This window comes from Moschus berezovskii, chromosome 1 (genome assembly GCF_049115385.1).
Source record: "Moschus berezovskii isolate FMDL1 chromosome 1, NW_MosBer_1.0, whole genome shotgun sequence".
NCBI classification, from domain to species: domain Eukaryota; kingdom Metazoa; phylum Chordata; class Mammalia; order Artiodactyla; family Moschidae; genus Moschus; species Moschus berezovskii.
The window spans coordinates 137,698,104-137,842,282 of NC_142460.1; the positions used below are offsets into that span (position 1 = coordinate 137,698,104).

At 39.7% G+C, this 144,179-nt stretch overlaps 1 protein-coding gene across 3 annotated transcripts; it reads right to left on the reverse strand.

The window, feature by feature from the left end:
* Positions 1 to 37,755: 37,755 nt before the first annotated feature.
* On the reverse strand, positions 37,756 to 101,072 carry RAP2B (RAP2B, member of RAS oncogene family). Of its 3 annotated transcripts, XR_016038213.1 has the most exons (4): positions 100,144 to 101,072; positions 91,687 to 91,804; positions 51,880 to 51,996; positions 37,756 to 38,163 (listed from the first exon to the last, which is right to left on the reverse strand). XR_016038213.1 is itself a non-coding variant. In XM_055411339.2 (1 exon), exon 1 carries the CDS (start codon positions 100,929 to 100,931, stop codon positions 100,380 to 100,382), a length of 552 nt encoding a protein of 183 aa, XP_055267314.1. In that variant the 5' UTR covers positions 100,932 to 101,072; the 3' UTR covers positions 99,525 to 100,379. The 3 variants fall into 3 exon arrangements, 1 of the variants encoding a protein (XP_055267314.1); XR_016038212.1 differs by lacking the exon at positions 91,687 to 91,804 and having other exon boundaries at positions 37,759 to 38,163; XM_055411339.2 differs by lacking the exons at positions 37,756 to 38,163; positions 51,880 to 51,996; positions 91,687 to 91,804 and having other exon boundaries at positions 99,525 to 101,072.
* Between the last annotated feature and the right edge of the window lie 43,107 nt (positions 101,073 to 144,179).

Consider the following 144,179-nt stretch of genomic DNA (forward strand, 5'->3'; position numbering starts at 1 on the left):
GAGACAGCATTCAATCTCCTCTGTCCATGGGATTCTCCAGGGAAGAAAACTGGAGTAGTCATTCCCTTTTCCAGGGGCCCTTCCTAACCCAAGGTTGAACACGGGTCTCCTGCATTGCAGGCATATTCTTTACCATATGAGCCACCTAGAATATTATATAAAGAAAATATAAATCTAATTACTAATCTCATTTGATAATCTGAATTTCTGGCCATTTCCATAGCTAGAAATTAAAATCTGGCAGAATCATCCAATAGCTAAATCCTAGGAAAGTAGAGTGAAAATAAAGAACCTATCACCCTACTAAATGAAAGAAGCATGAAATGATAAATTTGGGAGAAACTAATTCTTTTAAACACAACAATGTAAAGTGCTTTTTAAATTTTGAATTGATCAAGAAAATTTGTTTGTATGTATAATGACCACTTATATCTAAAAATGGAAAACTTAACATTGTTTTATCATATTTCAGCAACTATTAAGTGTTCTGAAAACTAATTTGAGGATTTAACCTTAATGGCTCAGTTCAGTAAACAGAGACTGTAAAATTGTTAAAAAGGCAGGAGTGTACTAATTTTTCCTGAGTTGACTAAGAGATGAAACTATCTTAATTACCTTTCCAATTAAAGGATATTTTAGCAAAATTATGAGCGCACACAAATAATTAAAGCCCTAGAACTTTCATTTCTTTTCCCAATTTGGTTAGTGTAATTCTTCAGATTTAATTTCAGAATAATCCCGTCAAAGGTTTAAAGCTGGACATACGATAACTGTGACTACATTTTCTGGTTTTGGCCAGGAATATTTCTATACTAAACATTAATTTTCATAATACTTGAAATACATTTGATCTTGAAGTTTAAGAGCCTGTAATTCTACACACTTAGTTGTAATTACAGATTTCCCCCATATCCAAATGTTAAGCCAAAATGGGGTAAAGTGGCGAGGCAATGACCTTAGGACACATGTTGCTAACAGATGCAGACGAAACTGAGATAAAGCAGGGATACTCACATACATAGTTCAAAGCTATGGTGGCTTGATGCAATGCTGTGTGGTGCCACTCTCACCACTGCACAGTTCAAGGGGTGTGCTGCCTCTAAAAGGGCTGCTGCTGCTGCTGCTAAGTCACTTCAGTCGAGTCCGACTCTGTGCAACCCCACAGACGGCAGCCAACCAGGCTTCTCTGTCCCTGGGATTCTCCAGGCAAGAACACTGGAGTGGGTTGCCATTTCCCTCTCCAATCTACTGCAAGACAAATATTGAATGCTTTTTTAAAAATCCCCTTCAGATTTTTTTAGTTCGCAAGATGGGTACTAATGTGGGTCTTTTGTAGAAAGCAAATTCAGTTCAGTTCAGTTCAGTTCAGTCGCTCAGTCGTGTCCGACTCTCCGCGACCCCATGAATCACAGCACGCCAGGCCTCCCTGTCCATCACCAACTCCCGAAGTTCACTCAAACTCATGTCCACAGAGTCGGTGATGCCATCCAGCCATCTCATTCTCGGTCGTCCCCTTCTCCTCCTGCCCCCAACCTTTCCCAGCGTCAGTGAGTCCCAGCATCCAGTCAGTCAACTCGTCGCATGATGTGGCCAAAGTATTGCAGTTTCAGCTTCAGCATCAGTCCCTCCAATGAACACCCAGGATCGATCTCCCTTAGAATGGACCGGTTGGATCTCCTTGCGGTAGAAGGGACTCTCAAGCAAATTAGCTTTCAAAAAATCAAGGTATACCTGTAATCAGTAAAACCTACTCAATCCCTGATCAAACATATGACTTGCAAATATTTTCTCCCATTCCATGGATTATCTTCTCATTCTGTTGATAGTGTTCTTTGCACATAAATAGCAGGAAACTTTTAAAGCATCTGCCTCCAATGCGGGAGACCCGGGTTCCATCCCTGGGTCGGGAAGATCCCCTGGAGAAGGAAACAGTAACCCACTCCAGTATTCTTGCCTGGAGAATCCCATGGCCTGGTAGGCTACAGTCCACGGGGTCGCAAAGAGTTGGACACGACTGAACAACGGAACGGAACGGAATTTTAAGCACAACTCATTTAGTCTTCATAACAGCTCTATGAGGTTGGAACAATTATCATCATCCCTATTTTATAGATAAGAACACTGAGAAATAGTGGGTTTAAATAATGTGGCAACATCCCATGATAATGACTGAGCTTAGGTTTGTATCTGTTATGGAATGAATGTGTCTTCCCAAAATTTGTATGTTGAAACTTTACCCCTCAATGTTGTGGTATTAGGAGGTGGAAACTTTCAGAAGTAATTAGGATTAGATGAGATAATGTGGGTGGAGCCCTTCTGAGTGGGATTTGTGCCCTTACAAGAGTCGTGAGAGAGCTCCTGTCCCCTCTCTGCTCTCCTCCCGGTGAGGATATAGCGAGAATTTGGCAGCCTACAACCTGGAAGAGGGCTCTCACCAGAACCAATCATGATGGCACACTGATCTGGAACCTCCAGAACTTGTGACAATAATTGGTTATAACCCTTTCAGGCTATGGTACTTTGTTACAGCAGCCAAAACTAAGATAAAGCCCACAGCAGGTATCCCAGAAACACTGTGTCATACACATCTCTTACAAAGATCATCAGTGACCTGCTGATCACCAATCCAGCTATCTTTTCTTAGTCCTCATTCAGCTGCCTAATTTTTTTCTCTGTCATTTAAAATCATGATCCTTTCTATGTGAAACTTGCCTCGCCTCAGCTACTACATTGTCTTGGTTCTATTTCCACGTGGTAGTTACCTCTTCGTCTTCAGTTTCGTATGCCTTTCTTCATGCTCACAATATCAAAGGCCTCAGTTCAATGCCCAGTCTCTGCTTGTTCTCCCAGGACCACTTTCCTCTGTTATGGGCTAGACTGGTTCCTTCCAAAAGATGCTGAAGTCGATGTCTGTGAATGTGACCTTATTTGAAAAAAGGGTCTTTTCAAATGACCAAGTTAGGATGAGGTCATTTGGGCAGGTTCTAATCCAATACGACTGTGTCCGAATAAGAGGGCAACATTCAGACACAGACATGAATAGAGGAAAGACCACGTGAATACACAAAGATAATATAATCTACAAGCTAAAGAATGTCGGCGCTACCAGAAGCCAGGAGAGAGGGCTGTAACATCTGACACCTTGATTTCAGATTTCTAGCCTCTGCAACTGTGAGGTGATAAATTTCTACTGTTTAAGCTTCTTAATTTGTGGTAATTTGTTACAGCAACCCCAGGAAAAGAAACACTTTTCAAGGGCTTGAAGGCAACTATTCTGTGAACAGTTTATCAAACTTACATCTCTGGTCCTAATATTCCTTCTGAGTTCTAGGCACAAGGTATCAGCAGCATCTCCTGACTACTTGACCATGATCCTGCATTTCCAGAATATTACTCTCTTCCCATCTCCCTCCTTTCTCACCTTTGGCCCCCAACTTAGCAACCTTTGTAAATGAGATACCTGTAGCCCCAGCCACTCTGGCTAAAAACCACAAAGTCACCTTTGAGTCCTCATTTTCCACCCCCTTGAAACTGTCTCCATTTCTGTAATCTAAGAATCATATGTGGTCCATTAGTTTGAGGGACTAGTATCAGGTTCCCAGACTTGGCAGCCATTGCACCTCATGGGCAGAGCTCAATAAAAGGATTGGTGGCACTTTAGCCCAAATATTGGGATACAGATTCAAGGAATCCTTGCTGTTCTCAAGATAATATTATGACCCAGTATCTGGGCACTGACTTTGTTAGTACCTATTTAAATATGCAGAGTTTTACCTAACTTCTTTGTATACCTAAAATTAGGGCTTTCTGCCTGAACCCAGCCCAGAGGCTGGTGTTCTGATAGCTGCTCACAGATGTCCTTGAGATCTGAGATTCCACCTCTCACTCAGATCTGGATCACCCATCATGGAACCTGACCACCGGCTATGACACCAGACTATGCCGTATTAGGAATTCAGACTCAGTGTGATTGTCTAGTTTAGTGCCCACTGTTTTGGAGAAGGAAATGGCAACCCACTCCAGTGTCCTTGCCTGGAGAGTCCCAGGGACGGTGGAGCCTGGTCGGCTGCCGTCTATGGGGTCGCACAGAATCGGACACGACTGAAGCGACTTAGTAGCAGCAGCAGCAGTCCATCTTTTTTGTTTTTTTTGTTGTTTTTTTTTAGCTAAAATGTACTTAACAATTTATAGTCCATGGAGCACACTTAATCTATATTCTTATTCAATCCTAACAGCCTTCATAAAATTCTAGAGCAGTGAAAAGTTAAATAACTCACACAATCTCATGTAGTTAGCATTGGTGGCATCAATGCTCACATTTAAGCCTCCTGGCTCCAAATCCGATGCTCTTTTCTTTTCACTGCATTGCATGCTCCCACGTTCCTAGAATCCACTGGAAATTAACTTCTTTCCTGCCTTATGGGGGCCTGTAATTCCAGGTCCCTCTTTTTCCTCATCTGCCCTTGCCCCTGATGTAGATAACTGACCTGTATTCTATCATATCCAGATTGACAGAAGTGACCTTGAGACTAATGATCCCCCTTTTCAAAAGGCTGAAAATGATTTAAGGAATTGCAAAACTACTTAGTACCATTAACAAGTATGCGAACTGCCAAGTATAAGGGAGACATAATATTCCTATGTAGAAGACATATTTTCAGGGAAGTTTTAAAGATGATATCATGAGGTTCCATGCAGTGCCTCTGCAAGCTCTAATTGTGAGAAGTAAGAGCATAGATACCGACTTGAATAATAGCCACCTAGGACGAAATTCTGTGTCCAGTGTTTTGTCTTCTTTGGCATTTCAGGATGATGAATGTTAATCTTTTATTAATACTCTCTTTCTTGCTTAATTTTTAAAAATTTATTCATTCATTCTTTTTTTTAATTTTTTTACTTGCACTGGGTCTTTGTTGGGGCCTGTGGGCTTTCTTTAATTACGGCAAGTGGGGATACTCTTCAGTGCGGTCCAGGGGTGTTTCAGTTGCGGCACACAGGCTCAATAGTTGTGTTTGGTGGTTTCCAGAGTGCGGGCTCAGTAGTTGTGGTGAGGCTTAGTTGCTTCGCAGCGTGTGGAATCTTCCCAGAGCAGGGATCGAACCGTTGTCCCCTGCACTGGCCTGCAGGTTCTTACCCATCGTACCATCAGAGAAGTCCCCTTTCTTACTATTAAAAGACAGCATGATGTGGTGGTGTGTATTCCAATTTCCAGCACTGGCTTGTTAGGTGCTGGGCATGCGGTGAAGAACATGAGCTCTGGAGCAAGACGGTCTAAGTCTTGATCCCCCGTGATTAGCACTGACCTTGAGCAAGTTACTTAACCTCTCCATACCTTATTTTCCCCACTATGAAATGGAGCTATTAATGGTATCCTGGCTGCAATGTCATTGGAGGGATTAAATAATTAATGTAAGTAAAGTGCCTAGAACAGCACTTTTCCTGTGGAACTTGCTATTTAACTATTTGCTCTTCTGTATGGACAGGAATGAGGAAGTAGCACACCAAATCCCTGGAGGAATCATTACTACTGGAGAGTCAGAGGACATTTAAAAATGAAGATTTCAGAAAACTCATGCTGTTAGTTGCCATTAAGTGTCTCCATCCTCCCTCTTCTTTTTTTAAGATTTATAGTTTTAGCACCCCCAACCCCTGTTTTTTAGCTTTAGCCATTTTTAAAATTTTTATTTATTATTATTATTTTTTTTTTTTTTGGCTATGCTGGGTCTTTGTTGCCATGAGGGCTTTTCTCCATTGTGAAGAGTGGAGGCTACTCTTTAGTTGTGATGCACAGGCTTCTCATTGCAGCGGCTTCTCTTGTTACAGAGCATAGGTTCTAGGGTGTGTGGGCTCAGTAGTTGAGGTTCCCAGGCTCTAGAGCACAGGCTCAGTAGTTGTGGCACATGGGTTTGGCTGCTTCACCGCATATGGGATCTTCCCATATCAGGCATTGAATCCATGTCTCCCACACTGGTAGGCAGACTTCACCACTGAGCCATCAGGGAAGACCTGAGTTACTTCTTTACAAAGAAAAATTTCTCCTGTGATAGTGTCAGACTATACAGACTCTTTAATAATATAACATATACAAAATTATCCTTGTTATTAGATCTATTCATTTATCAATTGTAAAAACTGAGCCTGCAATCAGAAACATTTTAACAAACTACATAATTTCTTTAGATTACAATGTAATGTAAGAAATTAAAATATGAACACTATTTAGAAAAATAAAGTAATGTTATATATTTAAAAAAGCTGACACAATTAGATGAATTATCAATAAAAATTACATAGATACCTTGTTAAGGAAAAGAAAGAGCCAGGATATACATATTTTTAAGTATAAAAAATCTATAGCTTTTTTTTTAAGTAACACATCTGATGTATTCACTTTTTAAACAAATTGTGACTGAAAATGAATGTGTCACTTTTCAAAACCCTATGTAGAATTACAAGAGAAGCAGCCATCAGAAAATAAAGACCAGGAATAAGACTTTATGTAAAGAGGGGGAAAAAGGAGAGACAGGGATGAAATGAAATTTCACTGTCTTGATGAATTAATTTAAATTTTCTTTGTGATCTTTATCTATAGAATGTTGTCATACATTATTACCACATGCTGTGCTCTTAGCCAACCACATAGCATGCTGGGAAAGGCCGATTAAACTAGTTCTTTTTGGATTGTTAAAAGTTAGATTGAATATCCAACGGTAAGACTCCTGATAAACTCTTCTTTATCTAAATACCTGCCTTTCTCCTAATCTCATTGACTCCACCAGCCCTGAAGACAGCAGCCTGCCATCTGATAGAAGATAAACCCTTGTGCCTGTTTTTTTTTTTACCCTTGCTGAAGAAAACCTTTGAATGCGTAACTTGGGCTGAAGATACTTATCAAACAATCTTTAGTTGCCAGCAATTCAAAAGTGGGCCATGGCAGCCAGTGATGGAATCTGGTCTCTCCGCTTCTATATGCTTTAAAAAAAAAAAAAAGTATCAGCATAGAGTACTTAACTGAAGCTTAGTACTTAACTGATCCTGCAATACTTTCTGTAGAAATTTATTTCAACTGTGTGGCAAGCCTGCTGAATAGAAAAAAGCTATTTAAATGTTACAGATAATGCCCTAGATCCCATTACAGTTTTAATTTCATTGAGGCTCTGGAATCTTTTAAAATAGTATATGTTAACACAGTTTCTAACCTGAGGACACAAGTAGATTTCTCTTTGGAGAAGTCAGCTCAAAGGAGACCCAAGGCTGAATGTAACGTTAAACCCACCTAAAGTTAAACTAATCAAACTTTGTTCTAGGAGTTTTTCCCCTCAAGTTTTTTTTATTTTTTATATTAAGAAAAATTACTTATTTAGGCTGTGCTGGGTCTTCCTTGCTGTCCATGGGCTTTCTCTAGTTGCAACACTCAGGGTCTCCTCTCTAGTCGCAGCTCATGGGCTTCTCATTGCGGTGGCTTCTGTTGCAGAGCATGGGCGCTTGGCCACTCTGGCTTCAGTAGTTGTGGCACATGGGCTTAGCTGCTCCATAGCATATGGAATCTTCCCTGACCAAGGATTGAACCTATGTCCCCTACACTAGAAGTTGGATTCTTAACCACTGGACCACCTGGTAAGTCTACCCTCAGGTTTTTTAAATCCCCCTCATACAACAAGAAGTGTTAAAATGAAAATTTTTAATTAGCTTTTTAGTGTTCATTTCCATTAAAAAGAGATCAAAAAAAAAAAAAAAAAAAAAAAGGTTTCACGTTCCAAAGACCCAATGATCCTGGAGTTACGTGTATTTTTATCCTCAGTTAGGCCAGTGTATTCAGTGGGGAATTATTTTCAGCAATTTTTCTTCCCAAAATTTTGCTCTTGCCTGCAGTTTATCTCCCTGGGCTACTGTCCTGCTCTCCCTTCCTTCATCATATCTAAGCTCCCTTGGGTTGGACATCAAACTAACCTAATAAATAAATCCATATTGATATCCTAAAGGATCCCAAGAAATATGAATTCAACTGGGCTCTCTTAATAACTTCTCCCCTGTACTATTAAAAATTGTACCCTTTCCTCCAAGAAGAACTTCCCTCACTGCAATCAGTGAGTCATTTGTTTTTAGTTCACTGGTAACCAACTACATTTAATATTTATTTTTCTCCTCAGCATCTTAAAACTCTTGGTCTCCTTGCACTATTAATATGAAACCAACATTTATTAGCATCAAACACGATGCAAAGTGTTGAGGGCTGAATACAGAAATGATAGCCAAATGGGCTAGAGTATAAATATTGTAGAAATAAATGGAATGTTTTGTGAAGGCAAGAACTACATCTGGTTGTCAGTTTGGCTTCTTTAAGGGCCCACAGTTTCCAGACCATGAACAACTATTTTAGGCCCATTTATTATTCTTTGCAGCCAAAGATGGAGAAGCTGTATACAGTTAGCGAAAACAAGACCAGGAGCTGACTGTGGCTCAGATCACGAACTCCTTATTGCGAAGTTCAGACTTAAATTGAAGAAAGTAGGGAAAACCACTAGACCATTCAGATATGACCTCAATCAAATCCCTTATGATTATACAGTGGAAGTGAGAAATAGATTTAAGGGACTAGATCTGATTGATAGAGTGCCTGATGAACTCTGGACGGAGGTTCGTGATATTGTACAGGAGACAGGGACCAAGACCATCCCCATGGAAAAGAAATGCAAAAGAGCGAAATGGCTGTCTGAGGAGGCCTTACAAATAGCTGTGAAAAGAAGAGAGGCGAAAAGCAAAGGAGAAAAGGAAAGATACAAGCATCTAAATGCAGAGTTCCAAAGAATAGCAAGGAGAGATAAGAAAGCCTTCCTCAGTGTTCAATGCAAAGAAATAGAGGAAAACAACAGAATAGGAAAAACAAGAGAGCTCTTCAAGAAAATTAGAGATTCCAAGGGAACATTTCATGCAAAGATGGGCTCGATAAAGGACAGAAATGGTATGGACCTAACAGAAGCAGAAGATATTAAAAAGAGGTGGCAGGAATACACAGAAGAACTGTACAAAAAAGATCTTCACGACCAAGATAGTCACGATAACGTGATCACTGACCTAGAGCCAGACATCTTGGAATGTGAAGTCAAGTGGGCCTTAGAAAGCATCACTACGAACAAAGCTAGTGGAGGTGATGGAATTCCAGTGGAGCTATTTCAAGTCTTGAAAGATGATGCTGTGAAAGTGCTGCACTCAATATGCCAGCAGATTTGGAAAACTCAGCAGTGGCCACAGGACTGGAAGAGGTCAGTCTTCATTCCAATCCCAAAGAAAGGCAATGCCAAAGAATGCTCAAACTACCGCACAATTGCACTCATCTCACACGCTAGTAAAGTCATGCTCAAAATTCTCCAAGCCAGGCTTCAGCAGTATATAAACCGTGAACTCCCAGATGTTCAAGCAGGTTTTAGAAAAGGCAGAGGCACCAGAGATCAAATTGCCAACATCCGCTGGATCATGGAGAAAGCAAGAGAGTTTCAGAAAAACATCTATTTCTGCTTTATTGACTATGCCAAAGCCTTTGACTGTGTCAATCACAATAAACTGTGGAACATTCTGAAAGAGATGGGAATACCAGACCACCTGACCTGCCTCTTGAGAAACCTGTATGCAGGTCAGGAAGCAACTGTTAGAACTGGACATGGAACAACAGACTGGTTCCAAATAGGAAAAGGTGTACGTCAAGGTTGTATATTGTCACCTTGCTTATTTAACTTATATGCAGAGTACATCATGAGGAACGCTGGGCTGGAAGAAGCACAAGCTGGAATCAAGATTGCCGGGAGAAATATCAATAACCTCAGATATGCAGATGACACTACCCTTATGGCAGAAAGTGAAGAGGAACTCAAAAGCCTCTTGATGAAAGTGAAAGAGGAGAGTGAAAAGGTTGGCGTGAAGCTCAACATTCAGAAAACAAAGATCATGGCATCTGGTCCCATCACTTCATGGGAAATAGATGGAAAAACAGTGGAAACAGTGTCAGACTTTGTTTTTTTGGGCTCCAAAATCACTGCAGATGCTGATTGCAGCCATGAAATTAAAAGACGCTTGCTCCTTGGAAGGAAAGTTATGACCAACCTTGATAGTATATTAAAAAGCAGAGACATTACTTTGCCAACCAAGGTCCGTCTAGTCAAGGCAATGGTTTTTCCCGTGGTCATGTATGGATGTGAGAGTTGGACTGTGAAGAAGGCTGATCGCCGAAGAATCGATGCTTTTGAACTGTGGTGCTGGAGAAGACTCTTGAGAGTCCCTTATACTGCAAGGAGATCCAACCAGTCCATTCTAGAGGAGATCAATCCTGGATGTTCATTGGAGGGACTGATGCTAAAGCTGAAACTGCAATACTTTGGCCACCTCATGCGACGAGTTGACTCACTGGAAAAGACTCTGATGCTGGGAAAGGTTGGGGGCGGGAGGAGAAGGGGACGACGGAGAATGAGATGGCTGGATGGCATCACCGACTCGATGGACATGAGTTTGAGTGAACTCCGGGAGTTGGTGATGGACAGGGAGGCCTGGCGTGCTGTGATTCATGGGGTCGCGGAGAGTCGGACACGACTGAGCGACTGAACTGAACTGAACTGAACTGAAACTTAGTTTAGGTTTGCTGTTGTTTGGTTGCTAAGTCATGTCTGACTCTTTGTGACCCCATGGACTGTAGCCCACTTGCTAGACTTCTCTGTCCATGCCATTTCCCAAGGATCAAACCCATGTCACCAGCATTGGCAGGCAGATTCTTTACTGCTGAGCCACCTGGGAAGCACAGTTTATGTTTGGGTGGGGAGCAATTATAAGGATGGAGGATGGGGTGTACAAACTGTTGGGTGTAAGATAGGCTTAAGGATGCATTGTACAACACAGGGCATATAGCCAATATTTTGCAATAACTGTAAAGGGAAGCAAACTTTAAAAATTGTATAAAAATTACTATTTGAAAAAAAATAAAAATTGTTTGTAATCCCTGCAATGGGAAGATGAAATGAGTCCACAGTGTCTTGTTCAGAAAATTGGAAGAAAACTGGGTTTGGAAAGTTGCTATTATTCATAGATAATCAAGTCTCTAACTTTCAAAGGTTTCTGTCAAAATCAAAATAGTAATCAAGGTGAAACTAATTTACTAATCAGGAAAATCACACAAATCAGTGAACAGTCATTTTAAAATATCTAATGAGATTAATTTATGTTGTTTTAGCTTTGTTGTTGTTGGTTAGTTGCATCATGATAGTATCTGGTTTGGGGAAATGGACAAAGAAGATAATTGTACTACAATATCTACCAATTAACGATCTATAACAAATAGTAAATTGTATTTTTTGCAGTGTTTTAAGGGCTTCTGTGTGTGTGTGTGCTCAGTTGGGTCCAACTCTTTTGAGACCCCATGGACTGTAGTCCACCAGGCTCCTCTGTCCATGGGATTCTCCAGGCAAGAATACTGGAGTGGGTTGCCATTTCCTTCTCCGGGGGAATCTTCCTGACCCAGGGAATGAAAACACATCTCCTGTATTGGCAGGCAGATTCTTTACCACCAAACCACCAGAAAAGCCTGTTTTTAGGTTTATTTATTTATTTTTTTCCTTGAAAATCAGATTGAATAGGTCTAAAAGGTAGAAAAGTTTCCAAGGAAAAATCAAAAAATTGTTTAAATCTTATCTTCCTGACAGGACTTCACTGAATCACTGCCATTTATTTTAGACAAAGAGTTGTTCATTTCCCTAATTCTTTTGCATTTAATGAAATATTCAATTCTAAGTGACACATTTCAGAATCTCTGTCACTCCCATATAAACCCTTCTCTGCTTCCTGGATGTGGTAAGTAAGGAAACATGGCCGGACCTAGTACTACCTCAATCACTAGCTTCCAAACAAGTAACAACTGACTGGTAGTTTGTTTGTTTGTTTGTTTTTTCTGACTGGTTGTTTGAATAGCAGTTTCTCTCATCTTACTTCCCTCCTCTGACTTGAAGCCTTACCCATGAAAGTCACAAGGACATTAGACGTGATAGTGAGCCAGTGGAACCAGAAAGAAACAAGAACTATAAACCGTGGAAACCCCTTGGGGATCTGGCTCTGACCAAAAACAGAGTATTTATTTTTTCTGCCCAAATGTGTTCACTTTATTTTACTATAGCCTGGAACCCTGACAATTTGAAATTCACTTGACTTAGCAAATAGACACTGTTAAATGGGAAAACATTTAACCCTCTGGGAGAGTTAAATTTAATACCTTTCATAGGAATACACTACTTGCTGACTCTGGGCTATGACCTGCGGGTAGAAAAGGAAGATATCAGTTAAGATAAAGAAAACACAGTCCCTCCCCACCTAAAACTAGTCTGGTAGGAAGACAAGGTGTATAAACAGATAGCTACTCAACAATTTGTTGCACGACATAATATAATTTTTTTTCCTACAGAGTGATTTCTTGAGGTATTAGCAAAGGCTTCATTGTGAGTGTAACTTTAGAGCCAGACTGTGAAGGGCAGCTGAAGTTCCGTATCAGAGGAGAGGGGTCAAAGCATTCCATTCAGACAGAGTGGTTTGCAGGAGGACAAAAGGGCCCTGCTTGGCAACCAGGAAAACAACCAGCCTGTCCACAGGGCATGCAGTACACATGATTCTGTAAGAATCACAAAAATGATAAGGAATAAGATCTGATGGGAGATGACAGCCAGGTGGTGGAGGACTTAACAGCTGAGTGTAAAAGATTAAATTTCTTTTAGTCAAAGGAAAGATAGGGAAATGTTGGAACTGGGATGACAGGTCCAGATTTGTATTTTCTAGAGAATATTTGGGCAACTGCACTTCTTAGTGAATCACATTTAATTTTTTTTAAGAACTAGCACTGGAGAAGGAAATGGCAACCAATCCAGTATTCTTGCCTGAAAAATCCCATGGACAGAGGAGCCTGGCAGGCTATAGTCCACAGGGTCACAGAGAGTCAGACACAACTGAGTGACTAAACGATGAAGAACTAGCCAGAAAGCTATATACACAGGAGATGGGAAGGCAGGAAGGAAAATTCAGACACAGCAGAGCACGGGATACTTTGATCTAGAATCATCCTGCATGGGATTTAGAACAAAACAAGAGTTCAGGGTGCATGAGGGAGACAGAAATGGGAGGCAGAAAAAAATTTTAGCAAATGTGAAGTTAAACATAGGTTATTTTAAAGCAGGGTTGGCAAACTGTGGTCTGTGGTTCACATCCAGCCTTCTGTCTGTTCTGTCCAGCACTGCAAAGAATTTTTCTGTATTTTTATAATGGCTGGAAAAAAATTTGAAAGAAGTATTATATTTGTGACACATGAAAATTATATAGAATTCAACTTCCAGTATCTGCTAGTCAAGTTTTACTAGAACACAGCTATGCTCACATGTTTATGTATCATCTTCGGCTGCTTTCACACCACAGCAGTGGAGTTGAATACTTGTGACAGGGACTGTATCATTTGAAAAGACTGAAATATTTCCTATCTGACCATTTACAGACAAATCTGGTAAGGATGACCAAAGAAAGCTCTGCAAGTCTATAATTTGGGCTGCCAGCCTTCTATATTTGTCCTGCCATTGGGCCCCTGAAGTTTCATGTGACCTGGAAGTAATGTATAAGTGTTGTACCCTCTGCGGTGCTGCTTAGGCTTTGCAAAGACTGGGGGCTTTGCTTCACTGGTCAATTCAGCCCCTAGGGTTGAATACATCTCTTTCCGATAAACCCTATTCCTACCCCCGACCCAGATCCATAACTATAGATACAACTATTATCATTTAAGATTCAGCAATCTTTAAATAAAGTTTACTAAAGGAATTGATGGGCTAGTTTGGAAATTTATGAAAATGCTCTCCAAACTGCAGGCACTGATATAAAAACAGACTTCAAAATACAGCCTCTTTATAAATTGTGGACTTATACAGTGAATTAAGAGTATCGTGGAATTTTCATTCATGTGGTTGAGCCTAAGTCGATGTGACTTAACAGTGTTAAGGCTCATAAAAGATGACTAGGGCCTGGAAGCATGCCAGTAAAGGTTTCCTGATTATTACATGCTGACTACTTCAGACTATTGTTGGAAAGCTAGTGAATGAAGCAGACCGGATGTAACACTAGAGATTAGCTTTATGAATTGGAATTTATCACTGACTTCAAGTTCTGTCTGGAGGAAAAGATATAGGGATAGGGATTAAATAAAGCATGGCTTAATTCACAGAACTTGAACTAAAATGCCTTTATTGATAAAATTTATATAGAACTAGGAGAGTAGGACACGACTGAGCGACTGAACTGAACTGAACTGAACTCTGCAAAAACATTTCTAGTTTTTCAAGCTTAAAAGCATGAAATTTAACATTTTAGAGAATTGTTGTTTTTTTTTTTAATCCATTACAGAAACACTTATAGAATGCTTCTGAGGTACCTAAAGCCATAACCGGTCCTGGTGATACAAAAATACATAAAACATCATTCCTTTCCTCAAAAAGAAAAAAAAATAAAATAAAATACTCTTTCAAAGAGAAAACCAGAAGAGTAAAGCAAAATTAATTAACTAATAAATAAAATGAAAGTGTTGTTGAGGGGCCTCCCTGGTGGTCCAGTGGCTAAGACTCCACACTCCCAATGCAGGGGGCCTGGGTTTGATCCCTGGTTGGGGAACTAGATCCCACATGTTACAGCTAAGAGTTCACATGCCATGACTAAAGAAACCACATGACGCAACTAAGACCCAGCACAACCAAATAAATTAAATTTTTTTTAAAAAAATGAAAGTGTTGTTTAGTTCAGTTTTGACATAAGTGAAATAGTTATTTCAAGATAAACATGCTGATGTCTGCATCACATCCGGAGTTTTTTAGCAGACAGATTCCTATAAGCAAATATAAAATTATCTAAGATCAAGTAAAATTTTATTTTTAATTCTAGACACAGTACAGGAGAAAAGACTTAAGTGGTAACTTTTGGTCATTGATCCTAAAGCTGGAAAGGGCAATTAAATTTGTTAGAATCTGAGAGGGATTGGACCCACCACAGATACCAAAATCCCAAGGATACTCAAGTCGCATACTTGTCCTTGGTATCCACAGACTCCAATTCTATGGATTCATCAACCGCAGACCCAGATCGTAAATATTACATGATGTGGTTGATTGAATACATGGATGTGGAACCGCATGGATAGTGACAGCCTGTGTATTTATTGAAAGAACTGAGTATAAGTTGTACCCATGCAGTTCAAGCCCATATTGTCAAGGGTCGGCTCTATTATTCAAAATAAGCTACCATATGCCAGTGATCTGAATCCTGACTTAGTTAAATCTGTATCCCCAGGAGTTAAGATCATGCAATAAATATAAAAAGGGCTTATTACACTTGTTGATTAGTAGTAGTAGTTTCACTACTTTATTGTGAACCCAAATTTTGAATGTGTTTGGAAAATATAATTCTGAAACTGGTTTTAGGCAAGTCTAGCCGATGGTCAAAACAAGAGTGTTTTGGCTATGTTAAGTTACAAAACAGTGTGAGGCCAGAAGTCTGCCCCTGGCAATTTGTGTGTTTTTTTGGTGGCTGGGTCATGAGGCATGAAATGTTCCCTTGATATCTCTAATTTTCTTGAAAAGATCTCTTGTTTTTCCCAATCTGTTGTTTTCCCCATTCTGTTGTTTTCCTCTATTTCTTTGCATTGATCGCTGAGGAAGTCTTTCTTATCTCTCCTTGCTATTCTTTGGAACTCTGCATTCAGATGCTTATATCTTTCCTTTTCTCCTTTGTTTTTCGCTTCTCTTCTTTTCACAGCTATTTGTAAGGCCTCCTCAGACAGCCATTTTGCATTTTTGCATTTCTTTTCCATGGGGATGGTCTTGGTCCCTGTCTCCTGTACAATGTCACAAACCTCCGTCCAGAGTTCATCAGGCACTCTATCTATCAGATCTAGACCCTTAAATCTATTTCTTACTTCCACTGTGTAATCATAAGGGATTTGTGAGGCGAACGTGAAATTTAGGTCATATCTGAATGGTCTAGTGGTTTTCCCTACTTTCTTCAATTTCAGTCTGAATTTGGCAATAAGGAGTTCATGATCTGAGCCACAGTCAGCTCCTGGTCTTGTTTTTGCTAACTGTATAGAGCTTCTCCATCTTTGGCTGCAAAGAATATAATCAATCTGATTTCGGTGTTGACCATCTGGTGATGTCCATGTGTAGAGTCTTCTCTTGTGTTGTTGGAAGAGGGTGTTTGCTATGACCAGTGCGTTCTCTTGGCAAAACTCTATTAGCCTTTGCCCTGCTTCATTTCGTGCTCCAAGGGAACATTTCATGCAAAGATGGGCTCGATAAAGGACAGGAATGGTATGGACCTAACAGAAGCAGAAGATATTAAGAAGAAGTGGCAAGAATACACAGAAGAACTGTACAAAAAAGATCTTCCCAACGAAGATAATCACGATGGTGTGATCACTCACCTGGAGCCAGACATCTTGGAATGTGAAGTCAAGTGGGCCTTAGAGAGCATCATTACGAACAAAGATAGTGGAGGTGATGGAATTCCAATTGAGCTATTTCAAATCCTGAAAGATGATGCTGTGAAAGTGCTGCACTCAATATGCCAGCAGATTTGGAAAACTCAGCAGTGGCCACAGGACTGGAAAAGGTCAGTCTTCATTCCAATCCCAAAGAAAGGGAATGCCAAAGAATGCTCAAACTACCACACAATTGCACTCATCTCACACGCTAGTAAAGTCATGCTCAAAATTCTCCAAGCTAGGCCTTAGCAATATGTGCATCGTGAACTTCCAGATGTTCAAGCAGGTTTTAGAAAAGGCAGAGGAACCAGAGATCAAATTGCCAACATCCGCTGGATCATGGAGAAAGCAAGAGAGTTCCAGAAAAACATCTATTTCTGCTTCATTGACTATGCCAAGGCCTTTGACTGTGTCAATCACAATAAACTGTGGAACATTCTGAAAGAGATGGGAATACCAGACCACCTGACCTGCCTCTTGAGAAACCTGTATGCAGGTCAGGAAGCAACAGTTAGAACTGGACATGGAACAACAGACTGGTTCCAAATAGGAAAAGGAGTACGTCAAGGTTGTATATTGTCACCCTGCTTATTTAACTTATATGCAGAGTACATCATGAGGAACGCTGGGCTGGAAGAAGCACAAGCTGGAATCAAGATTGCTGGGAGAAATATCAATAACCTCGGATATGCAGATGACACCACTCTTATGGCAGAAAGTGAAGAGGAACTCAAAGGCCTCTTGATGAAAGTGAAAGAAGAGAGTGAAAAGGTTGGCTTGAAGCTCAACATTCAGAAAACGAAGATCATGGCATCTGGTCCCATCACTTCTTGGGAAATAGATGGGGAAACAGTGGAAACCGTGTCAGACTTTATTTTTTTGGGCTCCAAAATCACTGTGGATGCTGATTGCAGCCATGAAATTAAAAGACGCTTACTCCTTGGAAGGAAAGTTATGACCAGCCTAGATAGCATATTAAAGAGCAGGGACATTACTTTTCCAACCAAGGTCCATCTAGTCAAGGCAATGGTTTTTCCCGTGGTCATGTATGGATGTGAGAGTTGGACTGTGAAGAAAGCTCATCGCTGAAGAATTGATGCCTTTGAACTGTGGTGCTGGAGAAGACTCTTGAGAGTCCCTTGGACTGCAAGGAGATCCAACCAGTCCATTCTAAAGGAGATCAATCCTGGGTGTTCATTGGAAGGACTGATGCTAAAGCTGAAACTCCAATACTTTGGCCACCTCATGCGATGAGTTGACTCACTGGAAAAGACTCTGATGCTGGGAGCGATTGGGGGTAGGAGGAGACGGGGAAGACAGAGAATGAGGTGGCTGGATGGCATCACCAACTCGATGGACATGAGTTTGAGTGAACTCCGGGAGCTGGTGATGGACAGGGAGGCCTGGCGTGCTGTGGTTCATGGGGTCGCTAAAAGTCGGACACGACTGAGCGACTGAACTGAACTGGTTCGTGAGGCATGCAATTTCTTAGTTCCATCATTTTAATTTATTATTCTGCATCACCTTGATAAGGATAATAGGACTTTCTGAGACTCTTATGAAAAGAAACTGCTTTAAAATATCCAGCATGAACATAATTAACCTTTTGTTGAATGGAACTAACAATAAGTCATAATAATACTCATCATAATAATAAATTCTAATATAATAGGTGTACGAGAGTCGGACACGACTGAGCGACTGGACTGAACTGAACTGAACTGTGATACAAAATATCATAATGTCATATGCAAAGGGAAGATGACACGTGTAATGTGCTTACACATGTCTGGGACATAACGATTGCTCAGCATGTATTAGTTTTATTATTGTTATCCCCACCTACTGGGAATAACAGTAATGCAAATGAACCAAAACTATTTCTTCTGAAGCTTGGGATTAATTGCATAAATTTTCATTCAACAATAGACTTTCTTTCCTTGACCTACATTTGCCCTTGTTGGTTTTATTTTTTATAAACTCATTCATTCATAACACATTCATTAAAAACCATTCAGGCAAACATTTAGTGAGCTTAATTGTGCTGTCTTCCCTTATATTTTTAGGGCTGAACCAAACTTTCAAATATATCTTGATCCCTGTCCTCAAGGAGATCACAGTCTACTAGGGAAGCCAGATGAACAAATAAAAGATTTAGGTGTTTGCCATGAGATAGATATGCTTTGGTACAGAAAGGGAGAGCTTCCAGGCCAAGCATTTTGGTGTTAAGAAAAGCTTCCCTTAAAGAGGTGGTATTTGGGCAAATATTTTAAGAAATTAGTATAGTTTAGTAAGGTAATGGAGGTGGGGGCCAGAATCATTCCAGGTAAAACATGACTTTTTTTAAAATGCAGTTATATTTTTGGCTGAAGCAAGGGATACATGTTGGATGTCTTATATGGCTACCTCAAAATCTAATGCAGAGACAAGATTCAGGGAGTCGGTGCAGTGTGGTGATCCCATGAGACACTGGGAAGACTCTAGGAAAGGAGAGGTAGCACCAAAGTTTACTTTATCAAGTTTGTTACCACTGTGGTAAATGTGAATACATGGAAATCAGTTACACTGGGAATTTCTAGGAGCTGGTGTAAGACACAGCCTTGGAGCTATCTAACCAGAGGATAAGGAAGTTGGAGTGGGAATACTCATTTATGCATCAATTTTTGATATTTTTCGTTTGAGGACACCTAGAGGAGAAAGCAGAGAAGGCAATGGCAAGCCACTCCAGTACTCTTGCCTAGAAAATCCCATGGACGGAGGAGCCTGGTAGGGCTGCAGTCCATGGGGTCGCTAAGGGTCGGACACGACTGAAGGGACTTCACTTTCACTTTTCACTTTCACACATTGAAGAAGGAAATGGCAACCCACTCCAGTGTTCTTGCCTGGAGAATCCCAGGGACAGGGGAGCCTGGAGGGCTTCTGTCTATGGGGTCACACAGAGTCGGACACGACTGAAGTGACTTAGCAGCAGCAGCAGCAGAGGAGAAAGACTAATAGGCAGTTGGAAGTCAGTTTCAAACTTCAATGCTTTGGCCACCTCATGCAACGAGTTGACTCACTGGAAAAGACTCTGATGCTAAGAGGGATTGGGGGTGGGAGGAGACGGGGACGACAGAGAATGAGATTGCTGGATGGCATCACCGACTCTGTGGACATGAGTTTGAGTGAACTCTGGGAGTTGGTGATGGACAGGGAGGCCTAGCGTGCTGTGATTCATGGGGTCGCAAAGAATCGGACACGACTGAGCAACTGAACTGAATTGAACTGAACTGAACTGAAGTCAGTTTCACTAAAATGGTAAGGACTTGAGACAGGCTGGTGGGGTGGGAATTCCAACATTACTCATTAGCTTTGACAGACCTAGAAACTAGACAGATAGGAAGGAACAGACAATGATGTTTTCACATAATGTGCATGTGAATTTGAACTTTCTCCTTAATATTGTTGTTGTTTAGTCCCTAAGTCGTGCCCCACTTTTTGCGACCCCATGAACTGCAGCATGCCAGGCTTCTCTGTCCATCGCCATCTCCCTGAGTTTCCTCAAACTCATGTCCATTGAATCAGTGATGCCATCCAACCATCTCATCCTCTGTCACCCCCTTCTCCTCTTGCCCTCAGTCTTTCTCAGGATCAGGGTGTTTTCAAATGAATCAGTTCACATCAGGTGGCTAAAGTATTGGAGCTTCAGCTTCAGCATCAGTCCTTCCAATGAATATTCTGGACTGATTTCCTTTAGGATTGATTGGTTTGGTCTCCTTGCAGTCCAAGGGATTCTCAAGAGTCTTCTCCAACACCACAGTTCAGAAGCATCAATTCTTTGGCCCTCAGCCTTCTTTACGGTCCAGCTCTCACATACATACATGACTACTGGAAAAATCAAAGCTTTGACCCTACAGACCTTTGTAAGTGAAGTGATGTACTCTGTTTTTTAATATGCTGCCTAGGTTTGTCATAGCTTTTCTTCTAAGGAGCAAACATCTTTTAATTTTGTGGCTGTAGTCACCATCGACAGTGATTTTAAAGCAGAAGAAAAGAAAATCTGTCATTATTTCCACTTTTTACCCCTCTATTTGCCATGAAGTTACAGGACCAGATGCCATGATCTTTGTTTTTTGAATGTTGACTTTTAAGTCAGCCTTTTCATTCTCCTCTTTCACCTTCATCGAGAGGCTCTTTAGTTCCTCTTTGCTTTCTGTTATTAAATTGGTATCACCTGTATATCTGAGGTTGTTGATATTTCTCCCAACAATCTTGATTCCAGCTTGCAAGTCATCCCGCCTGGAATTTTGCATGATTTACTTTGAAACTTTAAAATGTTTTCCCTTCTCTTAAGGGAAGTTTGTTTTGTTTTATAAAATTGGCTTCTGTTATCTTTTGAACTGCGGTGCTGGAGAAGACTCTTGAGAGTCCCTTGGACTGCAAGAAGATCCAACCAGTCCATTCTAGAGGAGATCAATCCTGGGTGTTCATTGGAAGGACTGATGCTAAAGCTGAAACTCCAATACTTTGGCCACCTCATGCGACGAGTTGACTCACTGGAAAAGACTCTGATGCTGGGAGGGATTGGGGGTGGGAGGAGATGGGGACAACAGAGAATGAGATGGCTGGATGGCATCACCGACTCGATGGACATGAGTTTGAGTGAACTCCGGGAGTTGGTGATGGACAGGGAGGCCTGGTGTGCTGTGATTCATGGGGTCGCAAAGAGTCGGACACGACTGAGCGACTGAACTGAACTGAACTGAATTTTGGAAGGTGACCCATAGGAGATGAGCTAATTTAGAAACTACAGCAGTTCTAACAAATGAATTAAGGCGGTACAGGGGGATGTAGAAGAGTGGGTGGAATAGAAAGAGATTAAAGTGAAGAAATTCTGAATACATGTGGAAGGAGGAGATGAAGACACAGATTGCAGGTTTCTGTCCTGAAAATCTAGGCTGAAGGCAGTACCTTTCACAAAAATTGAGGATTCCAAGAGGAGAAAACAAGTGAGGGAATGATCAATGAGATCAGATTTGGAAATTCTGTATGTGCAACAGGTTGTATAATCCAGAAAGCAACAGATATCAGAGCTGAGACATAGATTTGAGCTTTCTCAGAATACAAACTGTGTAAGACATTGTCTAAGGAGGCTCTTGGCTCCCAAAAGATGAGGGAAAGATCTAGTGGGGAACAAGGCAGGTAAGCAATTATGGGACAAAAGTATTGGCATAAATGCCAGAGAGATTAAATTTGAGGGGATGTGGTATTGGAGAAGACTCTTGAGAGTCCCTTGTACTGCAAGGAGATCCAACCAGTCCATTCTAAAGGAGATCAATCCTGGATGTTCATTGGAAGGACTGATGGCTGAAGCTGAAACTGCAATACTTTGGCCACCTCATGTGAAGAGTTGACTCACTGGAAAAGACTCTGATGCTGGGAGGGATTGGGGGCAGGAGGAGAAGGGGACGACAGAGAATGAGATGGCTGGATGGCATCACCGACTCAATGGACATGAGTTTGAGTGAACTCCGGGAGTTGGTGATGGACAGGGAGGCCTGGCGTGCTGTGATTCATGGGGTCGCGGAGAGTCGGACATGACTGAGTGACTGAACTGAACTGAACTGAGAAAACTCTACCCAGTGGATCTTTTCATCTCAAGCATGAAGGATGAGTCTGTATTTATTAGTGGGATGGTTAGGAACTGGAGCATTCCTGGCAGGACTCAGTTCAATTCAGTCGCTCAGTTGTGTCTGACTCTTTGCAACCCCATGGACAGCAGGACGCCAGGCCTCCCTGTCCATCACCAAACCCCGGAGTTTACTCAAACTCATGTCCAGTGAATCGGTGATGCCATCCAACCATCTCATCTTCTGTCGTACCCCTCTCCTCCCACCTTCAATCTTTCCCAGCATGAGGGCCTTTTCAAATGAGTCAGTTCTTTGCATCAGGTGGCCAAAGTATTGGAGTTTCACCTTCTGAATCAGTCTTTCCAATGAATATTCAGGACTGATTTCCTTTAGGATGGACTTGTATCTCCTAGCTGTCCAAGGAGCTCTCACTCTTCAGCGCTCAGCTTTCTTTAAAATCCAACTCTCACATCTCTTCGTTCTTTCTGGAATTATTTCTCCACTGATCTCCAGTAGCATGTTGGGCACCTACGGACCTAAGCAGTTCATCATTCATTGTCCTATCTTTTTGCCTTTTCATACTGTTCATGAGGTTCTCAAGGCAAGAATACTGATCTCTTTTCCAGTGGACCACGTTTTGTTAGAACTCTCCACCATGACCCATCCATCTTGGGTGGCCCTACAAGACATGGCTCATAGTTTCATTGGGTTAGATAAGGCTGTGGTCTATGTGATCGGATTGTTTAGTTTTCTGTGATTGTGGTTTTCAGTTTGTCTGCCCTGTGATGGAGAAGAATAAGAGGCTTATGGAAGTTTCTTGATGGAAGAGACAGACTGAGGGGGAAACTGGGTCTTGTTCTGATGGGTGGGGCCATGCTCAGTAACTCTTTAATGCCATTTTCTCTGAAGGTCAGGGCTGTGTTCCCTCCCTGTTATTTGATCTGAGGCCAAACTAAGGCAGAAGTAATGAAGATAATAGAGACTTCCTTCACAAGGTCCCATGCACGCACTGCTACACTCAGTGCCCCAACCCCGCAGCAGGCCACCACTGACCCACGCCTCCACCAGAGACTCCTGGACACTCATGGGCAAGTCTGGGTCAGTCTCTTGTGGGGTCACTGCTCCTTTCTCCTGGGTCCTGGTGTAAACAAGGTTCTGTTTGTGCCCTCCAAGAGTCTGTTTCCCCAGTCCTGTGTAAATTCTGGTGGCTCTATAGTGGGGTTAATGGCGACCTCCTCCAAGGGGACTTCCCTGGTGGCTCAGACGGTAAAGCCTCTGCCTACAATGCGGGAGACCCGGGTTCGATCCCTGGGTTGGGAAGATCCCCTGGAGAAGGAAAGGGCAACCCACTCCAATAATCTTGCCTGGAAAATCCCATAGACGGAGGAGCCTGGTAGGCTACAGTCCATGGGGTCACAAAGAGTCCAACATGACTAAACGACTTCACTTTCCTCCAAGAGGGCTTATGCCATACCCAGGTCTGCTACACCCAAAGCCCCTGCCCTGTGGCTGTCCACTGCTGACCCACACCTCCTCAGGAGACACTCAGAAACAGTTCTGTCTCAGTCTCGATGAGGTCGCTGGGTGTTGGTGTGCACAAGATATGTTTGAGCCATCTGAGCATCTCTGGCAGGTATGGGGTCTGATTCTAAACACGGTTTCACAGGACTGGCAGGACTACCTGTTGCAAAAACATGTTTTAGGTGGCAAATCATTGAACTTGTGATAAATCAATATAAAACCAGGCTAAAGCTTGCTTTTCCATTATTGGTGAAGAAAGACAGTCCCTGAAAATGAATGTAAACTCCTTGAGTGTAGGAACACTCTTTTTGTCCCTGGTAGCAAGCACACATTCAGTTCAGTTCAGTTCAGTCGCTCAGTCGTGTCCGACTCTTTGTGACCCCATGAATCACAGCACACCAGGCCTCCCTGTCCATCACCAAAACCCAGGGTTCATGCAAACTCATATCCATCGAGTTGGTGATGCCATCCAGCCATCTCATTCTCTGTCGTCCCCTTCTCCTCCTGCCCCCAATCCTTCCCAGCATCAGACTCTTTTCCAGTGAGTCAGCTTGTTGCAGGAGGTGGCCAAAGTATTGGAGTTTCAGCTTTAGCATCAGTCCTTCCAATGAACACCCAGGACTGATCTCCTTTAGAATGGACTGATTGGATCTCCTTGCAGTCCAAGGGACTCTCAAGAGTCTTCTTCAGCACCACAGTTCAAAAGCATCAATTCTTAGGCGGTCAGCTTTCTTCACAGTCCAACTGTCTGTGCTCAATAAAAATTGGTTGAAATGATAGGATCTATTCAAATAAATAATGTAATGTAATAAATCCCAAAATAAATTTGGAAAGACTACTTGCCTACTTAACTAAGAAAAAAACTTGTAATCAGGTCATTTTATTCATTTAATAATTATTTAATCCACTACTATATTCCCTTGTGACTCAGCTGGTAAAGAATCCACCTGCAATGTGGGACACCTGGGTTCAATCCCTGAGTTGGGAAGATCCCCTAGAGAAGAGAAATGCCATCCACTCCAGTGTTTTGGCCTGGAGAATTCCATGGACTGTGTAGTCCATGGGGTTGCAAAGAGTCAGACATGACTGAGCAATTTTCACTTTCACACAAGTTGCAGGGCTTCACAGCTGGCACAGTGGTAAAGAATCTTCCTGTGAATGCAGGGGATTAGAGTTTGATCCCTGCGTTGGGAAGATCTCATTTACACACACACACACACCCCAAGCTCTCGTTTATACACACACACACCCCACCAAGCTCCATTATCTGTGTGTCTCAAGGCCCCATAAGAACACCCAGAAGGCAAACAGTGTTTTAACCTTTCTTCCTTATTAGATAGAAACAACCTACTTGACCCAGGAACAGAACCAGGGTTTCCTACGTTGCAGGCAGATTCTTTACCAGCTGAGTAGAAACAACAGTCTATTTAAATAAAAAATTATCTGATTCAGACTTTTATTTACATAAACAGGACCTTCTGTTAGTCCTGAATAGTCCATATTCTATCTAAACTAGCCCACCTACATACCCTTAATTTGTTACTCCTGACCTCTGGTAACTTCAATATAATTTCCCTAACACAGGACTGGAAAAGGTCAGTCTTCATTCCAATCCCAAAGAAAGGCAATGCCAAAGAATTCTCAAACTACCACACAATTGCACTCATCTTACACGCTAGTAAAGTCATGCTCAAAATTCTCCAAGCCAGGCTTCAGCAATATGTGAACCGTGACTGCCAGATGTTCAAGCAGGTTTTAGAAAAAGCAGAGGAACCAGAGATCAAATTGCCAACATCTGCTAGATCAAGGAGAAAGCAAGAGAGTTCCAGAAAAACATCTATTTCTGCTTCATTGACTATGCCAAAGCCTTTGACTGTGTGGATCACCATAAACTGTGGAAAATTCTTCAAGAGATGGGAATCCCAGACCACCTGACCTGCCTCTTGAGAAACCTGTATGCAGGTCAGGAAGCAACAGTCAGAACTGTACATGGAACAACAGACTGGTTCCAAATAGGAAAAGGAGTACGTCAAGGCTTTATATTGTCACCTTGCTTATTTAACTTCTATGCAGAGTACATCATGAGGAACGCTGGGCTGGAAGAAGCACAAGCTGGAATCAAGATTGCTGGGAGAAATATCAATAACCCCAGATATGCAGATGACACCACCCTTATGGCAGAAAGTGAAGAGGAACTCAAAAGCCTCTTGATCAAAGTGAAAGAGGAGAGTGAAAAGGTTGGCTTGAAGCTCAACATTCAGAAAACTAAGATCATGGAATCTGGTCCCATCACTTCATGGGAAATAGATGGAAAAACAGTGGAAACAGTGTCAGACTTTATTTTTCTGGGCTCCAAAATCACTGCAGATGCTGATTGCAGCCATGAAATTAAAAGACGCTTATTTCTTGGAAGGAAAGTTATGACCACCCTTGATAATATATTAAGAAGCAGAGACATTACTTTGCCAACAAAGTTACGTCTAGTCAAGGATATGGTTTTTCCCATGGTCATGTATGGATGTGAGAATTGGACTGTGAAGAAAGCTGATCACCGAAGAATTGATGCTTTTGAACTGTGGTGTTGGAGAAGACTCTTGAGAGTCCCTTGGACTGCAAGGAGACCAAACCAGTCCATTCTAAAGGAGATCAATCCTGGGTGTTCATTGGAAGTACTGATGCTAAAGCTGAAACTGCAATACTTTGGCCACCTCATGGGATGAGTTGACTCACTGGAAAAGACTCTAATGCTAGGAAAGGTTGGGGGCGGGAGGAGAGGGGGACAACCGAGAATGAGATGGCTGGATGGCATCACAGACTCTGTGGACATGAGTTTGAGTGAATCCTGGGAGTTGGTGATGGACAGGGAGGCCTGGCGTGCTGTGATTCATGGGGTCGCAGAGAGTCGGACACGACAGAGCGACTGAACTGAACTGAACTGAACACCTAATATAGTACCTGACTCAGAATACTAACTTTGTATTAAGTATCTGTTGACTAGCTCTCAGGAATTAATTGACTTAATGATTAAAATGAGGACTTCAAATATTATTTTTGACTGTACCAAAATCTTTCTTCAGTCTTCATTTAAAGGTACTGGTACTATTTTGCTTTAGAGATCCACCCCTCAGTCACTGGATACAGTTCTGGAAGGCTCCTGAAAGTTACATTCCCTCTCCAAGCCAAGATATGGGAAAAGGACCATGCTAGGCAAAGATTATACTTTTTAAATATAATTTGAAATTTGAATAAAGTGACACAGGAATTGAAGACCAAAGGTACTTCCTACTCTATCTGCTTTAACTCGTATCTTTTCTTAACACTGTTTTCAGATTTATTTTTTACTTATGAGCTACCCACAAGTTGAAATAAATTTTAACACATTCAGAATTAGATTCTGTTGCCTGTAATCAAAGGATTGTAGTCACACATAGTTCTAAAATTCTATGAAACTTAGGAGTGAGAGGCGAAGAACAGAAAACAACAGAAACACACCGAGTGGTTGTGCTGTGCTTAGTCGCTCAGTCGTGTCTGATTCTTTGCAACCCCATAGATTGTAGCCTACCAGGCTCCTCTATGGGGATTATCCAGGCCAGAATACTGGAGTAGGTTGCCATTTCCTCCTCCAGGGGATCTTCCCCACCCAGGGATCGAACCAGAGTCTCCTACATTGCAGGCAGATTCTTTACTGTCTGAGCCACCAGGGAAGCCATCCATTCTGGAGTGGGTTGCGGTTTCCTTCCCCAAGGGAATCTTCCCAACCCAGGGATGGAAACTAGGCTTCCCACATTGAAGCCAGATTCTTTACCGTCTTAGCCTCCAGGGAAGCCCAAGAATACTGGAATAGGTAGCCTATCCCTTCTCCAGGGGATCTTCCCGACCCAGGAAGAAGGGGAAGAAAACAACAACAACAACACTGAGTGGAAAGGCATATTGAATATGAAAACAAAAGGTAAGTTTTAGGAAACAAATCTTTTTTTTTTTTAACCAAAAGATGAGGTATATATTTTTTTAATTATTAAGTGTGAACCTGCAGTCAGTGGCTTTCAAATTTGGTAAGCATATAATTATCACTAGGGACTCTTGTTTAAATATAGATCTCTAGGCCTTGCACCCAGAGGTTCTGATTCTGCTGGTCCATGAGGGGCCTGGGGATATGCATAATTACAAGCTTCTCGGATGATTCTTGGACCACGCTTTGAAACCTGTGCTTTAGGTCCTACTGTGTATGAAAAAGAGCAGCTAATCAGATTGGCAAGTACAACAAAACAGGCCTGCTCCCAGCTCAGTTTTGCTAAACAATCCCAAACTTCTAGTTCTAGCTTTGTGAGAGATAATGGTGACATATCAAGTGGATTGCAAGTGGACTGTATGTATAATAAAACAAATGCTAATTTCAATTTTTGTTTTGCTGAATAAGAGTCATGAAATTATGAGGGAGAACTTAGAAAACTAAACTATTATCTTTTTTATAGTCCAATTTTTGTAATTTAGAGAAGAGCCCTTTTCATACGGCTATAATTTTATTTCCTATTGATCTTTTTTATACACACTTGTATTCATTCAAAATACCACCATCTGCATGACAAGAAAATTTTTATTATAAAGGATGAAAATTCATTATTACAAAGAATTCCTTAAAGTGGAGGTGGGGAAGTGCCAAGACATTAATATGCTACTAACCAATGCTACAGTCAAAATTATCAGGCCAATATAGGTATAGTCTGTGTAATTTCCATTGATTTATTTGAAAAATTGAGTTTATTTTTTTTTTAAGTCAAGGTAATAGGAAAAAAAAATTGATTCCATATGGTCCTACCTTACCATACTTACACAATAAAGAATTCCAAATACTTTTCAAGAAATATGGTTACTGCTTCTGTATAAGACTTAAAAAAAAAAAAACCCTCTTATTTATTCATTTATGTTTGCCTGTGCTGGGTCTTCACTGCTGCATGGGCTTTCCTTGCGTTGTGTGAGTGGGGACTACTCTCTGGTTGTGTTGCACGGCCTTCTCACTGTGGGGGCTTCTCTTGTTGCTGAGCAAAGGCTTTAGAGCACGTGAGCTTCAGTAGCTGCAGTACCTGGACTCTAGAATACAGGCTCGACTGTTGGCTTAGTTGCTCCAAGGTATGTGAGATCTTCCCAGACCAGGGATTGAACCTATGTCTCCTACATTGGCAGGTGGATTCTTTACCACTGAGCCACCAGGAAAGCCCCTATATAAAATCTTTATATAAAAACTATATGACAGATATGTTACAGGAAATAACCAAGGCCTGTCTGTGTTTAGATGCAATATCTATTTTTGGTGAAACTGCTATTTTACTTAGCTACATTTATATTTTATTTGTAGTAATTACTCAGTTATACCATAGATACCATATAAAACTTTCATCTGGAAACAAAGAACGGCATTTTTAAATTCCTTTTAAACCTTAAGTTCAATTCAACCTGATTCAAATATTGTTTATTGAAAACCTATAAGAGGCTCTTTACTCCACTAAACACTGGGGGGAAAAATCTCTAAAGTGAAAGATATGATATAAGTCTAAAAATTAAGAGATTCAAAAGTAGATTTTTTAAAAAATACAGAAGCTAGCAAAGGCATGGAGAAGGCAATGGCACCCCACTCCAGTACTCTTGCCTGGAAAATCCCGTGGACGGAGGAGCCTGGTAGGCTGCAGTCCATGGGGTCGGGAAGAGTCGGACACGATTGAGCGACTTCACTTTCCCTTTTCCTTTTCACGCATTGGAGAAGGAAATGGCAACCCACTTGTGTTCTTGCCTGGAGAATCCCAGGGACGGGGGAGCCTGGTGGGCTGCCATCTGTGGGGTCACACAGAGTCGAACACGACTGAAGCAACTTAGCAGCAGCAGCAGCAGCAAAGGCATAATAAAGATGACAATGAGGTCATGGTTGTAGAATACGGAACCCAACACACAGTCCTCAAGGAAGTCCATGTGATAGTACTGAAGTTAACAGAAGACCTCTGTTCACTGTCCTACTTACTGCACATGACACTCACAAGGTTTAAATATGGAGGAAAATGTGCAGTAAAAACTAGTGTCTGAGCACTGAATTCATATTCAGGAATTAGTCATGGATTTGGAGAAGCTCTTATTAGAACTTCAAGCTTAAAAAAGTTGTTTTATTCTATGCTGCTGGAACATGTGACAATCACACTAGACCTGTGACTTCCACCAACAATTTACCAAACATCCCCTTTCTGCAACAGAGAAAGGACTAGGTTAAAGGGGAGTTATTTCTCTTGGAACCCTCCTTTGCAGTATTTTGCATCAGTCTTTGGCTTTTCGTTTCTGGTAATCTTCATTTACTGATAATCCTTACTTTTGATGATAGTTCTCAGACTATGGAGAGAGTGGGGTGGGGAAGTAGAGTTGCTTCCATCATTCCTGCACCAGGAATATGGGGATTTTTAATTCAATTCACCATGACTCAACAATTGTTTATTGGATATCCACGTGATGCTCAGTACTTCGTTAGACACTAGAAAGGATGCAAAAGATGTATTGCAGGATTCCTGCCCCCAGGACCTGGAAATCCTGTTGAATGGTAGATAGAGAAGAATCACATAGTATACTGTGAGATGACAGGTGAAGCTTTGGGAATGAGGGTGTTGATGGTGGCAGTACCCCCTAGCAAGGAGCTGTCTTGTGTTATTAGACTTGTATTTTTTTTAATGAATATTTGCATACTATGTCTCTTGGCTTACACGTGCTTTTAATACTCAAGAGAATTATAGTAGGAACATTCTTACAAAATCCAGGCAGGACGGTATTCAGCCGAGTAGAAATGTGAAAATTATGAGTAGTAGATGGTTGTCTCTCGGTGCTAGAAGGCTGTATTACATAAAGCAGATGTGGATAATAAAGGAAAGGAATTCTGTATCTGCTGGAATGTACATCTGGATGATTCTCCTGTCAAAAAAAGTGATCTTCAAATTCCTTTAACCCTGAAGCAAATTTAAATGAAAAGAATACATCGTTGGCCACTTCGAAATCTTGCCCAACCAGAGTCAAACACAAAATTATCAGCAATGAGTAGTAAAAAAAGAAATGAACTTTGAAAGAGAAGCAGAAAATGGAATTGAGATCCAGGGAAATGATTTTCCCCCCAGCTTGGAGCTAGGGCAGCCTTAAAGATCTTCTGGACCTGGTCTATTTTTTACAAGGATTACAACATGGTCATCTGTGTTCCCTCTGTGAACAGTGATTGGCTAACTAGAGGTAAAAGTCAGTTTAGTACCACCACAAAAATGATAGGTTTTTATTTGGCTGCGCTGGGTCTTAGCTGTGGCACACAGTATCTTTGTTGTGGCATGTGAACTCTTAGTTGTGGCACGTGGGATCTAATTCCCTGACCAGAGACTGAACCCGGGTTCCCTGAATTGCGAGTATGGAGCCTTAACCACCGGACCATTCAGGAAGACCAAATGATAAGTTTTATGCATTGATTTTATTCATGGTTGTGTGAGAGCCATATGGCTCCAGTATAAAATGCTACAGAGCTTTGGCATAGTTTTTTCTTGGTGAACAGGCAATTGGAGATGGAAAACAGCTCACTTAGAGCCCATGGAGCACCTTAAACTGTTTCATAAGCAATAACTTAGACTATGCGTTAGCAAGCAGAAAGGCTGTGGGAAGTTACTATATAAAAAGAGGATGATAAACATGAGAATGCTAATTAGTAATCAAGATAACAAAATACTGTTTTTCTAAATAATGTCAGGTATTAGACCTTCCTAGATGATGAGTTGTAACAAGCTGATGAGCCAGGATAACTGGTTAGAATAATGTTGGCTCAAGTCTGTAGAGTAAAATGCTTCATTCTGTTTCAAACCATTTCCTTTTTTTAGGACTCCTTTATGCAGTGTAAATAATATTGTTCTCAGAGAGTACAAATTCTTTGGCAAGCCTTTACTAAGTGATTCATAGCCACCTACTTTTTGAGCACCCACCTTGTTCAAGCACCATTCCAGTCTTGAGTCTACAGTATATATTCTACCCAGAATTCTGTGTGGGCTTTCCAATGAAGACTGAAATCTAGGTGGTCATGTAACCTACACTTCCAAAAAATATGAAAGCCCCACCCAAGGATCTCAGCACGATTATTCTCTACTCTCCATCCTAAAATTACAGCCTCTGCACATTTGTACACGTGTGTAGGAGCCTGCACTGCTTATCACCACCATGCTTTGATTCATTGTTAGGTACCACATAAAGACTTTTTGCAGCTATTGAATACAAGAAAGATACAGTATTAGGCTGGAGAACTCTTGCCCAAGTGACTTCAGTTCAGTCGCTCAGTCGTGTCCCACTCTTTGCGACTCCATGGACTGCAGCACACCAGGCTTCCCAGTCCATCACCAACTCCTGGAGCTTACACAAACTCATATCCATTGAGTTGGTGATGCCATCCAACCATCTCATCCTCTGTCATCCCCTTCTCCTCCCTCCCGCCTTCAATCTTTCCCAGCATCAGGGTCTTTTCAAATGAGTCAGTTCTTCGCATCAGGTGGTCAAAGTATTCTAGCTTCAGCTTCAGCATCAGTCCTTCCAATGAATATTCAAGATTGATTTCCTTTAGGATGGACTGGTTGAATCTCTTTGTTGTCCAAGGGACTCTTAAGAGTCTTCTCCAACACCACAGTTCAAAAGCATCAATTCTTGGGCACTCAGTTTTCTGTATAGTCCAATTCTCACATCCGTACATGACTACTGGAAAAATCATAGCTTTGACTAGATGGACCTTTGTTGGCAAAGTAATGTCTCTGCTTTTTAATATGCTCTTTAGGTGTGAATAGCTTTTCTTTCAAGGAGCAAGCGTCTTTTAATTCATGGCTGCAGTCACCATCGGCAGTGAATTTGGAGCCCCCAAAATTAAGTCTCTCACTGTTTCTATTGTTTCCCCACTAATTTGCCATGAAGTGATGGGACCAGATGCCATGATCTTTCACTTTCATCAAGAGGCTCTTTGGTTTTTTGCTTTCTGCCATAAGTGTGGTGTCATTTGAATATCTGAGGTTATTAATATTTCTCCTGGCCATCTTGATTCCAGCTTGTGCTTCATCCAGTCCAGCATTTCTCATGATGTACTCTGCATAAAAGTTAAATAGCAAGGGGACAAGATACAGCCTTGACATGCTCCTTTTCCTATTTGGAACCAGTCTGTTGTTCCATGTCCAGTTCTAACTGTTGCTTCCTGACTTGCATACAGATTTCTCAGGAGGTAGGTCAGGTGGTCTGGTATTCCCATTTGTTAAAGAATTTTCCACAGTTTGCTGACATCCACACAGTCAAAGGCTTTGGCATAGTCCATAAAGCAGAAGTGGATGTTTTTCTGGAACATTCTTTCTTTCTTGATGATCCAGCGGATGTTGGCAATTTGATCTCTGGTTTCTCTGCCTTTTCTAAATTCAGCTTGAACATCTGGAAGTTCACGGTTCACAAACTGCTGAAGCCTGGCTTGGAGAATTTTGAGCATGACTTTACTAGCATGTGAGATGAGAGCAATTGTGCTGTAGTTTGAGCATTCTTTGGCATTGCCTTTCTTTGGGATTAGAATGAAAACTGACCTTTTCCAATCTTGTGGCCACTGCTGAATTTTCTAAATTTGCTGACATATTGAGCAGAGCACTTTCACAGCATCATCTTTTAAGACTTGAAATAGCTCAGCTGGAATTCCATCACCTCCACTAGATTTGTTCATTGTGATGCTTCCTAAGGCCCACTTGACTTCACATTCCAGGATGTATGGCTCTAGGTGAGTGATCACATCATCGTGATTATCTGGGTCATGAAGATCTTTTTTTGTATAGTTCTTCTGTGTATTCTTGCCACCTCTTCTTAATATCCTCTGCTTCTGTTAGGTCCCTACCATTTATGTCCTTTATTGTGCCCATCTTTGCAAAGATGGCTTTGTAAAGTGGCTTTAGGAAAATCAAATCATCTCTTCCATAACCCCCCCCAATTAAATTCCCATATCAAAATAAAAGGTATCAAAAATGGTGGCAATATTCAGCTAACGTTAAAAAAATATTATCACACCACAATCAGACATTTTCATAATAAGCTGCCCTCATTCCTAAGTAAATTTGATATGAACAATGGTGGATAGACAGAATAGATGAAGCAACAAAGTCATTTTATATAACAAGTGTTTCCCAAAGCTTGTCATACCATGGTACACAGATAATCACAATATTTTAATGGTACTCTGGGGTAAATTCATTTAATGATGAATTGCCTGGAAGCTCTTATGCCTCAGGCCCATTCGGGACCAATATCTTGGCATACCTGTTATTTCATTCACACTCATCATTTGCAAAGGTCTGATCTAAGAATCTGATTGTGAAGTATTTAATTCATACCCTAGAAACAACTGAGGTGTTTTATTTAAACCCTCCCCCACTCAACACTTTCAATGAGAAAAGGGTATGTCATTGGATGACACAATTTGAGGTGGCTGTTGGGATAAGTTTTTTTTTTTTTTAATTTTTATTTTTTACAGATGCAATTGCACTTTAAATTTTCAAGTGATATGGTCAGAAAAATCACTGAGAAATTCATAAGCAAGAGTGTACCTACTCAACCTTTTTGTTTTAAAAACAAAAAAAGCAAGGCACAGAGGTCACACATTAGTGTTTTTATGGAGGGAAGTTATGAAACTAGATGAAGGTAAGATTTCTTAGCTTTCAGTCTCGGGCACTTTGCACCACATTAGTGGTTTCTGACTGGCAGCATCAGCATCATGTGAGAACTTGTTAGAAATGCTCCTTCTCAGGCACTACCCTAGACCGAATGAATCGGAAACTCTAGGGGTGACACCCTATAAGCTGTGTTTTAACAAACTCTCCAAATGGTCCTGTTGCACATTAAGATTTGAGAACCATTGCACCCCTTTGGAGCTCTGTCACTGAAGGCTGGAGAGGCTGATTTTGGAGCAAGACTGGCCCTATGCAATCAGAAGCTAACCACCAAGCAGGTCCACTAGTGGGAGGAATGAGGCCTCACTCTGACAGTGCAGATGGACTTTTGGGTTAAATAGTAGAAGAAGCAGATGGTTAGTAGTATAAGGGAGATTCCAAATTCAGGCTCTAAGTGGGCACTCCAATTCTCTAAGTATGACTGGGTCTTTTACGGCCTAGGCCTTACTTCCATCTTAACTTCAATAAAAGTTTCAACTCTGTGAATTTGGGAACTTTAAGAGTATATTTAAAAGTTTATAATGAAAACCAGTAGCAGAAAAGAAATGTCACTTTTCAAAATTGACCTTTGTTGCTTCCTGTATTAAACATAATTGTTTTAGAAATGAAAAACCTCTCTAAATGTACTTTATATAACATGTGGAAGATTAAGGGGAAGAGAGAAAAAAAAAATCTCAAGATAGGTAAGTCTGAGTCTGCCTATTTTACATTATTACTGTTGAATTCCTTTGCTCTGAAAACCACTCAAGTTTCTTTTCCATGTGACTCACTAGCAAATTTCTGTTCCTTAGATGTGGGTCCTGCATTGTGTGGATCAAGGATATCAAATAACCAAAATATGAAAAATAAAATAAGCACAGCTTATATTTTAGTCTAAGAATAAGGAACTAAACAAGTAGAAAATCCCCTTTCATGATTGAGAAACTCATGTTAAGCTTAGCAATATTAGTAGTATTAAAGTACTTTCAAGTTATGTCCTCAGGATATCCATGAATAATAAAAGCTACAACCGACATTGCTGCCATTAGTTAAATGTGGCTCATACAAAGATCTTATAAACTGCTTCTAAAAGCTATATACTATGTTTCACTCATTTCCTTTTATCCCTCTCTATCCTTTTAAAAGAAATGGACTCATACTTTTGGATTGTGATTGTGTGTGAATGCATGCTCAGCCTTCCAGGCTTCTCTGTCCATGGAATTTTCCAGGCAAGAATACTGGAGTGGGTTTCCAAGCCCTTCTCCAGCGGATCTTCCCGGCCCAGGTATAGAACCTGCGTCTCCAGCATCTCCTGCATTGGCAGGCAAATTCTTTACCACTAAGCCACCTGGGAAGTCCTGAAACCATAAGATAATTATCATGGTTATATAGTCAATTTTTTGTCAGATAGTCTTCCATTCGCCACTCATAACTAAGCCATTTCTGTATCAGAGATTGTAGGTACAAAGAAAGTAAGAATTTTGTTAAGAGATACTGTGAAATAAAATTAAGACCTTATAATAAAAAGTTTGTTATTATTTAAGACTGCTTCTTCTGGTCTTTGTGTCTTTCCTTTGCAAAGTGTACTTTATTTTTAGGTGTGCAGGTATAATTAGAACTCAGTGTTTTAAACTTCCAAAATTGTAAAAAAGAATGCTACTTACATACTTAAGTCTTCAGGACTAACATGATAATATGGAGCTCAAATCTCTTACAAAGCTTGCCTGGAAACAAAACCGTGACACTTCAGGCATCTACCTGGGTGGTACTGGCATGTTTGGTAAGATAGTTCTCAAGACTTTTTTTTGAACACAAGCAGTCTTTCAAATGTACCAGCAAACTCCACATCTGTAAAGTTTTTCATGAAAAGTAGAAAATGTCATGAAATATACCGAAAAGTAATCTGTGCTGATATAAGAAAGGTCTTGACTTGTTATTTTCTACTCTGAAGTGTAAAGTTAGAGAGAAATTGAGAAAAGGAGATGTTTGTTTAATAAAATAATTACCATTTTGAGAACTGATCCAGCTTTCATGGGTAAAAGAAAAAGTCTAATTGTGTGAACAAAATAAAATATTTAATTCTCTATTGCACATCAGTGAACACTATAGAATTTAATCTCTCTCCTCTAATGAATACTCATTATGAGAGGCTAGGTTTTTGGTTTTCTGAGACACTTAATGACTAGTAATTTAAACTGACTGCTACAACTGAATTGTAACTTCCCTACCAAAGGCCTAGAATCAAGGTATGTGGTTATGACCAGTGTTAAAGAAAATTACATTTTCAATAATTCCTCTTCCATCACAATATTTTTCCAAGTCTCTGATACAAAGCTACTTCTAAATACACTTTCTGAGAACAAACAGACTGTTCTGTGGACTCCTTCACTTATATTATTCTGTTATTCTTCATTTTTATAATTGTCCTTCCTCTTCCTCAGTATTTCTACAGGCACTCTGAAAAATTATCAAATACCTAATTAATGATTCTAAAGGTCTTCATCTCATTTCTATTATCTCAAGGAAAACTGGAAAAGAAAGGGGAGTTCATATCTGTGGTGAATCTATTGTGTCAAATACAGAGAAGTGGAGTTTTTACATATAGCCCTTGTGAATGCTATAATCCCAAGAGATAGCTGTTACAGCACCCCTTTTCCAGAGGAGGAAACTAAGGTCCACAGAGACTTAGTAATACATATGGGGACAAGATGGTATTTCAACCTAGTTGTGTGTAACTCTGTATCTCCTGTTCTTTGCCAATCTAAGTAAAATATTTTTTAAAAATATATTAGTAAATATTAGTAAAATTATTTTTACTGAGGTTAATTATGATTGTTTGCTGTATTTGCTCAGTCGTTCAGTCGTGTCTGACTCTTTGCAGCCCCATGGACTAGCCTGCCAGGCTCTTCTATCCATGGGATTTCCCAGGCAAGAATATTAGAGTGAGTTGCCATTTCCTCCTCCAGGAGATCTATCCAACCCAGGGAGCAAACCCACATTCCCATGTCTCCTGCATTGGCAGGTGGATTCTTTACCACTGTGCGGCCTGGGAAGCCCAATTATAATTATACCTTTATATAAAAATATCTTTAATGACTAATATTTTCAAAGCACTATTGCATATATCACCCTGTTTTAAGGCAGCTGGTAGAATGGGTGACTTGGGGGGCTTGGGGAATAGCAAGAACATACATAAAGTATAATATTCAATGTAAGACAAGTGCCTAGTTGCTATTATTATTATTACTACTACTCATCCTTCCAGAAGGCTCAGACTTAGAAGTTAGGTAGTACAGCTGTTATCATGCCCTCTTGATCGGCTTTTCCTACAAAGATGAAGCCTATTCACATTATTTTCTACAGCAAGAATTACTTTAAAGTGTTTATTCACAAGGCATTTACTTACAGGGATCTCAAAACCCCATGTTCAACTTCAGATTGTTTGCAGTGGGGCAGGAAGGGAACGGAAGGGAAGTAGGTGTGAGACAGGTTTACAATCTTTCCCAGGCAAGTCAGAATTAGAAATTTTGCATTCCTTCTCCAAAATGAGTCTCCTTTCCACTGCACCAAAATGATACCGGAGGATTTATTTTTCTCCTGTCGTCACTCTCTTAGAAGGGGTAATGAAACTGCGAGCCTTTCCTTCAGTTCCTTGCTTGCACAGGGAGGGAGAGCCCCCTGAAGTGGTGCAGACCATGTTTGTTTACTGCAGCAAGAGTCGTTATCATGACGCAGAGGATGGTTCCGGTTTGACTTCTGCGGCTGCATTCCTGCTCTCCGGATAGTAGGCAGAGAACTGCAAGAAAAGTGCTTGGTATCAGTGACTCACAGCAAGACAGGAAATCTCAAGAGGATCCACCCTTCCTTCCTGCCCTCCAGACCAGCTGAGTTGCAGACCACAGGCCACAAGAAGCCTACAATCTTGGTGAGCAGGGCTGAAGCCCTAGACTGAGTCAGGGCCACTGCATGGATGAACATGGATGAACTGGATAAACATGTCAAGACTGAGCTGTGGGTAAAGCCCACACTCTTCATCCTAGAGAGCACTGTTTCTGTTGAGATTTCTCTCTTCACTTTCGCCCAGTATCTGCCTAGTATATTCTGGCTTATGCATTGTTCTTAAACAATGGGCTTGACGCAGTTAATTGAGTGTGCCTATTTTCACCATGACTAAAAAGCATGCAAGAATTGTTATCGATCATCATTACCAAGCAATGTCTTCACAATGCAAAATGGCAGTGTCTTTCTCTCTCCAGCAAAATGTAAATACATCTTCAGTAGTTTTGAACCTAGTATAGAATTGCTTCAATTAAGTTATATCATGTTTCTCTTCATGAGAGCAGCAAATGATTATAATGATGATAAAGGCTAACAATTATGATGCTAAGAACTGCCCTAAAGTGAAGTTGCTCAGTCGTGTCCAACTCTTTGCGACCCCATGGACTGTGGCCGACTAGGCTCCTTGGTCCATGGAATTTTCCAAGCAAGAGTACTGGAGTGGGTTGCCATTTCCTTCTCCAGGGGATCTTCCAGACCCAGGGATCAAACCTGGGTCTCCTGCATTTCAAGCAGACGCTGTACCATCTGAGCCACCAGGGAAGCCAGGTAAGAACTGCCCTAAGCACTTCATATATTTTAAGTCATTTAAGTCTTACAAACGGGTTTCTCTGGTAGCTCAGTGGTGAAGAATCCATCTGCCACTGCAGGAGACATAAGGCCTCGAGTTCGATCCCTGGGTTGGGAGGATCCCCTGGAGAAGGAAATGACAATCCATTCCAATAGTCTTGCCTTGGAAATCCCATGGACAAAGGAGCCTTGTGGGCTATAGTCCACAGGGTTGCAAGGAATCAGAGATGACTTAGAGACTAAAAACAAACAAACAAACAAAAAACAACAAAGTCTTACAAATACTCTTTGAGATAAGCATTACTATTGTTCCCCCTTGACAGATAAGGAAGTTATCACAGTAAATGAAAGCCTTTTCACTGTCTCCCCAAATTGTTTTTAGACCTCACAAACAATAAGGCTCAAACAAAAAATACACATGAAGCTGCAGCTTACTGTGATTTAAGAGTCAAATGAATAAATGACACAAAATGGTTTTATACACGTTCCTCATATCTGGCCAAGTTCAGTAGTACATTTCCAATTCAAGTCAAAACTCAAAAGGATCACTGCAACAGACCAAATTTGTCAGTATCTTCTGTCAAGGCCCTTTCCCTCTCTTCCTACAGGGCAGCAATGTCAGAAAGTGAGAGATGTCTGCATTCCTGTGAGTTATTAAATATAACCTTTCAGTTCTCACCTCCTTTCATTTTCTTGCTTTCTCCAAGCTCAACTCACACCCTGTGTTCCAGCCATGCCACAATACTTTTAGTGCATTTGGTCCTTGTCACGTATCTTTGAATAAGGTGTTATTTTCTCTGAAAAGTCATCTCCCCCTCTATTCCATCCAGAGTGTCTGCAGCATTCAGAATTCTATCCATCTGTTCATACACTCAAACAGTATGTATTTCTCTATTATTTATTTTTGGCTGTGCTGCGTCTTCACTGTTGCATGGGCTTTTCTCTAGTTGTGGCAAGCAGTAGCTATTCTCTAGTTGCAGTCCATGGGCTTCTCTTGTTGTGAAGCACAGACTCTAGAGCAGACAGGCTTCAGTAGTTGCAACACATAGGCTCAGTAGTTGTGGCTCCCAGGCTCCAGAGAACAGGTTCAAAAGTAGTGGTACATGGGCTTAGTTGCTCTGCAGCATGTGGGGTCTTCCCCAATCAGGGATGGAATCTGTGTCTGTCCTGCATTGGCAGGTGGATTCTTTACCACCACCAGGGAAGCCCCTCAGAGCATATTTGAACGTGAAAGTGAAAGTCGCTCAGTCATGTCTGACTCTCTGCGACTCCATGGACTGTATAGTCCATGGAGTTCTCCAGATCAGAATACTGAAATGGGTAGCCATTACCTTCTCCAGGGGAATCTCCCCAATACAGGGATCTAACTCAGGTCTCCTGCATTGCAGGCAGATTCTTTACCAGCTGAGCCACAAACTGAACACTTATTATGAGACAGATAGGAGGTGGGAGAGGGAACAAGGTCACTGTTTTCATGAAATTGTCATTTTACTGCAGACAGACAAAGTTAAGAAAGAAAAAAAGGATGGATGAGGCAGGGAAGGAGGGAAGAAAAAAAGAAGGGAGGTAAAGAAGAAAAGAAAGAGGAGCAGGCAGTACTAACTCATTATGGTTGGTGTTAGATGGGTCATATGATAACTGAGTGACACTGAGTGTCAGGAATCTGGTCACTTAAGCTGAGCTCTGAATGACAAGTGGGAGCCAGTCATGCAGAGCCCACTAATTTAAAGACTCTAAGCTAGAGAGCAATCCTGGTTCTCAAGAACTGAAAGGAGCCAATATGGCTGAGGTGCTCCCAGAGGGCAAGGCAGCTGCCAAACCCCACTGATTTTGTAAGGCCTGTAAGAAGTTCAAACTGAAAATTTGAAGCCAAGGATTGATAGAATCTAATATATTTTAATAAATTCCTCTGGCTATTGAGTGCACCATTGGGCTTTAGGGAGTCAGTTATAACAGCAGGCAGATCAGTTAAGATACAGGTGCAAGAGGCATCAAGGTGATTCTTTTTTTCTTTGCTCACACATTTTGCAAAGACTCAATATTAACATTACACATTCTTTAAAAACAGGTATAGATTTTTTCCTCTTCTACTATATAATCAGATCTTTGAAATCAGGAATGATTCATCATTCCACAAAAAACATTCCCTGGCATAAATAAAATAATGGAAGAATGAATGAATAAAATAAGGTCCCTGCCCTCAGAAAGCTTAAAGTCTCTGACACAGACATCCATTCAAGCAACCAGAGTGCAGAGTAGATCATTCACATTGTGAAAGAGATAAAAAGTATTATATGTGAGGACAGGGGAAGGAGAAAGCAGATTATCCAACAGACTGTGATACTGAATCAGAACATCAGGGTCTGTCGTTCCTTTCTTTTTTTTTTTTTTACAGTGGGATGTTAAAACAAAGTGGCAGGAGTCTGACAGAGAAACAATTGGATCTATTTCCCCTTCTGATGTGTCACAGGTTTAGATAAGGGCTGTATTTAGACTCAGAATTCTGGGTCAACATGTAATTCAATAAATCTGTTGAGAAATGATTTCTCTCTGCTAGACTATTAAAAAAAAAGTAAACGAGAGTGTCAGATTACTTTTGGATTGTTCAAATTACAACAAAACCCTGACATTTAGGCAAAGTGTTCACGTTCTAAATGTTCTTCTTGGAGTTATACAATGATCAGTCATGAAGAAGAGTCAAGTGTGTTTCTAGTGTATTCCTTTCCTCCGTTTTAAAAAACTTTTTAAAGCCATTATTAAAAAAAAAAAAAAGGCCATGCCATTAGGCATTTGGGGTCTTAGCTTCCCAACCAGGAATCAAACCTCTGCCCCTATATTGGAAGCCCAGCGTTTTAACCCCTGGATTGCCGGGTAAGTCCCTCCTTCTGTCTCTTTTGTAGTTCACTCTCCCCAGAGGGCTCCTTTATCTCCACCATAGCATTCAGAGCCTTCAAGATGCACAACTACATGCCTTTTTCCTTTCACCCCTTTCTGTTTCACTACCCCTTCTCAAATTACATCAACTATCCATCTATCTATGTATCATCAGTTAGTCTCTGCCCCCTAACAAAACACCACAAAATTTGACTTAAACCATTTATAATGTCTCACAATCCAGTATTCTGGCCTGGAGATTTCCATGGACAGAGGAGCCTGGCAGGTTACAGTCCATGGAATCGCAAAGAGTTGGACAGGACTGAGTGACTTTCACTTCACTTCACTTCAATTCTGTGAGTGATCTGTCCAGCTCTTCTGCATTAGGCCAGCTTATCTGGGGCTGAATGCTCTAAAATAGCTCCCTCTCATGTCTGGGGCAACAGCCAGATCATGTGGGATGCTTAAGGCCCTTCTTCATGTGGTCTCTTATCTTCAAGAACGTTTGTCCACATGATGACAAAAAGGTCCCAGTAACAAGAGAAGGAAAACCTATTTGAAACACTTTTAAAGCCCCTGCACCACATTTTCTAATGTCCCATTAGCCAAAGAAAGTTAGCTGTCCAAGCCCAGGTTCAAAGAATAGAGAAATAAACTCAACTTTTTGATGTGAGTCACAGCAAAAATTCCATGCTAAAGGGATATGCATATGGGGATATATAAGTAACTTGTGAGCACTTTGTGATCAATCACACTATCATTTTGGAGAAATGCCTTAAATTTAATTCACACTGCAGCAACACTGAGAACTTCCAGATGTACAAGCTGGGTTAAGAAAAGGCAGAGGAACTAGAGATCAAATTGCCAACATTGACTGGATCATAGAGAAAGCAAATCATGCTTGACAAATGGAAGGGAGTGTGTATCAATGACTTGACCTTACCAAATATCCTGTACATAGCTGCTCAATAATTTGCTCAATAAATACTGGGTGAATTAGTTAATTTATGTGTACATGAGTGTAAGTGTATATGTGAACCTAATAGTGTATCAAGACAGAAGGAGGAATTTGGGCATGTAAAAACATCAGCTTATTCCAAATATACCACCCCCCACCCACCATGGGGTCAAGAGACAACAACAGTGTGCAACTGACACGGGCTTAAAAGCCTGCTGAACATACTACCTGTGTAACCTTGAGCAAAATTACTAACCTCTCTAAACCTTAGTGCCCTTATCTGTAAAATGGGCATAATAATGCCTTTGCTACAGGGTCATTATAAAAATTAAACAGAATGATAAACAGAATACCTAAACCAACACATGACACATAAGAGATATTTAGTAATTAGCAGGAAACAGAAGCCAAGTCTAGCTTCCCACACAAATGCCATTCTTTACTCCTTCCTTCCCTCAGCCCTAGTGCCACTTTCCCTTGGTGGTCTGCCTTCTTCCACCTGCCTGCCTTTGATCAGCCCAATCAGAGAAATGAGAATGGCAAGAAGTGTGGAAATTCACCTTTCCCCACTTTAGGTTCTATCAGCAATATGTCATTCCAGCTGTGTCAGTAGCAAGTAATCGGAAAGAATGACCACAGTTCATCTTACCTCTAAACTAAGCTTCTTGCTACTCATTGTCTGCCATTGGTTCTGCAGAAACCTACAGAAGAAAACAACTACCTAGCCCCAGATTTGGCAGCATCCTTTATGCATTCAGGAGGTCTGGAGAGATTTCACTTAAAGTTTGTAGACAGAACACATGGCTCTCTTTTGCTACTTTCCCACCTCACATTTCACTGAAATACCTGTTTAAAAAAGAAATAAATTCATAATAAATCCAAGCATAAGGGAATGAAAGACTTCTATATATTTCTCCAAGATATGCAGAGGATGGGATCATAGGTTGTCTGGATTCAAATGTCAGCTCTGTCAGTCATAAGCTATATGACTTTGAACAACTCTGTTTCCTTATATAAACTGTGAAAAATTACAGGACCTGTTGCATTGGGTTGTTGTGTCGGTTGGCCAAGTTATATGAAGCACTAGGATACTTCCTGGAACACAGTTCAATAAAAGTTAGGTTTCATTGTTATAAACAGAAGACAAAGAGTTTACAACTAAGAAAGTACAGAGAAGAAAGCTGGAAGTTCAAAGCTTGGAACTGGCAAGAACTCCAGGGGAAGTGAATGAAAAATCAGGGGTATTAGTTTTATGTTTACAGATAAAGCTTGAGAGCCCATCTTCACCCCATTCTTTACTCTCACCTACATGCAGGGGTGACGTGTTCCCCAGTTAAACTAAAACCAGAGAAGTCTTCTCTAAAGAAGTTGAATAACTTGTCTGTGAAGGGCTAAGGCTCCTGGTGTGGATGCCTGATACAATAAGTAATATCTCTATTTTTATTGACTAAATAAATTATTTAATTTTAAAGGATCACAAAATGATACATGAGGGGAAAAAAGGAATTCACAACCTAGGCAACTTTTCTGAAAGTTCACTATTTCAAAGATAAGAGCCTAAACATTTTTCAGAGAAGAAACAGGTTATCTACAAAGAAATAAGAATCAGCCTGGTGTCAATCTCCTCCTCAGCAAAACTGGTTGGCAGAAGATAATGGAAAAATGTGTTAAAAGTTTTGAGTGGAAATTCCTTTGAAATTAGAGTTTTATATCTATCTAAATGGATGTGAGAGTTGGACTGTGAAGAAAGCTGATCGCCGAAGAATCGATGCTTTTGAACTGTGGTGCTGGAGAAGACTCTTGAGAGTCCCTTGGACTGCAAGGAGATCCAACCAGTCCATTCTAAAGAAGATCAGTCCTGGGTGATCATTGGAAGGACTGATGCTAAAGCTGAAACTCCAATACTTTGGCCACCTCATGCGACAAGCTGACTCACTGGAAAAGATTCTGATCCTGGGAAGGATTGGGGGCAGGAGGAGAAGGGGACAACAAAGAATGAGATGGCTGGATGGCATCACCGACTTGATGGACATGAGTTTGAGTGAACTCCGGGATTTGGTGATGGACAGGGAGGCCTGACGTGCTGTGATTCATGGGGTCACAAAGAGTCGGACACAACTGAGTGACTGAACTGAACGGAACTGAAATTATTTTTCAAGTTCAAAAGACACTTTTAGACGTGCAAGACCTTAGAAAATTTTATCTCCCATGCATATTTTATGGAAAAAAACACTAGAGCAAAAAGAAAAGATAATCCAGGAAAAATAAGGTCATGGAAGCCAAGAAACAAGTGAAAGTGACATCCAAGAAAAAAAAAATCTATGAAAAATAATCAGATAAAAGTTGTTTAGCTGGCTTAGAAAATCATGTTGAAATATTCCTGAAGGAAATATTAATAATAAACTGGATGATCTTTGACAAGATGATTGCATACTATAATTTTGCCCATAAGAAAAAAAAATCAGAATTTTCAAACAACAAACATGGTGTATAAAGAAATCATGGCCTAAACATAAAACAGACTAGACTGCGTGGTATTTAATACATTGAAAAAGAGGAATCAATTTGACCTTGATACCTTGAAATGTTATTGACATATTCTTCTTCAGCTAGTACAGGTTAATTAACACAAGGTTATATTTCCTTCTTTATAGGTCTAATCATACTACTTTGTACCTTAAGTAATAATACTCATATAATAGTAAAAAAGTTTTCTACTTAAATTTTTTTTGACAACCTATTGGCAAAGTGTAGAATAATCAACCATTCAGAACACCTCAAGTGCCAGAAACATTGATATTATAAGAAGTTGGAACATGTAAACAGGGCAGAAATGGAAGTAAGTACATGGGGCATTAATTTCCTCATTTTATATGACTGTGACTACAAATTTCTGAAGTTTATAGACCAAGAAAGAAATACAAGTATTATTAACAGATATAAAGGTCACCTCTCAGGATCTGTTTTGTTTCCTGAAAACCTAGCTTGATGATATACACTCTGTCTCACAGAGGCTTGGCCATGAATGCCAAAACAATTAAAGGTATGGGAGTACTGGGGGAAATAAAAGTGTCTATCATCAAAGTGTGTGACTTCTACAGAAGTTTGGCCATTTTCTTATGCATCCTAACTACAATTCACCCTTGCATATTTATATATCCACATACTTCCATCAGCTTCCATCTATGTAGTTCTCATTGTTTCCATCTCATGTAGAAGTACAAGCCTTTAAAGTTGAAAAGGATATCAGAAACTGAAACTCTTAAGCTCACCTGTTTTTCATAGGTGAGGAAACTGAGACCACACAAAGTCAACTGACTTGATAAAGTCCAACAGCAATTAAATGAAAAATTAGTCCTAGAACTGAGTGTTGTAAGTCCTTGGTCAATGTTTCATATAATTAGGGAACGTCCATTGTATAAATAAATGCACATTTCTAATTTTAAAATGGTTTATTCCATTACTTGTATATAGTCATAACTATTTTATTACATAAAACTTAATTGTTTCATTTGTTTTATATGCTAATATGATCTCAAGCAGATTTACAAATTCTATGTGAAGTTTCACGTCTCTTAGTTCCTCTTTGTTTTATTTATTTTTTAAATGAGGTGTGTTTTAAAAAAATATTTATTATTTAATTGATTGCTCCAGGTCTTAGCTGCAGGCAGGTGGAATCTTTAATCTCTGTTTTGGCATGCAGGATCTTTAGTTGATGTGAACTCTTAGTTGAGGCATGTGGGATTTAGTTCCCAACAGGAATCAAACCCAGGTCCCCTGCATTGGGAGCACAAAATCTTAGACACTGGATCACTAGGGAAGTCCTAGTTCCTCTTTGCTTTTTCAGATGAACTGGACTATAGCAAGCTTCCTATAAAAAAAGAATTGGTTTGTTTCTCTTCTGTATTTTTTTAAGTCTCTATTTGAAGCTATTTCAAACTTACAGAGAAGTTGTTCAAAGAAAACCTGATTACTGTTTACCAAGATTTAGCAAAATTTAACATTTTCTCTTCTCTTATCTACATATCCATCTGTCTATATCTGTCATCAGTCTATTATATGCTACACATTTTAAAATATATGTATTTTTCTTATCCATGAGAGAGTAGGTTGCATACACCATACCCCTATATCCCTCCATACTTGAGTTTCTTTTCTAAGAACAAGATTTTTCTTTTACATAGTAATAGTATAATTAACTATGCCAAAGCCTTTGACTGTGTGGATCACAACAAACTGTGGAAAATTCAAGAGATGAGAATACCAGACCACCTGACCTACCTCCTGAGAAACCTGTCTGCAGGTCAAGAAGCAGCAGTTAGAACTGGACATGGAACAGCAGACTGGTTCCAAATCGGGAAAGGAGTACATCAAGGCTGTATTTTGTCACCCTGCTTATTTAACTTATACACAGAGTACATCATGTGAAATGCCGGGCTGGATGAAGCACAAGCTGGAATCAAGATTGCCGGGAGAAATATCAATAACCTCAGATATGCAGATGACACCACCCTTATGGCAGAAAGTGAAGAAGAACTAAAGAGCCTCCTGAAGAAAGTGAAAGAGGAGAGTGAAAAAGTTGGCTTAAAGCTCAACCTTCAGAAAACTAAGATCATGGCATCTGGTCCCATCACTTCATGGCAAATAGATGGGGAAACAGTGGAAACTGTGACACACTTTATTTTGGGGGGCTCCAAAATCACTGCAGATGGTAACGGCAGCCATGAAATTAAAAGAAATTGCTCCTTGGAAGAAAAGTTATGATCAACCTATATAGCATATTGCAAAGCAGAGACATTACTTTACCAACAAAAGTCCATCTAGTCAAGGCTATGGTTTTTCCAAAAGTCATGTATGGATACGAAAGTTGTGCTATAAAGAAAGCTGAGCGCCAAAGAATTGATGCTTTTGAACTGTGGTGTTGGAGAAGACTCTTGAGAGTCCCTTGGACAGAAAGGAGATCCATCCAGTCAATCCTAAAGGAAATCAATCCTGAATATTCATTGGAAGGACTGATGTTGAAGCTGAAACTCCAATACTTTGGCCACCTGACGCGAAGAACTGACTCATTTGAAAAGACCCTGATGCTGGGAAAGATTGAAGGTGGGAGAAGGGGACGACAGAGGATGAGATGGTTGGATGGCATCACTGATTTGATGGACACGTGTTTGAGTAAGTTCCGGGAGTTGGTGATGGACAAGGAAGCCTGGCGTGCTGTAGTCCACAGTGTCACAAAGTTTGGACATGACTGAGCGACTGAACTGAGTATAAAATTAACAAACTTAGGATACTTAACACTGATATAACATTTTAAATTCTATATTTCAACTTTACCAATTGTGCCAATAGTATCCTTTTCAGTTTTTTCCCCCAATTCTGGATATTGTCTAGGTTGGCATGCTACATTTTGTTCAGTTCAGTTCAGTTCAGTCGCTCAGTCGTGTCAGACTCTCCACGACCCCATGAATCACAGCACACCAGGTTTGTTACCATGTCTCTTTAGTCTTATTTAATTTGGAACTGTTCCTCAACCTTCGTCTTTCATACCATTGGCATTTCTGATGAATGCAAGCCAGTTATTTCACTGAATATACTATTTAAGACTCAGATTTCTCTGTTGCTTCTGGTGATTAAACTCAGACTACCCATTTTTGGTTAGATTGCTACATGACTGATGCTTCTTTCTCATGGTTTCACATTTGAAGATGCTGGATGTAATCTTGCCTCTTTTTAGTGAGGTTAATGTAAGTCTACTTATTTAAGATGTCATCCCATTTCTCCACTGTAAACTGTTTTTTCCCTTTTAAAATTATTAAGTAATTCATGAACAGATCAAACTATGTAAATATCATGTTCCTAATCAAGTTTTCCTCCCTGAGGTTTAGCCTATTGATCATTCTAAGTTGAATCATTTCAATGGGATGGTTGCAAAAAGGTAATTTACATTTTATGTACTACCTATTCGCCTTCTATATGTACCAGGCAGTAAGGGACTACTTTCTTTAATTCTTTATTTATTAACAATTTGGACCCATGAATTCTTGTTTAATTCACTTATTTATTAATGTACCTTTCTATTTTTTCTCTCTCTCATGCACAAATTGTCTTATATTTGGCCTGTGGGAACTCATTCAAGCTGGCTTCTGTGTACTTTTGACACGTTCTCTTCATTTCTTGAGTACTGCTCTTTTTTGGGCATCAATTCAGTTCAGTTCAGTCGCTCAGTCGTGTCCGACTCTTTGCAACTCCATGAATCACAGCACGCCAGGCCTCCCTGTCCATCACCAACTCCCAGAGTTCACTCAAACTCATGTCCATCGAGTCAGTGATGCCATCCAGCCATCTCATTCTCTGTCGTCCCCTTCTTCTCCTGCCCCCAATCCCTCCCAGCATCAGAGTCTTTTCCAGTGAGTAAATATATATATATATATATCAGGCTCATAGTGAACCCTTACTGCTGCGACCAGGAATCAGTCATTCTCAAAGAGTCCTCATTTCTTTTATCTGGGAATGGTAGATTGAGTTTTGAAGTTGACATCATGGAGGTCAATCATGTCCTAAAACACACCTCTTAGTTTAGTAAGAAACAGAATCAGAACTGAAAATACAATAGCTCTCATCCAGAATGGAAATACTTTATGCTTGATTTTTTTTTTTTCCCCAGGATTAGGTAGTAGATGTGAGAAATGAATCCATAGCAACCAAATGGGCTGAAATGTGTGTAAAGGGAAGATTTTAATTACCACATGAAATTAGCCTGCAAAACAAATCAATTAAAAATCTAATATTTTAAGTGAGTTGAAAATCATTATAATTCTGAATGAAAATATAAGTTGTTTCTTGGAGTTCTTCAAAAACGCTCAGCTTGAAATAGTATACAAACACAAACTCAAAATATGTTTTAAGCACACAATATGAAATACACGATATGAGAAAACTAATTATGAAATACAAAATTTAAAACCCTTCACGTTTGGCATTAAAAAAGTGCTAACATTTTATGAATTGAATTAAGGAGATGTAACAAAAAAGTAGGCACTCATAAGAATGCAAATAAAAAAGATGTATATGAAACATATAAAATTATAAAAGCAAATGCCACAATGCCCGCTCTACTTGAATAGTGTACAGCCATTTTTGAATTCAAACTGCATTTCTTTTAAAATTTGACTTTTTTTTTTTTTTAAAGAGCTAGCTGAGAAAGCAAATACAGAAGAAAGACTTGGTATTATATCAAACATGGTATTACAAAGGCAGGCCGGAATGCATGTTTTTTGTCCAAGAAAAGCAGGCCAGCCTAAACCAGAGTGTCCCCACAGTGGCCATTCATTGTGAAACCAGCTTGTGGCAATACCTGTTCTCCAGCCATGAGGCAATTAAATATCTAAGAATATGGACATTCCTCCAATTGCTTTACAAGTGTTAAAACCAGCACCAGAGCACACTGCAACTCACCAGATGTTGTAATTAAACGTAGGAACTCACACTTCCATGTGGCCATAAAACCTCTGTTTGGGTGGGAGCCTACACCATCCACACTTGTAGCCAACCTGAGATCAGACACTGATGTGGGGGACATACCTGGTTTCGCACTCTTACAAACACATCCTCACACAATTCTTTGGTTTATTTCAGATTCCCCAGGTTTCTCGGCTGCCACATTTGCAATAGTGAAAAAGAAATTTAGATCAAAAGAGACTGCAGGGCAAGACAAGAGTCCAGGAGCAGGACTGGACTAGAGTTTAGAGGCCCTGCTGTTTTCTTTCAAGTAATGAAATAAGTGAACATAAAAGAGGAGGCCAGGTTAAAAACAGAAGGGAAGCTGGGCAAGAAATAGCAATAAGACATCAGCTAGGAAGGATCAACGTTAGTTGTGCCCTAGTGTTCTAGGAGATTACAGCATACTACAGTGGAAATATTTCAGGTTCCAAGTGTAACTGATGGACCTATTTCTCAGACAAATGGCCTCAGCTGGAAGGGCTATTCATTAACTGGACTCATGATAAGCAGCACCTTTCATCAGGCGTTCAACAGGAAATGCAGCCTTCCAGGAGGACTTGACTCAGCAGGAAGCAGCAGCTGGTGAGGAGAATTACCTGATTTACCTGCTCAAAAAAAGTGGTAGTGCTGGGAGCAGAGTGGATAAACTCCAACTACATTTTGAAACAGGATGAGAAGGAATTAACCCAGAGGAAAGTGGGACCGGGAGTTGTGGAGCTGGCTCTCTCCTCTCGGCCTGGTGATGTGGAGGAGGGAAGCCTTGCCACACTGGCTCACCGCCTGCCACATTCCTAGGGAGGTGAATCAGCTGGCCTGAGGGGAAGCGGGAATGACTCAGGAGGATAGAAGACCCTGCGCTGTGAGCCCTGCAATGTCTCTACCTTTCTGTAACCCAGCAGACATAGAGTTCCAAGGGGTGTGAGGACTCCCCATGAGGTGGAAGGAAGGGAAGAGAGAGATCACATTGCCTGTCAAGTCATGACCTGGTGACTAAGCTTGGGAGCCTTAGCTTCCTAGGAAAGAAGAGAATGGGTTTGCACTGCCCCATCACTGAGACTGTGTAACTTGTCTCAGTGTCCCTCCCTCTGTTCCTGCCTCTGATTACATTTATGGCAGATCCTTGTGGAGGCTGGCTGACATCACCATTTTTTATATACCGTAATATGTTTACACAATAAAGAACTCTGTCCCTCACACACCCATAGACCATCCTCTCATTATCTCCCTCTCCCTACCCCTTTCTTCCCTTCCACTCTATAAGAAAGAGATGAGTAAGCAAGTTATAGAAAGTGTTCCTTTTATCAGACAACTTGCAGAGTATTACAGAAGGAAAGCTGTTTCAGTCCATTTCCTATATTTTTTATAGCGATAGCATAATTATCATTGATGTTCATAATAGAGGTCTGCATAACTCCAAATTCTACATCCTGAAGGACTAAATTATATTCATTATATAGATGGATTGCTTTTCCTTTTATTGCATTCAGATTTTCAACAATCCATATGGAGCATATTCGGCAGTGGTGATAATAAAGTAGAAAACCCCATTCTTACCCATTCTTCATGGACGCTTCCTGAATCAGATACTGACACGAACAGGAGAGAATAATGGCCTGGGATTCCTTTGGGAAGGTTGTTTTTTACAAACAGGATGAGTGCAGAGTAGATGGGCTGAAAAACAAGGGCAAAATTCTCATTCTGGATTTGAATCTTTAATTATAAAGAATAATCATTTTTAAAATTCTATTACAAGGATCAATATTCTCTATAAAAATAAACCTCAATTGTTTTCTGCCATTGATCACTTTTGTATACATTCTGTTGAGACTGGGACAAGTTGAGGAATGAATTGTGACATTTAAAAATAGATGAGTTAACAAGGGGGTCCTCAAATAAATTTTTCTTTTTTGAAGTATAGTTGATTTAAAATGTTGTATTAATTTCTGCTATACAGCATAGTGATTCAGTTTTACATACACACACACACACACATATTCTTTGTATATTGTTTTCCATTATGGTTTATCACAGGATATTGAATATAGTTCCCTGTGCTATACAGGAGGGCCTTGTTGTTTATCCATCCTATATGTACTTGTTTGCATCTGCTAACCCCAAACTCCCACCCATCCCTCCCTGCCCACCCTCCCTCTTAGCAGCCACAAATCTTGTTCTCTATGTCTGTGAGTCTATTTCTGTTTCACAAATAGGTTGATGTCTATCACGTTTTAAAAAAAAATTATTTATCTATTTGGCTGTGCTGGGTCTTGGCTGTGGCATGCAGGATCTTTAGTTGCAGCATGTAGGATCTAGTTCCCTCACAGGGGACTGAACCCAGGTCCACTGCATTGGGAACACCGAGTCTTGGCCACTGGACCACCAGGGAAGTCCTGTGTCATATTGTAGATTACACATATAAATGGACTGCAGTCCATGGGGTCACAAAGAGTCAGACATAACTGAGTGACTGAACTGAACTTAAATGATATCATATAGTATTTGTCTTTCTCTTTCTGCCTTATTTTACTCAGTATAATAATCTCTAAGTCTATCCATGTTGTTACACATGACATTATTTCTTTCTTTTTTTTATGGTCAAGTAGGATTTCATGTGTATATATACCACATCTTCATTATTCACCAGTCGATGGGTGTTTAGTTGTTTCCATGACTTGCCTACAGAATATTCTTTTAAAGGGAAGTGAAAAGAATGATAAGATTGCCTGGTTTGATGGCCTGATCTGGATGATAGATGAAAACTGAATTTAATTATAAAGACAGGTACTGGCATTGGAACGCAATGACATTTTAACACTAAGCCTAATATACAGAGTTAAGTACTTGACATTTCTTAAAATACACTGAGCTACCAATTGCATGAAAATTTTCAGAGACCCTCCAGTGAAAGTGTTAGTTCCCCAGTCGTGTCTGATTCTTTATGACCCCATAGACTGTAGCCCACCAGGCTCCTCTGTCCATGGAGTTTTCCAGGCAAGAATACCGGAGTGGGCTGCCATTCCCTTCTCTAGGGGATTTTCCCAACCCAGATCAAACCCAGGTCTCCTGTACTGCAGGCAGATTCTTTATCATTTGAGCCACCAGGGAAGCAGAGATCCTCCAAGAAAATTTTAAATTACAAAATTGGTACAATGTGGAATAATTCAAATTTTAACCTCTTCTGTGAATCTTGTGCATCTATAGGCACTTAATACCAAAAAGACCTTAAGCTATTCTGGTGTTTAGTATGTGAAAAAGTACAAGTTTTTGCTGATCAAATCAAACAAACCTTACCATGGTAAAAGCAAATTTAGAATTTTAGAGGTGAATATTTAATTGTGTAAAAGTCAAGGCAAGATCTCCTTTCTTACAGTATACTATTACTAGAAAAATTCATACATGACATTTAAAATCAGACAGTATCATTTAAAAGAATGGTACAAATGCTAGTTGAAGGGACTAGATTCACAGCTCATATTCTTATGGTCCTGAGAAGTCTTCATAAACTTTCAAAGCAAAGTTCTCAAGTCCAGCATAATAATGGCCACAGAGTTCCCCAGAGCAAAGTTTTCACACATCCCTGGGACAGCTGGTGAGTATGTCTTTGAAGTGAGATGCCTGGAGTTAATAACCAGACTGGCTGATTGCGGCCCTGCCTCTCTTCACTTTTGCACCCAGGTGAAAGGAGGAGCTGACACCACTTGTGTAGACAGCAATTTTGTGCTAAAAGCTAGGAATCAAACAAATGATGTCTCACAGCCTCTTTCTATTACTTTCTGTTTTCTTTCTATGAAGTGAAAACTTAGACTGCAACATAAGCTTAGAAATGATTGAAAATTGAATTCAGCTCTCAAGATGAATAGGATTAAATATTAGGCAACTTAATAATCCATTAATAAAATAGTTCAATAAATAGTATTATAATGATTTGAAGAAATTATAAATATGATTCTATTAAATGTTACTATTTATAAGATCATGTCTTAAAATTGCCCCAAATTTCATTCTGAATTTTCTATTAACCTTCATTTTGCCTCATTTATGCTAAAGGTTGACTTTCAAAGTATGGATTTAGTGTAGTCAGCTCACAAATATTTGTCCTAAAAGGAGTCAGGTAGAAATATAATATTAAATTTCAGTTCCTAATTTTGTTTAAAAAATGTCTGTGTTAAAGTAGTTATAACACTGAGAACTATGACTGTGGGTTTTTTTTTTAATTTCTTGTTTGCTTTCACTGTGTTTTCTAATTTTTATACGTTTATAATTTTTACAATCAGACAAAAATACATTGAGGCGGAGCCAAACCCTAAAAAGAGGCTTTCACCTGTCTAGCAGCACACCCAGATATGCCCATGCAGTAAAAGAGAAGAGGTGGAATATATTCATTACACAACTAGTATTTATTGGGAGCCTACTATACATTAGATGCCATGGTATGTCCTGGATAGTTATGGAGCCTCTATAATCCCTGGAGCCTAGCTCGTCTTTCTAAAACAATCTTACGCCATACCTTTTCCCTATCAGAAGAGAAACAACATGGATAACCATTCAGTTCAGTTCAGTTCAGTCGTTCAGTCGTGTCTGACTCTTTGCGACCCCATGAATCACAGCACGCCAGGCCTCCCTGTCCGTCACCAACTCCAGGAGTTCACTCAAACTCATGTCCATCGAGTTGGTGATGCCATCCATCCATCTCATTCTCTGTCGTCCCTGTCTCCTCCTGCCCCCAATTCCTCCCCATTAGCTGGACCCAAATTTCAAATCCACGAAAGCAGTATCAAAATTTAACATGACTTCACAATGAACTGAATCCTGAATTAAACCCAGGGTAAAGCAAAGTAAAATTAATCTAAACTAAGTAGGTATCCATAACTGCTGTATAGGTTTATTTTATTTTTTGGTTGAGCTGGGATTTAGGGCACAAAGGACTTTGTTGTTGTTGTTGTTGCAGCATGCAGAATCTTTAGTTGTGGCATGTGGGATCTATTTCCCTGACCAAGGATTAAACCCAGGCTCCCTGCATTGGGAGCTCAGAGTCTCGGCTACTGGATCACCAGGGACGTCCCTGTTTATTAGTTTTTATTATTTAATAAAGAACAAAAGAAAGGGGAATCCTCTATATTAAGTACCAATTTTTCGCTAGGCATTAAGCATTGTAATTTATAAGATACCTATAATTTAATCAGCACAATAATTATATATCAGTCCTTATTTTTCAAATGGAGAAACTTACCCATATCACCAAGCTTAAGAAAGCAGAGCTAAAATTATAGTCTACTTGTTCCAATTTCAAAGACAAACAATCTATCAATTTCTTCAGTTCAGTTCAGTCGCTCAGTCGTGTCCAACTCTCCGCGACCCCATGAATCACAGCACACCAGGCCTCCCTGTCCATCACCAACTCCCGGAGTACACTCAAACCCATGTCCACAGAGTCAGTGATGCCATCCAGCCATCTCATTCTCCGTCGTCCCCTTCACCTCCCGCCCCCAACCTTTCCCAGCATCAGAGTCTTTTCCAGTGAGTCAACCCGTCGCATGAGGTGGCCAAAGTATTGCAGTTTCAGCTTTAGCATCAGTCCCTCCAATGAACATCCAGGATTGATCTCCTTTAGAATGGACTGGTTGGATCTCCTTGCAGTATAAGGGACTCTCAAGAGTCTTCTCCAACACCACAGTTCAAAAGCATCGATTCTTCGGTGATCAGCTTTCTTCACAGTCCAACTCTCACATCCATACATGACCATGGGAAAAACCATTGCCTTGACTAGACGGACCTTGGTTGGCAAAGTAATGTCTCTGCTTTTTAATATATTATCAAGGTTGGTCATAACTTTCCTTCCGAAGAGTAAGCGTCTTTTAATTTCATGGCTGCAATCAGCATCTGCAGTGATTTTGGAGCCCAAAAAAATAAAGTCTGACACTGTTTCCACTGTTTTTCCATCTATTTTCCATGAAGTGATGGGACCACATGCCATGATCTTTGTTTTCTGAATGTTGAGCTTCAAGCCAACCTTTTCACTCTCCTCTTTCACTTTCATCAAGAGGCTTTTGAGTTCCTCTTCACTTTCTGCCATAAGGGTAGTGTCATCTGCATATCTGAGGTTATTGATATTTCTCCCGGCAATCTTGATTCCAGCTTGTGCTTCTTCCAGCCCAGCGTTCCTCATGATGTACTCTGCATATAAGTTAAATAAGCAGGGTGACAATATACAACCTTGACGTACACCTTTTCCTATTTGGAACCAGTCTGTTGTTCCATGTACAGTTCTGACTGTTGCTTCCTGACCTGCATACAGGTTTCTCAAGAGGCAGGTCAGGTGGTCTGGGATTCCCATCTCTTTCAGAATGTTCCACAGTTTATTGTGATCCACACAGTCAAAGGCTTTGGCATAGTCAATGAAGCAGAAATAGATGTTTTTCTGGAACTCTCTTGCTTTCTCCATGATCCAGCGGATGTTGGCAATTTGATCTCTGGTGCCTCTGCCTTTTCTAAAACCTGCTTGAACATCTGGGAGTTCACGGTTAACATACTGCTGAAGCCTGGCTTGGAGAATTTTGAGCATGACTTTACTAGCGTGTGAGATGAGTGCAATTGTGCGGTAGTTTGAGCATTCTTTGGCATTGCCTTTCTTTGGGATTGGAATGAAGACTGACCTCTTCCAGTCCTGTGGCCACTGCTGAGTTTTCCAAATTTGTTGGCATATTGAGTGCAGCACTTTCACAGCATCATCTTTCAAGATTTGAAATAGCTCAACTGGAATTCCATCACCTCCACTAGCTTTGTTAGTAGTGATGCTTTCTAAGGCCCACTTGACTTCACAATCCAAGATGTCTGGCTCTAGGTCAGTGATCACGTTATCGTGACTATCTTGGTCGTGAAGATCTTTTTTGTACAGTTCTTCTGTGTATTCCTGCCACCTCTTCTTAATATCTTCTGCTTCTGTTAGGTCCATACCATTTCTGTCCTTTATCGAGCCCATCTTTGCATGAAATGTTCCCTTGGAATCTCTAATTTTCTTGAAGAGGTCTCTTGTTTTTCCTATTCTGTTGTTTTTCTCTATTTCTTTGCATTGATCACTGAGGAAGTCTTTCTTATCTCTCCTTGCTATTCTTTGGAACTCTGCATTCAGATGCTTATATCTTTCCTTTTCTCCTTTGCTTTTTGCTTCTCTCCTTTTCACAGCTATTTGTAAGGCCTCCTCAGACAGCCATTTTGCTTTTTTGCATTTCTTTTCCATGGGGATGGTCTTGGTCCCTGTCTCCTGTACAATGTCACGAACCTCCGTCCAGAGTTCATCAGGCACTCTATCAATCAGATCTAGTCCCTTAAATCTATTTCTCACTTCCACTGTATAATCATAAGGGATTTGATTGAGGTCATATCAATTTCTTACAATTACTAAAAAGGGAAGTAAGAGGGGCTTGAGGTGAGGTACCAAATACTGTATAAATACAACTGATAATTAAGTAAAAGTGTCTTTTAAAACCATTTTTCCTCAATCACTTATTCTACCAAGGCAACCAAAGAAATAAAGACAAATGGATGATTAATATTGGTCTTTCTCTGCCTATGGGTAGATACTGTCTTAGAAGTCTTAAAACAGACTAGATACTGGAGCTGAAAACACAAAGAAGTCAAAACTCCCAGTTAATTCATAAAAAAAATAAACCTATGAAAAATTGAGAATAATCTCTTTAAAACTGTATCAGGTACTATCAACACCTCTTGTTTTATCAATAATTCCTTCTGATATTCACTGTAGCTTAAGAAGCTAATCTTTATAAGACACTGAAACTTAAAAACTTGTGCTTCACTTATACAAGTTTGCTATAATTTAAAAGTATTGAGTCAAATTTTAAAATAAAATTCCAAATACCTGGTCCAGACATAATCTTTTAAATTCAGTTATCTCCATTTATTGGGAAGCAGTTTCACTTGTCCACTAAGTATGTGACTTTGACTAAATCCATTCCTTCTTTGCAGTGTAAGTTTCCTATTTTAAAACAATAGGGACCAGGTAGCTATAAATTGAACAAATCTGAAAACAGTAAATATCGGTTTTATTCCAATGTTTTATGTAGGTTGTATGAAATGGAAGAATTTTAGTTTTGTTTCAGAACTTTTGTTTACAATGCATCCGATTGCATGATAAAACATACAGGTAAAATATCTTTTGGAATATGCAAAATAAATATATATATAAGTAAAAAATTTTAATTGACTTAATTGTAATGATATTAACCAGAGCGAAGGAGAGCTGGAGGTATAAGATAAAGAAGGTAAGTGACAAGGAAGACCAACAGCTCTCATACACCCATCAGCCTCTCCTCTCTCTTTCCTTAACTATTCTACCACAACCAACAGATAGTTCTGTTCTCTCATTTTAGCACATCTGTCCAGCAACACGTCATTTTTTCTTCTCCTTTGACATAAAACTTCCTGTTCCTTGAAATATACTCCTATTGGAGGAACAAAGCATTTGTTATCTGACTATAGAAAGCAATAGTATGTCTTGAGAGTGGTATTATTTTTATAGGTGTAGGACTTATTGGCTGGGAAGAAATTTAGCAACCCTGATCCTGAGGGTACTGAATGCCAGTGAACCTCCTTCCTAATTGCAGCAACAACAAATTTGCAACAACAAATTCAATAAAACAAAACTCCATGTTACATATACCTATCTCTAGGGAGGAAGTACTTCCCTGATAATCACTAATTTAAGCCACCTGTCTCATTTACTACGTAGGAAACTGAGCCACAGAGTAATACTCAGGATCATACAGTTAATGAATAACTCTTAAAATTTACCCTTCTATATACAGAGAAAACATTTCTGATATACAACCATACACTGTTATTTGAAGTACTTTTTCCAGAAGTACATATGGTTTTGAATGTGGATATTCTATGCAATGAGAGATTAGTTTCTATGACAATGACAAAGGCAGAGTAGTAGCCACCGCTATAATGTTTACTTAAAAGAATTAATATCAAATATTTGTGAAGTTCACACTATAAACAGTATTCTGTGAGATCAGTGGTTCTCAAAGAGATATGCACAACTTGGAGATATTTAAGACCCCTTTTCGGGGCCTCCGTGAAGCCAAAATTATTTTTATAATAACACTAAAAAATTATTTGTCTTTTCATTATATCAACATTTAAAGCTGCAATGCAAAAAAATAAATTTGCCCTAGTGTCTTAACATAAATTCAAGCAATGACACCAAGTTGTACTCACTAGTAATTGTATTCCACACCACTAGGCACTTGTACTTAAGCAAAGTGAAAAAATAAATATCACACTTAGGAATACACTTGAAAAATATTCTGTGTGACAGAAATTGAAATAAGCATAAATCACTTCTGCATCCAGAAATACAAATGGTTTTCTCCAGGAACCCTGGAGAAGGGAATGGCAACCCACTCCAATATTCTTGCCTGGAGAATTCCATGGACAGAGGAGCCTGGTAGGCTACTGTCTGTGGGGGTCACAGAGTCGGACACGACTGAATGACTAACACTTTCTCCAGGAAAAGCTCTTGTGTACTTGTTTGGGTGATGAATTAAACTAGCCTTGTTAACATATCACTGTTTTACTTAAACAAATGACTGACATACTATGGTTATTCAGACTTGAGTATTTAGAAATATTATTTTAAAAATGTAAGCTTAGAACTTAGGGTTATCAATCATTCTTGTTTGCCTGGGATTAAAGGGTCTGGGGACACAGCTATTCTCATTGCAAAAATAGCAAAAGTACAGGGCATAGTGGAGCAAGTTGGTCACTTTGCTGTCACTTCAGTAAAACAATTAGTAGTATGTGTTATCAAAGATGATAAATTCAAATATTTAAGCAAAAGCTAAAATTTAGAAAAACTTGTATCCTCTACTCTGAGCTTATCAGTTTCCTGGTAGTTAAAAACATTTTGGATAAAACTGGAGGTGATGCTAGTGATAAATACTAATGTGGGTTTTTTTGATATTGTGTAAGGAAATGTACTTATGTTTGCAAAATTAAATTTTTCAAAATTAGCAAATCAGTGTTTTCCAAATAACCAATGCATGATGTTACAGAATTCATTCAAAGTACATGATAGCCAATGGATTTTAACATAATAAATAAAGCAGAAGTTCATTGACACAGTTTCAGATCCACATTGCAGCCAAATTTTAATAAACTAGTATTTGAAAAGTTTGAATGTACAACAATATCAAATGAAAATATCCACAATTACGTAAAAGAATAGAGAAAAAAGAAAAAGATATTTCCAACAGCATATCTACACATCTAGATGAGGTCAAATTATCTTCTCATATTTCAATCAAAACTACATTATCAAAGCATATCAAATCTAGAAACAGATATGAGAATCCAAATATCTTTCACTAATCCAGACATTAAGGAGATGTGCAAAAATATGAAACAGTGTCATTCTTTTAATTATTACTATTTTGTTTTAGAAAATATTTCTTTATTAAAACATTAGTATGTTTTTATTTTTTATTTAAATTTTTAACTTAAAATTTTAATTTAGATTTTATTTAATATTTTATTGATATTAAAACATATTCGATGTTAGTATGAAATGACTTATTTAACTAAATATTTCTTAAAATTTTCTAGTTTTGTGGTAGGATTATTAATAGGTAACTGACAAAAACAAGAGCTTTTGTGTGATTCTCAGTAATTGTAAAGAACAAAAAAGTGTTTTAGGGTTGAATATTTGAGAACTGCCATGAAAAGTAAAAGTGCAGGTCGCTCTGTAGTGTCCAACTCTCTGTGACCCCATTGACTGTAGCCTGCCAGGCTCCTCTGTCCATGGAATTCTCCAGGCAAGAAAACTGGAGTGGGTAGTCATTCTCTTCTCCAGGGGATCTTCCCAACTCAGGGATCAAACCCAAGACTCCTGCACTGCAGGCAGATTCTTTACTGACTGAGCCACCAGGGAAGCCCAAGAACTGCCATGGTAGGTGATTAATGCTGTGACTTTTATCAAATTCCATTCTTTCCAAAATATTACTCTTTTGGAATACTAAGATTCTAGTTCCAGGGATTTTTAATTTTGAAAATCAGCTTTATTTAACAAAAAAAGAATTTCAAGGGACCTTGGACTGTAACAGTCATTAATATTGTCCCCCCAAAAAGAGGAAGAGAGGAGACTCAATCTTTAATATGATAACATCTGTGCAATTCTTCAACATAGTAATAACCATGCTAGGAGAAGTTTTTATAAGATTCTACTAAGTTCCGTGGCTGTGATGCCTCCTAAGAAACATGTTTGCAGGATAAGAAGCAACAGTTAAAACCAGACATGGAACAATGGACTGGTTCAAAATTGGGAAAGGAAAGGAGTATGTCAAAGCTGTATATTTTCACCCTGCTTATTTAACTTACATGCAGATTACATCAAATGAAATGCTGGGCTGAACGACTCACAAGAATCAAGACTGCTGGGAGAAATATCAACATGCGGAGAGAGCAGATGAAACCACTTTAATGGCACAAAAAGAAGAGGGATGAAAGGGCCTCTTGTTGAAAGTGAAAGAGGAGAGTGAAAAGGCTGGCTTAAAACTCAGCATTCAGAAAACTAAGATCATGGCATCCGGTCCCATCACTTCATGACAAATAGATGGGGAAACAATGAAAACAGTGACAGACTTTTTTGAGGCTCCAAAATCACTGAAGATAGTGACTGCAGCCATAAAATTAAAAGACACTTGCTCCTTGGAAGAAAAGCTATGACCAACTTAGATAACATATTAAAAAGCAGAGGCATTACTTTGGCAACAGAGGTCCATCTAGTCAAAGCTATGGTTTTTCCAGTAGTCACGTATGGATGTGAGAGTTGGACTATAAGGAAAACTGAGCACCGAAGAATACTTGTTTTTGATCTGTGGTGTTGGAGAACACTCTTGAGAGTCCTTTGGACTGCAAGGAGAACAAATCAGTCAATCGTAAGGGAATCAGTCCTGAATATTCATTGGAAGGACTGATGTTGAAGCTGAAACTCTAATACTTTGGCCACCTGATGGGAAGAACTGACTCACTGGAAAAGACCCTGAGACTGGGAAAGACTGAAGGCAAGAGGAGAAAGGGGTGACAGAGGATAGGATGGTTGGATCACATCACTGTCTCAAAGGACAAAGTTTCAGCAAACTCCGGAAAGTGGTGAAGGACAAGAAAGCCTGGCCTGCTGCAGTCCATGGAGTTGCAGACACAATTCAGCGACTGAACAAAAACAACACAGTTCCATTGAGCCAATTAGTTTTAAATTCTCGCTTCTTGAAAGACACAGTCTTTGATGAATTCCTAAGGAATGTCATTCTTTATGGGACAATTTAAACCTTAACTGATTCCTAGCATCTTCTCCAAAGTTCATTGGTAGTTGACGAGAAAAGCCTTAACTAGATCTTAGAGCTCTTTAACTACTTTGTGGGAACTTCTGCTCTTTCAGAGGACAGAAGTTCTACCCTTCAGGTAGTAAGGCTTCATGTGAGATCTTACAGGTTTGCACACCCAAGCGAGGATGGCTTCATTTACTCACTATGTGTTCAGAGGCATAACATAACTTCCTTGAGTTAGTTTACTCAGTTGTAAAAACAGTACCAACATCCAGGAAAAGTTTTTAGAATGAATGTGGCCTAGAGAAGTATTCAGAGAAGGCAATGGCAACCCACTCCAGTACTCTTGCCTGGAAAATCCCATGGATGGAGGAGCCTGGTAGGCTGCAGTCCATGGGGTCGCTAAGAGTCAGACACGACAGAGGGACTTCACTTTCACTTTTCCTTTCATGCATTGTAGAAGGAAATGGCAACCCACTCCAGTGTTCTTGCCTGGAGAATCCCAGGGATGGGGGAGCCTGGTGGGCTGCCATCTATGGGATTGCAGAGTCGGAAACGACTGAAGCGACTTAGCAGCAGCAGCAGAGAAGTATTCAGTAATTGTTAGCTTTTAAGAATAGATTAAGGAAAGTCGACTTGTAAAAATGAACCCAGATTAAAATTACAGAAATGTGGAGATTATCTATAAATATAATGGTCATTATTGGGACATTTACAAGGACTGAATGTGTTATAGGGCTTAGTGATCTGACAGACCTGATGTTCGAGAAATTAATATATAATGAGAAGTTTGTATCTAATCAAGTTGCAAAAACATTTAAAATTCTAAGTGTAAAGAATGTCTTCATTCTTAGGTAGATTAATTCCAATGTTATTTTTATACCCTTTCAGTTCAGTCACTCAGTCATGTCCAACTCTTTGCAACCCCATCCGGACTGCAGCATGCCAGGCTTCCCTGTCCATCGCCAACTCTCAGAGCTTGCTCAAACTCATGTCCATCGAATTGGTGATTACAAGTAAACTGAACAAGTCAAGACAAAGTTAAAAACCAAAGTATTATGATCCTCACCTTTTAAGACTATATATATGTGTATATATATTGTATATTTATCTGTAGCAGTTATATTTTATTATTTTTAACCTATATAAAAATTAAATAAAAATTCTCAAAATATTATACAGTGTGATAATTTTGTAAATGTTTTCTACCTTTCTATATTTCCACTGTTTGTTTTCCCAAATGACCTCAATCTGCCAACACTAAAGAAAAACATTAAAAAGAAAATATTTTCCCAAGGTAACATTCTTGTTAATATAGCACAATAAAAATGCATATTATGTATCATAGGAATGTGACTTGCTGCTATTAGAAATCACATTAATTTTATTAAGTGACAACAAAAAGAAGAAATGCATAACTGGTATACAGTATTTTTGCCATGTAATCAATGTTTCAGATTATTTATTTTATCAGATAAAATTTGACATAATCTTGACTTCATCACATTTTAGATTCTGATATAATCAGTGTAGCTTTCAGAAGTGAGCAAAAACTGTCTATACCTTGTACCATATCAATAAGCTGTTCCTATCAAAAACTGTTCCTATACCTTGTACCATATCAATAAGTTGGTTCTGGAGAGAAACTGTTAGATTGCTTTCTCATCCTCTCTTCAGAAGGGAACAATTTTGGCCCAAGTGTTATGTTCCATGACCTTGAATAAATGTTTAATAATTTTTTCAACATTATTAAAACAACTTCAATTATCGACTGCTGGTTTGGTCTACAAACGTTAACATTATGGTGATGAACTAGTTAAAATTATGGTTCATCTTTGCAATAAACCACCAACAGATCAAAAATACACATTTCTGGGAGCTGCTGCATAGTCCAGCCTCCTAAAATTCAACAGAGGCCTGACTTGTGGGAGCACAGTATGTTCACATAGAATAGTGAATGTGCAATAGGATATTCTTCACTTCTAATTTCATAAACATATGAGCCAAACCCTGACCTACAGATGTCAAGAAATGGAATAGAGAGAGAAAAATTCTTAAAAACCAAAATTCTTATCCTTAAAACCACATATTTTTCTTTTCACAAATACTCTATAGACTCTCTTTATATAAATGTATTTTTTCAAATAATGTAATATGTATTGCTTCATCAACATCCTAAACATTCTACCAAAACAATATTAGAATACTATAGTGAACACGTGTTCAAAGTTAAACATCACATTAAATCTATACTGCAAACTTTTTTTTTTTTTTTGCTTGCCTGGCATCTCTCTATAGCACCACTCCCTTCCAATTCTGAATCTGTCTTTCTAGTTTGGTAACCTCATACCTGAATCCAGAGGAAGTGTATGGGAATTCTAGATTCAAGTAACAGTAACCACAATGAATAATTCCGACTGAGCCACTCAGAATGAATCCTCATCAAAGGCTGGGGTTATGAAAGAATCTAAAGTAGTAGGATATATTAATACTACACTGCCCAAGAGTAAGCCAACCAAGAAGCACACAGTGCTGGCCACTGTAGAAAGAGAAACTGAATCCTGTATCATTATTTGAAGCTCAAGATCCATCACTGCTGCTGCTGCTAAGTTACTTCAGTCGTGTCCGACTCTGTGTGACCCCATAGACGGAAGCCACCAGGCTGCCCCGTCCCTGGGATTCTCCAGGCAAGAACACTGGAGTGGGTTGCCATTTCCTTCTCCAATGTGTGAAAGTGAAAAGTGAAAGTGAAAAGTGAAAGTGAAGTCGCTCAGTCGTGTCCGACCCTTAGCGACCCCACGGACTGCAGCCTACCAGCTTCTCCATCCATGGGATTTTCCAGGCAAGAGTACTGGAGTGGCTTGCCATTGCCTTCTCCATCACTGCTGCTGCTTCTGCTAAGTCGCTTTAGTCGTGTCCGACTCTGTGTGATCCCATAGACGGCAGTCCACCAGGCTCCCCGTCCCTGGGATTCTCCAGGCAAGAACACTGGAGTGGGTTGCCATTTCCTTCTCCAGAGAAAAATGCTACTGCTGACCTCTGAAATTTTTAGTCAGATAAGAAGATAATTATTTTTTGTTTTAAGGGGCCATGAATTAGTCTCTAAGTAACTGCAAGCTTGCAAGGAAAAACATCTTCATTAATACAATCCATTACTCTAGCAATTCAAAGGAAAAAATCCTTATATTTAACATGGGTGAGATTGTAATAAATCTTATTTCCCCAATACATGAGGGGACTTTAAATCATTGGTTAATTACTAAGTTTTATATGACCTCAAAATATTAAGGTTTAGGTTTCATTTAACTATGAAACAATAGATAAGTACATAATCGTATGGAAAAATCATGTAAATTTTAAATATTATGTAAAAAAGAAAAATTATGTAATATTAAGTGAGGAATAAAAAAACATTATACTTATTATAATAATTGTGCCCAATCATTTCAGTTGTGTCCAGTGCTTTGTGACCTCACAGACTATAGCGTGCCAGGCTCCTCTGTCCATGGGATTTCCCAGGCAAGAATACTGTAGTGGGTTGCTATTTCCTCCTCCAAGGTCTTCCTGATCCAGGAATTGAACCCATGTCTCCTGCATTAGCAGCCAAATTCTTTACCACTGAGCCTTATAATAATTACAGCTATGTAAAGTGGTATGTACATGGAGACAAGCAACTCTCAACCCTGGGTGCATGTCAGAATTTCCCAAGAAATGTTAAAAATGTAAAACATGCTGATGCCTCAGAATTTCTGATTTAATTGGTGTGGGATAGAGCCTAGATCGGAGAAGGCAATGGCAAGCCACTCTAGTACTCTTGCCTAGAAAGTCCCATGGATGGAGGAGCCTGGTAGGCTGCAGTCTGTGGGGTCGCTATGGGTTGGACACGACTGAGCGACTTCACTTTCACTTTCACACATTGGAGAAGGAAATGGCAACCCACTCCAGTGTTCTTGCCTGGAGAATCCCAGGGACGGGGGAGCCTGGTGGGCTTCCGTCTATGGGGTCACACAGAGTCGGACACGACTGAAGTGACTTAGCAGCAGCAGAGCCTAGATATTGGTATTTTCCTATCGTTCTGCCCTACATGATTCTGATGGGCAACCATTAACAGAAACTTTAGGGTAGAAAAAAGAAAAGAACAATAAGACCACTCAAAAAAAGTCAAGAAATATTTCATTTTTATACATTCACTTATTCACAAATTGAAATATTCATATACTCATTGGTCCTTCTTTGTGTTGGCATTTCTCATCCATGGTTAAAACTCAAAGCAGTTCAAGTTTTGATAGTTTTTCTTGTGGTTCAAACAAAACAGTAGTTTAATCATGCCCTGGAATAGAATAGAGAAGAAAAGTAGGATTTGAAGGCATATTTTCAGGTATGAATTCATATATATACCAAAATCTAGAATATCCTGTTCTCTTGTTTCAGTAATTTTAATGGTTCTGCTATTACATTTGCAACTTAAATTGTTTTCAGTAGGCAATTTATAGTGTGTGTCCTATATACACATGGATTACCTCCTACCTCACTCTTTCGTTGGACCCTTCCCCTCTAAATGTTGGAGAAACCCAGGGTTCAGGCCTTAACTCCACACCCACAACACAACTCCCACACACACAGCCTAGCTTATCTATGCAAATATGACTGTGGCTGTCAACTGTCTCTAGGCCTGATCTCTTTCCTGAACTGCATATATTCAATTGCCTCCTCAGAATCTCCACTTGAATGTCTAATAAACATCTTAACTTATATCAAAATGAAACTTAGTTTTTGCACCAAAACTGATTCTCTTCCAATGCTCCCTTTCTCAGTTCACTTCAGTTGCTCAGTCGTGTCCAACTCTTTGCAACTTCATGGACTGCAGCACACCAGGCTTCCCTGTCCATCACCAACTCCCAGAGCTTGCTCAAACTCATGTCTGTTGAATCAGTGATGCAATCCAACAATCTCATCCTCTGTCATTCCCTTCTCATGCCTTCACTCTTCCCGAGAATCAGGGTCTTTTCCAAGAAGTCAGTTCTTCGCATCAGGTAGTCAAAGTATTGGAGCTTTAGCTTCAGAATCAGTTCTCCCAATGAATATTCAGGACTGATTTTCTTTAGGATTGACTGGTTGGATATTCTTGCAGTCCAAGAGACTCTCAAGAGCCTTCTCCAACACCACAGTTCAAAAGCATCAATTCTTCAGCACTCAGCTTTTTTTATGGTCCAACTCTCACATCCATACATGACTACTGGAAAAAATCATAGCTTTGACTAGACAGACCTTTGTCTGCAAAACAATGTCTGCTTTATAATACACTGTCTAGGTTTATCATAGCTTTTCTTCCAAGGAGTAAGCGTCTTTTAATTTCACAACTGCAGTCACCATCTACAGTGATTTTGGTTGGTGTTCCCCTTCTCACCACTCATCTAACTATTGGAACCAACCCTCAGATCAACCCTCAGTATTATCCTTGATTTTCAGTCTCAAGTCATGTCCAATTCAGCCAATCCCTTTGGCTATACTTATATCTTGGGCTTGACTCAGTTCAGTTCAGTTCAGTTGCTCAGTCGTGTACGACTCTCTGCAACCCCATGAATCACAGCACGCCAGGCCTCCCTGTCCATCACCAACTCCCGGAGTTCACTCAAACTCATGTCCATCAAGTTGGTGATGCCATCCAGCCATCTCATTCTCTGTCGTCCCCTTCTCCTCCCGCCCCCAATCCTTCCCAGCATCAGACTCCTTTCCAGTGAGTCAACTCGTCACATGAGGTGGCCAATGTATTGCAGTTTCAGCTTTAGCATCAGTCCTTCCAATGAACACCCAGGATCGATCTCCTTTAGAATGGACTGGTTGGATCTCCTTGAAGTCCAAGGGACTCTCAAGAGTCTTCTCCAACACCACAGTTCAAAAGCATCAATTCTTCGGTGATCAGCTTTCTTCACAGTCCAACTCTCACATCCATACATGACCACTGGAAAAACCATAGCCTTGACTAGAAGGACCTTGGTTGGCAAAGCAATGTCTCTGCTTTTTAATATACTATCTAGGTTGGTCATAACCTTCCTCCCAAGGAGTAAGCGTCTTTTAATTTCATGGCTGCAATCAGCATCTGCAGTGATTTTGGAGCCCCCAAAAATAAAGTCTTACACTGTTTCCACTGTTTTTCCATCTATTTCCCATGAAGTGATGGGACCAGATGCCATGATCTTAGTTTTCTGAAAGTTGAGCTTCAAGCCAACCTTTTCACTCTCCTCTTTCACTTTCATCCAGAGGCTTTTTATTTCCTCTTCACTTTCTGCCATAAGGGTAGTGTCATCTGCATATCTGAGATTATTGATATTTCTCCCGGCAATCTTGATTCCAGCTTGTGCTTCTTCCAGCCCAGCGTTCCTCATGATGTACTCTGCATGACTCACTTCCTATCAATTTTAATTTATTTTAAGTCATCAGGGTCTAATAGCCATTTTGCTTTTATTCTTACCTGAGTAAATTAGGTCAATCATTTCTTTTCCTAGCTTATAAGCCTCTAATAGCTTTCTATCACAAAAGAAAACGAATGTCTTTTCCCCTGTTGGGCAGGCTTTGAGTGATCTGGGATTGAACTCGCCGACTTCCTTTCTCTTGCTCTCTCATGAGTCACTGAGCCCCAGGCTCACAAGCTGCTTATTGTTCCTCGTAGGTACAAAACCTGTCCTAACCCCAGGGCTTTTCTCTGGCTTCTCCTTCCTGAATTTCTTTGACCCCAAGTCTCTGCTTGATTCATCCCCTTGTACTTCCCTCCAGAGTCTGTCAAAGTTCACCTCCTCAGAAAGGCCTTCCCTGAAAACCTATCCAAAAGATTCCTCACCATCCACATTGCTCTCTATCCCTTTAATTTTCCTTCACAGAACTTCCCACTATCTGAAGTTATACATGTATCTGCTATTGTCTCTGTTCCATAGTCTCCATGAAATCAGGAACTGTACGAGTTTTACTCACTGCTATATCCCCAAACTTTAAAACAGACCCTGGCAAATAGTATACAGTCAATAAATGTCTGTGGAACTACTGAATCAATCAATGGGGAAACAGTATATCAGTGAAATACATATATTTTTTATCTTTTGAGAAGTTTTAGGTTCACGATATTGAGGAGAAGATACAGAGATTTCCCACACACCTCCTCCCCCTACTAACACACAGTTTTCCCCACTAAAGTCCACAGCATGTATTAGGGTTCAAGCTTGGTTTTATATGTTTTATTGTGGGGCTCGGAAGGATTAATTTGGTGGTATTCTTTGGCCAGCTTGAAAGCAATCTTCCTCAACTCTCACGACCATTTCTCCTAATTGTGGTGACTCAATCACTAGTTCAGGCCACTTTAATAGTTTTCTAATTCACCTTCCTGCCTCTCTTGTGACCTCCTGGAACCCATCCTTCACAATGAAAAGTAAACATATGATTTCTATCCCTAAGCCACATGACACTGTTACTTGTACTCTCCTGCCCTGCTGGAGATATAGACCTGCTAAGTCTTCTATGACTGAAGAGGGAATACATATAGTTTAGATGCCCTCCTTTACATTCTCTGTCACAGAATTTACTATAGCTCCCAGGGAATAATATAAGAGAATTCAAAAGAAACTTAAGACACAGAAGTTTATTCAAGATTGCTGCAATCTTGGTTAAGAGCAGTACTGCAATACTGGTTAAGAGCACAGACCACAAATTAGATTATTCGTTTTTGTTTCAGAACTAGACCATTTGGGTCAAAATCCTGTATGCCTCTTACTATTTGTATGAACTTGGCAAGTAATTTAACCTTTTGGTCTTCAGTTTCCTTATCTGTAAAATGAAGATTATAATACCTAGCTCTCATAAACTTATGATTTAAAGACTTGATAAATGTGAAATATTCAGAACAGTGCTTGACCCATAGAGATTATATATGTTAGTGGTTATTTTATATTATTACTGATGTAATAATATACGGAAAAGCCTCAGCCTTCCATTTACTTCTGTGTTTTGACATGGTTATCCAATAAATTTTCAGTTAAGTTTGCATTCCTCTTCAATGTTTCCTACATAAGTCTGAGTTTCAAATGCTTCTTTTACTCTTTCATTGGATGGTTATGCAAGTAAGAGCAACAAACAAGGAAATTACGTTATTTAACCTGGAAAAGGTCAGTTTTCATCCCAATCCCTAAGAAAGACAATGCCAAAGAATGCTCAAACTACCGCACAATTGCACTCATCTCACACACTAGCAAAGGAATGCTCAAAATTCTCCAAGCCAGGCTTCAGCAATACCTGAACTGTTAACTTCTAGATGTTCAAGCTGGTTTTAGAAAAGGCAGAGGAACCAAAGATCAAATTGCCAACATCAACAAATTGATCATCAAAAAACAAAGAGAGTTCCAGAAAAACATCTACTTCTCCTTTATTGACTACTCCAAAGCCTTTGACTGTGTGGATCAAAACAAACTGGAAAATTCTTCAAGAGATGGGAATACTAGACCACCTGACCTGCCTCATGAGAAACATATATGCAGGTCAGGAAGCAACAGTTAGAACTGGCCATGGAACAACAGACTGGTTCCAAGTAGGAAAAGGAGTACCTCAAAGCTGTATATCGTTACCCTGCTTATTTAAATTATATGTAGAGTACATCATGAGGAATGCTGGGCTGGAAGAAACACAAGCTGGAATCAAGATTGCCAGGAGAAATATCAATAACCTCAAATATGTAGATGATACCACCCCAATGGCAGAAAGTGAAGAAGAACTAAAGAACCTCTTGATAAAGTAAAAGAGGAGACTGAAAAGTTGGCTTAAAGCACAACACTCAGGAAACTAATATCATGGCATCTGGTCCCATCAGTTCAGTTCAGTTCAGTCAATCAGTTGTGTCTGACACTTTGCGACCCCATGAATCACAGCACGCCAGGCCTCCCTGTCCATCACCAACTCCCGGAGTTCACCCAAACTCATGTCCATCGAGTCAGTGATGCCATCAAGCCATTTCATTCTCTGTCGTCCCCGTCTCCTCCCACCCCCAATCCCTCCAGCATCAGACTCCTATCCAGTGAGTCAACACATCGCATGAGGTGGCCAGTGTATTGCAGTTTCAGCTTTAGCATCAGTCCTTCCAATGAACACCCAGGCTTGATCTCCTTTAAAATGGACTGGTTGGATCTCCTTGAATCCAAGGGACTCTCAAGAGTCTTCTCCAGCACCAAGTTCAAAAGCATCCATTCTTTGGTGATCAGCTTTCTTCACAGTCCAACTCTCACATCCATACATGACCACGGGAAAAACCATAGCCTTGACTAGACGGACCTTGGTTGGCAAAGTAATGTCTCTGCTTTTTAATATGCTATCTAGGTTGGTCATAACTTTCCTTCCAAGGAGTAAGCGTCTTTTAATTTCCTGGCTGCAATCAGCATCTGCAGTGATTTTGGAGCCCAAAAAAATAAAGTCTGACACTGTTTCCACTGTTTTTCCATCTATTTCCCATGAAGTGATGGGACCACATGCCATGATCTTCGTTTTCTGAATGTTGAGCTTCAAGCCAACATTTTCACTCTCCTCTTTCACTTTCATCAAGAGGCTTTTTACTTCCTCTTCACTTTCTGCCATAAGCGTGGTGTCATCTGCTTATCTGAGGTTATTGATATTTCTCCCGGCAATCTTGATTCCAGCTTGTGCTTCTTCCAGCCCAGCATTCCTCATGATGTACTCTGCATATAAGTTAAATAAGCAGGGTGACAATATACTACCTTGATGTACTCCTTTTCCTATTTGGAACCAGTCTGTTGTTCCATGTACAGTTCTAACTGTTGTTTCCTGACCTGCATACAGGTTTCTCAAGAGGCAGGTCAGGTGGTCTGGGATTCCCATCTCTTTCACAATGTTCCACAGTTTATTGTGATCCACACAGTCAGAAGCTTCGGCATAGTCAATGAAGCAGAAATAGATGTTTTTCTGGAACTCTCTTGCTTTCTCCATGATCCAGTGGATGTTGGCAATTTAATCTCTGGTGCCTCTGCCTTTTCTAAAACCTGCTTGAACATCTGGAAGTTCACGGATCACATATTGCTGAAGCCTGGCTTGGAGAATTTTGAGCATGACTTTACCAGCGTGTGAGATGAGTGCAATTGTGGGTAGTTTGAGCATTCTTTGGCATTGCCTTTCTTTGGGATTGAAATGAAGACTGACCTCTTCCAGTCCTGTGGCCACTGCTGAGTTTTCCAAATTTGCTGGCATATTGAGTGCAGCACTTTCACAGCATCATCTTTCAGGATTTGAAATAGCTCAATTGGAATTCCATCACCTCTACTAGCTTTGTTCATAGTGATGCTCTTTGACTTAACGTTCCAAGATGTCTGGTTCCAGGTTAGTGATCACGCCATAATGATTATCTTCATCATGAAGATCTTTTTTGTACAGTTCTTCTGTGTATTCTTGAAACCTCTTCTTAATAGCTTCTGCTTCTGTTAGGTCCATACCATTTCTGTCCTTTATCAAGCCCATCTTGGCATGAAATATACCCTTGATATCTCTAATTTTCTTGAAAAGATCTCTTGTGTTTCCTATTCTGTTGTTTTCCTCTGTTTCTTTGCGTTGATCACTGAGGAAGGCTTTCTTATCTCTCCTTGCTATTCTTTGGAACTCTGCATTCAGATGCTTATATCTTTCCTTTTCTCCTTTGCTTTTCGCTTCTCTTCTTTTCACAGCTATTTGTAAGGCCTCCTCAGACAGCCATTTTGCTTTTTTGCATTTCTTTTCCATGGGGATGGTCTTGGTCCCTGTCTCCTGTACAATGTCACGAACCTCCGTCCAGAGTTCATCAGGCAATCTATCAGATCTAGTCCCTTAAATCTATTTCTCACTTCCACTGTATAATCATAAGGGATTTGATTTAGGTCATATGTCTAGTGGTTTTCCCTACTTTCTTCAATTTAAGTCTGAATTTGGCAATAAGGAGTTCATGATCTGAGCCACAGTCAGCTCCTGGTCTTGTTTTTGCTAACTGTATAGAGCTTCTCCATCTTTGGCTGCAAAGAATATAATCAATCTAATTTTGGTGTTGACCATCTGGTGATGTCCATGTGCAGAGTCTTCTCTTGTGTTGTTGGAAGAGGGTGTTTGCTATGACCAGTGCGTTCTCTTGGCAAAACCCTATTAGCCTTTGCCCTGCTTCATTTCATGCTCCAAGGCCAAATTTGCCTGTTACTCCAGGTGTTTCTTGACTTCCTACTTTTGCATTCCAGTCCCCTATAATGAAAAGCACATCTTTTTTGGGTGTTAGTTCTAAAAGGTCTTGTAGGTCTTCATAGAACCGTTCAAGTTTGTCTTCTTCAGCATTACTGGTTGCAGCATAGAGTTGGATTACTGTAATATTGAATGGTTTGCCTTGGAAATGAACAGAGATCATTCTGTCGTTTTTAAGATTGCATCCCTTCACAGCAAATAGATGGGGAAACAGTGGAAACAGTGGCTGACTTTATTTCTCTGGGCTCTAAAATCACTGCAGATGGTGATTGCAGCCATGAAATTAAAAGACTCTTACTCCTTGGAAGGAAAGTTATGACCAACTTAGACAGCATATTAAAAAGCAGAGACATTACTTCATCAACAAAGATCCATTTAGTCAAGGCTATGGTTTTTCCAGTAGCCATGTATGGATGTGAGAGTTGGACTATAAAGAAAGCTGAGCGCCATAGAATTGATGCTTTTGAACTGTGGTGTGAAGAAGACTCTTGAGAGTCCCTTGGACTGCAAGGAGATACAACCAGTCCATCCTAAAGGAGATCAGTCCTGGGTGTTCATTGGAAGGACTGATGTTTAAGCTGAAACTGCAATACTTTGGCCACCTGATGTGAAGAACTGACTCATTTGAAAAGACCCTGATGCTGGGAAAGATTGAGGGCAGGAGGAGAAGGGGACAAAAGAGGATGAGATGGTTGGATGGCATCACTGACTCGATGGACATGGGTTTGGGTGAACTCTGGGAATTGGTGATGGACAGGGAGGCCTGGCGTGCTGCGGTTGGTGGGGTCACAAAGAGTTGGACACAACTGAGCAACTGATCTGATCTAAGCCTTGGAAATTCCAGTTTTAATTGTGACTCATTTGTTTTCTGGTCCCAAATTGTGCATGAATGCTAAGTCACTTCAGTCAGGTCCAACTCTTTGTGACCATATGGACTGTAGGCCACCAGGCTCCTCTATCCATGGGATTTCTCAAGCAAGAATACTCAAGCAGGTTGCCATTTCCTCCTCGAGGGGATCTTCCTGACCCGGGGATCTCACTTGTGTCTCCTGTATTGGCAGGGGGATTCTTTACCACTGAGCCACCAGGGAAGCCCATTAAATTGTTAGGGCTGCTGTAATATAGAATCTGTGGCTCAAACAAAAGAAATTTATTTTCTCAAAATTTTAGAGGCTAGAATTCTGAGATCAAGAATTGGTTTCTTCTGAGACCCCTCTTCTTGGCTTGTAGATGGCTATCTTTTTTCTGTGTCTTCACATGGTCTTCTTTCTGAACCTGTGTGTCTGAAACTCCAGTGTCTTATAACAATATCAGTCAAGTTACTTTAAGGCCCACCTAAATGACCCCACTTTAACTTAATTACCTTTTTAAAGACCTTATCTTCAAATAAAGTAACATTGCAAGGTACTTGGAGTTAAGACTTAAACATGTGAATTTGTGGGAACACAGTTTCCCCCATTCTCTAACAATGCCACATCACTAATTTCTAACTACTTTCCTTATAGATGACATAAATTATTGATACCTAAATATATGAACCCTATTATAATTATGAGTCATAGTCTAGCGAATCAGCAATTTTGTAAAAAGACAATTATTTATACATAAATCTGTGTTAAAAGAGGTCTTCCTTAAAATAAATATAGCAGAACCCCAAGTTATAGCTTAACGATGATGATAAAAAATAGAATAGATAAGTGAGTGAATCCTTTTTAATGATCTTTCTATTCCACATAGAGAAATGTTATTTCTTTAAAAAGAGTTCATTTACAAACTCTCAGTGAATATGTGGCCAAATGCCAAAACACAAACAAAAAATTAGAGTGAAATGAATATATTATTTTAAAAGTTCTTTTAAATAGCAGTAACTTCAAATTAATAAAATTTGAAAATGCAGTACAAAAACTTGATGGTACTAAGGACATTAATTCAAATTTAATGTATTGGTTAGTTTAAAACATTTCAGTTTTTGTAAAAAATTAACATCATTATTTTATAAATCCTAAATCAGGATTCTCATCTTGCTATTATCATATACCAAATTGCAGATGGACTGGTCCTTGAATCTATTTCCATATCCGTGCATACCTGGGAAATAATAGAACACAAATAGCTATTAAAATGTTAAGGGTTATATATTTTACTCCTAGATTCCAACCAGATTTTTAATTTTAAAATTTATTTTTTTAATGTAAATGTTTGGAGGAAAAAAAAAATGAATCAAAGAAGGTATTATAAACTTTGGAACAGAATTTATCTGGGGTTAAATAAACTTGTTTAGGAGCTATACTCAATAAGTTATTGGGTAGGAAATCATTTTAAAATAAAAACAGACTGAAGTACCACCTGCTCTCCTAATATATCATTTGTCCTACAGCATTAAAGGACAAAGATCATCTGTTATGCATTTTCTTGTTTTAGTGATTAATATAAGATATAAAAATTAGATTTTCCTAACCACTTTACTCTCTGTCACTACAAAAAATTAATTGATAAAAGTCCATAATTTTTAAAGCAGAGTGACTCTGATATGATGCAAAGCTTTAAGAATAAAAATTTCTGAACAAAACATTCAAATGTAAGAATTACTGAGATATAGTTTAATCTGTTTGCAACTAATAGCCAGAGAGATGAATTCTGAAGGGCCAGGCCTGAGTTATTCATAAAATGCCTTGTTTAATGTTTCTTTAATGAAATCAAATTGTTAAGATAATGAAAATAAAGAGAAAGGTCAAGTCACTGAGGATAAGCCACTTAACCTTATATCTTATTACATATAACAGCACAGAGTAGAAACCAATCTTCATAAATTGAATTTATTTCATATGCCTAATGCTTATGAATAAATCATCTTCAGTTAATTAAATAATGTGTGCTGCTTTTCTAGGAACCCTACTATCAGTTGTTGGGGTTAGTTTGTTTTTTCCAGATTTGATATATATCTGCTGGGGCACTCCCTGTGGAGTCCAAGTGGTGGGCTTACACACCAGATATTAAGTGAATATAAGAAGTTGAGAAACAATGGGAGAGGGAGAAACTAATTAAGACGCCATCAGTAAAACAGCTCAAGATGATACTCTCAACTCCGTAAATTAGGCTAAAATGACATTTCACTTCTCACAAAAGAAATCAACAGGTAATGTCACTGTGCTGTATAACTCCCTCCCACACATTACATTTCTCCAGAAATCTAATTCAGATGCTGTACTTGTGGGTGAGTGGACACATATGCTCATAAACACTCAATAAAAAACCCTATTTATTTGTCTTTTGCTCCAGATTTTTTTTTTTTCTATTTCTGAAATACAATTCTCCCCAAGTTTTCAGATTCTAAAATATATTTGAAAGAAGGGAATGCAGAGCAGTATTTCCCATTGTCTTTCAACATCATGCTTTGGCACATTTAAAGAGAACCTTATCCTTGTGGAAAAAATTTTGCTGATTTTCACCTAAGAAGTACATAATGGATTAGAGGCTTTCTTTTATTCAAGATTCATTCCTTATTCATCTGAAGCCAAATGAGGATGGTTCAAGCCTATTTTTGGTTTAACTAAAGTAAATCAAAAGGAAAAGGTAAGCGCATTTATTTTTTAGACATAAAACATCCCACTTATTGTTTTCTACACAATAGGACCTTTCAAGTTAGAAAGCTCTAACTCCATTCCTTTTTTCTCTACTAAAGACAATCCATCAGAAGGCAGGTGAAAGAATAAGAAGGACTAATCACTCAAACTCATGTCCATCGAGTCGGTGATGCCATCCAGCCATCTCATTCTCTGTCGTCCCCTTCTCCTCCCGCCCCCAATCCTTCCCAGCATCAGAGTCTTTTCCAGTGAGTCAACTCGTCGCATGAGGTGGCCAACGTATTGGAGTTTCAGCTTTAGCATCAGTCCTTCCAATGAACACCCAGGATTGATATCCTTTAGAATGGACTGGTTGGATCTCCTTGCAGTCCAAGGGACTCTCAAGAGTCTTCTCCAGCACCACAGTTCAAAAGCATCAATTCTTCGGCGATGAGCTTTCTTCACAGTCCAACTCTCACATCCATACATGACCACTGGAAAAACCATAGCCTTGACTAGACGGACCTTGGTTGGCAAAGTAATGTCTCTGCTTTTTAATATACTATCTAGGTTGGTCCCAGGAGTTGTTGATGGACAGGGAGGCTTGGCGTGCTATGATTCATAGGGTCACAAAGAGTCGGTCATGACTGAGCAACTGAAATGAACTGAACTGAATCTTGAATATACTCTGCTTTGTAAAGAAAACAAAGTAGTCATTCCTCAAACATTCATAAGATAGTTAGGACTGGTAAATAATTACATATGGTACATTAATGTATTGCAACCCTTCAGTGGGGAATCCTATTCAGATTTTTTTAAAGAAAGATTCTCCTGTGTATATTCAGTTAAAGAAATAGCCCCCACTATTCCTTTTTCAGACTTGTGTTTTAAAACTTCTAAAAACAATTTTACTTATGCAAAAAAGAAAAAAAAAGACTAAGTAAATATAGTCAGTTGCATTCCCTGTATTGGAGACTGCAACATTCATCTATCTCATTGTCATATTTTAGGTGTCTACCATTTGCACAGCAATCTTTCAAAATTACCTGACTTTGACACCAATTATTTAAAAATCTGAAATGCTTGAATGAATTGAATTCTAAAGATTAATATTTTATAAGCTACTTCTTGTTACTCTTTCCAGTCTAAAGCATAGCTGACTGATGCTCTGCTCTAATTAAAACACTCCACATAGTCTGACTCAACGGAGGAAAAATATGAAAAGCTTCCTTCAATAAAGTGTCTTAGTCACATTTACCAAGGTATTGAATAAAAAAAAAAAAAACATACTTTTTGACTCTAGCTAAGGAAGCACATTTGTTAATAATGGTTAAGCACTCAAATTTTCATTTCATAGAAATTTGTGCTTTTACTATTTACAATCAGAAACTTCTGCACGGAAATAGTTGTTGCAAACTAACAGCAACCTCCCTAATCATACAGCAAAATAAATTCTAAAAAATATAAAGCCCTGCTAATAAATGCAAAATATATCTCTAAGCAGTGAAGCAACTTTAAACAAAGAGCCAGTCTAGGGGCACCTTGCCTAAGTGAATATGAGACAGACATTATTCTTCAATGAGAATAGGGACACCGATGGACAACCTAACAAACTAATGAGGGAATAAAGGCATATCAGATTAATGTGTTTGTGATTAAACAAACACAATTTGCTGAGCAATGTTTATTAGACTGCATTCTCCTCTCTCTCCTTCACAGCCACCTGACAATAGATGATTGTTCTGTATTTGCAAAGCAGACATAACTTCTGGGGAAATATTCTAGCCACAAGTGTAACACTGATTATTTGAATAAGAGTTCTATGAGTGTGTGGAAAAGTTTCTTGGAAAAAAAAATTAGTTGCCTTCCTGGACAAGTGATGTGTATGATTCAGAAGCTACGTTAAAGTTCAAATTATTCACTTACAAATTAGTGTATAAGTAAAATTTACTGATTCATCTTTATTTTTTTTGCTATTACCCCAAAATGGTGGCAGGATTTTGCAAAACGGTTTGTTTGGTTTAGTGTGTGACAAGTTAGATTTTAAATGGAAATGAACAGATTGCAGGAGTCAACATGAAAATGTAAGTTGCTTCACTAAATGTCATCTGTAAAGTTGTCCCTGGGTATATCCTGGGGGGACTGGCTCCATGACCCCCTTGAATACAAAATCCTTGCATACCCAAGTCTTATACATAAAATGGTGTAGTATTTGCATATGCTCAATGCATATCCTCCTGGACACAGATGACTCTTGAACAACACAGGTTTGAACTACAGCAGGTCCACTTATACACAGATTTTTTTCAACAGCAAATACTGCAGCACTCATGAGTTTGAGTGAACTCCAGGAGTTGGTGATGGACAGGGAGGCCTGGAGTGCTGTGATTCATGGGGTCACGGAGAGTCGGACACGACTGAGCGACTGAACTGAACTGAACTGAAATGATCCTTGGTTGAATCAAAGGATGTAGAACCAAGGATACAGAGAAATCACCTTTATGGAGGGCCAACGATAAATTATATGCAAATTTTCGACAGTGGCCCCAACTCTCATGTTGTTCAAGGGCCAACAGTACTTTAAATTATCTCTATCTAGATTTCTTTTTTTTAACATATATCATGATAATTTATTAGCATTATTAAATGTATACAATTAAAAATTAAACACTTAGCTTTTAAGTGTTTCTTGAAACACTTGAAATTGATAAGCAAAAAAAATATTTTCTTTATTTTAAAATTTGCTTACTGGGCTTCCCTTTGGCTCAGATGGTAAAGCTTCCACCTGCAATGCAGGAGACCTGGGTTTGATCCCTGGGTTGGGAAAGATCCCCTGGAGGAGGGCATGGCAACCCATGCCAGTCTTCTTGCCTGGAGAATCCCCATGGACTGAGGAGTCTAGTGGGCTACAGTCCATGGGGTCTCAAAGTGTCAAACACGACTGAGCAACGAAGCACAACAGCACAGATTACTTATAAGACCTAATACAATGCAAATGCTATGTAAACAGTTTCTAGCACCGCAAATTCAAATTTTGTTTTGGAAATCTCTGGAATTTTTAAAAAAATTTTTCTGTGATTAGATCAGATATAGAATCCATGGACACAGCAGGCTAGCTGACTGCATTATTTCTCCTTGCGATTCTGCTTACAGTTGATTTTGCAAATGAGCAGAACAAAGTACTTTAATTTACCCTTATAACATATTGAAGAAGAAACTATAGAGTTGTAGTAGGATAGTTTCATTTGAGAAATTAGACTTGAGATGAATCTATATACTTATAATGTTTGAGTTGTTTTCATGCTGAACATTCATTACTCTTATTATTAAACAAAATAAAAACCTAGACAATAAAATCATGAAGAATTGCTAGTACTTATATCCAAGGCAGGGACTCAAAAATAGCACTCACAACTGCCTCTAATGATCAACAGACACTGGATTAGAATTTTTTAAATAATGATTATGATGGTCACAGGATGAAAAAAAGGGACAAAATACGCTTAGATTAACAGAATGGGAAAATCACAAGTACAATAATCACAACATACCAACCATTCAGTGTTAGACTGTAAAAGAATCCTTTTTTGTGTCCTTCGGCAGTAACAACCTAAGTCACAGTTGTATTCTTTACAGACAAACATTTAAAAGGCATTCCAGGAGCAGCAGTATAGGAGGCACATAAGAGTAAGAATATGATCTTTGAAGACAGACCTGACACATTAGAAAACTCAATGTCTTTTTATCTGATTGTTGTTGCTGTGACAGCCCCATAAATTACTTAACTTCTCTTGGTTTGTGAAAGAAGGTATGTGATTGACATGTAGGATTATTCTGAGTTGTATATGAAATTATGTATGTAAATTACATGGCACAAGAAGAGAAAGTGAAAGTGTTAGTGGCTCAGAGTTGTGTCTAACTCTTTATGACGCCATGGACTGTAGCCCACCAGTCTCCTCTGTCCATGAAATTCTTTAGGCAAGAATACTGGAGTGGGTTGCCATTCCCTTCTCCAGGGGATCTTCCCAACCCAGGGATCAAACTCAGGTTTCTTGCATTGCAGGTAGATTCTTTACTGTCTGAGCCACCAGGGAAGCCCTAAATAAACTACTGCAATTCATCACTGCAGTTAATAATTTGAGGCAGCTGTGAATCAGTCAGAACTACAGCAGAAGCATGGGGAGCCACCCAGAATTTAATAACATAAAAACTAACATTGCTCCCAATAAAAAACTGAGAATATATGTTAGGACGAATGAACACAGATTTACATAACTCATTAAAAATATATATATGCCTATAATGTTAAGAGTGATTTAATCACAAACATTCATGTTAACTAGATTCTGAATATTGAAACAATCAAAATCTTTTTAAATGTACCCTCAAATTGAATGCAAAATTAATTTTTAAGTATTCTCTCAAAAAGCAAACATTTTTTCATGGGAATATAAGGAAGGATATGGATCAGGCAACAAAAATTAAGCTATTATGGCAAAGTTGTTTTTAAATATAATTTTCCCTATTACAAAAACATTTAAAATTTAGATTCTAAATTTTAGAGTTTATGTAAATTAATGAAAACTACTAAATTATGTTGTTAGTGATGCACAATATACTATCTACAGCTTTAAAAGAACTATAAATGTTCACTGTTACTTATTATCATTATATGTATTTCCACATGGATACATACAGTGTACCTAAATGACTTAACTGTAACTTAAAGGCTTTTTGGCCTACAATTTAATTATAAATTGGATGTATAATATGTCATTCTTCATTGAAATTCCAAATTTTTTAGTGCAAAGAAATAGAGGAAAACAACAGAATAGGAAAAACAAGTGATCTCTTCGAGAAAATTAGAGATTCCAAGGGAACATTTCATGCAAAGATGGGCTCGATAAAGGACAGAAATGGTATGGACCTAACAGAAGCAGAAGATATTAAGAAGAGGTGGCAGGAATACACAAAAGAACTGTACAAAAAAGATCTTCACAACCAAGATAGTCACGATAACGTGATCACTGACCTAGAGCCAGACATCTTGGAATGTGAAGTCAAGTGGGCCTTAGAAAGCATCACTATGAACAAAGCTAGTGGTGGTGATGGAATTCCAGTTGAGCTATTTCAAATCTTGAAAGATGATGCTGTGAAAGTGCTGCACTCAATATGCCAGCAAATTTGGAAAACTCAGCAGTGGCCACAGGACTGGAAAAGGTCAGTCTTCATTCCAATCCCAAAGAAAGGCAATGCCAAAGAATGCTCAAACTACCGCACAATTGCACTCATCTCACACGCTAGTAAAGTCATGCTCAAAATTCTCCAAGCCAGGCTTCAGCGATATGTGAACCGTGAACTCCCAGATGTTCAAGCAGGTTTTAGAAAAGGCAGAGGCACCAGAGATCAAATTGCCAACATCCGCTGGATCATGGAGAAAGCAAGAGGGTTCCAGAAGAGCATCTATTTCTGCTTCATTGACTATGCCAAAGCTTTTGACTGTGTGGATCACAATAAACTGTGGAAAATTCTGAAAGAGATGGGAATACCAGACCACCTGACCTGCCTCTTGAGAAACCTGTATGCAGGTCAGGAAGCAACAGTCAGAACTGGACATGGAACAACAGACTGGTTCCAAATAGGAAAAGGAGTGTGTCAAGGCTGTATATTGTCACCTTGCTTATTTAACTTATATGCAGAGTACATCATGAGGAACGCTGGGCTGGAAGAAGCACAAGTTGGAATCAAGATTGCTGGGAGAAATCTCAATAACCTCAGATATGCAGATGACACCACCCTTATGGCAGAAAGTGAAGAGGAACTCAAAAGCCTCTTGATGAAAGTGAAAGAGGAGAGTGAGAAGGTTGGCTTGAAGCTCGACATTCAGAAAACTAAGATCATGGCATCTGGTCCCATCACTTCATGGGAAATAGATGGAAAAACAGTGGAAACAGTGTCAGACTTTATTTTTTGGGGCTCCAAAATCACTGCAGATGCTGATTGCAGCCATGAAATTAAAAGACGCTTACTTCTTGGAAGGAAAGTTATGACCACCCTTGATAATATATTAAAAAGCAGAGACATTACTTTGCCAACAAAGGTCCGTCTAGTCAAGGCTATGGTTTTTCCCGTGGTCATGTATGGATGTGAGAGTTGGACTGTGAAGAAAGCTGATCACCGAAGAATTGATGCTTTTGAACTGTGGTGTTGGAGAAGACTCTTGAGAGTCCCTTGTACCGCAAGGAGATCCAACCAGTCCATTCTAAGGGAGATCGATCCTGGGTGTTCATTGGAAGGACTGATACTAAGGCTGAAACTCCAGTACTTTGGCCACCTCATGTGACAAGTTGACTCACTGGAAAAGACTCTGATGCTGGGAAAGGTTGGGGGCGGGCGGAGAAGGGGACAACCAAGAATGAGATGGCTGGATGGCATCACTGACTCGATGGACATGAGTTTGAGTGAACTCTGGGAGTTGGTGATGGACAGGGAGGCCTGGCATGCTGTGATTCATGGGGTCGCGGAGAGTCAGACACGACTGAGCGACTGAACTGAACTAAATTATTTCCTTAAATGTTTATTTTATTAAAAGAGGAAAAAAGTATATTGACTTAATTCAACTGGCATTGAACTGTGGCATATTTAGTTGATATTCAAATTCTTAAAATATATTCTAAAATTAAATTTAGTTTTAAAATCACTCTAATATTCATAAAATGGAAAATTATTTTGAATGCCACTGAATTTCTAAGTGCTGACATTCATTTCTCAAGGAGAACTGAAGAATCCAGTATAGTCAAAATGAATCATTAGGAATAAGACACATTTTCAAACTTCTTAATTTAAAAGAGATGCCAGGTTTTCAATTTTACTAACTTGTTTCCATTATTGAAAAAAAAAAACTAAATCCCATCCTAAGTCCAAATTCTTTACTTCGAAAAAATTTTGTGGGTTTTTTTCCTATAATGAAACCCCTGACCTCTGGAGTCTCTTTTGTCTTGAAAAGTTGTTTGCACATGAATCAAAGATGATAGGGAAAAGATACAAAGTCATAAAATTCAATTATGTGTTGCACTGTATACAACCCAGATGCTTAGTGAGGTCCATGGACAGCAGCATCTGCCTTATCACAGAGTTTGTCAGAATCTCAGACCTATTCAGTAAGAACCTGCATTTTAGTAACATCTGAGGGTGATTTACATGCATATTAAATTGAGCTGTGATGGTAAAAAAAAAATCTAGTACACTGATATTAGAAACACCTGATTCTTAAATCTTATTTATAATGAAATTAAGCTGATTCAGTGTGAAGTTACTCTATAGAGTACATACTTAAAACTAGCAATTCAGAGCTGAAAGTTGCTTTAGACCTGTAATTTCCCATAAACCTCCACTTCTAGAAGTAGGTAGGAGGTAAAAATCTATTCAAGATGTTTCACCCTTAATTTAAGCTATCTCCTCTCTTTCATCCAACCTTCACTTTTTCTTTTTTGAGCCCAAGCAACCAATTTCAGAAATCTGAGTCAATTACTTTAGAAAACAGATTTCTACCTAAGTGGGATTATTGAAGGTATTAAACTCTTAATTAAGAAAGAGGTGACACTATTACTTGGCTTTGTTTCATGTGGGAAGTAACAACTTTGTGCTCTTTGTAACAACACAATACAGGTATATTAAGTAAACTTTTTCATGTAATAGTAAGAATGCTACATTTATGAACAAAATAAAACTGTTTTCAAGATGAAAGCAGTAAATGGTCATCCAAAGTCCTCAAGAAAATAGTATTGAGTTTTGTTTCCTTTTAAAGAGCAGATGATTACTTAAAGTTCTAGAGAATAGAAACAGTTCAAACTGAGCTCCACAGGAAGGAGGAAATAAGGCTCATCATGTCCTACCCAAGAGAATCTGAACAGCTGTTCTTTAATCTGGGAGACTAATAATGACTGTGACAAGTCAGAGTGTCTAAAATTTAACTATGTTGGCCTTTAAACATTTTTTTGTACCTTATCTGACAAAATGGGAGGAAGAAGAGATTAACTACAGGGAAGTGGAGACAACGTTCCCCCATCCTTTATGTGCTAACATTGATTCAGTGGTAGTTAATTTGTGTGTGTGTGTGGGTATGAAATAAGTGTCTAAAACATGCTCTCATCCCTTTAGAGGCCATTCATCACAACACTGTTGTTGAGTCAATAAGTCCAACTTTTTGTGACCTGGACTGCAACATGCCAGGCTTCCCTGTCCTTCTCTATGTCCTGGAGTTTGCTCATATTCATGTCTACTGATTTGGTGATGCTATCTATCTCATCTTCTGCGGCCCCCCTTCTCCTACTGCTTTCAGTCTTTCCTAGCATCAGGGTCTTTTCCAGGGTCATCATAATGCAATTAAGCAAATCATCCCTCATCCACTGATGCTAAGACACCATCTGGAAGTTTTACCTTTTCTTCATTTCTAGTTCTTCTTTAGTGCTAATCCTCAGGTTATCAAAATAGTTTTCTTACAAGACTCAATTTAAAATGAAGGCAATTAAATATGGATTTTGAACTTTTCAGAGGAAGTCATAGTACAATTCAGATTATATCAGTTTCACCCATGCCTAATTTTTCCCACATTATCTCTTAAAGTACAATTACATGATTTGTGCTGAGGGGTCTGGGTTTTTCACATAATTATTCAAGAATGCAAAGTAGATTAATTAAATTTGGGGAAAATCTATCTTTATCACCAAATAAAAGGAGATGAATATATTTTCTCTAATTTACAGAATTAGAGAAATTAACGGATGTGTGGATTTATGGATAAAGCACGCATGCTTCTGAAAGAAAAGTGAATTATCAGCAAAGAATGCACAGCGCATTATCTCCATTAACTGTCTTCCAGTACATATTTTCACTCTTTACTCTCAATGAAAATGCTTCATTTTTTGTTAGCTCCACAACCAGTCATCTAACAGAGAGCTTCTACAGAGAGAAGTGTTTTTGTAATAAAAGATCTTTGTCCTGAGAGCCCCCTATTATCAGGAAGATAATATTAGTGAGTTTTAGAATTGCCTTTTGAAATGATATTGAGATTCAAATGTTACTTTTATATGCAGGCCAGATTCCCATACACAATATAGAATACTTGGTAGTTCACAATTGAGACTGCAGATGTCACAAACATGGGCTGATTGTGAACTAAGAAATTACAATATAAACAAAAGTCAGATGAAATCTTATCTAGTTAATTCTTTACTCCTAGAGTTGTTCTTAGAATCAATTGTGATAAGCAAGCATCCTCTCTTCAAGGGGTGTCCCAAAGACAGTCTGCAGTGAAGGTTCTAGTGAACTGGGATTTGGCAACCTGGTTTTATGTCCATCTTAGGCATTAGCTAACTTTGTTGGGCAAGTCACATTTCTGGGTTCTAGCATGACCAGTTTTAACTTGAAGTTATTGACTAATGTCAGTGATTCTCAAGTTGAAAACCTGGGAATTTGTTAGAAATATTGCTTCCCAGGCCCCACCCTGTAGTTACTGAATTAGAACTGCTGGGTTTCAGCAATATGTATTTTAACAAGCCATCCAGATGATTTTGATGCACTCTCAAGATGGATTATGTGATCTCTTAAGTTTATTCTAGTTGTGAAGTAATTTACAAGTGGAACCACCTGTTTATCAACTTAAACCAAATATTTAACAAGTCAAGGATCATGTCTTACTGAGTCCCGGCACCTAGAATATTTCAATAAATGAATGAATGATTAGGGATATGAGTTCCATCTTAATCTCTTCTCCAAAAATTCTAATTCCAATTTATCTATGACTGTTTTATGGTGAATGCCACCCTTTTCTCATTGTCACCCTGTTATTACTGTAATTGTGTACCTGTCTTATCTTTCCAACAAAACAGGCATTATCCATAATGAGTTTTCCTTCTTATATTGCACAGAACTGTGCTTCTCAAACTTTACCATGGATAAAAGCATGTGGAATGTACATTAAAACACATTGTTCAGCTCCACCCTTAGAGTTCTGATAGAGGAGATCTGAGTTGGGATCCGAGAATCTGCATTTTTAACAAGGCAATGTTGGTGTTGCTGGTTTGGGGCCCTTACTCTGAAAACCACCACAGAGCAAATCCCACTGGCGATATGGATGCCTGCTTGTGGAGCTAATGTAAAGCTTATAGTGTTTGCAGAGCATGAGAAATTGAATTAGATAAATTATAAGATTCTTAAAAATGTAACAAGTCTGAAACAAGGATAGAGTAGATACACTTACATATTTATAACATATATAATATTTGGTGGCTCAGTAGTAAAGAATCTGCTTGCTAGTGCAAGAGATGCAGGAAACTCAGGTTCATTCCCTGGGTTGGGAAAATCCCCCTCAGAAGGAAATGGCAACCCACTCCAGTACTCATGCCTGTAAAATCCCATGGACAGAGGAGACTTGCTGGCTATAGTCCATAGGGTCGCAAAGAGTCAGACTCGACTGAGTGACAGCATGCCAGCATGCATACAGCCTATTTATCTAATAGGTACATTTATTACTAATAGTCTTTGCTAGGCACAATACAATTTATCCTTTTCTTATCACAAACTTCTTAAAAATCTTAATGATAATAAATTAAATTTTTGGAAAATATTATAATATGAAAAACTAGTTTCCATCTTTCAAGATTCTCTCTCAATTTTATGAGTTTCTTGCAAAGTTAAAAGTATTGCTTAGAAAGCAATTCTAACTTAGGACTGGTTATTCAAAAATACGTTAAGTCCTGGTAGACCCCTGAGTTACAGCAAATAAGCTGGAAAGACAGAGATAAGCAGTCAAATCAAAGTAGGAACAATCTAGACAAACAGGACTCAGGTCAGCACTACTAAATTTAATGAGTCTGCCATTGGAATAAACAGAATTCCAAGTGTTCAAATTTTTAAAAATTAAGACTCAAACGGCTAACATAAAAATCCAGTGTGATAATATAAATTCAAATTGTCAGCTGGAGGTTTTTTGTACTATAAAATAATTTATCTGTTTTTGAAGTATTCAAAAGTGGGCCCATTAAATTAAAATGTACCTTAAATATGTTTAATTTTCATACACAGTTTTTCCCTGAATCATATCCACTGCATAAATCAAGGCATGCCTGCATTTGGAAAACAATGCAGAGCAATGCAAAGGTTTATAACACAATATACTAATTTCCTAAGTTTTAGAACTTTTGACTTTGTTTCTGATAACTGTACAGAAAACTTAAGTCCCATTAGCACTATATAGTAGCATTGCCATTCCAAGCTACACATTTTAAGAACTGATGAATAAAAGAACAGGCCACACATTTCATTCTATAATATTTGCCTGCCACTGATGCAGGACTTTGAAATATTCCAACTTTTCTAGAAATTGTGACCTATTTTTAGCACTGCGGTCAAATGTACTTACTTTCCCCTTATGACTAATTGTTCATTCATTGATTCAACTAATACTGAGTGTTGATTCATGACACATTGTTCTTGGTACTGAGGATAAAAGGATGAGCCCTTGCCCTTATAGACTTAACTTCTAGTGGAGGAAATCAATAATAAAATTCAATGTAAGAAAATATTAAATATATTGAAGGCACAGATGGTATCTTATTCTCAGTACAGTGCTTATTTGGTGCTCAATATTTAATTGACTACATAAATGCATTCTTCACAGTTTGCAGATGGCTATGTCCTTAAAATAAAATAAGGATATATCATCTTCTAAAACAGTATTCTAATCAAATAAGTTAAACAATGTTCTAATAATTATTTTTGGAGATTCTAATTCAAGATCTATAATGTCAGTTAAGAAACTTCATTCATGCATACTATATATCATGAATTTAAATGTTCAATTTAATGGTTTTATTTTTTTCAAAACAAGTGTTAAGACTGAAATCTTAAGTAAATCCTTTTTCTATTACTTAGCAAACCTCCTGTTCTCAATCTGCAGGTTCTACAAACACAGCAACACTCCCCACCTTCCTCTACCTTCTATTCCTGGAATCCAAACACTTAATCTAAGGAAAGATGAAAGTTAATTAGAGTTATATTGAATATATTATCCATGGCATGAAGCAGGGAGTTATATAAGAGAGTAAATTATGGTTGCTATGGGAACTATAATTTAGTATTTGAGGCTTTAACTCTAGTCAGAAGTTTTAACTCTAGTCAGGTTAACTATAGTATTTTTAAGAAGAATACCAAGAGAAAAATACTCCAAAAGGTAAATTTTTTTAAACAGCAAATTATAGAGATTTCATTTTTACTCTAAAATGAACATAAAGAATAGCCAAGAAAATACCTATTTCACAAACTGATTAAGGGAATGAAGTTCCAATGACATTAATACTGACAGCAATTATAAGATTCACTCACTTCTCTACAATGGTCATTATTATTTATGATTAAATGTTTTACTGCTTAATGAAACCCACTCAATACAAAGTTTGTATTCTGATACTAAACATGAAAAAAAAGTACAATTATAAGAGGAAAATGGAGCATTAAAAAAACAGGAAATTTAGATATATCAAATGTTTTCTCTATCTTAATTGTGATCTCTATCTTAATTAAATGACCAATTTAATCAGATGTCTCCATTTTTGACTTAATACAAAGGTTCTACAGAGAATAAAATATCTCTATGAACACCATCCATCCTAATACAAGACTGTTCTCAAGTTTAAGAAGCAATTTAATTTCTGGTACGTAATACTTTAAAGTCCATTTTGAATTCACTGTATACAACAAAATCTGTTTGCATTCTTGGGCAAATATAAGACTGTCCTCAATAGTCGAAGTGAGCCAGGCTTGGGAAGTAAGATAATTTAGGTGGTCTGAAATATTTTTAACATGAAAATTGGCAATTCTCACTGAATAAGACTGTTATCATTCTGATAATTTTCATCACATAATCTTTAAAACTACATGTTAAAAATGACTAAACAAAAGTATTTTCTAGGAAACGAACTCTTTGTATATTGACTTCTGATGCGTATCTACTTTGCGCATTCTCCAAAACTGTTAGCACCAAGAAAGCACACTAGTCCCACTGTGCATGTATTTTTGATATTTCCCTATTGGTCAGTCAGTCAGTTCAGTCACTCAGCGGTGACCGACTCTTTGCAACCCCATGAATCACAGCACGCCAGGCCTCCCTGTCCATCACCAACTCCCGGAGTTCACTTAAACTCATGTCCATCGAGCTGGTGATGCCGTCCAGCCATCTCATTCTCTGTTGTCCCCTTCTCCTCCCGCCCCCAATCCTTCCCAGCATCAGAGTCTTTTCCAGTGAGTCAACTCTTCGCATGAGGTGGCCAAAGTATTGGAGTTTCAGCTTTAGCATCAGTCCTTCCAATGACAGGCTAACACAAATCAATTATATTATTTGCAATTAAGTGGTTAAATATTTTTGCCAAATCACCACCATCATGATAAATCCAAACAACTACTGTATGACTTTTGGATAACTCACATAGATGCATTTTTTTCTATTCATGAAGTGCTACTCTTCTGAGGAAAGAGTTAAAAAGGGAAATTGTTAGTAATTTTGCTATAAAATATAAGCTAGAGAGTTTTCACCATAGTACTTTAAAAAAAAGATTACTTTTTTTTCCCCAAATAATAGTCAAACGGTAATTAACCAAAGAAAAGGGTGAATTTCATTTCCTCTGAAAATGTTGCATTGAAAATCATTTCTAAGCCATAAAAGGTAAATGCAAATAATGACATTGCAAAACATCCTACACAATTAATTTATTTGTTTAAATATATGAATACATATATCTTCTTGGCTACTGGCTACAATGATTCATGACTAAATATTTCCCTTATTATAGACTTTTTAATTGTAAAGAAAACATAACACTCAAAGCCAATAAAACTCAGATAAGAAAAATTGTTGCAAAACAGTACAGATAATTTATAAAAGAGGAAAACAGAATATAAGAAAAACAGGAAATCTAGATAACACCAAATCTGTTTTCTATATCTTAATTGTGATCACATTGGCAGTTCAATTAGAGGTTTCCATTTTTTACTTAATACAAAGATACTACAGAGAATATCTCCATGAACACCATCCATCCTAACGCATGACTGTTTTCAAATTTAAGAAGCAAGTTTCAGCTACATAAATCACTCATCCACTTTCACCAAACGGTTCTTTTTATTGTAAAGAATTAATTTTATTTACTGCCTACCTTTGTTAGACTTGTAGCTGTTTAGACTCTTTTGATGGGCTTGGAGATGGGTCTCTCTCAGTTACAAAGCTGTTATGTCTTCCACTTACTAGGAATGTGAGGTTTCCAAGTGTTCCCCCTGTGAAATGTAGAAACACAAGTGTCGCACCAGGTAGAGTCTCTGGTTGCTTAAGGTTTTTAGAGGTATCTTACATGGATTTTAAGGTATGTTTCATTTAAAACTTAAGGACAAAAACAATCGTGACCAAGGAAATTAGAAGTCCATGGTCACTGAGTTAACTTCACATTCATGAATTTGCTAACAGGATAGTCCTTAATGCTGTATTTCAGGGGTTAGCAGCCACAACCTGTGTGCTGCTGGCTAGAGACTGCCAGCTCCCACAATCACTTCATTAACAGGCAATCTCTACTGCCTCCGCGGCTCCCTTCTTGACAGCCTGGCAGCGGGGTTTGCACACAGATAAGTGTGAGCAGTTAACCAGCTGAGGTCTGCCCTGGACACATTCAGTCATTAGTTCTGAAGGCAGAGTAGAAGGAAGAAAGGGGCAGGGTGGGAGGAATTGCACAAGTGAAAATAAGGAGGGACAGATGCATAAAACATCCTTTCCACCCCCAAAGTGAGGAGGGCCGGTGGGGAACAGGGGCCTGGATTAACTGGAAAGGGACTGAGGTGAGTGGAGGAGGCTCCGTGAGACTGAAAGCCTTCCAGATGTCTTCTTGTGGCGCTTTAAGAGGCTCTGAACAAAACTGCAACACTGCTGCCCTTGATTTCCCATCCAGGTCCCTCTATTTAATTATCAGCATAACCTGATGTACTTACTCTCTGACCATGAGTTCATCACCCCAATCACAGCACAACCACCTTTTGAATTAAATCACCAAAAAACCCAATCCCTGAGATTTACTCTGAGGTGTGGATTTTAATGAACTGATCAAAGTGATATTGTCCCAAGCACAATAGAGAACACTGATACTTTACATGATTGCAGCACTTTTCCTGGAGTAAGAAAAGTCTCAAGGGCCCCTAGGTTCAACTCCTCTCTCCTCTGGCTTATGACTCCTCCAACTCCACAGAGAGGCTGAACACAGTAATAGTTCTCCAGCAGGTGCTGTTAAGCAGCAACCTCCACCCCCCACTCCCCTCGGATTAGTCAGCAATGTCTGCAGACATTTTTGGTTGTCAAACTGGCGTGGGAAGGGGTGCTACTGGCATCTAGTGGGTAGAGGCCAGGGATGGTGCTAAACATCCTGAAACACAGGACACTGCTCCACGAAAAAGAAATATCCAACCACAAATATTAGTAGTACTGAGGTTAAGCAAGTCTGAGTTAGAGTGGAATTTAATCCAGTAGCATTATCACACCATCCTATAAGGCTTCCTTACTTTTGGCCATTGCAGTAGCCCTAGGCCTCGGTAATTCTTGCATCACAATGAATCACAAGCCTGGACACAAGGAAATCCTCTAGGATTGTAGGAATGCAGGAATGAGGATGGGGGCTGAGGAATGATTCCACCTCAGCCTGCCTTCTCCACAACTGCCTTCTCAGCTCTATCATACGCTTCTTCCTCAGCAACCAGAGTATCCAGCCCGCCTGCTGAATGCTGCCAAAATGATTAAGGAAAATATTCCCTCGCCCTTACCACCATTTATGATTCCTCTGTGACAAAATAAAAACTGGTTTGTACAGAAATGCAGGAAAAATTTTGGTCTTCAGACTGGGTTTTTTATTGTTGGCCCTTTTAAGTTATAAGGTATTCTCTCAGAGAGGGAGAGTGCACAGCTTATTTCTCATTTTTTGACCTCAGCAGATTAGTAAGGAAGAGGTGGTCTGGAAATATTTATAGGCCTTTGTAAATATATGAAAATGAATATTCCTGCAATTGAATTCTTTAAAAAAAAATTCCTTTATCAGTTTTAGAAAGGAAATGTGAAGGCTATGCCCATACCAAAAGGTAGTATCTATTTTTAGTAGGCAATCTTCTCTAACTAGTTGGTTCTGTTTTAGTCTGGACCTCAAACATAGTGTGAAAAATACTTTTCCCTTTACATTATTATATGGAAAACACATTTATATAGCCATTAGTTAAGAAGGTTTTAGGTTTTTGAATCTACTAACATGGATTACATAAATGAGAGACACCATCTGCATAAAGCCGAGGTAGATGAATGAAATGATACACAAAAAGAAGAAAACCAGGTGATGTGATAAAGCTAAGATAACCAAACTGAGTGAAGTCCCAACTCAAGCCTTTTTCAACCTAGATGCGAAATGATGCTGAAATCCAACTTAAGAGATATACTTGCAATTCTCTTACCTACTTAGAATATAAATGCAAAACTATCTAAAATATATTTTTAAATATCTTCTTGACATAAATGTTCTTACAGAATTATGCTTGTACTAGTACAGATCTCTAGAGGCTCTTTTCTTGAAAGAGATAATTCAGTATAATGTTAGCCTTTAAAGAGAATATTTTTGAAATATATTAATATGGAAATATTAAATAACATTAAAATATTCTGAGTTCATGACTCAACCCAGATTTTTTGAAAACTTTTTATAAATGGTCAGATGCAAAACATAAAGACCTCTACTTTAGCCACAAAAGTGTAAGTAACAAATTTTCATCTCATAAATGGTCTTACAATAATAAGATTTAAAAAATAATGAAGTGCTTTCAGATGAACTATTCTATCTAATTCTAAAAGTTTTTACATTTAAAAAGCATGCTGTTAAATTCGTGAGATAATCTACACAAGAGTCACTAGAAATCATTTTGCAAACTGCAGGAAGTTAATAATCACAAGTCTTTTTAGTTCATATGGTTTTACAGTAATTGCTATTATTGTTACTCCTTACAGTTTGTTGCCTAACTTTTCTCTGAGCTGGTTGCCTTCTTCAGTAAGTACACAAGGCTTGAGAACAAGAGCTTCTGTATGAAACAACTATAGGCTTAGCAAACTTAAAATGTCAACCTAATTCTTTGGTACACTCATTTTTAGATTATCTTTTTCAAAAGAACTACTCCATCGAGTCTTATTTACATGAGGAACCCCAGAAAGCCTTATGCCAACAATTGCTTCTTTAAGAGTAGAAAATTAACTGTCCTTCCCTTTTTTGTTTCCTCATAAAAAAATAAAGACAGTGAGCAATTTTCATAAACCTATTTCCCTTCTTTCCTTTGACATGAAAATATAAAAGCAAATTGACTTTTTATTTCTAAATATGCAATTTCAGCTAATCTCGAAAAGTTAGTTGTAAACAATGCACAAAATTACAGAGTTTCACATGCAACACAACTGTTACGTAAACCTCATCGGATCCATTTTTATTTGCATTATTCACATACCTTTCAAAGTAAAGTTCCAATTTTCAACAAATTTGACTTACTCTATTGCCTGCCAGACAGACCCACAGGATTCTATTATAATTGATGGTAACTACTTTTCCACATACTCGTACTGTTTAATACACTGTTGTCACAATTTACCATGATAAGATCAGCACAAAGCCATTGCTCCCTTGTCTGGCTTTTGCCTGTTTAAGGATTAGCCCTTACACCACAGCTAATATATTAATAAATGCTTGCTGAATAATGAATGAGTTTATTTCTGCCATGTTTGCCACTATCCACTGTAACTATATTCTTAACAATTAATGAATAATCTCGGGCCCTTTTGGGCACCTGTATTCTCAATGCATCAATATTCTCTTTTCTACTTTTAAAAACTGTTTTTGCTGTATTTGCACAATTACCACACATACACACACAAAAACACAACCACACATCTTCAAACCTCTGATAAACTTAGGTACACATAATTGTGCTACGTAATTCATTCAAAAGAAAATAACAATTTTAGTCAATTGGACAAAATACGATGTATTTCCTACTCTTAAGAAAAACATTTCCAAAGAGATTTCCGTTTAATAATAAAGGAAAAATATAAACAGCTGCTCTCTCCAATTAACAAAATCGATCAACACTTAGTTCCAATGAAACAAGACGCATGGCACCACTTTATGCTGTGCATTGTCCCAGGATGGTTAACTATAGAATTACATGACACTGAACTGATTCCTAGAAAGCCTGGTAAGAAACTAAACATATGTATTAAAACACACAGACATTACTTATAGACAGATGCATGTGCTTACTATGACCTTAAGATCTCAATTCTCGAGTACAATTTTAAAAAAATCCTTACTAGGAATCTTAAAAAACTAAAATTCTTGCCTTTTAATCTTGAAGTAAGAGAACACTAGTGTAACTGGCATGTGTCCTCAATAGACACAGAATTTAGTCAAGATCATTCCATGATTTTGTGGAAGGCAGCACTCTAAATGTGTGACATGGGTCTGAAGTCTGCGTCCCTAGGTAGTTCTCAGTGAAGTTCTCATTTAGAGTTTGGACAAGATCATTGGTTCTCAAAATGTGGTCCCTGAAGCAGTTCTATCAGCATCACCTGGAAACTTGTCAGAAATGAAAATTATGAGGTAATAGATGGATAGCCTGAATTAAGAAACTGTAAGAAGAGCCTACACGACCTGTTTTCACCTCCAGGCGACTGATATATGGTCAAGTTTGAGATCCTCTGAAATAGATAAAAAAAGACTTCTCCAAGGATCAAAAATCCTACTGTCATTAGAGCAAATGTATCTTCTAGAACTAGCGCTATGTTCAATTAAATGCACTTGATTATTCATAGAAATCTGAGTAAAATATCACAATCAAACTTACCATATTCTATTATATAGTACTTAAAACTTCACATTTTCACCAGGACAAAATAATATTAGCAAGCTTTTCCCAATTAAGTAGACACTATGACAAATGTTTGATATCATTTTAATTCACGGTGGTGATCTACAATTTAAACCCTAATGTTTGTAAGTAGGGGGCTTATTCTCTTGTGAAAAGAGATCCTTTTATGCCAGTAAAGAAACAGGCATTTTGTATCTATTTCTCAAGACCAGCTGCTACCTATCGTGTTCTCTCACTTTCCCATCCCATCTGTGAGAAATACTGGAAAATACCCCAAAAGTAGGTGCAACAACATGCTGCTGAAAACATGTTTAAAACAACCCAAACAGTTCACATCAATAGAGCATTTTTGGATTCCCACCTACAGGAAAGGGTAATAAATCAGGAAGCATGAGGCTTCACACCACTGAAAAATTTCTAATCCCCAAATAGAGCTGGTCCTAAAATGTGATGCAATGGAGTCTATTTCAGCAGTTAAGAAGGTGCACAATGTTGTACCTAAGAATCATTAACTCCCAAATATGAAAATGTGAGACTTCCAATGGTATCTTCAACTTTTCTGAGGCTATTATAAAAGGAGAACAAAAATAACCTTTTGAAATAACATAAAGCTTGGATGACTGTCAAGGACCAAAAGGAAAAGCTGTTAAAAACCAGCAGGGGTCAAGTTTAAAAGTTAACTTTTGCTCTCCAAGATAAAGGTTCCTTTTCCACCCAGTTTCTGTTTTGACAGGTGACTGCCTTACAACAACCTCCCTCCCTCCCTTCCTTTGACACCCTTAAGTCAGCCCCCTTTTCAGGGAAACAAATGCTCTTATCTCTTCACACCATAATTCTAAGGGGTTCTTACTAGCCAAATAAACTGACACAGTCTTAAAAACAATGTCTCTAATTTCTCTCTATTTCGTGAAAAAAATAAGTGGAGAAGGCTACAAAACTTAATACTATTTTCCGTCTCCAGGCACACACGCAAAATTGCTTTGAGAATCTAAAAAGCATTTATTTTACAGTACTCAGTAAGAGCATATTAAAATCTTCTGCCCTGCCATCCCAGACCTATAAAAAATTTAGTCATGTAAGTGAATAAATCCTGTGTGAAAATGATTAATGCACGCAGCAACCTATTTCATTTCCAATTTCCCATTTTCAAAAATTCCCTGTCAGGAGTATATATATTTCTTAAATAAGATACTTGCCAGTATTTCACATCAAAAGGCTTCCAGAAAACCAAAACAAACTCATGAAAAGTCACTGAATGCATTTTTTAAAAATCCTTTATACAGTACTTGTTATATGCCTTCAGAGCTTTAAACACTTTAGATCTATTGAATCAACTAAATTTACACAAATGCAAAAATGAAACTTTGCAAAGCCTAAGTGTGAATATTTTTTCCTAATTTCTTATTTAGCATATGTACATTACCTTCTAATTAAGTCTGGTACTAACTTCAATGAGATCAAGTATGAAAGAAAAAAAAAAGCTTTAGAACCAAACCCAGGCAGAATTCTCGATTCCTCCTCCATGCTGCAATTCTGAGAGGTCACTTGGGCCAAAGACACAACGTTTTAAGGCAAGATATGTTAATACAGCTTTAAAGAAACCTGTGGCCTTTAACTTCTTTTGGCTCCCTCAACACAATATATCTTTTGGAAACTCAAAACTCTTCACCCTACACTTCATGGACCTAAGGTATATCAAGTGCTTTTGATATACAGTCATGCACCTTCCACTCCATAGAGATAGCAGTAAAATGGCCCTTAAGAAAAACAAAATACAAAATAAAAAGCTCACACTGCCTCCTGCTGTTAGAAGGAAAATTTCATGAGGTCAAAATGGTCCACAAGCTGCACAGTGTAATAAAGCAAGAGACTTAAGTTTTCTCTTTTTCTGTTCTTTTTTAACCTAATGATGTTTCCTAGTTAAAGCCACAAAAGGGCTGAGACACTATTCACAACCCACCCAAATGTACTGTAGAAAACACTACACGGCATGACTTCAGAATTGAAAATCATATCGCCCAAACGAGCTTTAAACTGGATAGGTGTTTTAAACAAAGCAGAACAAAATATGAGGAAAGAAAGAAAAAGAAAAAAGAACACTAAAAACACCACCCTGCCTGACCAGTGGATGGTTACTCTCCCAGATCTAAGGCAGTCTTAGCAGCTGGCTTCTCCCTTTCCTGCTCCAAGTCAGCAGTACAGATTCAATATCCAGTTCATCTTAACAGTCAGAGGATACAGCCATACTCCAGGGATTCCTAGACCTTGATGATTATTTTCCATGTTTAAGGAGTTGGGAGTAATGTCTCCCAACTTGTCACTGACACTTCTCTCTTCAAAATCTGACAAACCACTCTTCGGGGTATCAGGCACCTGCCCCTGTCCACCTCAGCCATGATACTGTATTAAATCATTGAATATGAAAAACAGAAACACAAACAATAGTTTGGATTTGTTTCTTTAAAAATGACATTTGTATTAAAAATCTTAAAATGAAGAGACAATGATTAACCGCGTGTATGGAATTAGAAATTACAAATTGTTAGAATTCTCTTGGTACATCACAACAGTAAAATTTTGCTCTGTGCTTCTGGAGGAACACCCTAAAACAGAAAACCAAAAATTAAAAAAAATATATATAAAAGGGGAGCTAAATACCTGAACATTGGAACAAAATGAAGCCAAAAATTTTAAAAAGGAAAAAAAAAATAATCCATTGCATTACAAGTAAATTACATTTTAAAGGCTGGAAAGAATAAAGAATTCACCGAACAACAGGCCCTATTGTCCTGGCTCCTTCAGGAAGATTATTAAAAGTAAACTGGGAAGTAGTTTGGGGAGGAATAACAGATTCTGGGATCTGGTGGGAAGTTCACAGGTTGGCACCGGCTGGAACAGCTGAGTTTTGAAGGCACTCTGCAGACACAGGGGTGCTGGGGGCCCTGAATCACATTTGAGAAGTTTCTGTACTGTAGTTTAAAGAGCTAGCCATCAAAACCATGTATGGCCAACCAATACGAACAAAAAGCTAAATCTAAAAAAACACACACACAACAGTACACACAAAAATGTGCAGATCTGTAACATTTTTTTTTCACAGCTGATAAAAAAAAATACTACCGTTCTCCCCCAGACTCCCCTTTGATACAGTAGGTAAACAAAATAGATTTTTTCCCCCACAAATTATCAGCAGACACTTTCTGGCACCCCACACTGTATTGGCATCAGTGTTAACAGTCCCAGTTCAGATGTGCAATACTTCAGATTGGATACACTGTAACAAGAATCCAACTTTGCATAGACATCCTCAGAATTGAAATCAGTCACGGGGTTGCCTTTCCAAGCTGGCAGAAAAGGAACCCGATCTTAATTTCCAGCTACTCCTGGAAAACAAGGAAAAAACAAAAGTTTCTTCCTCTCCTCCTGCTCCTTCATTTGGTTCTCCCGGACTTCCCTCCGTGTTTTTGGAACTTGGAACTAGAACAACGGTTGTTGACAGAAAAACAAAAACAAAAAAATCCCCCCTTTTCCACCGTCTCCCCGTCCTCTTCCGCCCCCACCCCATTTCTTTCTTTTTTTTTTTTTCCAAACTGAAACTTTCGCCTGCCGGTGTCAAGCCGCCAATACAGGGCCCCACGGGCTGCTTCAATGGGGAAATATGCGTCAACCAAAATCAATGAGAAACGTACATGCTGCAAAGATCCACATTTCCACCGGGACTCGGATGGTCATGACCGGACAACCCCTCGGAAACTGGGGAGAGGCGGGGGACGCGGCCACCGCGGCCAGTCGGGCGCCAAGACGCTCCAGCCGATGCAAAGTCATCTCCAATCTCAAAGCAAGAAGAGAAATCACATTTAGAAGAGTCGGGTGCGTTTGGCTTTTGTGCGCAGAGCGCGGCTATCGCGCGGCAGCCGCGGGCGCCTCAGAGGATCACGCAGGCCGAGCAGCAGCCCTCATCGCCGTTGGGCTGCGCCGCATAGTTCATCTGCCGCACGATCTCGGCGAACAGCTCGTCCACCGAGGCTTTGTTTTTGGCCGAAGTCTCCATGAAGGGGCAGCTCCACTCCTCCGCCAGGGCCTTGCCCTCGCCGAATGAAACCTCGCGCTCGCCCTCCAGGTCTACCTTGTTGCCCACCAGAATCATGGGCACGCGCTCGTACCGCTTCACGCGGATGATCTGGTCCCGCATGGGCTTGATGTCCTGAAAGCTCTGCTGGTTAACAAGGCTGTACACAAGGATGAAGCCCTGGCCATTCTTGATGTACAGGTCCCGCATGGATGCGAACTGCTCCGTGCCCGCCGTGTCCAAGATCTCCAGCACCGACGGCGAAGAGTCCACCTCAATCTCTTTGCGGTAGAAGTCCTCGATGGTGGGGTCGTACTTCTCGATGAAGGAGCCGGTCACGAACTGCACCGTGAGCGCGGACTTGCCCACGCCGCCCGAGCCCAGCACCACCACTTTGTACTCTCTCATGGCTCCGTCGGCGTTCTCGCTGCGCCTGCCACGGCCCCGACGGGGCTGCGCACCGGAGGAAAGCTGGGCTTGGTGGCTGGACTTCTCTGTCCTCAGCTCTGCAGGAAAAACTCAGGAGATGACCGAGGAGCGCAGGACGCGGAAATCACCAAGCGGGGGCCAGGCGCCCGGCCGGCCGGCGCGGCGGCGCGTCCCTGCAGCGCGGGTCCGGGGCCCCGAGGCAGCCCAAGGCGGCAGCAGCAGCCTGGGCGGCGGATCTGGAGGACAATGCCGGCAGTCGGTGCTAGGCGAGGGCTGCAGCTTCTCTCCGCAGCAGCCCAGGAAGGCGAGGAGGAGGCGGCGGCGGCGGGCTGCGGAGGCGGCTGCTAATTGCGCGCCGGGCCGGGACGCGTGTGGCATGAGTCCCCGCAGAGCGTGCGCCCACCGCCGCGGCCCTTCGAGCTCTCTCCCGCAGCCTCCGCGGGGCGAGGGCTTCCTACTCGCCGCGCGCAGCCCTGCCCGCCCCGCCCTGGCGAGCATGCCCAGTGCGCCGCTGCCAGCCCCGCCCGCCGGATCCCGGGCTCCTGGTTTTCCGGGGGGCCGGACGGGGGTGGGGCTGTAGGCGGAGCTAGCGAGTGGATTCAAGACTAGCGGATTCCGGATAGGCACTAGTACAGGAGCCGGAGAAATGTGTGGGGGGGTATGGGCGTTAAGAGACTGGTTGGGACAGCTCCAGAGGGAGGACGGAGACCACCTTCCTTCGCCGACAGGGCTTTAGTGCATAGGAATCCCGGCTCTATGAGAAGAGGGCGGGCGCCGTGGGCCACCCCGGGAACATGCTGGTCTCTCGCCGCTCCTTTTATCCAAAGCTTGTGGACTCCACTTCCCGAGCCCCCGGCGGGTGTGCGTCCCGAAGGCCGAGACCCGAAGAACATTTGGGTGTATGATAGACGGGCGGAGCATTTTCCCACACTCTAGGCGTGGCCCTTTCTACCCAGCCTTCTCTGGCGGACTCTCCTTGCACTTCATCCCTCAGACAAAGAAAACGGGAACATTCGGCCTGAAACCTGTCCGGAAGAGGGAACGGGCAGCCTCTAGTGATCAGGGCGGTCTCCAGGCTGGGACTCAGAAGGCCCCACCCACCTCCTCACTCGGCTAGGGCCAAAACCCGGAGAGTGAATCCCAACCCGATCCACAATCAGCCCGGGTGCCGGTAGCTAGTCAGGGCATGCTCAGTGGGCGGAGTAGGTTTGGGGGTTTGGAAGTAGGAAGCTTGTGCACTGCACACCCACGCTCCAGCTCAAATTACCTCTCCCAGACTCAGGACCCATTGGTCCTGGGGTGCAAATCTCACATCCTCGAATGTTCTTCCATTGGCTACTGCCAAGGTTTTATCAGTTTGGGCTGCTTCATTGGCTAAAAAGTAGCCTCCGCTCGTGATTGGTTATTTATAGAGATTGAGTTGAGAGGCGGAGGCACAGCTGTTCTTTCTCTGCTCTCCCCCGCCCCCTTCCTCCCACTTCCCCAACCTAGTCGTTTTGAAGCTAAGAGTGAAAAAAATAAAAGGAATTTAGGCGGAGAGCTCAGAGCTAAATATAGTCCTTTGTTGGTGTTTTCAAGTCTGACTTCTCGGTGCCCAGTCACGACTGTCCGTTAAAGGGAGCTGGTTACAGTTCTTGGTCCTCAAGAAATGGCAAAGTTTCCAAGGTGGATTTTTTATTTTTCCTCGGGGAGGGGGAGGATCTAGGATGTGGAAATGGGCCACACCGAATTCAGCTCACCCGGTGGGGTTGGGAATGCCCAGGCTTGCCTTTGGTAAACGTCTTTGCTTTGGGGCGGGCATACGCTAAACTGGGCTTGGCTCCTACTCACACAGGAGCTACCAGAGAGATGCCTTGGCTTGTTCCAGGTCTCTCCTTTCTCGCAGAGAAGAGATGTCAAGACCTGTCAAAAGGCTAAGCAATGACAGCATGACCCCCCAGGGTGAAGGGGTGGGAGGGGACCGAGCTGCATTAATCCTGGCTTGGTATCCTGTCGACGCCACTTCTCACTGCTTTAACCATCTGCATTGGAGGGATAAAAGAAATGGTGTGCTAATGCTTGGTTTCTGTGCCTTAGACCCGTTGTGACTCAGGGCCGCGTTGCCAGTTAACCTTTGAACCTCTAGCTATAGCTCGTAGAATGCGCAGCTGCAACTTGAAGTCCTGGCCATGGGACCCAACGGGTCCTGGGCAGCAGCCAATGCCTTGGGTGGGTGGGGCCCATTCCTGCGCCTGCTCCGCTATTTCGTGGAGAGAGGGGTTATCAGAGTGCTTTCCTACTCAACCCTTATATAATTCTCCAGAAACCTTTCAAGGCAAATTCACCTAATATAGCTGGAGCTAACCTCGCTTACCCATTTTAATGTTTGCCAGGCGTTTTACATGTGCTATCTTATTTACTCCTCATAAAAATAGTAATTATACCTATTTTAAAAATGAGGAAACAAACCCTAAGATGTCGTCTAACTGGCATCAGTTTAATTCAGTTCAGTCGCTCAGTCGTGTCCGACTCTCATCACAGCACGCCAGGCCTCCCTGTCCATCACCAACTCCCGGAGTTCACTCAAACTCATGTCCACAGAGTCGGTGATGCCATCCAGCCATCTCATTCTCGGTTGTCCCCTTCTCCCGCCCCCAACCTTTCCCAGCATCAGAGACTTTTCCAGTGAGTCAACTCGTCGCATGAGGTGGCCAAAGTATTGCAGTTTCAGCTTTAGCATCAGTCCTCCCAATGAACACCTAGGATCAACCTCCCTTAGAATGGACTGGCTGGATCTCCTTGCGGTACAAGGGATTCTCAAGAGTCTTCTCCAACACCACAGTTCAAAAGCATCAATTCTTCGGTGATCAGCTTTCTTCACAGTCCAACTCTCACATCCATACATGACCACGGGAAAAACCATAGCCTTGATTAGACGGACCTTTGTTGGCAAAGTAATGTCTCTGCTTTTTAATATATTATCAAGGTTGGTCATAACTTTCCTTCCAAGGAGTAGGCGTCTTTTAATTTCCTGGCTGCAATCAGCATCTGCAGTGATTTTGGAGCCCAAAAAAAATAAAGTCTGACACTGTTTCCACTGTTTTTCCATCTATTTTCCATGAAGTGATGGGACCACATGCCATGATCTTTGTTTTCTGAATGTTGAGCTTCAAGCCAACCTTTTCACTCTCCTCTTTCACTTTCATCAAGAGGCCTTTGAGTTCCTCTTCACTTTCTGCCATAAGGGTAGTGTCATCTGCATATCTGAGGTTATTGATATTTCTCCCAGCAATCTTGATTCCAGCTTGTGCTTCTTCCAGCCCAGCGTTCCTCATGATGTACTCTGCATAGAAGTTAAATAAGCAAGGTGACAATAAACAGCCTTGACGCACTCCTTTTCCTATTTGGAACCAGTCTGTTCCATGTCCAGTTCTGACTGTTGCTTCCTGACCTGCATACAGGTTTCTCAAGAGGCAGGTCAGGTGGTTTGGTATTCCCATCTCTTGAAGAATTTTCCAGTTTATTGTGATCCACACAGTCAAAGGCTTTGGCACTGGCATAACTGGCATGAAATTTCACAGCATGAGTGGTCACGCTGGGATCCTGACCCAGGTGTTTGGGTGCAGAACCTGGTCTTGTAACTATTAGGAATACTACTTTCTAACATTAAAGTTTCCAGATTGTACTCTTTCTTAGGTTGACTTTTGAGGTAGTATGAACAGACTGGCTCTTAAGCCCAAGCTAGAGGGACCTATGTCCACCCTCTGACTCTTCTGACAGTGCCCCTTCCCACAAGGTTAAGGAGCTAGAACCCACGTTCAGACTGTGCCCCAGCCGGTCAGAATTCTGGAAACCCCTCCCCAAATAGTACCAAACCCTCTTTTAGGATCTGCTTAGATCTCTGAACTCACCCCTGTGTGCAGGAATGGGTCTTTGTTGGAGTGCGGGTGGTGCTGGGACCCATGAGCTAAGGAGTGCCCTCCCAGGCACTTTGGGCCCCCACTTAACTGCAGGAAGAGGGGTGCCTTCTAGTCAACTTTCTCTTCCCTGCCACTTTCCAGCCTGGCTCTTGAAGAAGTCTAAGAATTTATGACTAACACCTGACCATCCAGGTCTTGCAAAGAAATATTCATCAAGGTGGGAGGACACATCATATTTTAACACTGTGATACTTGATTTTAGGGCTTCTCTGGTGGCTCAGATGGTAAAGCATCTGCCTGCAATGCGGGAGACTCAGGTTCGATCCCTGGGTCAGAAAGATCCCCTGGAGAAGGAAACGGCAGCCCACTCTAGTACTCTTGCCTGGAAAATCCCATGAATGGAGGAGGCTGGTAGACTACAGTCCATGGGGTCACAAAGAGTTGGTCACGACTGAGCAACTTCACTTATCTGATTCATAACTGAAATAACCAGAGTAATGCTACCTGGGCCTCTGTCCTCTAGCCCACAGAAGTTAGGTGTGGTTCTCAGTATGATATAGTAGAACATACTTTGTCCTTATGGGCCAGGTGTCTAATCTCAAGTATTACTTATCAATTATTATCTCTTTGTTAGTTAGTTCAGTCGCTCAGTCGTGTCCGACTCTTTGCAACCCTATGAATCACAGCACGCCAGGCCTCCCTGTCCATCACCAACTCCTGGAGTTCACTCAAACTCATGTCCACAGAGTCGGTGATGCCATCCAGCCATCTCATTCTCTGTCGTCCCCGTCTCCTCCCACCCCCAATCCCTCCCAGCATCAGACTCTTTTTCCAGTGAGTCAACTCGTCTCATGAGGTGGCCAAGGTATTGAGGTTTCAGCTTTAGCATCAGTCCTTCCAATGAACACCCAGGATTGATCTCCTTTAAATGGACTGGTTGGATCTCCTTGCAGTCCAAGGGACTCTCAAGAGTCTTCTCCAACACCACAGTTCAAAAGCATCAATTCTTTGGTGATCAGCTTTCTTCACAGTCCAACTCTCACATCCATACATGACCACGGGAAAAACCATAGCCTTGACTAGACGGACCTTGGTTGGCAAAGTAATGTCTCTGCTTTTTAATATGCTATCTAGGTTGGTCATAACTTTCCTTCCAACGAGTAAGTGTCTTTTAATTTCCTGGCTGCAATCAACATCTGCAGTGATTTTGGAGCCCAGAAAAATAAAGTCTGACACTGTTTCCACTATTTCCCCATCTATTTCCCATGAACTGATGGGACCAGATGCCATGATCTTCATTTTCTGAATGTTGAGCTTCAAGCCAAACTTTTCACTCTCCTCTTTCACTTTCGTCAAGAGGCCTTTGAGTTCCTCTTCACTTTCTGCCATAAGGGTGGTGTCATCTGCATATCTGAGGTTATTGATATTTCTCCCAGCAATCTTGATTCCACCTTGTGCTTCCTCCAGCCCAGCATTCCTCATGATGTACTCTGCATATAAATTAAATAAGCAGGGTGACAATATACAACCTTGACGCACTCTTTTTCCTATTTGTAACCATTCTGTTGTTCCATGGCCAGTTCTAACTGTTGCTTCCTGACCTGCATACAGGTTTCTCAAGAGGCAGGTCAGGTGGTCTGGGATTCCCATCTCTTTCAGAATGTTCCCCAGTTTATTGTGATCCACACAGTCAAGGGCTTTGGCATAGTCAATGAAGCAGAAATAGATGTTTTTCTGGAACTCTCTTGCTTTCTCCATGATCCAGCGGATGTTGGCAATTTGATCTCTGGTTCCTCTGCCTTTTCTAAAACCTGCTTGAACATCTGGAAGTTCAAGGTTCACATATTGCTGAAGCCTGGCTTGGAGAATTTTGAGCATGACTTTACTAGCGTGTGAGATGAGTGCAATTGTGCAGTAGTTTGAGCATTCTTTGGCATTGCCTTTCTTTGGGATTGGAATGAAGACTGATCTTTTCCAGTCCTGTGGCCACTGCTGAGTTTTCCAAATTTGCTGGCATATTGAGTGCAGCACTTTCACAGCAACATCTTTCAGGATTTGAAATAGCTCAATTGGAATTCCATGACCTCCACTAGCTTTGTTCGTAGTGATGCTCTCTAAGGCCCACTTGACTTCACATTCCAAGATGTCTGGTTCCAGGTGAGTGAACATGCCATCGTGATTATCTTCGTCGTGAAGATTATTATCTGAGACCTTGGGAAAGCCCCTCATTGCTCCTGACCTTAGTTTCTCTATCTCTAAAGTGGTGATAATGAAGTTTGCCCCACCCACCAAGCTACCCAAGGGACCTTGGAGAGTATCTGATGACCAAACTCTTCATTTTACATCACAGCCACTGAGCAGAATTAGAACCCTGGTGTCCTGGCTGCCACTTTTCAAGGTGCCAGCCTATACTCAGGGCTAGTAATTAGCAAATAATGGATGGAAACATGCTTTTAAAGCTGCAGTGCACCATATATTCATGACAATTACAACCCAGGTGTCTTGACAGCCATATCTAGAAGAAACCATCTTCAGGGCTCTAGGTAGTCATGCAGATGGGTATTTTTGAATCTTGGTGGCCTCTCTGATACCAAAGAGCTGCCACACTTTGAATCTTTCCCATTAAGGATTCTTTGATAACAATTTTCATTACACTAAACACTTTCACAGCATCATCTTTCAGGATTTGAACTAGCTCACCTGGAATTCCATCACCTCCACTAGCTTTGTTAGTAGTGATGCTTTCTAAGGCCCACTTGAGTTCACATTCCAGGATGTCTGGCTCTAGGTGAGTGATTACACCATCATGATTATCTCGGATTGTGAAGATCTTTTTTGTACAGTTCTTCTGTGTATTCTTGCCAGCTCTTCTTAATATCTTCTGCTTCCATTAGGTCCATACCATTCTGTCCTTTATCGAGCCCATCTTTGCATGAAATGTCCCCTTGGTATCTCTAATTTTCTTGAAGAGATCTCTAGTCTTTCCCATTCTGTTGTTTTCCTCTATTTCTTTGCATTGAATTACTGATGCACAAATTTTTAAAGTTGATTACTTCTTCCTGTGAAATTTGTTAGGAGTCTTTATGTATCTTCATTATGGTATAAATCCTGTGTCATATCCAATTATCCTGTACCATAATTATTTACATGTCTGTATTGTGTCACTGTGTGAATTCCTTGAGGTCAGAGTCCATACCTGGCTTATCTTTGGAGCCACCTCTGTCCTTCCCACAGTAAGAGTGCCTACATAGGAGTCCCTCAATTAACTATTTATGGGTATATGAATGGCATTTTATCCCTTTCCCAAACTCTCTTTGTGGTAAAAGATATACTAATTCTTGGTGAGACAAAACACTTCCTGTATCCTTAGAAAACTGTAAAATACTAATGTTTCAGTCTCCCTGCGTCTTAAAGATGCTGGAGTGATAAAGTCTACCCTTATATGGATGGAAACACTGTCAATGCTGTCTGGCATGGTTCTGAGTATTTGGGAAAAAATACCAAAGCACCCAGTAGATAAACTCTTACTCTGAAATTTCAAATGTTTGTGCAGATAACACACAAAAGACACCTCTAGAAAACGATGTGAAGTAAAAGCTAACAGATTAAGAACTACTTAATCTTTGGTATTGACTATTATACACACAGTTGATTCCTGCCTGGCCTTGCTTACACAGTGAGCTTCTGTGACACTGGTTTTGGGCCTTGAAAGAATTAGAGGGTTTGCTACAACATGAATCTTTTAAGTCCTCCAGAAAATAAGTACCCATCTCTCCTCTTCATTTATACAAAGTGGAGGTTTATTTCATTATGTTCATAGTTTTAGCTGGCTTGACCTGTAGATAAACAAATAATTCTAAAAAAAAAATTCTAATTTTGAAAATATCAGGGGTTGAGAGTGACCATGTATCATTATTTTAAAGGGATGTTGCTTTAAGACTAACTGTGCTTTTCAGAGTTCTTGGTAAATATTTGTTAAGTACCTGAACATGTTATAACCAGGTCCACAAACAGGCTTAAGATGTTTTATTTTATCAATGGTCTTTTAAAAATAATCTCCAGTTATGCCCCTAAAAATATTCATTAGTCAGCCAAACCATCATCATTTCATACTCTTCATATTGGACTTTAGGCAGCCAACTTGTAAGAACAATGGCTTGTATGCCTTGTAATGAGATTTTATATCTTAAAAAATGTTCTAAAATTCTAGCATGGTAATTAAAGAGAGACAAATGTATGCCTGGTTTTATAATTTCACTGTTTGCCCCTTATGTGTACACTGATTGGAATTTTTTCTCCTTTTAAAATTATTTTTTAAAGGAAAATGTAGGTGAGTTAAATTTTAAATTAAATAACTCTTAAAATCAGTCAAGTTTTTTACGAACTTTTTGATAGGCCCAAACAAAGAAATAGAAAAATCTAACTATTGTCTCAAGGCTATCAGATTAGAATTAAATATGATCTCACCATATACATTAATGTGCTGTTATTTTTGATAATAAAAACCACTCATAACTCCATAAAAATATTATCCTGGGCTAAAGTGTTACACACACGTAGGCAACTACCACACAACTTGAGTTCTATCATAGAATCTTACTAATGGTTTGGCCTACTGTCGTTATTTTACATGATTTTTTTTTAAAGAAAAGTCTTTTCTAAGATAAATGACCTGACCTTCTTTATAGAGTCTGAGATTTGCCTGAGACCCTGATCTGTAAAGAAAAGAACAAAATGGGCTTAGAGCACCACTTTTATGTGAAGAATATATTCTCACTCAAGGGAAATTTTAAATTGATTTCATTGATCGTATTTTTCATAGTCAAAAGCACAGTTACACAATATTCCGGCATTCCAGAGAAACAAATACAGCAAGAATAGAAGCAATGCCTTACATCCATTAAAAAGCGCTTTCTTCTTGTAAAATTGTCATTATATGCAGATGATATTATGCTATATACAGAAAATCCTAAAGACTCCACACAAAAACTACTAGAACTAATAAATGAATTCAGCAAGGGAGCAGGATACAAGATTAACATATAGAAATTAACTGCATTTCTTTACACCATAATGACATATCCAACGGAATGTTAAAAAAAAAAAAAAACTTTTAAAATTATATCCCCAGAAATAAAACAGTGAGGAATAAACCTGACCAAGGATGTGAAAGACTTACACGCTGACAACTATAAAACATTTATAGAGGAAACTGAATATTATTCAAAGAAATGGAAAGATATTCCATGCTATTGGATTGGAATAATTGATATTGCTAAAATAGCCATTCTATCCAAGGCAATCTACAAATTTAACGTAATCCCTATCAAATTACTCATGACATTTTTCACAGTGGTAGAAAAAATAATTCTATTCCAATGGAACATGAAAGACCCACGATTGCCAAGGGTTAGTGATGAAGAACAAGAAAGCAAGAAGCATACACTTCCCAGACATATTCCCATACACTTCAGACAATACTACAAAGCTACAGTAATCAAAACACTGTAGTACTGGCACAAAAACAGATATATGGATCTACAGAACAGAACAGAGAGACTGAAATAAACCCATACACCTACAGGCAAGGCTTCATACTCCAAGACAAGTATCAATAGTATGGGAACCATGAACTTCCAAATGTTCAAGCTGGATTTAGAAAAGGCACAGAAACCACAGATCAAATTGCCAACATCCACTGGATCATTGAAAAAGCAAGAGAGTACCAGAAAAACATCTGATTTACTGACTGTGCCAAAGCCTTTGACTCTGTGGATCACAAAAAACTGTGGAAAATTCTTCAAGAGATGGGAATACCAGACCACCTTACTTGCCTCCTGAGAAATCTGTATGCAGATCAAGAAGCAACAGAACTGGACATGGAAGAACAGACTGGCTCCAACTTGGGAAAGGAGTACGTCAAGGTGATATATTGTCACCCTGCTTATTTAACTTATATGCAGAGTATATCATGACAAATGCCAGGCTGGATGAAGCACAAGCTGGAATCAAGACTGCCGGGACAAATATCAATAACCTCAGATATGCAGAAAGTGAAGAGGAACTAAAGAGCCTCTTGATGAAAGTGAAAGGATAATGAAAAAGCTAGGCTAAAACTAAACATTCAAAAAACTTAGATCATGGCATACAGTCCCATCACTTCATGGCAAATAGATGGGGAAACAGTGGAAACAGTGAGAGACTTTTATGGGGGGGGGCTCCAAAATCACTGCCAATGGTGACTTCAGCCGTGAAATTAAAAGATGCTCGCTCCTTGGAAGAAAAGCTAGATAGCATATTAAAAAGCAGAGGCATTACTTTGCTAACAAAGGTCTGTCTAGTCAAAGCTATGGTTTTTCCAGTAGTCATGAATGGATATGAGAGTTGGACTATAAGGAAGGCTGAGTGCCGAAGAATTGATGCTTTTGAACTGTGGGGTTGGAGAAGACTTTTGAGAATTCCTTGGATTGCAAGGAGATAAAACCATTCAATCCTAAAGAAATTCAGTCCTGAATATTCATTGGAAGGACTGATAGTGAAGCTGAAACTCCAATACTTTGGGCACCTGAAGCGAAGAACTGACTCATTGGGAAAGACCCTGATGCTGGGAAAGATTGAAGGCAGGAGGAGAAGGAGATAACAGAGGATGAGATTGTTGGATGGCATCACCGACTTGATGGGCATGAGTTTGGGCAAGTTCCAGGAACTGGTGATGGACAGAGAAGCCTGGAGTGCTGCAGTCGATGGGGTCACAAAGAGTGCCAAACAACTGAGTGACTAAACCAAACTGAACCTACAGTCAATTAATCCTCACCAAAAGAGGCAAGAATATACAAAAGGAAAAGGACAGTCTCTTTAGCAAGTGGTATTGGGAAAGTTGGACAGCCAGATATAAATCAGTGAAGTCAGAACACACCCTCTCACCATATACAAAAATAAGCTCAAAATGGCTTAAAGACTTAAACCTAAGACATGACATCATCAAACTGCTAGAAGAGATCACAGGCAAAACATTCTCTGATATAAATCATACCAATTTCTTAGTCCCCCAAGGCAATAGAAATAAAAAGAAAAATAAACAAATGGGACCTAATCAAACTTACAAGCTTTTTTACAGCAAAGGAAACCATAAATGGGAGAACATATTTGCAAATTATGTAACAGACAAGGGTTTAATTTCCAAAATATACCAAATCATACAACAACAAAAACAACAAACACCCCAATCCAAAAAGAAGACCTAAACAAATATTTTTCCAAAGAAGAAATACAGATGGCCATAGGCACATGAATAGATGCTCAACACCACTAATTATTAAAAAAATGCAAATCAAGACTACAATAAGGTATCACTTCACACTAGTCAGGATGGCAATTATGAAAAAGTCTACAGATAACAAATGCTGAAGAGGGTATGGAGAAAATGGACACTTGCTACACTGTTGGTGGGAATGTAAGCTGTTCAGCCACTGTGGAGGTTGGAGCTTCCTCAGAAAATCAAAAATAGAATTACCATATGATCCAATAATCTTACTCCTGGGCATATATCCACTCAAGTTCAGTTCAGTTCAGTCACTCAGTCATGTCCGACTCCTTGCGACCCCATGAACCACAGCACGCAAGGCCTCCCTGTCCATCACCAACTCCCGGAGTACACCCAAACCCATGTCCATTGAGTCAGTGATGCCATCCAACCATCTCATCCTCTGTCATTCCCTTCTCCTCCTGCCCTCAATCTTTCCCAGCATCAGGGTCTTTTCAAATGAGTCAGCTCTCCACATTGGGTGGCCAAAGTATTGGAGTTTCAGCTTCAACATCAGTCCTTCCAATGAACACCCAGGATTGATCTCTTTAGGATGGACTGGTTGTATCTCCTTGCAGTCCAAGGGACTCTCAAGAGTCTTCTCCAACATCACAGTTCAAAAACATCAATTCTTCGGTGCTCAGCCTTCTTTATAGTCCAATTCTCACATCCATACATGACCACTGGAAAAACCGTAACCTTGACTAGATGGATCTTTGTTGAGAAAGTAATGTCTCTGCTTTTTAATATGCTGTCTAGGTTGGTCAGAACTTTCCTTCCAAGGAGTAAGAGTCTTTTAATTTCATGGCTGCAGTCACTATCTTCAGTGATTTTGGAGCCCAGAAAAATAAAGTCACCCTCTGTTTCCACTGTTTCCCCATCTATTTGCCATGAACTGATGGGACCAGATGCCATGATCTTAGTTTTCTGAATGTTGAGCTTCAAGCCAACTTTTTCACTCTCCTCTTTCACTTTCATCAAGAGGCTCTTTAGTTCTTCTTCACTTTCTGCCATAAGGGTGGTGTCATCTGCATATCTGAGGTTATTGGCATTTCTCCCAGAAATCTTGATTCCAGCTTGTGTTTCCTCCAGCCCAGCATTTCTCATGATGTACTCTCCATATAAGTTAAATAAGCAGGGTGACGATATACAGCCTTGATGTACTCCTTTTCCTATTTGGAACCATTCTGTTGTTCCATGTCCAGTTCTAATTGTTGCTTCCTGACCTGCATACAGGTTTCTCAAGAGGCAGGTCAGGTGGTCTGGTAGTCCCATCTCTTGAAGAATTTTCCACACCTTATTGTGATCCACACAAAGGCTTTGGCATAATCAATAAAGCAGAAATAGACATTTTTCTGGAACTCTCTTGCTTTTTCAGTGATCCAACAGATGTTGGCAATTTATCTCTGGTTCCTCTGCCTTTTCTAAATCCAGCTTGAACATCTGGAAGTTTATGGTTCATGTTTTGCTGAAGCCTGGCTTGGAGAATTTTGAGCATGACTTTACTAGCATGTGAGATGAGTGCAATTGTGTGGTAGTTTGAGCATTCTTTGACATTGCCTTTCTTTGGGATTGGAATGAAGACTGCCTTTTTCCAGTCCTGTGGCCACTGCTGAGTTTTCCAAATTTGCCGGCACATTGAGTGCAGCACTTTCACAGCATCATCTTTCAGGATTTGAAATAGCTTACCTGGAATTCCATCACCTCCACTAGCTTTGTTCGTAGTGATGCTTTCTAAGGCCCACTTGACTTCACATTCCAGGATGTCTGGTTCCAGGTAAGTGATCACACCATCGTGGTTGTCTGGGTTATGAAGATCTTTTTTGTACAGTTCTTCTGTGTATTCTTGCCACGTCTTCTTAATATCTTCTGCTTCTGTTAGTTCCATACTATTTCTCTCCTTTATCGAGCCCATCTTTGCATGAAATGTCCCCTTGGTATGTCTAATTTTCTTGAAGAGATCTCTAGTCTTTCCCATTCTATTGTTTTCCTCTACTTCAGTAAAAGCTATAATTAAAAAAGATACATGCACCCATGTTCATAGCAGCACTATTCACATAACCCAGACATGGAAACAACCTAAATGTCCATCAATAGATGAATAGATAAAGATGATATGGTACATATATACAATGAAATACAACTCAGCCGTAAAAAAGGACTAAACAATGCTATTTGCAGCAATATGGATGCAGCCAGAGACAATCACACTAAGCGAAATAAATCAGAGGAAGACAAATACCGTATGATATCCCTTATATGTGGAGTCTAAAATGAGACACAAAAGAACCAATCTAGGAAATAGCATCAGGGATATAGAGAACAGACTGGTGGTTGCCATGGGGAAAGAATGAGTGGGAGGTTGGGGTTAGCAGATGTATGTTTTTATATATAGAATGGATAAACAACAAGGTCCTACTCTAAAGCATAGAGAACTGTATTTAATAGCCTATGATAGACCACAATGGAAAAGATTATAAAAAAATCTCTTTATAACTGAATAATTTGCTATACATCAGTAATTAACACTGTAAATCAACTAAAGTTCAATAAAATGATTAAGTTAAAAAAACAAAAGAACTTCACTTACTTTTTTGTCACTAACCACAAGATTAAAAGAGTCTCCTTTTCTCTTGCAGGGACAAAAATCCATCACTTCCCTTGATGCTGGAGGAAGCCTATCATTCTTTCTGCAGCAGTGGCTTCAATAAATCCTTCAAACTTTGTGGTTTTGATGGAGACAATGAGAGTCTATACTGAGGGAGAGGAAGCCTCCTTTGTAAATTATCATTAGCCGTCAGGCTTGTTTTAAGGAATCTGCCAAAGGGGTTTCTATTTTACTTGCAGTTACACTGTCTTGTGGTAGAAAGTTTCAGAAAAGGATCTGTGGTGGTATTTTAGGAAGATAACACTAGAACTGCAGAATTCAGGCTATTTAAATAATTTTATGATTATTGTATTCATTTCTGTCGTAGAAGTTTGTTACTCTTCTGAAGATTTTTTTTTCTTGTTTTAAAACTTACATTTAAAAGAAAGATTACTGGCCTATTATTCAACTATGGCAACATGAACATATTACCCCTGAAGTATAAAAACCAAATCCTTTCTGTTAAGGAATTCATGTCCTTAAAAAACCTTATTACCGTGTAGGATATAATTATATAGAATTATTAAAAAGGACTGATCTTAGGAAACTTATCAAACATTTCCATGTTTCATATAAGCTAAATGTAAACAAGCTGTTGGCAAACTTTTTGTAGTAAAGGGCCACAGAATAAATATTTCAGATTTTGCAAGCCATACATCTCCATTACAACTACTCAAATCTGCCCCTGCAGTATAAAAACAGCCATAGACAATATGTATATAAATGTACATGACTGAGTTCCATAACATTTTCTTTACAGAAACAGGTGGTGGGCTGCATTTGGCCCACAGGCTCATGGTTTGCCGATCTCTAAACTATGTATTAACAAAATATCCTCATTTGTTGCTGGAGGCCAAACACATAATCAAAATGAAGTACTAATCTGTCATTGAATATAGCCATAACTCTTGACTTCAATCTATAGTGAAAGTGAAAGTTGCTCAGTCGTGTCTAACTCTTTGCAACCCCATTGACGATACAGTCCATGCAATTCTCCAGGCCAGAATACTGGAGCCGGTAGCCTTTCCCTTTTCCAGGGGATCCTCCGGACCCAGGGATCAAACCCAGGTCTCCAGCATTGCAGGCAGATTCTTTACCAGCTAAGCCACAAGGGAAGCCCTTTAATCTATAGTGAAATACTACTCAAATAGTGAATATATAGACACAATTCTATATAACTTTAGAAATTCTTTATAACTTACGAAATGCTCAGATTTATATTTTTACACATGTACTTTAAATTTGTTTTCAACAGTTAAAGTAGCACCCGTCTTTTGCTGGACTTCTCAACTTTTTCTTATTGATTTATAATTGTTGACTATGTATTATCAGTTATGTTATATAATAAGGATATTAACCTCTGATAATCACATACTTTGAAAATAGCTATTAGTTTGTTATTAGCCTGTGTTTATGCTTTTTCATTAATATTTTAAAAAAATATTCTATTTGAATTTATTGACTTTTTTCTTTTGGGTTTTCTTTTGGAATTTCATGCCACAAGTATAAAGTTGTCTTACACTCCAGGATATTTATAAAACTAGTGTTATGTAAGTACTTATAAATGTGACCACATGGATCACAGCCTTGTCTAACTCAATGAAATTATGAGCCATGTTGTGCAGGGCCACCCAAGACTGATGAGTCATGGTGGAGAGTTCTGACAAAACGTGGTCCACTGGAAAAGGAAATGGCAAACCACTTCAGTATTCTTACCTTGAGAACTCCATGAACAGTATGGAAAGGCAAAAAAATAGGACAGTGAAAGATGAACTCTTCAGGTCGGTAGGTGCCCAGTGTGCTACTGGAGAAGAAGAGAGAAATAACTCCAGAAAGAATAAAGAGATGGAGCCAAAGCAAAAACAACACCCAGTTGTGACTGGTGATGGAAGTAAAGTCCAATGCTATAAAGAACAATATTGCATAGGCACCTGGGAATGTTAGGTCCATGAATCAAGGTGAATTTGAAGTAGTCAAACAGGAGATGGAAAGAGTGAACATCAACATTTTAGGAATCAGTGAACTAAAGTGGACAAGAATGGGTGAATTTAATTCAGATGACTATTATATTTACTACTGTGGGCAGGAATCCCTTAGAAGAAATGGAATAGCCCTCACAAGTCAACAAAAGACTCCAAAATGCAGTACTTGGGTGCAATCTCAAAAATGACAGAATGACTTCTGCTCATTTACAAGGCAAACTATTCATTATCACAGTAATCCAAGTCTATGTCCCTACCACTAATGCTGAAGAATTTGAACTTTAATGGTTGTATGACGATCTATGAGATCTTTTAGAACTAACACCCCAAAAAGATGTCCTTTGCATCATAGGGGACTGGAATGCAAATGTAGAAAATCAAGAGATACCTGGAGTAAAGAGCAAGGTTGGCCTTGGGGTACAAAATGAAGCAGTGCAAAAGTTTACAGAGTTTTGTCAAGAGAATTTACTGGTCACAGCAAATACCCTCTTCCAACAACACAAGAGATGACTCTACACGTGGACATCATCAGATGGTCAAGCCAAGCCAGGTTTCTAAAATTCAGACTGATTATATTCTCTGTGGCCAAAGATGGAGAATCTCTATACAGTCAGCAAAAACAAGACCAGGAGTTGACTGTGGCTCAGATCACCAACTTATTGCCAAATTCAGTCTTAAATTGAAGAAAGTAGGGAAAACCACAAGATGATTCAAGTACAACTAAATCAAATCCCTTACGATTACACAGTAGAAGTGACAAATAGATTCAAGGGATTAGATCTGATAGAGTGCAGGAAGAACAATGGATGGGTTTCTTTTCCCCAAGAAAAAGAATGCGAAAAGGCAAAATGGTTGTCTGAGGAGGCCTTACTAATAGCTGAGAAAAGAAGAGAAGCAAAAGTTAAAGGAGAAAGGGAAAGATACACCCATCTGAATGCAGAGTTCCAAAAAATAGCAAGCAGAGATAAAGCCTTCCTCAGTGATCAATGCAAATAAAGAGAGGAAAACAATAGAATGGGAAAGACTAGAGATCTCTTCAAGAAAATTTGAGATACCAAGGCTATGGTTTTTCCAGTAGTCACGTATGGATGTGAGAGTTGGACTGTGAAGAAAGCTGATCGCCGAAGAATTGATGCTTTTGAACTGTGGTGCTGGAGAAGACTCTTGAGACTGCAGTCCAAGTCCCTTGGACTGCAAGGAGATCCAACCAGTCCATTCTAAAGGAGATCAATCCTGGGTGTTCATTGGAAGGACTGATGCTAAAGCTGAAACTCCAATACTTTGGCCACCTCATGTGACAAGTTGACTCACTGGAAAAGACTCTGATGCTGGGAAGGATTGGGGGTGGGAGAAGGGGACAACAGAGAATGAGATGGCTGGATGGCATCACCGGCCCGATGGACATGAGTTTGAGTGAACTCCAGAAGTTGGTGATGGACAAGGAGGCCTGGCGTGCTGTGATTCATGGGGTCGCAAAGAGTCGGACACGACTGAGCGACTGAACTGAACTGAACTGAAGGGAACATTTTGTGCAAAAATGAGCACAATGAAGGACAGAAATGGTAGGGACCTAACAGAAGCAGAAGATATTAAGAAGAGGTGGCAAGAATACACAGAAGAACTGCACAAAAAAGATCTTTCTGACCCAGACAAGCATGATGGTGTGATTACTCACCTAGAGCCAGACATCCTGGAATGAGAAGTCAAGTAGGCCTTGGGAAGCATAACTATGAACAAATCTAATGGAGGTGATGAAATTCCAGCTGAGATACTTCAAATCCTAAAAGATGATGCTTTGAAAGTGCTGCACTTAATATGTCAAAAAATCTGGAAAATTCAGCAGTGGCCACAGGACTGGAAAAGTTCAGTTTTCATTCCAATCCCAAAGAAAGGCAAGCCAAAGAATGCTCAAACTACTGCAGAGTTGTTTTCATCTCACACGCTAGCAAAACAATGCTCAAAATTCTCCAAGCCAGGCTTCAACAGTACATGAACCGTGAACTTCCAGATGTTCAAGCTGGATTTAGAAAAGGCAGAGAAACCAGAGATCAAATTGTCAACATCCATTGGATCATCGAAAATGCAAGAGTTCCAGAGAAACATCTACTTCTGCTTTATTGACTATGCCAAAGCCTTTGACTGTGTGGATCACAACAAACTGTGGAAAATTCTGATAGAGATTGAAATACCAGACCACCTGACCTGCCTCCTGAGAAATCTGTATGCAGGTCAAGAAACAACAGTTAGAACTGGACAGGGAACAATGAACTGGTTCCAAATTGGGAAAGGAGTATGTCAAGGCTGACTATTGTCACCCTGCTTATTTAACTTATATTCAGAGTATACCATGTGAAATGCCAGGCTGGAGGAAGCACAAGCTGGAATCAAGATTGCTGGTAGAAATATCAATAACCTCAGATATGCAGATGACACCATCCTTATGGCAGAAAGTGAAGAGAAACTAAAGAGCCCCTTGATAAAAGTGAAAGAGGAGAGTAAAAAAGCTGGGTTAAAACTCAACATTCAAAAAAGTAAGATCATGGCATTTGGCCCCAGCACTTCATGACAAATAGATGGGGAAACAAGGAAACAGTGACAGACTTTATGTTCATGGGCTCCAAAATCACTTCAGATGGTGACTGCAGCCATGAAATTAAAACATGCTTCCTCCTTAGAAGAAAAACTATGACAAACCAAGACCACATATTAAAAAGCAGAGACATTACTTTGCAGACAAAAGTCTACCTACTCAAAGCTATGGTTTTTCTAGTAGTCATGAATGGATGTGAGAGTTGGACCATAAAGAAAGCTGATTGCCGAAGAATTGATGCTTTTGAACTGTGGTGTTGGAGAAGACTCTTGAGACTCCCTTGGACTGCAAGGAGATCAAACCAGCCCAACCTAAAGGAAATCAGGCCTGAATATTCATTGGTAGGACTGATGCTGAAACTGAAGCTCCAATAGTTTGGGCACTTGATGCAAAGAACTGACTCATTGGAAAAGACCCTGATGCTGGGAAAGATTGAAGGCAGGAGAAGGGGATGACAGAGGATGAGGTGGTTGCATTGGTCACCAACTTGATGGACATGAGTTTGAGTAAGCTCCGGGAGTTGGTGATGGACAGGGTGCTGCAGTCAGTGGGGTTGCAAAGAGTTGGACATGTCTGAGCGACTGAATTGTACTGAAGTGCAAATAGCTATTAGTTTGTTATTAGTCCTTGTTTGTGCTTTTTCATTAATATTTTTAAATATATATTGTATTTGAATTTATTGACCTTTTCTTTTTGGGTTTTCTTTCTGAATTTCATGCCACAAGTAGAAATTTGTCTCACTTTTCAGGATATTTATATAACTAGTGTTATGTGAAGTGAAGTGAAGTCGCTCAGTTGTATCCAACTCTTTGCAACCCCATGGACTGTAGCCTACCAGGCTCCTCCATCCATGGGATTTCCAGGCATGAGTACTGGAGTGGGTTGCCATTTCCTTCTGCAGGGGATCTTCCTGACCCAGGGATTGAACCCAGGTCTCCCGCATTGTGGGTAGACACTTTACCATCTGAGCCACCAGGGATATGTAAGTATTTATAAATACTAGTGTTTTCTTCTAGCATTTTAAGTTTTTCTTTTTATGGTTACATTTTGACTTGCTTTTCAATTGAAAAATAACTCAGTCAGTTATTCAATAGTAATTCAATGTCAGTAAAGATGGAGAGACTGAAATCCAAGCAATAGGATGTCCATTGAATAGACGTTTCTGAGGAGAGGGCAGAGGATGTGTCTGAAAACTCTGGTGGTGAGGCTGGGAAAACATCTTTCTTCTTGTACAGGAAAGAAGAAAAGCCAAAAGACCTAAAAACTGGAACTGAGAAGGTGTAAATATGAATGTTCAAACTGCAAATAACCTTCTCTCTGTAAATAAAAATGATAAGGCACCTGCTGATGGAAGGGAGGCCAAGTGTGGGTTTGGGAGTAGGAGTAGAAATCAAGCTGTTTTCTAACAGCAACTGTGCAGCACACAGCATGAAGCTGTTAAATCTGGGTTACATGAAGATGCCAGTTCATCTTGTTTTTAATTAAGAAGGATACTGATAATTCCTCTTGAGTCTGTCCAACCAGATTCTGTTAAAATTTCTGGAGGCTTTTTCTCAATACATACAAATAAATAATTATAAAGTTATCTTCCCATCTCCCACATGCCCATACTTTTAGTGAAAATATATACAAAAACCTGTGACTTAACGTGGTTAAAAATTCCATTACTAATGGGAAATTAAATAGACTCATGAAAATTTCTTAACTATGTAATCTCTTGAGATTCTCTATTTCATGTTAAATTATAATGAAACCTTAGGTACCTAACCTCAGAGAATCATTTTGAGTAGTGGAATATCTGTCTAGAAAATGTCACTGTTGTATAGGGTGTCCTGTTACCATAAGAAAAATATTTATATTATTTTCTTTAGATAAACGCTGTTTACCATAGTAAATTTAAAATGTATAATAAAGCAGAAAGAAAAATAAACTACTGCCCAACAAAAACTTAACATTCTGGTTAATAGTCTTGTCTTTTTACCATGGAATTATTTGAAAAATGGGCTTTCCTTGTGGCTTAGCTGGTAAAGAATCTACTTGCAATTTGGAAGACCTGGGTTCAACCCCTGGGTTGGGAAGATCCCCTGAAGAAGGGAATGGCTACCCACTCCAATATTCTGGCTTGGAGATTCCATGGACTGTATAATCCATGGGGTTGCAAAGAGTTGGACGTAATTGAGCGACTTTCACATTTGAAAAATAGAAACCTAATTCTACTTTTCTATTTTAGCACACAGCTTAATGTAGACCTCAGATATTCTATAACCTACTGGTCAAATAAGACAGTTATCTTAGGTACTTATTTATCAAAGGGTTTTCCCCTTCCTTATTTAATGGATTCTGACGAGGCTATTTCTCACGTATGCTAATGTTGCTCAGGAAGTGATTTAATTGACAAAGCCCCAAATGACAGCCTGGCTTGGGGCTGTTTGCCTGTTTGTTCTGAAGGTGGGATGAAGTAGGTTCAAATTCATGATCCTGGGGCAGTAGAACAGAGAGGCTGCTGGCCTGCATTGTTAACCAGGGAATCAAAGGCTTCAGCAGCTTTCTCCCAAACAGTTTGTCCCTGTCCAAAAATGATCTTCCTTTCTGTGGTACAGTGCCCTTTGATGTGTCAGCACCATTCAAAGCCAGACTATGACTTCTGCATCATTAACACATTTGTGCTTCCTTTGTCAAACTGGACCCAGGCTTCCATCTCTCTTGCCCTAAGTTTTTCCTGAGATTTAAAAAGAAATCTGCCCCTCACTATTTCCAAAGTGTATCCCAGAATGTTTGGGAAATGACTTATCCTCGAAGCTGCAAATTCTTTATCAGAAGAAAGAAAGAAAGAAAAGAAAAGAAAAAGATTATTTTACTGACTTAGTTTCAGGCTGCGATTTTCTCTAAACTGTTCTCAGTATTTGATTTGAATAGAATACTAGGCATAAGCAATATTTTTAAAGTGTATGTAACTGTGAAATAGAAATTCCTGAATATTACATGCCTGATAAATCTTTCTCATTAAACCTTATATGTAGTAAAATGTCCTGTCTCGAATAACATGTTTTCTATAGGTTGACCCAGGGAGTTATTTAATATTTTGGTAACTGGGAGATAGAAATAATGTTCAGAGATACCACTGTATTTCCTCTGGATGACCTGAATAATTGTGTGAAAACAGAATATTTTGTCATTCTGAGGTAAAGCCTATGGTTTTGAAAAGATCCCTTGTTTAATGTAAATAAAAATAACAGGAGGAGGTTGGGTGTGACAGAAAAGGCTATTTCAGATTTTCCAAGGACCATTTGTACAATGTAAGCAACAGGTGACATTCTCAGATTCTTTAGAAACATCCAATGTAATCTAAACTAGCAAGCTATTCTTATTCTATTTAATTCAGATAAGCTTTTACCAGTGTATACAACTACACATTAAATTAAGCCAAATTTATATGACTTTTATGTATCAAGAACCATAACTTGAGCCTAAGCTGCTTCATTCTAACATGCAGGAGAGCCAGAAAGGACGTCCCAGGACCAGTAAATCAGGTCAGCAAATGCACAGTTCTGTGAGGGACCAAGTTACCACTGCAGAGGTAAGAGGAGAAATGACTGAGGATCATAAATGTTATTCAAAGATGGCAAAGGTCACCAGAGAGAAAGGGGATATAGCATCTACCAATGTAGGGTGTACCTCTTAGATTAAACTTGCAGTTACCTCAATGAAGGTACTTAGAGGAGCAATCTCTGGGCCACTTAGCTGGCAGGGCACCAGTAGCATTTGGGCTCATAGTTTCTGTAACATTTTGTTACCAGGGCCTGCAGCTATGGTGCTGCAGCAGCCACAGAGGGTCTGTGGTAAACTTCCACAGTAGCATGTAGCCTCTTCAGCAGACTCCAGCAGAATAATAGTCACTCTGGGCATTAGAAGTTGCTGAAACACCTCCATATAATGAACTGTGCGTGCATGCTCAAGTGCCTTCCATTGTGTCCAACTCTATGTGACCTATGGATAATAGCCCCCAGGCTCTTCTGTCCATGGGATTCTCCAGGAAAGAATACTGGAGTGGGTTGTCATGTCATCTTCTGGGGAACTTCCCGAACCAGGGTTTGAACCCACATCTCTTATGTCTCCTGCATTGACAGGCAGGTTCTTTACCACTAGCCCTATCTAGGAAGTCCCATATAATAAGGTGACACAGCAGCAAAATTAATGGTACAATCCATAAAGCAGTCAAGGAGGCTGGTCTGGGAAAGGGTAGGGAAGGCACCTCTAATGGGTCCCAGGGCTATTGGAGAGGAATTAAGGAGGTCTGGACTTCTTGAAGAGGCCTTACAAATGACTGAGAAAAAAAGAGAAGCAAAAGGCAAAGGAGAAAAGGAAAGATATACCCATTTGAATGCAGAGTTCCAAACAATAGCAAGGAAAGATAAGAAAGCCTTATCTCACGCAAAGAAATAGAGGAAAATAACAGAATGGGAAAGACTAGAGATCTCTTAAAGAAAATCAGAGATATCAAGGGAACATTTGATGCAAAGATGGGCATGATAAAGGACAAAAATAGTATGAACCTAACAGAAGCAGAAGATATTAAGAAGAGGTGGCAAAAATACACAGAAGAACTACACAAAAAAGATCTTCATGACCCAGACAACCACGATGGTGTGACCACTCACCTGGAGCCAAACATCCTAGAATGTGAAGTCAAGTGGGCCTTAGAAAGCATCACTATAAACAAACCTAATGGAGGTGAGGAATTCCAGTTGAGCTATTTCAAATCCTAAAAGATGATGCTGTGAAAGTGCTCCACTCAATATGTCAGCAAATTTGGAAAACTCAGCAGTGCCACAGGACTGGAAAAGGTCAGTTTCCCTTCCAATCTCAAAGAAAGGCAATGCCAAAGAATGTTCAAAGTACCACACGATTGCACTCATCTCACACTAGCAAAGTAATGCTCAAAATTTTCCAAGTGATGCTTAACACCACATGAACTGAGAACTTCCAGAGGTTCAAGCTGGATTTAGAAAAGGCGGAAGAAGCAGAGATCAAATTGCCAACATCCATTGGATCATCAAAGAAGCAAGGGAGTTCCAGAAAAACATCTAGTTCTGTTTTATTGACTACACCAGAGCCTCTGACTGTGTGGATCACAACAAACTGGAAAATTCTTCAAGAGATGGGAATACTAGACCACCTGACCTGCCTCTTGAGAAATCTGTATGCAGGTCAAGAAGCAACAGTTAGCACAGGACATGGAATAATGAACTGGTTCCAAATTGGGAAAGGAGTATGTCAAGGCTGACTATTGTCACCCTGCTTACATCATGTGAAATGCCAGGCTGGAGGAAGCACAAGCTGGAATCAAGATTGTTGGGAGAAATGTCAGTAACCTCATATATGCAAATGACACCACCCTTATGGCAGAAAGCGAAGAGGAACTGAGGAGCCTCTTGATGAAAGTGAAAGAGGAGAGTGAAAAAGCTGGCTTAAATCTCAACATTCAAAAAACTAAGGTCATGGCATCCGGTCCCATCACTTCATGGCAAATAGATGGGGAAACAATGGAAACAATGAGAGACTATTTTCTTGGGCTCCAAAGTCAGTGCAGATGGTGACTGTAGCCATGAAATTAAAAGATGCTTGCTCCTTGGAAGAAAAGTTATGACCAACCTAGACAGCGTATTATAAAGCAGAGACATTACTTTGCTGACAAAAGTCTGTCTAGTCAAAATTATAGTTTTTCTAGTAGTCATGAATGGATATGAGAGTTGGACCATAAAGAAAACTGAGCGCCAAAGAATTGATGTTTTTGAACTGTGATGTGGGAGAAGACTCTTGAGAGTCCCTTGGACTGCAAGGAGATCAAACCAGTCAATCCTAAAGGAAATCAGGCCTGAATATTCATTGGAAGGACTGATGCTGAAGCTCTAATATTTTGGCCACCTAATGCGAAGAACTGACTCCTTGGAAACACCCCTGATGCTGGGAAAGATTGAAGGTAGGAGGAGAAGGGGATGACAGAGGATGAGATGGTTGGATGGCATCACCAACTCGAAGGACATGAGTTTGAGCATGCTCCAGAAGTTCGTGATGGACAGGGAAGCCTGGCATGCTGCAATCCATGGGGTGACAAAGAGTAGGACTCAACTGAGTGACTGAACAAACTGATCTGGACTTCCTGCACTGTTGTTAGAGACTGAGGCAAAATAATACTAATAAGATAAATGCTTATGATTGTCTTCCTTCTCAGTTAGGTATGTAGGAATTTAGGTTACATGGAAATTGTTTAGAAGTAAGCTTTCTTTGGACTTCCCAAGTTGCTCAGTGGTAAAGCATCAGCGTGCTAATGCAGGAGACACAGGTGACTTTGGTTCAATCCCTGGGTCAGGAAGATACTTTGGAATAAGAAGTGGCAACCCACTCCAGTATTCTTGCCTGGAAAATTCCATGGACAGAGGAGACTGGTCAGCTACAGTCCATGGTGTCGTAAGTAGTTGGACGTGACTGAGCACACTCGCAAGTTTTCTTAACGAGCCATGAAACTTTCCTTCCCTCAGGATTTTCTGACTTTATTTGTAAAGTCATGCTGCCTCACCCGAAAAGAATTAGGAATACTTAAGGCTGCACTTTACTGGAAACCCAATTAAGGGTTTTGGGGCTAAACAAATAAAGCTTTACTTCTTATTTAACAAGAAGTCTGATTCTGGAATTCTTCCAGCCTTTGTTCAACAGTTCAGTGCAGAGAAATGGAGTCCCAGACTTCACATCTGTTTTTGAGGCTGGACGAAGGTGAGAATGGGAGGGTTGGCCAAGGATACACCAGGAGGATTTTATGTTCCATCAAGAAACAAAAGCTCCAGGAATCTTTCAGTTACATTTCTTTGGCCAGTACTGCATTGAATGTCCTTAGAGCTGCAAAAGAGGTTGGGGTAATTCATAATAAACTAATCTACCTTTTAGAGTGGAGGGAGACAAGCAAGAAATAAATGAAGAATGGTTTTAGAAAGCCAGCCTATAATGTCTACCTCAAACACTGAAATATCCTTTCAGTTCAGTTCACTTGCTGAGTCGTGTCCGACTCTTTGTGACCCCATGAATCACAGCACGCCAGGCCTCCCTGTCCATCACCAACTCCCGGAGTTCACTCAAACTCATGTCCACAGAGTCGGTGATGCCATCCAGCCATCTCATTCTCGGTCGTCCCCTTCTCCTCCCGCCCCCAACCTTTCCCAGCATCAGAGACTTTTCCAGTGAGTCAACTTGTCGCATGAGGTGGCCAAAGTGTTGCAGTTTCAGCTTTAGCATCAGTCCTTCCAATGAACACCCAGGACTGATCTCCTTTAGAATGGACTGGTTGGATCTCCTTGCAGTCCAAGGGACTCTCAAGAGTCTTCTCCAACACCACAGTTCAAAAGCATCAAATCTTCGGCGATCAGCTTTCTTCACAGTCCAACTCTCACATCCATACATGACCACTGGAAAAACCATAGCCTTGACTAGACGGACCTTTGTTGGCAAAGTAATGTCTCTGCTTTTTAATATGCTATCTAGGTTGGTCATAAGTTTCCTTCCAAGGAGTAAGCGTCTTTTAATTTCATGGCTGCAATCAGCATCCACAGTGATTTTGGAGCCCAAAAAAATAAAGTTTGACACTGACACACATGATGGTGTGATCACTCACCTAGAGCCAGACATCTTGGAATGTGAAGTCAAGTGGGCCTCAGAAAGCATCACCACGAACAAAGCTAGTGGAAGTAATGGAATTCCAGTTGAGCTATTTCAAATACTGAAAGATGATGCTGTGAAAGTGCTGCACTCAATATGCCAGCAGATTTGGAAAACTCAGCAGTGGCCACAGGACTGGAAGAGGTCAGTTTTCATTCCAATCCCAAAGAAAGGCAATGACAAAGAATGCTCAAACTACCGCAAAATTGCACTCATCTCACAGGCTAGTAAAGTCATGCTCAAAATTCTCCAAGCCAGGCTTCAACAGTATGTGAACCGTGAACTCCCAGATGTTCAAGCAGGTTTTAGAAAAGGCAGAGGCACCAGAGATCAAATTGCCAACATCTGCTGGATCATGGGGAAAGCAATAAAGTTCCAGAAAAACATCTATTTCTGCTTCATTGACTATGCCAAAGCCTTTGACTGTGTGGATCACAATAAGCTGTGGAACATTCTGAAAGAGATGGGAATCCCAGACCACCTGACCTGCCTCTTGAGAAACCTGTATGCAGGTCAGGAAGCAACAGTTAGAACTGGACATGGGACAACCGACTGGTTCCAAATAGGAAAAGGAGTACGTCAAGGTTGTATACTATCACCCTGCTTATTTACCTTATATGCAGAGTACATCATGAGGAACGCTGGGCTGGAAGAAGCACAAGCTGGAATCAAGATTGGTGGGAGAAATATCAATAACCTAAGATATGCAGATGACACCACCCTTATGGCAGAAAGTGAAGAAGAACTAAAAAGCTTGTTGATGAAAGTGAAAGAGGAGAGTGAAAAAGTTGGCTTGAAGCTCAACATTCAGAAAACTAAGCTCATGGCCTCTGGTCCGATCACTTCATGGGAAATAGATGGAGAAACAGTGGAAACAGTGTCAGAAATATCCTTTAGAAACTCAGAATTTTTCAGGCAGTTAAAATTACACATAATTTTTTATTCCTTCTTAATAAATACTGGATGAGAGATAAGCATAATCTTATCTTTTCATTGAAAATTACAAATAAAAAACTTTGTCTTCAAGTTTGGTTGTGTATATGATATGAAGTTATAGTTAATTCAACTTTTTTTTACATAAAAATCTGCAAAAAAATAATCTTTTACATTTATTGATTCCTGATGTTCTAAAGTCATAATCTGATAGACTTACTTTTAAATTTTGGCTGTCACTTTTTAGCTGTACTGTTGGTCAATTTAATTTCAGAGGTAGGGCAATCTCCAAAATGGCTTCCACCATTCCTAAGTCCTGGCATTCACATGTGAACAGCCTTTCCCATAGTGCACCAGGGTTGGCTTATATGACCGATAGACCAGAAGTGATGATATGTTGCTTCCAAGGTAAAGACATAAAAGACTAGAACTTTGACCCAGGGCTGTATGTGTCTCTTGAATTCCTTACTCTGTGAGAAGCCAGCTGTCTATTGTCAGGAAAACCAGGGACCCTGGTGGAGTTCCTGGGAACTGAGGTCCTGACTCCAACAGTTTTAACAGGACTACAGGTTACCGTGAAGGCAAACTTGGAAGTTAATCCTTTAGCATTCAGAAAGATCACATACATGAAACTGCCCAGTACATTCCTGCAGCATAATGAGGGCACAGAAGAAGTTAATTTAACAAATATTATTTGTTTGTGGTCATCTTTACCTGTTCATCCTTTTCAGAACTCCTTTTGATTTTAGATGAGCAGTTTTTAAAAAACATCCTTGCCCTTTGCTTCTCACTAGTACAGAAATGTGTGTTAAACATAGCTGGCTCAGTTGCCTGGCCTCAGCTCTGTGCTGCACTGGGATGGTTTCTTTAGTTAAGGTCATTTGCTTTTAATAATGAATGCTTTTCCCAGAATGCTGAACTGTGGTGTCTGATGGGTCTTTAGTGGACTACCAAATAAATAAAATATCGCCCTATTGCTGTACGTAGGTCCTGTCCTACAATAGATGGCTTGTGGTGATTTTAATGGGCCGCACTCAGGGAACGCAGCCTCATTGCTGAATCAGGGTGTGATGGGCACACAGTGCCACACTCTGCAGAGCGGTCTAGCTGTGTTTCCCATTGTCGCTAACCCCTGCCCCTTTCCACTACCTGATCTATTTCTAAGCATAGACTCCATGACCACAGCCCAGTCACTTTGAACTTGCTCCACAGCCTCTAATCATCTCCATTTTTCCTTTTCTCTTAAAAAAAATTATGTTATTTCCTTGTCTCATGATACTCCTATACCTTAATTCATCTGTGATAAAGTGTGCATATGAATAAATGTATTTATCTACACATACATGTGTGGATTCATATCAATACATAAAAATATGTGTGTGTGTTTTCTATCCTGACATTCCTTTTTTTTTCCCTTGGCTAACCCAGTATGCTGGGAGTGATTTTTGGTTCTTGAACTGTCTTCACTATCATTTGTTGCTGGATGCTGAGGGCCTACTTCTTAGCTCCCAAACCAGAGTTTTGTTGCTGTTGCTGCTGTTGTTTTGGGCTTTTAAGTTTGTTCTGCATCTACAGTAGTTGCAAAAGTCTGAGGGCTCTGAAATACTGGTTTATAGAGAGCAGAAATTCTCCGGTAGTATTATTTACAGGTCTCAGGCTCTCCCACTGTGACTGTCCATAAGCTTAGTCTCTGAACTGGTCTCTCTGCTTCCAGTCCTCCTCTCCGCCATGCACCAACCAATCTTGCATAATCTAGCAGATAGAGCTCATTAAAAATACCACTGAGAAAATGAATGAATCACATCATGATGACTCTTAAAATCATAACACTAAGGGGAAAAAGCCAGACACAACAGAATACAGACATATAAATCTATTTCTATAATGTTCATAACAGGCAAAATTAAACTACTGTATTCATGCATGTGTAATCAGGGAATAAACAGAAAGAAAATAAAAAATAATGGTTTGCCCTAGTGAGGAGAACTGCACATTGGATGTGTTGGAGAATGATGGTTAGGACAGGAAAGGCTACAGAAATTGTGGGGCTCAATGCCAAATACAAACACAGGGTCCCTTGTTCAAAATTTATTAAGAATTTCAAGATGCAAAAGCAAAGCATTAAACCAAGGAAGGACCCTGATCAGTGTTGGGGTTTGTGCTACCGCCCAGGTGCGCCTTCAGGAAGCCGGTCCTGATTTGAGAATTTCTGCAATGCTTGCTTGCTTGATTTATCCTTGGTAGGAGGAGAGTTGCGCAGGTATTTTTTCAGAAAAATCCCCAAATCAAACATTTATGATATAAGTACTTTTCTGTAAGTTTATTCTATCTTACAGCTTTTTTAAAATGTGGAAAACAAAAACAAATCAGAACTGATCAGAGCACTTCCTGCTCAAAAACTTCAATGAGGTGGCTTCCTATGGATGAAAATGTCACTGGCTGGATGCCTTCTCATGTATTCTCATTTGTTCCAGGCCCAGCTCAAGTGCCAGCTCATTGAGGAAACATCCTAAATTTCTTCCACTGAAACCAACCAGTTCCTTTCCTTTGCTCCCTTCACACTTTCTCCCTGGATTAATGCAATTTTCTGCCTCAAATCAGAGATCTTTGAGATTTTTTTACTGATGAACATAAAGACTTTAGAAAATATTCCAGTCTTACTCATCTTTGTATTTGGGACCCTCAGGGAGTTAGATAAGTGATGCTGAATTTAACTGAAGTTATATCCAAAGATTATGTCAATGTATTATAAAACCTAAAACACTCAATATACCTACATAATGCAAGTCCTTAAAGTATACAATGATACAGTGTAGCAAAAGTAAAATTCTTCTGCAAACTAAGATATACTTATTTACCTGGTAAAAATCTGAACTAGGTACCAATGATATCATTTCGTCATTTTTCTGCTTCATATCTGACATGAATCTCATAGCCATCTTTCTTAAGACTGCTTTAACATCATGAATTTAATATACTGTGAGGTACTTTTTATGTAACAGACACCCTAGATACATTTTTACCAGAGACACATTTTAAAACACTATTGCCCACTATTTTTCTTGATTTTTTTTTTTTTTCTGTTCCTGGCATATTTTATCTCTCGCTAACACTTTGGGTTCTTTTGATAAACATGTGAATGTGACTTGGACATTTTCTTACAACAGACAGATGGGTGTGTTTTCTGAGTATTATTTCTAAACTGAAGAAAATGTTCCCCTTTACCAGCATCTGGGTAAGATTTGGAGTTCTGTCACAGATTTTAAATGTAGACAGAAGTAATCATCTCTCTCCCACATAAGGTGACTCTGCAAGTAATTTTTTTATATTTTTTATGCCAAGCTTTGAAATCACAAATGGAGTATGGGTTCAGAAAAATAACACTGTATAAAACTGTATTTGGACATTTCTTTTCATCATTCATTTTTATGGACATTCTCCAACCATACTACCAGATGGCCAGGTTACAAGTCTGTGGTAACATAAAAGCCTTTTATACAGAAGTAAAATATCGATGGATAGACTTCTAAATGTATATACAAATAAATACATTTTATTCACCTTTACACATAATTTCATTGTAGAATGCCTAAAAGAATTAGAATATTTGGCTGGCAAACATATGGTTTTGTACTTAATGACACAAACGTACAGTAAAAACATTCAATGAAAAATGTCTACCATTTCTACACAATAATTCATTTAAATTGATACAAAGATCTGAAATGATTTTTCTCTTCCTCTGCCAAGTTATCACACATAAGAGAGAAAAAGAAAAATTCAACCTGTCATTCTTTGCCAGAGACAACAACAGTAAGAGGATTTGAAATTTTCTTTAAAAGATTATTTATGCCATGCTTATGCCATCCCTTTTATAACATTTATCACCTAATGACTGGAGATCAATGCCACTAATGCAATGAGACATATTTTCAAAGGATTTTTGCTTAAGTATTTAATTCCTTAATAAACCTCAATTGATAGTAAAGGGTTTGGGGAGCTCCCACTGCTTTGGGGATTTTTGTTTGTTTGTTTGTTTGTTTTTTCCTCTGCCTGGGCTATTCTTTTCCTAGCTCTTTCCACAGATGGCTTTCCCTTACCCACTAAGTTGTCACCTCCTCAGAGAAGCCTTACCAAGCTCTCCCGAAGCTAACTGTACTCCCTTCTCCCTAAACCAGATAGCCAGTAGTTAATGCAAAGGAAATATTTTATCCCATTCATTCTATTTTGGCATTCTATACCAAAATGCCACAGGCTGGGTAGCTTGGAAACAGCTGAAATTTATTTTTTCACAGATTTGCAGGCTAGAAGTTCAGGATCAGTGTACCAGCATAGTTACACTCTGGAGAAGACACTCTTCCAGGCTTTAGACTGCTGACTTCTCACTGTGTCCTCAAACAATGGAATGAGCTAGGGAGCTCTGTGCCTCTCTTCAACAAGGCAACAATCCCATCCATGAGGGCTCCACCCTCAGGACTGAAGCACTTCCCAAAGGTCCCACTTCCTAATACTGTCCCACTGGGTAACAGGATTTCAACACATAAATTTGGGTAGGGACACAAACATTCAAGTGGACAAGTGGGGCTTGTCTACAGGTCAAATCTGACCCTTTCCCTTTTTGGGTGGGTGGAGTACAGCCCATGAGTTAAGAATGGTTTTAACTTTTTTTGTTGTTAAATAAATAATATCTCATGATATAAAAATTATAAGAAATTCAAGTTTTAGAATATATAAATAAAGTTTTATTGTAACACAGCTGAGCTATTCATGTGCGTAAGATGTATGACTGACTGTGTTCAACTACAGGGATAACAGGATGAAGTGGTTGCCACAGAGACCAGATGGCCTACACACTGTCTGTGTGGCCCTTCACGGGAAAAGTTAGTCACCCCCTGATGTGGGTTATTTCAGCAACCACCTTGGTATCGCTTATCAAATCCATAACCATGCTGTTTTAATTGATTCACTTGTTCATTTAGAAGCCTAAAGAAGATGGAGATATTATCTTTCTCTCCCATACTTAATCAGAAAGTATGTGGATGTAATAAGAGAGACATAATAAATATATATTGAATGACTGAATGCTTATATTTAAAAAAAAAATGGGACTACGGCCTTTGGGATGAAGCCCCTTACCTTATTTCCATATCTCTTTATATAGATGAGGCACATCAGAGGAAACTCATTTCTTATTATAATTGAAAAAAGCTATTTACAAGATTTTAGATCATACACAGAAAGGCACATTTATAGAAGATCAACAGCCCTATTTATGGACATTAACTTTTCCTTGAGCTAATTTCTGGATGGTTTCCAGAGCATGACAAATACTAGGCCCATGTAGAAGTTGGGTAATTCCACTGTGGTTTCACTTCTAGATCACATGCAAGCTCCCAGGGAAGAGTGGAACTCTCCTCAGGCTCCATGCAGGAAAATGTCTTCCCTTCCAGCAATTCCTTTCACTGATTGTTTTGTTGTTCAGTCGCAAGGTTGTGTCTAACTCTTTTGGAACCCCGTGGACTATAGCCCGCCAGGCACTCTATCCACGGGATTTCTTAGGCAAGAATACTGGAGTGGATTGCCACTTCATCCTCCAGGGGAATCTTCCCCGACCAAGGGATTAAACCCACTTTTCCTGCATTGGCAAGCACATTTTTTTTTACTGCTGAGCCACTGGGGAAGCCCCTTTCATTGATTTCTGGACCCCTTTCTCACTTGGAGGCCTGACTCCCACATCTTCTCTATTATTTGGAGCTGATCTATTTCCCAGCAACATCAGAGGTCTTGGGTTCTTACCTACTAGCACTTTAACCCTAAAATTTAGCTACAGTCAGTGGTACATATATGTGTCTTCTAACTCTTAACACCCTAGAGATTTCTTACATAGATCTGAGTCTCCTGTTTAAATGGAGTTTAAACTTTCACACCTGCTAATCAGTGTGCTCAACTACCCTTGCATGCCCCACACTTGAGTGGCACGATGACCTGCCCCTTATTTTGCTATAGAGTCCATAGAGAAGAGAAAACTTGATGCCAAGGAAACTTGCTTGCTATTCTGGAATCACGATACTGTGTCTCAGCAGCACAGCTTGGATCCACAATTCCGTGAATGGATAAAGAAAATATAGTACATATATACAATGAAATACTACTCAGCTATAAAAAGAATGAAATAATGCCATTTGCAGCAACATGAATGGACCTAGAAATTATCATATTAAGTGAAGTAAGCCAAAGACAAATATCATAAGATGTCATTTACATATAGAATCTAAAATATGCCACAAACGAACTTATCTACAAATCAGAAACAGACTCACAGACATAGAAAACAAAGAGAAAAGGGAGTAGGGGAGGGATAAATTAGGAATATGAGATTAACAAATACAGACCACTATCTACAAAATAGATGATTAACAAGGATTTACTGTATAGCACAGAGAACTATATTTGGTATCTTGTAATAACTTACAATGAAAAAGAATCTGAAGCTGTATACCTGAAACTAACACAATCCGTAAATCAACTATAGTTAAAACAAAATTTATAAATAAACTTTTAGATTAAGATTGGAGATCAAAAGACTGGAATTCTAATTCAGGTTCTTTCACTAACTTGCTGTATAACTTAAGCAAGTGACTCTTCTTTTTGGGGCCTTTTATGTTTCTCATCTATAAATTTAAAGGAATTAAATGCAGTGACTTTGAAGGCTGCTTCTGCTTTAATCTTTATCTCCTTTCTCTCTCCTGATTTCCCAAGTATCCAAAGCCTTTAGAATGTGGCCTCAAGTAGAGGCATCACAGAAATAGAGAAGAAGCTGACACTGTTTCCGCCCTCATTTTCTCTCCCATTGCTCTCCATTGTGACGGGATTATTTCAAGAAAAGTAAATAAAGAATAAGTAGAGGACTGGATAAGCAGAGACATAACATTTAACTATGGCATCATTGTGAAACTGTTTTATTTACTCAACAGAAGGTTCATGAACATGACCTGAAAGTTACTGATAAAGGACTGAGTCAGACTAGGATTACCTCAAAACGCTGTAACCTTATTTGCTTATAGCCACACCAACTGCTGACCTGACAGAACACGTTGGGTTTTCATCTCTGCCAGCTTCTGCCTCAGTAAAGCTTGGTCATGCTTTTCCTAACTGCGTCAGTTTCTGTAACACACCTTGCTGTGTGTGTCACAGGGAATGGGCAGGGCAGTTTCACCAGACTTCTCAGCAAGAGTTTCCTTTAATGAACTTCATGCACTGTATCCTTGGGGCAATATTCTTGTAAATTACAACATGGTATCAAAAGGTTATAACACTTGCAAATTAAGCAACTGACAAGGGATTATCTCCAAAAATATAAAAACAGCTTATGTAGGACAACATCAAAAAAATGAACAACCCAATCAAAACATGGGCAGAAGACCTAAAGAGACACTTCTCCAGGAAGACATATAGATGGCCAAGAGGCACATGAAAAGATGCCCAACATTACTAATTGCTAGAGAAATGAAGATCAAGACTACAACGAGGTTATCCCCTCACATTGGTCAGAATCCGTTCTGTTGCTCAGTCGTGTCCGACTCTTTGCGACCCCGTGGACTGTAGCCTACCAGGCTTCTCCATCCATGGGATTCTCCAGGCAAGAATACTGGAGTGGGTTACCATTTCCTTCTCCAGGGGATCTTCCCAACCCAGGGATCGAACCCAGGTCTCCCTCATTGGAGGCAGACGCTTTAACCTCTGAGCCACCAGGGAAGCCCATAGCCATCGTCAAAAAAATTGACAAACAGTAAATGCTGGAGAAATGTGGAGAAAAGGGAACCCTTTTGTACTGTTGGTGGGAATGTAAGTTGATACAGCCACTATGCAGAACAGTATGGAGGTTCCTTAAAAACTAAGCAGAACTACCATATGACCCATCATCCTACTACTGGACATATACCCTAAGAAAACAATAAACCAGAAATACACATCCACCCCAATGTTCACTGAAGCACTATTTACAATGACCAGGACATGGAAGCAACCTAAATGTCCATTAACAGATGAATGGATAAAGAAGATGTACATATATACAATGGGATACTACTCAGTCATAAAAGGAAATAAAATTAGGTCATCTGCAGAGATGTGGATGTACCTAGAGTCCTTCACACAGAGTGAAGTAAATCAGAAAGAGAAAAACAAATATCGTATATTAACATATATGTGTAATCTAGAAAAATGGTACAGATGAATCTATTTGCAGGGCAGAAACAGAGACACAGATGCGTGGACATGGGGTAGGGGGATGGGAGGGTTGGATGAACTGGGAGATTGGATGGACATACACACACTACCATGTGTAAGATAGATGGCTAGTGGGAACCTTCTGTATAGCACAGAGAGCTCAGCTCAGTCTGTGGTGACCTAGATGGGTGGGATGGAGGAGGGAGATCTAAGAGGGAGGGGATATATGTATACACATCGCTGATACACTTCATTGTACAGGAGAAACTAATAACATTACAATGTTGCAGCTTTAACATTGTAAAGCAACTAAATCCTAAAAATTCAACTTAAAAAATAATAATATAAAAAAAGTTTATGCCACATTGTGTGCATACCTTGACTTTCTCAAAGCTCCACATATTCTAGTGCCATTACCACCAAAAGGAAGGGAATATTTTGGCCTCAGTTCAGTTCAGTTCAGTCGCTCAGTCGTGTCCGACTCTTTGCGACCCCATGAATCACAGCACGCCAGGACTCCCTGTCCATCACCAACTCCCGGAGTTCACTCAAACTCATGTCCACAGAGTCGGTGATGCCATCCAGCCATCTCATTCTCTGTCGTCCCTGTCTCCTCCCATCCCCAGTCCCTCCCAGCATCAGAGTCTTTTACAGTGAGTCAACTCGTCGCATGAGGTGGCCAAAGTATTGGAGTTTCAGCCTTAGCATCAGTCCTTCCAATGAATACCCAGGATTGATCTCCTTTAGAATGGACTGGTTGGATCTCCTTGCAGTCCAAGGGACTCTCAAGAGTCTTCTAGAGCACCACAGTTTAAAAGCATCAATTCTTCGGCGATCAGCTTTCTTGACAGCATTTTGGCCTCAGTGGAGTCTAAAGGCTTATAAAGGGAAGCCTATTGACTCAGGATTCTCAAGAGAGCCCAAAGGCATGCAATAGGTATACACTGGCTCAGAAAAGGCGTTATGCTTCAGAATGGAGGGTCTTGTACCAATTGCTCCTATTGGTTATTACCTAGGGTTTTCCTGGTGGCTCAGGGGTAGAGAATCTGCCAGCAATGCAAGAGACGTGAGCAGAAGACGTGGGTCTATTCTTGGCTTGGGAAGATCCCCTGGAGAAGAAAACAGCAACCCACTCCATTATTTTTGCCTGGAGAATTCCATGAACAGAGGAGCCTGGCAGACAGTTCCTGGGGTCGCAAAGAGTCGGACATGACCTGGAGACTAAAGAACTCCACTCATACATACCTGGTATGTATTCGTTGCTTTCTTTTCTTTATGATTATTCTGTTTATTTGCTAACTTCTTAAACTGGCTGTATACTTGCATACTCATTGCCTTTCTTTTTTATGTAAAGTCTACTACATTTAAGGCCTCAGTGGATAATGTTTTCCATATCCCATAGGTTTTAAGACTTTGTATTTTTGCTATCTTTCTATAATGATGTTGTTTTTAAATGCCATGTACTCAGTGAGTGATATAAACACATTGCAAATTTCAGTTTTCTAATAAAAATTTTTGAAAATTAAAAATTCTATTAAAAAAAAAAACACAAAACTCCACTCAGATCCCCACACCTGATGGCACTTGGTTTGTCAGGATCTCTGAAATTCTTTCTAAATGTGTTTGAGTTAGGATCTGTCCTTAAAAGACTGGTTTTAAGAAGAGTTTCTTAACTTTACCTATATTTCATTTCTCCCCTTCAGCCCATTCTGTGCAGTTTTTTGCATGTAATTTTTCCTCCATTTTCTTGCAATCAATGTCATGTCAAATCTACCACTCTTCTGTTAGTTCCATGATAATATAAAAAAATCCCTTTATAATACTGTTATAAATATTACAGTCAGATTCGGCCCATTGTAATTGGGTTCAGTTCAGTTCAGTTCAGTAGCTCAGTCGTGTCTGACTCTTTGTGACCCCACAAATCACAGCATGCCAGACCTCCCTGTCCATCACCAAATCCCGGAGTTCACTCAAACTCATGTCCATCGAGTTGGTGATGCCATCCAGCCATCTCATTCTCTGTCGTCCCCTTCTCCTCCCACCCCCAATCCCTCCCAGCATCAAAGTCTTTTCCAGTGAGTCAACTTGTCGCATGAGGTGACCAAAGTATTGGAGTTTCAGCTTTAGCATCAGTCCTTCCAATTGGGTAGGGAGTACATTTTATGGACATTTGGAGTCTAGGCAGTAATTACACAGGTGACCACTGGGGGAGAAGTAGCCCAAAGGAACTGTAAACATTCAGTTCAGTTCAGTTGCTCAGTCGTGTCCAACTCTCTGCGACCCCATGAATCACAGCACGCCAGGCCTCCCTGTCCATCACCAACTCCAGGAGTTCACTCAAACTCATGTCCATAGAGTCAGTGATGCCATCCAGCCATCTCATTCTCTGTTGTCCCCTTCTCCACCCGCCCCCAACCTTTCCCAGCATCAGAGTCTTTTCCAGTGAGTCAACTCGTCACATGAGGTGGCCAAAGTATTGCAGCTTCAGCCTTAGCTTCAGTCCTTCCAATGAACACCCAGGATTGATCTCCTTTAGAATGGACTGGTTGGATTTCCTTGCAGTCAACGGGACTCTCAAGAGTCTTCTGCAGCACCACAGTTCAAAAGCATCAATTCTTCGGTGATCAGCTTTCTTCACAGTCCAACACTCACATCCATACATGACCACAGGAAAAACCATAGCCTTGACTAGACGGACCTTTGTTGGCAAAGTAATGTCTCTGCTTTTTAATATACTATCTAGGTTGGTCATAACTTTCCTTCCAAGGAGCAAGTGTCTTTTAATTTCATGGCTGCAATCAGCATCTGCAGTGATTTTGGAGCCCCCAAAAATAAAGTCTGACACTGTTTCCACTGTTTTTCCATCTATTTCCCATGAAGTGATGGGACCACATGCCATGATCTTTGTTTTCTGAATGTTGAGCTTCAAGCCAACCTTTTCACTCTGCTCTTTTACTTTCATCAAGAGGCTCTTTAGTTCCTCTTCACTTTCTGCCATAAGGGTGGTGTCATCTGCATATCTGAGGTTATTGATATTTCTCCCGGCAATCTTGATTCCAGCTTGTGCTTCTTCCAGCCCAGCGTTCCTCATGATGTACTCTGCATAGAAGTTAAATAAGCAAGGTGACAATAAACAGCCTTGACGCACTCCTTTTCCTATTTGGAACCAGTCTGTTGTTCCATGTCCAGTTCTAACTGTTGCTTCCTGACCTGCATACAGGTTTCTCAAAAGGGAGGTCAGGTGGTCTGGTATTCCCATCTCTTTCAGAATGTTCCACAGTTTATTGTGATCCACACAGTCAAAGGCTTTGGCATAGTCAATGAAGCAGAAATAGATGTTTTTCTGAAACTCTCTTGCTTTCTCCTGATCCAGCGGATGTTGGCAATTTGATCTCTGGTGCCTCTGCCTTTTCTAAAACCTGCTTGAACATCTGGGAGTTCACGGTTTACATACTGCTGAAGCCTGGCTTGGAGAATTTTGAGCATGACTTTACTAGTGTGTGAGATGAGTGCAATTGTGCGGTAGTTTGAGCATTCTTTGGCATTGCCTTTCTTTGGGATTGGAATGAAGAATGACCTCTTCCAGTCCTGTGGCCACTGCTGAGTTTTCCAAATCTGCTGGCATATTGAGTGCAGCACTTTCACAGCATCATCTTTCAAGACTTGAAATAGCTCAACTGGAATTCCATCACCTCCACTAGCTTTGTTAGTAGTGATGCTTTCTAAGGCCCACTTGACTTCACATCCCAAGATGTCTGGCTCTAGGTCAGTGATCACATTATCGTGACTATCTTGGTCGTGAAGATCTTTTTTGTACAGTTCTTCTGTGTATTCCTGCCACCTCTTCTTAATATCTTCTGCTTCTGTTAGGTCCATACCATTTCTGTCCTTTATTGAGCCCATCTTTGCATGAAATGTACCCTTGGAATCTCTAATTTTCTTGAAGAGGTCTCTTGTTTTTCCTATTCTGTTGTTTTCCTCTATTTCTTTGCATTGATCACTGAGGAAGTCTTTCTTATCTCTCCTTGCTATTCTTTGGAACTCTGCATTCAGATGCTTATATCTTTCCTTTTCTCCCTTGCTTTTCGCCTCTCTTCTTTTCACAGCTATTTGTAAGGCCTCCTCAGACAGCCATTTCGCTCTTTTGCATTTCTTTTCCATGGGGATGGTCTTGGTCCCTGTCTCCTGTACAATGTCACGAACCTCTGTCCAGAGTTCATCAGGCACTCTATCAATCAGATCTAGTCCCTTAAATCTATTTCTCACTTCCACTGTATAATCATAAGGGATTTGATTGAGGTCATATCTGAATGGTCTAGTGGTTTTCCCTACTTTCTTCAATTTAAGTCTGAACTTCACAATAAGGAGTTCATGATCTGAGCCACAGTCAGCTCCTGGTCTTGTTTTTGCTAACTGTATACAGCTTCTCCATCTTTGGCTGCAAAGAATATAATCAATCTGATTTCGGTGTTGACCATCTGGTGATGTCCATGTGTAGAGTCTTCTCTTGTGTTCCTGGAAGAGGGTGTTTGCTATGACCAGTGCGTTCTCTTGACAAAACTGTATTAGCCTTTGCCCTGCTTCATTCCGTGCTCCAAGGCCAAATTTGCCAGTTACTCCAGGTGTTTCTTGACTTCCTACTTTTGCATTCCAGTCCCCTATAATGAAAAGGACATCTTTTTTGGGTGTTAGTTCTAAAAGGTCTTGTAGGTCTTCATAGAACCGATTAACTTCGGCTTCTTCAGCATTACTGGTTGGGGCATAGGCCTGGATTACTGTAATATTGAATGGTTTGCCTTGGAAACGAACAGAAATCATCCTGTCATTTTTAAGATTGCATCCAAGTACTGCATTTCGGACTCTTTTGTTGACCATGATGGCTACTCCATTTCTTCTAAGGGATTCCTGCCCACAGTAGTAGATATAATGGTCATCTGAGTTAAATTCACCCATTCCAGTCCATTTTAATTCACTGATTCCTAGAATGTCGACGTTCACTCTTGCCATCTCCTGTTTGACCACTTCCAATTTGCCTTGATTCATGGACCTGACATTCCAGGTTCCTATGCAAAATTGCTCTTTACAGCACCGGACCTTACTTCTATCACCGGTTACATCCACAACTGGTTGTTGGTTTTGCTTTGGTCTATCCCTTCATTCCTTCTAGAGTTACTTCTCCACTGATCTCCAGTAACATACTGGGCACCTACTGACAATCACCATATAATAAAATAATTTCTCCCTCTTCTATATATGCACAGGCTCTGGATGGTCATATTTAGCTCTGTGACTCTTTTTTTTTTCTCTTTTAAGATTGTTCTTGGATGTGTTCATTTAACCCAGTTGTTCAATCAAGTTTAATGAGTTGTTCATTGAGCCTAATATTCATTTAAAAAGAAAATTATCGGATTGATTTACCTGTAAAGTCTTATTTTCTCAAAACTGGCTTTGGATATTCAGGACATTGAAAAAAATCTAATTGTAGATATTACATTGCTCTGTGAGGTCAGAAGAACTAAAGAACCTCTTGATGAAAGTGAAAGAGGAGAGTGAAAAAGCTGGCTTAAAACTCAACATTCAGAAAACTAAGATTATGGCATCTGGTCCCATGACTTCATGGGAAACAGATGGGGAAACAATGGAAACACTGACAGACTTTATTTTTTGGGTTCCAAAATCACTGCAGATGGTGACTGCAGCCATGAAATTAAAAGAGGCTTACTCCTTGGAAGAAAAGCTATGACCAACCTAGACAGCATATTAAAAAGCAGAGACATTACTTTGCCAACAACGGTCCATCTAGTCAAAGCTATGGTTTTACCAGTAGTCATGTATGGATGTGAGAGTTGGACTATAAAGAAAGCTGAGCACTGAAGAATTAATGCTTTTGAACTGTGGTGTTGGAAAAGACTCTTGAGAATCCCTTGGGCAGCAAGGAGATCCAACCAGTCCATCCTAAAGGAAATCAGGCCTGAATATTCATCAGAAGGACTGATTCTGAAGCTGAAACTCCAATACTTTGGCCACCTGTTGCAAAGAATTGACTCATTTGAAAAGACCCTGCTTGGGAAAGGTTGAAGGTGGGAAGAGAAGGGGGTGACAGAGGATGAGATGGTTGGATGGCATCACCAACTCAATGGACATGAGTTTGAATAAACTCTGGGAGTTGGTGGTGGACAGGGAGTCCTGGCATGCTGCAGTCCATGGAGTTGCAAAGAGTCAGACACAACTGAGTGACTGAACTGAACTGTGGTATCAATTTGATCTGCAGTATTTCTAGAATACTCTACCAACTCTGAAGTTAGAGTTTTGCTGTGTGAAACAATTAGAAAGAATTATCTGCTTTACTTTTTTTTTTTTAATTTTAGGGACAAATTTTCTACTGAGAAAGCAGAACTTAGAAGAAATGTTAACACTATAAAAAGGAAAGCAACATAAAGGAAAAACCATTCAGCAAATAATTTGGTTTAAAAAATATTTCCCCTTAACTGCTATACAGAGATGTTAACAGTCTGCTACAATCCTCTGATCCATAGATATTCAATATGAACACCATTTAAAATGTTACTATGAAGTGCTGAACATTGTATTTATTTATTGGTTTGGAAGAAAGGGGCCCCAGATCCTCCCCATTAGGGGAGCTTTGTCTGAGGGACTTCTAAATGGTTTCTGGCATCAATCAAGCTAATTTCAGCAAACATATTAGCCAGACATCAGTTTCTGTAGCAACTTTCAAGTAGTATGTTCCACACTGAAAGGTAAAACTTGCTTTGACAATATAGGAAGACAATTCTGAGAAAACAACATGCTGAATGGTTTGTCACATCAGTATAATATGGCAGCACTTAACTGATCCTATGATCAATGAAAATTTGTTCATATGCAAGTGTTGACCAGTGAGTGGACTGGCTCATTGAGACTGGTGAACTCCATATTTCCTTGCATCATCATCCTTTTGCTAGATATTCATCTCCTCTACTTCCTTAATCCATGTTATCACCTGTTACTTTCCCAAACAGACTCTTCCCCCACATTCCTATGAAGTACTTGACTTTCTGCCATCTCCCCCTCCAGGCCCATTCCTTCTCTCCTGAGACTGTATTACAGCACTTTGAGAGATAACATGATAACTATAAGACAAGGGCAGGGGGAGGGATGCAGGGAACTGGACATTAAAATCAGGGATAGATAAACAGCAAGAAAAAGTTAGAAGGACAAATTTAAGACATTCACTTCTCTACTTTAGGTAGAATCTACATAGTACGGTCAGGTTTACCTTTTCTAGGAAAATTCCATAATAGAGTTAGGACTCAAATGAGGTGAAAGCAGTTTCCTAGGGAACACCAAGACCAGCGAACTAACCTGGAATACTTCTGAAGCGAACTAAAAGTTGATTATAAAATGCCTTAAATAGGAAAACAGTGCTAAGCAATGTGTTTATTCTTTTCAGATTGGCATACATATAGATATATAGTTATATACCTCTGTCTCCTGCCAGGGAAGTGAAAATGGTGGAATAAACTAAACCTTTCTTAAAGATTCTAAACTGTACATCATAAAGTAGAATCTGGGGAACTCAAATTTCTGTATCATGACCAAAATCTGAAAATATTATATACAGTAAACAAAAAAAAAATATAGCCCCTCATTCTAAATTAGTAAATTCTTTTTCTGGTAGAGATGCCTTGTTTGAGTCTGAATAGCTTCATGAGTAGGTTTTCTGAGTTTGCTTCCCACTCATGAGGCAGTCTTCAAAGAGCTGGAATAACTGGACCCAGAGCGGCTCCACCAACCTGCAAGGTCTAGAGTCTGATTCGCCTTTTCAATATAAACGTTAAGGGCAGAAACTCTCTGGTTGAGGGGTTGGGAAGAATAGAGGGTGGGTGGGTGATGGATTATGTGGAATGTCAATCTTTCTCTTTTACAAGAGGGGAAAA

Coding starts and splice junctions, on each gene's coding strand:
- RAP2B (XM_055411339.2), bottom strand. CDS start 100,931: ATGAGAGAGTACAAAGTGGTGGTGCTGGGCTCGGGCGGCGTGGGCAAG.